Source organism: Microcebus murinus, chromosome 18, assembly GCF_040939455.1.
Source record: "Microcebus murinus isolate Inina chromosome 18, M.murinus_Inina_mat1.0, whole genome shotgun sequence".
Lineage (NCBI taxonomy): Eukaryota > Metazoa > Chordata > Mammalia > Primates > Cheirogaleidae > Microcebus > Microcebus murinus.
The window spans coordinates 42,054,243-42,178,102 of NC_134121.1; the positions used below are offsets into that span (position 1 = coordinate 42,054,243).

General features: G+C 51.8%; 6 protein-coding genes and 1 non-coding gene across 9 annotated transcripts; 4 read left to right on the forward strand and 3 right to left on the reverse strand.

Annotated features, from left to right (window-relative positions):
- The first annotated feature begins 9,048 nt into the window (after positions 1-9,048).
- Positions 9,049-18,786, forward strand: GSDMA (gasdermin A). The gene is made up of 11 exons (XM_012766070.2): positions 9,049-9,262; positions 9,440-9,620; positions 12,174-12,339; positions 13,111-13,207; positions 13,704-13,751; positions 14,156-14,182; positions 14,982-15,002; positions 15,642-15,796; positions 16,252-16,366; positions 17,626-17,699; positions 18,177-18,786. Exons 1-11 carry the CDS (start codon positions 9,049-9,051, stop codon positions 18,417-18,419), a joined length of 1,341 nt encoding a protein of 446 aa, XP_012621524.1. The 3' UTR covers positions 18,420-18,786.
- Positions 18,787-21,608: 2,822 nt separating this feature from the next.
- On the forward strand, positions 21,609-35,334 carry PSMD3 (proteasome 26S subunit, non-ATPase 3). Its single transcript, XM_012765877.2, has 12 exons — positions 21,609-22,004; positions 25,321-25,511; positions 25,983-26,120; positions 27,960-28,096; positions 29,052-29,242; positions 29,396-29,499; positions 32,741-32,855; positions 32,957-33,076; positions 33,222-33,325; positions 33,585-33,740; positions 34,709-34,759; positions 34,882-35,334. Exons 1-12 carry the CDS (start codon positions 21,791-21,793, stop codon positions 34,957-34,959), a joined length of 1,599 nt encoding a protein of 532 aa, XP_012621331.1. The 5' UTR covers positions 21,609-21,790; the 3' UTR covers positions 34,960-35,334.
- A 5,424-nt stretch (positions 35,335-40,758) lies between these two features.
- CSF3 (colony stimulating factor 3) lies at positions 40,759-43,157 on the forward strand. Its single transcript, XM_012765875.3, has 5 exons — positions 40,759-40,853; positions 41,024-41,178; positions 41,490-41,597; positions 41,688-41,834; positions 42,192-43,157. Exons 1-5 carry the CDS (start codon positions 40,760-40,762, stop codon positions 42,354-42,356), a joined length of 669 nt encoding a protein of 222 aa, XP_012621329.1. The 5' UTR covers position 40,759; the 3' UTR covers positions 42,357-43,157.
- Positions 43,158-44,357: 1,200 nt separating this feature from the next.
- MED24 (mediator complex subunit 24) lies at positions 44,358-68,976 on the reverse strand. Of its 3 annotated transcripts, XM_075994546.1 has the most exons (27): positions 68,817-68,976; positions 68,218-68,428; positions 68,047-68,129; positions 59,713-59,751; positions 59,315-59,388; positions 58,716-58,948; positions 58,516-58,572; positions 56,276-56,387; positions 55,986-56,136; positions 55,631-55,744; positions 55,029-55,076; positions 54,461-54,543; positions 54,083-54,169; positions 53,508-53,619; positions 52,901-53,043; positions 52,341-52,378; positions 51,824-51,906; positions 51,263-51,441; positions 50,890-50,989; positions 50,409-50,584; positions 47,525-47,789; positions 47,067-47,248; positions 46,815-46,905; positions 46,352-46,451; positions 45,354-45,434; positions 44,927-45,075; positions 44,358-44,827 (listed from the first exon to the last, which is right to left on the reverse strand). In XM_075994546.1, exons 2-27 carry the CDS (start codon positions 68,345-68,347, stop codon positions 44,711-44,713), a joined length of 3,027 nt encoding a protein of 1,008 aa, XP_075850661.1. In that variant the 5' UTR covers positions 68,348-68,428; positions 68,817-68,976; the 3' UTR covers positions 44,358-44,710. The 3 variants fall into 3 exon arrangements, with proteins under 3 accessions (XP_075850661.1, XP_012621321.1, XP_012621326.1); XM_012765867.2 differs by having other exon boundaries at positions 68,218-68,976; XM_012765872.3 differs by lacking the exon at positions 58,516-58,572 and having other exon boundaries at positions 68,218-68,975.
- LOC142862364 (small nucleolar RNA SNORD124) lies at positions 51,979-52,082 on the reverse strand. The gene has a single exon (XR_012913422.1). It is a non-coding gene; the product is annotated as a small nucleolar RNA SNORD124 (small nucleolar RNA).
- A 7,091-nt stretch (positions 68,977-76,067) lies between the features above and the next one.
- THRA (thyroid hormone receptor alpha) lies at positions 76,068-98,674 on the forward strand. Its single transcript, XM_012765874.2, has 9 exons — positions 76,068-76,245; positions 86,612-86,966; positions 89,318-89,385; positions 89,976-90,076; positions 92,021-92,168; positions 92,791-92,996; positions 93,917-94,063; positions 94,665-94,923; positions 95,384-98,674. Exons 2-9 carry the CDS (start codon positions 86,914-86,916, stop codon positions 95,632-95,634), a joined length of 1,233 nt encoding a protein of 410 aa, XP_012621328.1. The 5' UTR covers positions 76,068-76,245; positions 86,612-86,913; the 3' UTR covers positions 95,635-98,674.
- A 220-nt stretch (positions 98,675-98,894) lies between these two features.
- On the reverse strand, positions 98,895-106,797 carry NR1D1 (nuclear receptor subfamily 1 group D member 1). The gene is made up of 8 exons (XM_012765873.3): positions 106,200-106,797; positions 102,869-103,204; positions 102,497-102,585; positions 102,249-102,393; positions 101,228-101,871; positions 100,738-100,923; positions 100,015-100,225; positions 98,895-99,385 (listed from the first exon to the last, which is right to left on the reverse strand). The coding sequence occupies exons 1-8, from the start codon at positions 106,228-106,230 to the stop codon at positions 99,186-99,188; spliced, it is 1,842 nt and encodes a 613-aa protein (XP_012621327.1). The 5' UTR covers positions 106,231-106,797; the 3' UTR covers positions 98,895-99,185.
- Between the last annotated feature and the right edge of the window lie 17,063 nt (positions 106,798-123,860).

Here is a 123,860-nt window from a genome sequence, read left to right on the forward strand (position 1 = left end):
AAGTCGTGAGCACCGACAAAGCCTCGCTGTCTACACAGGGAGCCAGGTAGAGAGCAGGCCAGGTACACTGCACTGGGGAGGCAGGAAGGATGCGGCATGGCCCCACCCTTCCTGTCGTGGGTCTTGGGCAGACTCTTTGAGCACAACACGGAGGCTGAGCTCTCCCAGGAGTGAGGCTCGTCGTCGTCAGAGCCAGAGGCAACCCAGGCAGCTCATTCCCAAAGAGGGACTGCACCTCCCCATAGACAGGGGCGTTCAATGTAACAGAAACAGTTTCACTGCATCCCTCTGAGACTCAGCCATTAGCAACCTCTTCCGCCAGGAAAGAACCCTGCCCCAACCCAGGAAGCTTTGCAAAGGCAAAGCCAAGCAAGGCTCCCCAGCTGCCAAGTGGGTGCCACCACAAGTCACCCATTCATCCGACAAACATCTCTTGAGTTCCTACTACACGCCAGGCATGGCAGATGCAAGGATGAGGAAGTTGTGCCCAGCCTGGGGGTCCTGGCAGGCCAGTGCATTGATGATGACAGTCCAGGGAGATGGGAATGTGTGCAGGAGTCGTGCGAGCCCAGAAGGAGGCATCTGAATCAAACCCCAGCTGAGGGTCCGGTACTTTGCCCACAGGAGCACTTGCTCAGAACTCATTTATTCTTAGTTTACAAAGAGTTCTAATAGTTTCAGAACTCTGGGTTCCTGCATAAAACAAGCTAGAAACAATATGTCTGAAGTAGCAAAAATTATATTATAGTCAGAATAAAGCAGAGAGAAATGACAGCCTGACAGCAGGGAGGGACATTGTTGAAAGCCTAAGAACTTGAAAAGCATGGCAGTAGGGCATTCTAGTGTCCCTTACATGGTCCTGTGTGGAAAACCGATTCTCTTTGCCTCAGGGGAGTTTATGGGCATTGGCAAGATGCATAACATTAATCACATTGATGTTGGGTTACCTGCAGAAAAGGTCAAATCCTGGAGTGTCCATTCTCAGAAGCAGAGAGCAGGTGAAGCATGTCAGAAAGAATTTCCTGCCCAGTGCAGTGGCTCACACCTGTAATCCTAGCACTCTGAGAGGCCGAGGCAGGAGAATCGCTTGAGGTCAGGAGTTAGAGACCAGCCTGAGCAAGAGCAAGACCCGTCTCTACTAAAAATAGAAAAAATTAGCCGGGCTTGGTGGTGAGCACCTGTAGTCCCAGCTACTCCGGAGGCTGAGGCAGGAGGACCACTTGAGCCCAGGAGTTTGGGGTTGCTGTGAATGACACCACAGCACTCCGGCCCGGGCAATAGAGCAAGACTCTGTCTCAAACAAACAAACAAACAAAAAAAGAATTGCCATCTTTCCATCCTATCAGTACCAAAATAAAGTACACAGTATGATTGGTGAAAAATGCTCACTACCTCATCTACGTCCTTGTTCCTATATCCCCCAGGTCCAAGATCTGCTCCCAAGCAGAACAAGCCCAGCCTTTCTTGGGTACACAGCTATTTGGATAGAAGATGGCTCTGGAGTCTCCAGCACTTGGGGTCAGCACATCCTGGTTCTTCTCCGTTCTTGTCTCTCTGTCTCCTTTCATGTCCCACCACCTCCATCCACGCACGCACGAGTGCACACACGCACCTGCCTCAGGCCCCTGGGATCCAGCTGATCTTCTCCCCGCCGCAATACTCATTCTGCACTTAGGGCAATTACTAGCTTCCTCTTTAGAACACTAAAGGAAACCGAAGTTCCTACACTAGCACTAATGTCTGAGGTCAGCCTCCAATTCTCATTCATTTTGGGGACGAGGGCAATTTATCACGGAATGTTTCCTGCAGAAGATGTGTGGGAACAAACACAGGGGCTTGTCTGTCCCTTAGTCCCTGTAGGACTAAGAGATGACTCAAGATCATCCAGACTGCAGCCACAAGGCTCCTTGTAAATACCTCTGTCACTGTCATGGCCAAATGTCAAAACTCCCTGGACTTTCAAAACCTTCAGCATCATGGCACACAATCTGGAAAGCCTGAATATTCGGTGAGCTGCAGGCAGGTTAGGAGGCAGGTCGGGATTCCAGGCCAGATAAGAGGGGCTGGCACACAGGGGCACCACCCACCCAGAATGCACGAGCTGTCCAAGCTGGCGGGGATCTTCATTGTCCCAAAGGGCCCAGAGAGGGGCAGTGAGTTGTCCAAGGTCACACAGGGAGTCAGGAAAGAACCAGAACTAGACACCACAGCTGCCCCTGTCCCTCTGGGACATACACGTATTCCCTTTCCAAGGGAATGAGATGAGGGAGAGGTTGGAAGAGACTAGGGTGGTCCAGGGTCGAGGGACCATTCAGAGACTCTGAGTCCAGTCCCACTCCATCCACCACGAGAAGCTGAAGAAGCCAAAGCAGCCCTTCCCACAGAAGCTTCCAGAAGGTGGGAAGCATCTGTACGAGACTGTGGAGACACTGAAGGTAGCCATGCTGGAAAAGGGGGACAAGGCCACTGGGCAGTGCCCTCCTGTCCTCACTGCTGTGGGGCTCAAGGCTGGGAATCTCCAATCTGCCCCACCCCCAGCCCTGCACACTTGCCCGGCTCCTTCCTTCCCACATCCCTGACTGTCCCCTGCATCCCTGCCCATCCTTATGCCAGTTCCCTTAGTAACAGCACTTCTTTAAAGACTGTTCCCTCTATCATCTCACACGGATCCCATGAGGAAGGCTAAATTGCTATTGCAGTCGCCATTTCATAGTGTTTAGGAAACCACACCTGGGACAGTCCCGTGGCTAACCCAAGGCCAATCTGTGAGCACCGCCCAGGTTTTCAGACTCCCGGCTGGCGTTTGCCCTCGCAGCCCCAGAGTTCTCCCGCCCTCAGTCCCTGCTTTCCTTCTCTGGCATCTCCTCCCCTCCTCTCCCTGCCCTGTTGACCGCTGACCACAGTTTCCACATGAAAGCATAGTGACCCTTTGCCTCAAGCAGCTAGTCACTGGGGAGAAGCGCTGGGGTGGCAGATGGAATGTGAGGGAGAGGAGGGGACACGGCCCTCCTGGAGACAGTTTCCATACCTCGGGGGCAGGCCCTCGGAGCCCAGCTGAAATCTGGAAGTTTGGGGTCCTCCATTCCTGTTTGGGCTCTGCCCTCCTCCTGGGCCCCTTGCAACCCCTTCACACCCCTCTGTGTGGCTCCCCAATGCCTGTGCCCTCCACCCACTGCTCCTGTCGAGGAGGCGACGTGTTGGGGACAACAAAGGGAAGGAGATGTCAGCGCCCCATTTCTGACCCTCACAGACATCCCCCATTCAAGGACAAGGAGCTGAAGATGCTCCCCTCAGAAGGTGAGGGTAGCAGAGGGGCTCTTCTCCCCGTCCACACCCCATAATGTGGTGGAGGTTGGAGAAGGGAGGACAAAGCCTTTGGAAGTCAGAGGGACACAAAGACCCCCTTCCTAAGCAAAGGAAAAAAACCTGTCAAGTCAGAAACTGAAGCCCAGAGCCCCTTCTCAAGATCTTGGGGTGGTGGTGGGTGGGATGCAGAGGACACGGGCCAGACATAGTGATAGCTGTGATCCACATGGGTTTCTTGGGCCTTTCTGGTTTATCCTCCCCACCCCCAGCCTCCACCATGCTGTTCTAGGCAGGCAAAGGCTAAACCCAGGGCTGCACCGGCTGCAGGAGAATGTCTCTTCTGTTGGGGCTCCCAGTCCTCATGCTCCGTCTCTCCATCTGTCTACGGCAGCCACTTATGGTGACAGAGTGTGCCCCTTTCCCCTCGAGGGCATCCTAATGCCCATCAGAAACCATGTAAGGAGTTGAGTCCCCACACATCCCACCCCAGACCCTGCCCTGATCATCTTTCTCTGGGCAGGAGAGTTTGAGGGAGGGAGCAGGCCGCCACACCTCCGAAAAGGACCTCTTGGCCTGGGAGTGGGGGACCCGCTGAATGAAGTCCTATTGAGACCAGTGGAGGGTGGTAGTAGGGTCCCGGTCACCACTGTCCTGTACCCAAAGCTCAGTTCGGGCCTGAGACAGCCCCAGGGAGCACGTGGGTTTCGGGCGCTGCAGGCTGAGGTGGAGGACGAGCTGTATGCCGAAGGGCCAGACTCTGGCAGCGGGCCGCGGGCGGAGCGAGTGGCCAGCGCAGCTGGGCGGGGCGCCGGGCTGCGGGACTAAAGGGCGCCGCGAGGGCGGGGCAGGGCGGCCGGGGGCGGAGCCTGTGGCCGAGTGGGCGGGATTGCGGACTGCCCTGATGGGGATGGCGTCCGGGGGCGGAGCTGGGTGGGACCGCAGGACCGCAGGTCGAGAGGCGGGGCTTAAGGCGGCTGGGGGCGGGGCTAAAGACAGGTGGGGCCGGAGGTGGACTGGATGGGACTTGACCTGTCCCCCTCCCCTGAGAGCTTGCCCACCTGAGGAGGTGTCTTCACCAAGAAGGAGAGGCTGGGCCCTTGCCCTGAGGGAATGCCCAGCAGAGAGACCTTCCCCTCCTTCAGGAAGTTCCGTCTCTAACTTCAGGAATATCTGGATAGCTCCTCACTTCCCATCTCCAGGTGGATGGAGCCCTGGATAAGGAGCCAGTGATACTGGGAAGGGGACGGGAGCTGGGGCGGGAACAAAGTCTGCAGGAGACTTTTAGCAAACTCAACTCCACGCTGGCTGGGAACATCCTCTACCTGCTGGGGCTCTGTGTAGTGAGGGGCCAGGGAGAGGGTGAGGGCAGTCCCTGAAGGGCAGGGTCTACTAGGTTAGGCCCAGTGGTACCACACAGGACCGACCACAGGGGTTCCAGTGCAAGACGAAAATGCAGGGCTCTTTATTTTAAAAACCAGAAAAAGGGAAAGCAGAGCGCGACTTAAGGACAGGCCGGGGAGACCTGGTGAAAATAGCAGCTTTGGCTCCAAGCTTTCCTTAGCTTTGAAGGCTCCATCTGGGACCCAGTCTCCCTCTCTCTCTTTAAAATGTATCTTTCTTTCTTTTCTTTCTTTCTTCTGTAGATCTCTTCTGTGGTCAAAGGACCTAGTCCCTTTAACAAGGACCTGGGAGCTCTGTCCCGTCAGCAGTGCCCGGCAACCACAGCTGAGGAGGAAAGCTCCTCTCCCACCAGCCACGAGGTGGACGGGAGCTCCAACACCTGGGCCTGCTGCATGAGGGGGACTCGGGAAGAGTTGGGATCCTGCGAGGATCCGCTGACAGGGAAGGCTTCTCTGGGTTTGTCCTGGGACCTGGCAGTGGCCTCCTTGCCCAAACCAGCCTGATGGGTAGGGGGATGAATTGGCAGTGGAGGGCTGGGGGCAGCGAGCACTGACTTTGTGAAGCCTGATGCTGAGTTTGACACACTTCAAGCTGAACATCTCTATCTGCTTAGCCAGGAGTTTGGGGATGTCTTGGAATCCGAAGTTGATTTGGGAATTTGAGAAGAAACTTCAAAGCTTTTTAAGGGATAAGAAAAGAGTGTGAGAGTTTTACTTTGTTCAGAAAGGACAATTTATGGAGGCATAGCTCACAATCTATGACATGCACCCCAAAACTTCCAATCTACCATGTGAGATATAAAACCAATGCCCCTGGGGAGTGTTCTTTCTGCCCCTCCTCCAGGCGGTCATGCCCCCATCCCAGCCTGTCTTCACCCCTAACAATTCTGCCTCCTTTCATTGAAAGAAGGTCTGGGAATATGTTTGTGTGGGACTCACTCCCTCAAATGCTCCAGTCATCCCACACCCTAGGAATGGGCTTCACATCCTACAAGTGTGTTTATGAACCTTCTACTCGCCCTTGTAACTCCCAGACTGCTGGCTTCTTCCCGTTCCGGCCAGGGTCAGAGCCTTCCCCCTGTCTGGACTCCCAAAGCGCCCACCATTCACTTTTTCCCCTTCAGCCCCTTCCTGGGGGGAAAATCACAGTAATAAAAAGGAAAATGGGTAAGGAAATAACGCCCTGTCCCGATGCCTGTGTCTGTCTGCAGTGCACTCTGTGGTTCAGAGAGACAGGACGGTTGCCAGGCAGCAGGTGGCTGGGGCTTCCTCCTGTAAGCCAATTTCCTCTCTTGATCCCCCGTCTCCTAGCAAGCCCTCCTCCCCCCCCCCCCGCCCCCATCACAAGCTTGATCCCCAGATCAGGGGTGATTATGGCCCATCACTAACTTGACTGACCACCAGAGGGAGATGGAGAGCAAAGCCTGTCGCCTGCCTAGCACCAGGCGCCCCCACAGCCTCCCGCTTCAGCATTGAGGGGCTTTTAATCGACCTAAGGAGTCCTTACATGCAAGTCTAACTTCAGCATCCTCCAGAGCAACTTAAATTCTGTCCCAGAGTCTCCTGAACATAAGTCAGGACTCTGAGGAGGAGCCTCTGGACCCTAAGGTAGGGATTACAGGTGTGAGCCACCGTGCCCAGCCGGTTTGGGTTTAAGACTTAAAGAAGAGATTCTTAGAAGTCCTGGAGTATATTAAGAAAATGAAAAAAATAAATAAAGAAGAGATATTTGAGAGAATCCATCATACTGAATAAGACTTTGGGGACAGAAATGCAGTAGTGACTTTTTAGGGAGTTTTACAGTTTGGTATGGTCTAATCTCCCCCTTTGCCTTATTCCCTCAAGAAAACCTCCAGTAAAAATTGAATTTACTCTTCTTGGTGTTCCAGGATCCCTACTCTTCATGGTGTTCCAGGTGGTGTTTCTATTTCAAAGAGTGACGCTGAGAAGAGCCTCAAAGTGAGAGCAGCGAGGTTCGGGTGTATTCGGGTCATACGCACGCACACACAGCCTATATCCCACCACTATGAGAGCCTCTCCTGTAAATCCCTTAATCTGTCCTATAGAGACATGCTCATGTGTGTAAATCCCCTTTAAGATTCCTTCTAGGCAAAGACTTAAGATAAGAGCAAGACCTGAGTGACCTCTGCTGAGACATCTGAATCTCCATGATAAGATTCTTGGGCTTTTCCACTAATACTGCCGTGCCTCTGCCAATACAAATGTGCGCGCGCGTGCGCGTATGTGTGTGTGTGTGTGTGTGTGTGTGTACACGCTGTTCCACGAGGAGCAGAGATGCTGAACGCTAAACAACGGAAAACCATTTGGTCTAGCTCCATCTCTGCCTACTCAGACATATGCTTCTAGCGGTACCAGAGATTTGTCTATGCAGCTCAAACAAATGGAGTGAGGCAGTGATATGCAGGCTGACAGGCAGAAAGAGGGAGGATGGCACTTCCGCTGCTCTGCTCCCTGCTGGAATTTGTGGACACACAGGATTTTTTATCCCTGCATCATTCCCACAGGCCCCATCATGAATCCAAGATACTTTCTGATGACCATGATGAGATGACAGAACAGAGATGCCTTCCCTCATCACACACACGTGCGCACATACACGCACACACTCACACACGCACACACACCGGCTCCCACTGCCTCTCTCTGCACCCCTTGGAAGGTGCCCGCCTTCTTCTCCTCTCCGCCCACAGCCAATCTTCAGTCGCCACCTCTCTCTCAGCCCTGGCTCCCCCCACCCACGCTGGCACCTGCTTGGCAGCTCCCCATCCACCCCCTCAGCCCTCAGGAGACCAGGGCACACATGGAACAGGTTGATGCTGTTCTCCCGGAAGTGGAGCAGGAGGGGGGTGGGGTCACTGGGGCAGGCGGGGTCCCTGGAAGCCTTCATCCCGGCCTCCACAGAGGCATAAAGCAGCTGGCCCTGGCAAGGGACAGTCATTCTCTCAACCTCCAGACCGAGCAAGCCCTGAGCCCTCACCCCAGACCCAGCTGCTGGACAGAACCCAGCCCCTCTCCCTGGTAAGAACTTGATGACAACGGAGGAGGCAAGGGGTGTTTGGGAGATATAGGGAGATGGGTGGAACCAGAGGGTCTAGGGCTGCCCTGGAGTCCAGCAGGGTAGGTATCCAATAGGCCTTGGGGAGAGAAGGGAGAGGCGGCCTGTGAGCACCTCTCTGGAGAGGAGGAGGAGACTGCAGTGGCCTGAGCCCTGGAGGTTGTCCTGCCCCATCCTGGCCCTCCCAGGAATAAGGGGTGACAAAATCACACTAGACCTGGCAGAAGGGCCCCAGCCCCATCTGTGCCCATGCCTCCTGCTTCCCGGCCACTGTGAGGCACCCACAGTGGAGGCGAGGCTCTTCCAGGCCAGCTGGTGTGTCCACGGGGATTATCTGGGTGTGCCAGTTGGTCACCCAGCCAGAGCACCTGGACTTGAACTTCAAAGACAGGGGCCTACGTGGTGAACCTCAGGCTCTCACGGGCCCCACATTCTCCAGTGCCCTCTCACCCCAGCCGGCGTATGTCTCCAGGGCCACATTCCTTCCTTCCTTCCACGCACATTTGCCGAGTGCCAACTGTGTGCCAGGCGCGGTGCTTGGTCCTGATGCTGCAGGGGTGACTAAGACCCATTTCCTGCCCTCTGGGAAGTCACTGCCGAGGAGGCGAGACAGTCAGGTGAACAGAGCATAACAACATGAAGTGCAGGTGTTTCAGAAGTGGATGTACAAAGTGCTTTGGGGACACAGGTGGAGTCACCAGCTACCTGAGGAGTGAAGGAAGAGATCACAAGGAAGTGACCTGAATTGAGTGTTAAAGGATGGACAGACAAGCACAGGGTGCAAGGAAGTGTCTCTCGTCTGAAGGAAGGACAACGGGCCAGGTGAACAGCTCTGCCTCCCAGGCCCTCGGCACCCATGGTGGCTGCTTCCCGTCCCTGGTGTCCCCAGGTCCTGGCTGTCAATATTCTCTGGCATGAGCAGAAGCTTTACTTCCACTGCTGATGAAATGCCCCAGCCAGCTCCGCATCCATGGAGAATGAGTGTGGAGTGAGAAAAGAGCCCTTGACGAGGTCAGGGGAGGGCTGGCGTCTCTGGTCAGCTGTGTGACTTCCAGCAGCTGTTTCAGCTCTCGAGCCCAGGGTTGTTCATCATAAAATGAAGATGCCTTTGGTTGTTTCCAGCTCTGACACTGGGGGATCCAGGCACCTATGAGAGCCGTCCCTGCCCCAGAGCCAGTGAGCCCTCCCTGCAGGGGCCTCACCAGGTCCTGGTCTCCTCAGCAGCCACTTTGATTCTCTCCCATCTTCCCACCCCCCACAGAGACGATGACCATGTTTGAAAATGTCACCCGGGCCCTGGCCAGGCAACTAAACCCTCGAGGGGACCTGACACCGCTTGACAGCCTCATTGACTTTAAGCGCTTCCACCCCTTCTGCCTGGTGCTGAGGAAGAGGAAGAGCACGCTGTTCTGGGGGGCCCGCTACGTCCGCACCGACTACACCCTCCTAGACGTGCTGGAGCCCGGCAGCTCCCCTTCAGGTCAGCCCCGGGTGTGGGGCTGGGTGCTGAGGGATGGCGACCCACAAGGAGGACCCCAAAGCCCCCCTGCCCAGACACGGGTGGGTGTCATCTAGGCCAAAGCCCTTTCTAGGAGCTGAGGAGGCTGGGGGAAGCAATACCCCTCAGCCAGCTCCTTCCGCCTTCTCCCTCCCGCAGATCCAACAGACGCTGGGAGCTTTGGCTTTAAGAACATGCTGGATGCCCGAGTGGAGGGTGAAGTGGATGTGCCAAAGACGGTGAAGGTGACGGGGACTGCAGGGCTGTCCCGGAACAGCACCCTGGAGGTCCAGACACTCAGCGTGGCTCCCAAGGCCCTGGAGACCTTGCAGGGGGAGAGGTAAGAGGGGACAGGGCCAAGGGGTGACTAGGATGGGGCAGGGCAGTGCAGGGAAAGGGTGCTTTGGGCCCTGGGTTGAAATGTGGGGTCTTCACCAAGGTAGTCACTACAGGGAGGCTCTTGAAGGGCACCCTTCTGGCCCATGGGTGCATCCATCCAGGCCCTGCCCTAACCTCTCCTCCCTGTCCTCCCACGGCCTCCAGGACCACCTCCAACTACCATGCATGCTCGGGGAGGAGAATGTTCACATTAGCTTGCTGTGTGACTTTGGAAATGTCACTTCATCTTTTCTGCAAAAGATGGGATTAAATGATAATCTCTGAGGTTCCTTCCAACTCTAAGACTGGGATAGGGGAGGGGTCTTAACTGTGCCCTGCTGAGGCCCAAACACGTGTTCTGCTCCCATGAATGAAGCCTCCCCCCAGCCCCACCCACACACCAGGCACGCCCTTGGGGTGTGGCAGGCGCCATGTTGATGCTGGGCACCGCGGATGTTTGGCTTGATGGGAAACTGACTGTTAAGTAGTTAAGTAGTAGTTGAAAGAAGGAGGTGAGGACTGGGGAGGCAGGAAGGAAGGGCTAGCACTTGGGGAGTCACCCAGTAAGCATTTATAGAGCTCTATTTACATAGCAAAGCACCCTACTACGTGCTGGGCTGCACCTAGTACATCCTTGTCCAAGAACTTTGGGATCCAGGAGTGTGAAAAAGACAAACCAAACCTGCAACTGTAACTATCATCCAAGGCAAGTAGTGCTAAGAGCCACAGGAAAGGTTCTGTTAGGTCTTGTGGTGGGTCGGAGGGACTTCTGGCTGGGGAAATAAGCAAAGACCTCACAGAGGTGGCAGCTTATGACCTAGACCTCGAAAGATGAGCAGAAACTGGACATGCAGGGCTGGGAGACGGGTATTACCAAGGCACACAGGTGAGAAATCTCAAAATAAGGACCATGAACAGCCAGTTTGGTGGGAGCAGAAGAGTTACAAGTGGAAGGAGTGAGAGATGTAGTGTGGGCCCAGGTGACAGGTGTACCGGGTGCCAGGTCGGGGAGATTCAGTCACTCTGTAGGCACCAGCGAGACCTTGACAAGGCTCTGCTGTGTCTCATGACTCATCTGGCCAGATGGAGGAAGTGTCAGAGGAAGCGGGTCAGGGCTGTGAAGCAGGCAGACCAGGTGAGACACTGTCCCACCGTCATCAGTGAGGCAAGCTGAGGACCCCAGCTGGGGAGCAGCAGTCAGGATGGAGGGGTCAGAATCAAAGCCTGTTGCAAACGGCAATAGAATGGACTGGGCGTGGTGGCTGATTGCAGGATGAGGGTGGGGGTTTTGTCAAAGATGACACTGAGATTTGACCCAGATCATAGCATTCATTACAAGACATTAAAGGGGACATTAAAGGTGACAAACAGGAAGGCAGGGGTGAGAGGTAGATTTGGAAAGAGATTGTGAGTTCCCTTGAGTGTGTGGCTTTGCTGACACATGGGCTGAGGATGTTTGCCAGGTCGTTGGAAATAAGATGTTGGAGCTCAGGAGAAAAGTCAAGGTGAAGACACACACATGGTGGTGACAATGTAAGATTAAAGCTGTAGAAATGGGGGCGCTGTTGGGGGGAGTTCAGAGAACAGAGGAGTGAGAACAGAATCTTAGAAAACATAAAATTTGATGGAACCGAATAACTGGAAAATGAGGTGCTGATAGAATGGATAAGATTTAGCCTTGGGAAGATGGGATAGAACCAGGGTGGTAATGGCACACGATCGGAGGCCCAGAGAAGCCAGTGTCACATGGAGGGTTTGCACAACAGGGTGGAGCATTGCAGAGTTAGGAAAGGTCATTAAGTTTGACAGGTCAGAGGTCATGGTGATTTCAGCTGAGGAGTGCTAATAGAAGGCAAATTATAGAGAATTTAGGAGTGAGCAGTGAGGAAGTAGACAGTGGCTGTGGACATATCTTTTGAAATCTTTGCCAACGAAGTGCAGCAAAGAAACAGGGTGGTAATTTGAGAGAGGAGGAAGATCAAAGAAAGTGAATTTTCTAATCTCTTTGCATATCAGGGATAAAAGGAGTGAGTTTGTTAGGGTCAGGGACATGTTTACATACAGGAGCAAGTGGCGAGGAGAAAGGAACCTGAGAAAGGATAAGAGATGGAGAAAAAGAATCTCAGAAGAGATGGACAGGGAGGAAAGGGAAGATGGACAGGGAGGAAAGGGAGGAGAATCTGCCCCTGGACCGAAGGAAAAGGGGAGGAAGACACCCCCATGAGCCCTGTCCCAGGAGGGAGCTTCGCCAGAGCACTTCCCAGTCTATGTCCCAGCAGCCCTGGAGGGGGCGCCGTTGTCCTCATTTTACAGATGGGGCGACTAAGACTCAGGGAAGCTGCCCTGCCAGTGAGCAGGAGGTCTGAGTGTCAACCTCAGTCCTACTCCAGAGTCCTCAGGCCTTCCCAGCCACCACAGCATCTAGTCTAGTTCATAGGAACGACAGAAGAAAGGAGCAGGACATGGCCCAGGCAGGGGAAGCTCTGAATGGTTCTCTCATGTCGTCCTGCCTCAGGAAGCTGGTGGCAGATCACCCGTTCCTGAAGGAGATGCGAGATCGGGGAGAGAACCTGTACGTGGTGATGGAGGTGGTGGAGACAGTGCAGGAGGTCACCCTAGAGAGAGCCGGCAAGGCGGAGGGCTGCTTCTCCCTCCCCTTCTTTGCCCCCCTGGGGCTACAGGTTTGGCTCAAACACACACACACACACACACACACACACACGTGCCCGCACGCTCACACATGTGCATTTACATTCAGCCCCTTGTCAGAGACTTCGATGGTTCTGCACGATCGATGCCCACACAGGACACGCTGGCCAGACACAATCCCCCTCTCTGGTCAGTGGTGCCCAGTGCAGGCCCATCGCTGTGCCAGATGCCACAGGAAACTTTCGGGGGAAGGGAAACGCCCTCTCATGGGTTTTCCCCCATGGTGCTCCCAACCTTAAGAGGAGACATCCTTTCTCCCAGAAAGTTCTCAGGTTCATGGAGGAAACACATAGTTTAAAGCCCAGAGAACACAGGTTTGGAAAATTCAATGAGAATAAGTAATGGTCTACATATCTATAGCTATTGGCTGTCAATATTCAAGGGATGATTTGGAATTGGGAGCCAGGAGAGGGGGCTAGTCATGGAAGGCTTCCTGAACAAAGTGAGCATGGGACAGATGGCACAGAGTAGGAAGGGGCCAGGGCCTGGGTAGAAGCCCTAAGGAGGAACAGGGTAATGCACAGGCAGGTAATGGAGCAGGTCTGCCCAGTTCCCTGCTCGTGTCTGAACCAGGAAGAGAGATACAGGTCGTTGGAGGGATGATCGGGGACACCACTGGAGCTCCCAATTTCTTACCTGCACAAATGCTCTCAGCCCTGACACTGTACCTGCCCCCACCCCACTCCCAATGTCTCATACTTAAGATCTCTGCAGATTCACAAATCCTCATTGTCTGATCCTAGGGGTCTGTAAACCACAAGGAGGCTGTGACCATCCCCAAGGGCTGCGTCCTGGCGTTTCGAGTGAGACAGCTGATGGTCAAAGGCAAAGATGAGTGGGGTGAGCAGAGATGAGAATTACTCACAGGAATACTGAGGCACCCTGGTCCCCTCTTGTGGCGATGTCAGAGAATGAGTAAAGGAGAGTATTGCATCGTGGTCCGACTGCCAGGGACAGAGTGACAGGGGCTGCTTTGGGGAGAGGGGTGAAGGGGCTCCTGGGTTCTGAGCATCTCCTGGGTGCCAGCACTGTGGTCGTTGATGGGAGAGGGTACAAAAATGAACAAGCACAACCTCTGCTTTCATTTGTCTGTGGCAAACGGAGGAAACAGATACAGACACCAGTACTAGAATGCAAGGCAGAAAATAGTGTTAGCATAGGAGAGAATTTACACAGGAAGAAAAGACTGCTTCCAGCAATGGAGGCTGAGCAGGGAATTAGAGGGGATATTTGGGGGCAGGGTCCTAGCCCTTCTCAGATCCCTTGGGCTTGAGACTGGGAAGACAACATGGAGCAGCTGTTAAGGGACCTCCTCCCCCTCTCTGGCCCCTCACAGATATTCCGCACATCTGCAATGACAACATGCAAACCTTCCCTCCTGGGGGTAAGTGAAATTGCTTCCAGACTCCCCCAATCTTCTGCCTGACCCTGACCCTATCTGCTAAAATCCTAAACCCTCCACTCATACTATAATACCCCAATGAGCCCCTGCTTTTGTTTCCCAAGTCCCTAAAATCGTCCATCCTCAACTTTAGGAAAGACAGATAGAGACATAAATACTGCCCAAGAGAGACCGAGAAACAGAAAGACAGAGACCAGAAGGTACAATCAGAAGCAGAAATGAGACTTGGAGACAGTGTCTGTTCCCAAATTGTGGGGGCGGATGAGCTGACAAAATCTCCATGTGTTTTTACAATGATCGCTGATAAAGCTGCCTTGACAACTACTTTAGATAAAGAGATAAAAATGGGTTTCATGCTGACAGATGTGCATTGTTTCTGTCTTCAGAAAAGCCAGGAGAGGAGAAGTTCATCTGTAAGTATTTCCTTTCATTCACTGCAACTTTGTTGACTCAGAATTTTAAAACTCCAATCTTTTCCCTCCCTTCTCTGTGGGACTGACAGGGAAGATGGCAGAGCAGGTCTCAGATAACAATTGTCCCTGAAATGTGGCAGAAATTCCAACAGCTTGGAAAAAAGCAGTGGAAGGGGACAGTCTTTGGACAAGATGCCCAGGTGGTCTGATGGCTCAACCTTTGTCGCCAAGGGCCTCGGTAGCTGTAACCTTGCTACACACACATCTGCAACTCTGCCACCCCACAACCATGGCTGGAGCCACTGAGTCACAGTGGTGTCAGGAGCAAGAGTATCCTTAAGATAGCTGGTGGCTGGGCACAATGGCGCACGCCTGTAATCCTAGCTGTCTGGGAGGCCAAGGTGGGTGGATTGCTCAAGGTCAGGAGTTCGAAATCAGCCTGAGCAGGAGCGAGACCTTGTCTCAACTATAAATAGAAAAAAATTAATTGGCCAACTAATATATAGAGAAAAAATTAGCCAGGCATGGTGGCACATGCCTGTAGTTCCAGCTACTCGGGAGGCTGAGGCAGCAGGATTGCTTGAGCCCAGGAGTTTGAGGTTGCTCTGAGCTAGGCTGATGTCATGGCACTCACTCTAGCCTGGGCAACAAAGTGAGACTCTGTCTCAAAAAAAGATAGCTCCCAGGAGACAGACAGGACATATTTCCTCATCCTCCTTGGTTTCTCATCCCCTGGGTATGGCTGCCATTCTGAAAGATGACATTCTTACCTGTTTTTGTTTCTGTGTTATTTTCTCAGTTATCCAGGCATCTGATGTTGGTAAGGAATTCTGTGAGTTTCTCCAAGACTTTGGCATGAATGTGGCAGGGGAGGCACTAGGGTAGAGGGAGAGGAAGGGAAGGGCTGAGTCCCGGGTCCCAGGGATTGGAGCCACTTCCAGGGACCCAATCTCTCCAAAGCAGGCCAAATGTGTTCTTAGGATGCCAGGCCCCCAGAGGGCCAGGCTAAGGTTCGAGCTCTCCCTGGTCCAGGCACATCCCTGCAACCCCATCCTGGCCCTCATTCAGTCACCAGAGTCATTCTTCTTTGTCAAACTAACTCATGAGAAGAAGAAACAGACCTTCTTTCTCAACTTTCAGCTGATGTCTTAGTGAACAGGAAGTCAATTGTGTACTGACACGGGATGAGGCCTGTGGTCTCAGGGAAGGTTAACTGTGGGGTTAGCTGATAGATACTACAGGTCCTGCCCACCTCCTTGTCCCAGCCCTCCGGTAAGGGCTCGTGGGTATCTTCATAACTTCGTTCCTTGGTGAAGAAGAAAGAGGCCATGCTCCAGCCGGGGGCCGGGTGCGTGGACCTGAGGAGGGCAGAGAGTGAATGAGCCCTGCGGGGAGGATGCTTACTGGACGGGGAGAGTGCTGGATGGAGGGCTGTGCGCCACATTCACTGTCCCCATAGGGGACGTACACGAAGGCTTCAAGACTCTAAAAGAAGAGGTTCAGAGAGAGACCCAAGAAGTGGACAAGCTGAGCCGGATGGGGCAAAGCTCCCTGCTCAGCTCCCTCAGCAAACTTCTAGGGAAGAAAAAGGAGCTACAGGACCTTGAGCTTGAGGTGAGTTCCCAGTGGAAGGACGGGAGATGTGGGAGAAGACAGGTTTTGGGGAGGGAGGCATTGCGGCTGGTGGGGGCCTCTGACAGTGGCAGAAGGTGGCCAGTGGCCAGGGGAGTCAGTAGTGGACACCTTCCCCAAGGCTGGCCAAGTGCCCCCAGGCTGCCAGGCCACGGCTGCTCCCTCTGTCCCCTGGAAAAGGGCAAAGAGTGCAGATTCCTCCAAGGCACATGGTCCCTCTGATGGCCAGAGGGCAGGCGGCAGGCCAGAACGGCCCTCTGCTGGACGGGGCTGGAACGTTCCCTTTCCAGTCCAATACTTTTCAGGACTTGATACCTCGAAAAAGAAATGGGGAAATGGGAGAGAGTTGACATGTGACAAGGGATCCTCATGTGCCAGGCACCATGTTGGGCCCTTTACTCATGTTATCTTCAACAGTCACCTATCTTTCCCCACAGCTTGAAGGGGCTCTAGACAAGGGACATGAAGTGGCGCTGGAGGCACTCCCAAAAGACGTCCTGCTATCAAAGGAGGCTATGGGTGCCATCCTCTATTTCCTTGGAGCACTAACAGGTAAGTGGGGAATAAGGTATTCATTTATAGACCTTTTCAGTGATAGGAATGAATGACTTGAGTGAGTTCCCAAATAAATGAATAAATGGATGAGTGAATGACAGACAAAATACACCATAGTTAAGTTGTTTATAGTTACATTTTTAAAAATTAGTTTCATGCCTAAGAATTTACTTGGTCACTTTGGATGGTCTGGGAAACCAGCTTACTCTTGCTAATAGAGATTAGGAAATAACCTTAGTTTTGTTTTTTGTTTTTTTTCTTTTTTTTTGAGACAAAGTCTCACTTTGTTGCCCAGGCTAGAGTGAGTGCCATGACATCAGCCTAGCTCAGAGCAACCTCAAACTCCTGGGCTCAAGCGATCCTACTGCCTCAGCCTCCTGAGTAGCTGGGACTATAGACATGCACCACCATGCCCAGCTAATTTTTTTTATATATACTAGTTGGCTAATTAATTTCTTTCTATTTATAGTAGAGATGGGGTCTCGCTCTTGCTCAGGCTGGTTTCAAACTCCTGACCTCGAGCAATCCACCGGCCTCGGCCTTCCAGAGTGCTAGGATTACAGGCGTGAGCCACCGTGCCCGGCCAGGAAATAACCTTAGTTTTATCAGCCACATATTTAAAACTTCTTCATAAGGCTGGACATGGTGGCTCACTCCTGTGATTCCAGCACTTTGGGAGAGGCCAAGGTGGGAGGATCACTTGAGGCCAGCAGTTTGAAGTTACAGCAAGCTATGTTTGCACCCCTGCACTTCAGCCTGAGTGACAGAGTGAGATCCTGTCTCTAAAAAAACAAAACAAAACAACAACAAAAAAAACTTCTGCATATAGCTAATTTCATCCTGTCTATATTGATACCTGTTAGCTTTCATTTCAGGGGATAATATCTTCTGATCTTGCCCCTAAATTCTCTTCTCCCCTCTGTATGAAACATTCCCCCTCTTGGAAAAACTCTGTTCCTTCAGATGTAAACTGAAAGTACACAACTCCACGAACAAAGTAGACCCCTCAGCTACAGCTCCCTTAACACCTGTATTGTATTGTAATTACACATTACTTTGTCTTCGCCACAAGACTGCAAGTTCCTTGAGTGAAGGGAGTACAATTTTTACCTAACACTCAGCAAAAGTGCCCAGCTTAGAGCAGGCATTCAACCACGATTGAATGAATGAATGCTGAAATTCTGGAAGCACACTATTTGGAATCTGTAGTCCACTCTGCACCATCTCTATCTCTGCTTTTTTTTTTTTTTTTCCAGAGCTAAGTGAAGCCCAACAGAAACTGCTGGTAAAATCCATGGAGAAGAAGATCCTACCTGTGCAGCTAAAGCTGGTGAGGAAAAAAAAAAAAGGCATGTTGGGAGAGTTTAGGAGTAGTTACAGTCAAGGGAAAGATGCAGATGTCGCTTAATGATAGAACAATTCTAGAGGCCCCCTATCTTCTCCCAGGAGCTCATGCACACCCCTGTCTCTCCACGCAAGAGGTAGAAGGCTGAATTTCTGGGATCTGGGTTTATCAGCCTGATCTTGGGAGAAGAGACAGAAAATTCTGGCTTTGCTTATTCCTAGCCAAATAATGTGAGCAAAATTTTCAATGTGTCTGTCTCAATTTATTCCTCCATAAAATGGGGCTAAAAAAATATGCTGTTCACTGTAGAGAGCTATCGAAAGACCCAGATAGAGTTGTAATGTAAGGTAAAGTAAGGAGTTATAATCAGAGGAATGTAGCCTTGGTGTGATTTTTATGAGTTAAGAGAGAGGAAGAGAGTTTTCCAGTTCTTTCTTTTCATGCTGTTTTGGTTCCTTCTAGGTGGAGAGCACAATGGAACAGAATTTCCTCCAGGATAAAGAGAGTGTTTTCCCTCTGCAGCCAGAGCTGCTCTCCCCACTTGGGGAAGAGGAACTGACCCTCACGGAGGCCCTAGTGGGACTGAGTGGCCTGGAAGTGCAGAGATCCGGCCCCCAATACACATGGGACCCAGACACCCTCCCTCGCCTCTGTGCCCTTTACGCTAGCCTCTCCCTCCTTCAGCTGCTGACCAAGGCTTCCTAACTTGCCTTTTCCACCTGCTTCATGCTTCCCAAATATCTTCCCCACCTCATTGTGCTGTGTCCTTAACACTCAAGGGCATTTCCGAGTCATCAGGCTGAAGATGACTAAAATCCTAGCTAGTCACCAACAATAACCAATTTCCACGTACCCAACCATGTATCTCTCCCTGTCCCTCCAGCCCTGCAACCCACTAAGCCCATCTACTGAGGCTTAAATCTAGAAGTAGAAGCACTCAAACTTTTAAACCGATGAGCCATTTCAGCAAAACTGGAAAAATAAATTAATTAACTTTCTATCCTAATCTCTCCTACTTGTACTTCCAAAAAGCAAGCTTCACTGGAATTAATGAAAAATATTATGTCAATCTTAGGATGAGGTGTCTTTTGGTATTTTTGTTTAAAGAATTTATCCTGAAGGCCCGGCGTGGTGGCTCACACCTGTAATCTTAGCTCTCTGGGAGGCCCTGGTGGGCAGATTACTCAAGGTCAGGAGTTCAAAACCAACCTGAGTAAGAGCAAGACCCCATCTCTACTATAAATAGAAAGAAATTAATTGGCCAACTAATATATGTATATAAATAAAAATTAGCCGGGCATGGTGGCGCATGCCTATAGTCCCAGCTACTTGGGACGCTGAGGCAGTAGGATTGCTTGAGCCCAGGAGTTTGAGGTTGCTGTGAGGTAGGCTGACACCACGGCACTCACTCTAGCCTGGGCAACAAAGCGAGACTCTGTCTCCAAAAAATAACAAAAAAAAAAAAAAAAAAGAATTTATCATGAGAAAATTCTTAATTTGTGCCAGAAAAAGAAATTATCATTATCATGCTACATATAGATCATATGTACATGAACACTACCCTATTCTATCCTCAGGCAAGCTGGAAGATGCTCAGAGAACTGTGAAGGTGCAGAATGTGGGATCTAGATTCTAAAGTGAGAAGATCATCAAAGCAGCTTGTCTTCAAGATGAGCATTTGGGGGTCCTCCAGCGCTGGGTTGAGGGAAAGATCTACGGATATGTGGTAGAAACCCAAAACAAAAATAAGACAACTTTTGAGTATTGTTGAATAGAAAATGCAGATGGGTTTTCAAAAAAAAAAGAGAGAGAGAGAGAGAGAGAGAGAGAGACCCAAGAATAAGACTGACCCAAACCTTTTAAAAATAAATCATGATATTATCTTCTTTCACCTTTCTATCTTGAAATTCAGGGTGGTTATGGGAGGAAGTAATATGGGCAGGCTTAGCATATGGACCTGCTAATATGTATATTGCAATCTCATCAGCTGTGTTTATATCAACCTCCTCCGCCTAAAGCTGGGTTTGAACATCCTTCGCCAATCTCTTTTAAAGTAGTTTTATGGGTGGCATAATTTCTCTAAGTCTTTTGGCCCCAGGAGTCAGACTCTCCTTCTTAGCCACCCCCTGCCCAAGCTGGTTTCCTCATTCACGAAGAATTCATGACCAACTGCCAAAGGCTTTGTGCAAATCCATCCTCCCCCACCCTGGGCATCTTCCAAAGCCTCACTGCATTGCTCATGGATGTACTAGGTTGTTATTTGCTGACTTAATTGCTTTTTCCTTGTGATGTAAACTTAATAGAGAGGTGAGCTAACATCCTAACCATCCAGAAGAGTAACTTCTTTGATTATTAAGGATAAACAACAAATCTCATCTGTTTTCTTCCTTACCATTCTCGCCCACCTTCAATTACAGATATGGTGTTATGAAGAAGTTCTAGTGAGTTTATTCCAGTGATGATTCAAAAGTCCTGTTATCCATCCCACAGCTGGGGGGAGGAAGGAGGGGAGGGTGTGAGAGGACAGTTAAGGAGGAATTTGTCAAGGCATGTTCCCTAAAACTGGAGCACATATCTTTCCATTTAGCAAGTAGCTGTGTAATGCGAGTAACTATTTGCTACAATCATATGAAAGAGGGAATACAAAAGATATGTAGGATACCATATATATATAAAGAATATTGGGGGAGGAGGGGCATGGGCAATATACATAACCTTAAGACTTGTACCCCTACAATATGCTAAAATAATAATAATGAAGAATATATAGGATATCAGTTATATAAAAAGGAGGATATAGTCAAAACATATTCCCTTCCCTCTAGGTCCTTACAACAGGGCTAGATTGTCTCATCTGGTCCATCAAAGGTATAAAACTCAGGACTTCCATTTATGGGAACGATGATGTTGCATGATAGGGAGAGAGTTTTTGTTTTTTGTCTTCATAAATTGGGACCTGTATTCACCTCCTGGCTTCACCTACACACTGCAGAGAATCTGTGGGGGAGTCCTTTGAAAAATAAGTGGGCAAGGTTTCCAGTCCAATTTCCTTCCCTTAGGTACACCATTATTCTGTTCCCCATTTCACAACAGTGTCTACCTGGATGTACAAAGGCCCCTTCAATGGGCTTCCACTCTCTTTCCCCAACCCTCAGAAAACACCACAGCCCAGAGAGGGTGTCCGGTTATCTACACTGTCTAACTCCCATGTAGACTACATTTTTGAGCTAAGTTTTTCACCCCTCATGTGCAAACCCTGGGATGTATGTAGGATGGACCCCTATCTTTTTAATAAATTGGAGTGATTTCTACACGAATGCACCCTTTCCACTATGTGCACTCCCAGGCAGCAGAAATGTTATGCCTTATTTACAGTACTAAGCTAAAATCTGACAAGGAAGTCTGGGAGGTTTTCCCTACTCTCCAGTTCAGTTTATTAATTTAAGCCCAACAGCCCCTAGCTCCACGGCCCTCCTTCACAGCCTGTTTTTCTTCCCTGGAGCCGGATGCATTGGACGGCCGGCCGTTGAGCACCGGCCGAGCGGATCTGGAAGGCGACCCAGGCCCGGGACAAACTGAGCGAGCTTGGGCGCAAAACCCGCCCGGCAACTTGTGACGTCAACTCGCCCCGCGCTCGGATAGGCCGTAACAACTCCACGCCGGTCGGGGTGCTCTTAGAGCCCATTCTAACCCAGGTGGGAACCTGAGGGGACCTCTCGTGGACATCCACAGAAATGCACCCCAGAGGAACATAAAATCAACACTCTTAAGTACACTAAAGAAAGTCCCACAAACCCATACAGGCTCCTCCCCTCTCCTTCCTCGAAGATCCGCCTCTATCCTGCACCTCGGCTGTTGATTTCTCTTCCCTTTGCTGAGTCGGCCATCGGCCCGCCGGGCCTGGCGTTACCCAGAAATCCCAGCGCTGGGAAGGGGTTTGCAGCTGCTCCGTCATCGTGCGGCCTGACGCTATCCCGCGCTCGTGTGCGGGCCCGGCTCGGTTCCTGGTCCCGGGTGCGAGGGTTCACGCGAAGGCCCGGCCTCGGCCCCTGGACTAGGCCGCGACCCCGGGCGCCATGAAGCAGGAGGGCTCGGCGCGGCGCCGCGGCGCGGACAAGACGAAGCCGCCGCCCGGCGGAGGGGAACAAGAACCACCACCGCCCCCGGCCCCCCAGGATGTAGAGATGAAAGAGGAGGCGGGTGGCGGGTCCACGGGGGAGGCAGACGGCAAGACGGCGGTGGCAGCGGCTGAGCACTCCCAGCGAGAGCTGGACACTGTCACCTTGGAGGGTAGGGTAGCCCGGGCCGGGGACGTGCCACGATCACGGGTGACAGCTTCTCCTTGGGACCCTAGCACAGCCTCCTCCCCGCGTCCCCCCGCAGTTCCTTGGGATCACCCCCGATACCTGTCCCCGCTACCCTGACACTCCCAACTCCAGCCCGGGAACTACTCCCCTCACATCCCCCCGCTTCCCATCTGACGTTGTATCTAGATCTAGGTCTTAGTGGGTCTGGGGACTCACTCTTCTAAGCCCTCCCGTCTGATTTCCATTTGCATCCCCCCCCCAACTGATTCTAGCACCTCCAATATATATGATTGATCTCTTTAGAAACTAGTGTTTGTATTTATGTTTGTGAAGAGGGCCAGGATGAGAGTGCTGGCCCCTGAGTGTACAAAAGGCTTCTGTGGTCCTAACTGCCTTTAAGCAAACTCCTCCCCAAAAAGAACCATTCCGACCCAGTATCTTGTTTCATAATTTATCTAATTAAAGTGCCCAAATGATCCCCATTGCTCTTTTCCTCATCCTTCAGGTTCCTACTCCTACTTTGTTTCTAGAGGGTTTAAGCACACTTAAAACTGTTTAGGTGTCATCTTTGAATTCAATACTCACCTTTGGCCTAAACTTCTATATACCAGTCCCCATTTCTTTTCTCCTAGGTTCCTGTTTCCAGTTTCCTATCATTTTCTTGTTCCTCCAAGTTCATGTTTTTTACTTTTCCCACTTAGAGCATCCTGTTTATAATTGAAGTGGGTAAAGTGAGAGCTTCCCACGGTGATCCTAGTGCTGTTTTCCTGGTTCTGGATCAAGTGGAACCAGACTACTTATTGGGTTTTTTGGTTGTTGTTTTTTGTTTTTTGAGGCAGAGTCTTACTCTGTTGCCGTCGGTAGAGTGCAGTGGGGTCGTTGTAGCTCACTGCAACCTCAAACTCCTGGGCTCAAGTGATCCTCCTGCCTCCGTGTCCCAAGTCACCAGGACTACAGGTGCATGCCAAGATGCCCAGCTAATTTTTTCTACTTTTAGTAGAGACAGGGTCTCACTCTTGCTCAGGCTGGACTTGAACTTCCTGAACTTAAGCAATTCTCCTGCCTCAGCCTCCCATAGTGCTATGATTATAGGTGTGAGCCACTGTGCTTGGCCTATTTACGGGGTTTTCTTTTTACTTAACTGCATGAGAAACTAGCTCAAAAACATTGAGATAAGCAAAGTTATGCTCCCTAGATGGTGCTTTTGATGATGTGATAGTGTCGACTGCATCAGCTCGCGCTCTAAAGTTGAGCAACAAAATCAGTATCTAATAGAGATCCTTTTACTTCTAGCGATAAACTTTTACCAATAGTGATAACCAGTGGCAGAGGTGCCACTTAACATTACCTACTGGGTTTGTTTATTACAAACACTTCATTTTCTTGTTATAAAGTAGTTCATGTTCATTGTAGAAATTTTAGAAAGTATGAGAATTCAGAGGAAGCAAGGAAAAACGTCATGGCTAATATTTGTTCCTATGAATATATTTGAGCTACTCTCATATAATTGATACAGTTTGTATCAGAGCTTACCTAAATACAGATGATTCTGAATTTTGTGTTTTCATTTAACATATCCATAAACATAATCAGTATTCAATTTATTTCAGAAACATTAATTGAATGCTTAATATCATAGAGTACAGGCTCTGGAATTAGTTTCCTCATCTGTGTGAATGAGAGTGATAGTACCTACTTTATTGGGTTGTTGTAAACATTAAAATGTTTAGAACTGTGTGTAGCACATGGTGAACACATAGTAAACCTTCCATAAATATCAGCCGTTACTATTATATCATTAATGTGGCCCAGACACCCTGTGCTAAGTGCTTAATATACAAAGGTGACCAAGAAAAAAACCAATTGATAGCATTCCCTTGTTGCTAGACATCTAAACTGTTTCTAGTTTCTTCCTGTTACAAGTAGCTTTGCAACTTTGTGCCCAAGTTTCTTACTCTACTTGTATTATTAATTCTTTAGTATAGATTCCCAGAATCTATATGCCTAGATCAAAAAAAGGTGAACATTCTGGCCGGGCGAGGTGGCTCACACCTGTAATCCTAGCACTCTGGGAGGCTGAGGCAGGCGGATTGCTCGAGGTCAGGATTTCAAAACCAGCCTGAGCAAGAGCGAGACCCCATCTCTACTATAAATAGAAAGAAAATAATTGGCCAACTAATATATAGAGAAAAAATTAGCCAGGCATGGTGGCGCATGCCTGTAGTCCCAGCTACTCGGGAGGCTTAGGCAGCAGAATTGCTTGAGCCCAGGAGTTTGAGGTTGCTCTGAGCTAGGCTGACGGCCATGGCACTCACTCTAGCCTGGGCAACAGAGTGAGACTCTGTCTCAAAAAAAAAAAAAAAAAAAAGGTGAACATTCTTAAGGTTTTTGATGGATATTGTCTAGAAAAACTACACTGGTTTACGTTATACCAGCAGAAATTACTTTTCACTGTATTCTTTAATTTTTTAAATATTGCTCATTTGGTAGTTTAAAAATGTTTCTACTTACAGTTATGCAAGTACTACTGAAATATACTGTTTGTCTATTAGCTATATTTTTATTGTTATGAAAGATAAAGATATATCAAGCGCCCAGCTAATTTTTTCTGTTTTTAGTTGTCTGGCTAATTTTTTTCTATCTTTAGTAAGGCAGGGTCTCACTCTTGCCCAGGCTGGTGTCAAACTCCTGACCTCAAGCAATCCTCCTGCCTTGGCCTCCCAGAGTGCTAGGATTACAGGCTTGAGCCACTACACCCAGCCTATTAGCTCTTTATCTTTCCTCTTCTATATGTGTCTGTTCGTGTCCATTTTAATTTTGAAATTACGGCAGTATACTTTCTCTTAAGCATTTACACGAGTTCTTTGTAGAATGAAAATGTGAATCTTTGATCACATTTGTTGCAAATATTTTTCTTTTGTTTATGCAGTTATCCAGAAGTCAAGTTCATCAGTCTTCTGTGTGTGCATGTGATTTCTCCCATTGTTTACATTTAGAAAGCCTTTTCCTGTTTTGAGATCTGATAAATCTCTGTTTCTTTTGTTTCTTATTTATTCTTTTCTTCTATCAGCCTCTATCCTATCCCCCACCCCAGCTATATTTTTCCTTGCCTTTTGATATATCTTTAAAAATCAACGTGTAGAATCTGTAAATATTGCTTAACCTTGTTAGGGCAAAAGTGATGACTGGCCACGTGTTGTCCGTTTGTGAGAGGCTCGGCAGATCTACTTGCCTAACATGGTGGGACACTAGGAGGAGTGGGAAGTCACATCATTTTTCTCTCCTCTGGTCCTCTGCAGACATCAAGGAGCATGTGAAACAGCTGGAGAAGGCCGTTTCGGGCAAGGAGCCGAGATTCGTGCTGCGGGCCCTACGGATGCTGCCTTCCACATCACGCCGCCTCAACCACTATGTTCTGTATAAAGCTGTGCATGGCTTCTTCACCTCAAACAATGCCACTCGGGACTTCCTGCTCCCCTTCCTGGAAGAGGTGAGTAGGTTGGGCCAACTTAAAGGGTGCAGGCTTGCTTTCAGACCCCCAGGATAGAATTATTCCATATCCTCAAGACCTGTGTTACTGCCTGCCGTAGCACGAGGAGTGAAGCCAAAGCAGCCTGTTTTAATACTCATTTGCCCAGTGACAAAGGAGTATTTGTCAGGTGTGGTGATTTAATCTCTCTACTTAGATTGTCAGTTCCTTGCATCGCCCTTTATGTCCACACTAGATTCTGTAAAGGAGTTTGTTACACTCCTGCAACACTTTATTGTATTATATTGCTAGCTTCCTTGACTTCTTTGGGAAAGACTGTGTCTTTATGTTTGTACCCCCAGCACCTAGCAAAATATTGGCACATAGTAGACACTCAATAAATATATGTTGAAATATAAAGTGGGTGCTCAATAAATTCTTGGTTGATTGACTTGACTGAGCTTTTCCATGGTAACTTCTGTCCTCTCCTAGCCCATGGACACAGAAGCTGATTTACAATTCCGTCCCCGCACAGGAAAAGCTGCATCGGCACCTCTCCTGCCTGAGGTGGAAGCCTATCTCCAGCTCCTTGTGGTCATCTTTCTGATGAACAGCAAGCGCTACAAAGAGGTATCCAGAATGCAGTTAATGAGCCCCAAGCAGTGCATGGGTTTGTAGGAGAGATTGTCCCTGGTGAGGAAGTGGAAATAATCACTGGATTCTTAAGAACTGTCCCCTAGACTCTTCCCCCATGGGGGTATGTGCTTGACATCACATCTGGGAAGACCCCTTCCCTCCTGCTCTGGGCACCGTGGGAACAGGCTGGTGGTGCTCATTCTGTACCTGTCTGCTGTGATACTAGTGTAGTACATTCTTTTGGGGGAAGTGGGGGATTTGAGGACAAAGACCTGGATTCCAATCCCAGCTATACCCTAGGCAAATTAATTTCTCCCATATCCTCATATATAAAATGAGGATAACAATGCTGACCTTACAAAATTGTTAGCAGCACTTTTATTTTTGAGACAGAGTCTTGTTCTGTTGCCTGGGCTAGAGTGCTGTGGCGGTCAGCCTAGCTCACAACAACCTCAAACTCCTGGCTTCAAGCGATCCTCCCACCTCAGCCTCCCAAAGTGCTAGGATTACAAGTTTGAGCCACCGCGCCCAGCCTTGTTGTTAGCATTACATTTAAAAAATGTTTTAGAATACTTAGCACAATAATCTACACATAGTGAACATTGATGATATTTTAATAAATAACAGCTATTATGATGGGGCTGAACAGCTCTATTTTGCATACTACCGCCACTCCCCTAGCTACTGCCAGCTTGTTTGTCAGTCACAGCCACTATCACAGGAGCATGCTCAGGAAATGACAGGTCCCACTCCTCAATTCCCTGCTTTTTTCCCTTTCCTCACCATAGTTTAAGTATGCCACTATTTAGTGTTTTTTAGCATATTCACGAGGTTTTATAACCATTATCACTGATTCCAGAGTATTTTCATCACTCCAGGAAAGCACCACATGTGAATGTTAGTAGTCACTCCCCATTCTTCCTTCACCCCAGCCCCTGGCCACTGCTAATCTGCCTTCTGTCTCTATAGAGGATTCTGGACATGTCATATAAATGGAATTATATAATATGTGACCTTGTGTCTGGCTTTGTTTTATTTTTTTTGTTTTGTTTTTTTAAGACAGGATCTCACTATGTTGCCCAAGCTAGAGTGCAGTGGCTCAATCATAGTTCACTTTAACCTCAAACTCCTGGGCTCAAGTACTCCTCCAGATGCAGCCTCCCAAAGTGCTGGGATTATAGGCATGAGCCATTGCACCCAGGCTGGCCCTTTCACTTAGCATAATGTTTTTACAGTGTATCCATGTTGTAGCATGTGTTAGTACTTCATTCTCTACATGACTGAATAATAACTCATCATATAGATATACCACATTTTGTTTATCTATTCATCAGCTGGTGAACACTTGGGTTGTTTCTACTTTTTGGTTTCTTTTTTGTTTTGTTTTGTTTTTGAGACAGAGTCTTACTCTGTTGCCCAGGCTAGAGTGTGTGCTGTGGCGTCAGCCTAGCTCACAGCAACCTCAAACTCCTGGGCTCAAGCGATCCTGCTGCCTCAGCCTCCCGAGTAGCTGGGACTACAGGCATGCACCACCATGCCCGGCTAATTTTTTCTATATATACTAGTTGGCCAATTAATTTCTTTCTATTTATAGAAGAGACAGGGTCTTGCTCTTGCTCAAGCTGGTACTTTTTGGTTATTATAAATCACGCTGCTATGAATGTTTATGTACAAGGTTTTTTTGTTTTTTTTTTTTTCATATACAAGCTTTTATGTGAATATATGTTTCCAATTCTTTTGGAGATAGACCTAGGAGGGGAATTGCTGGCATATGATAACTCCATGTCTAAGCTTTTGAGGAACTGCCATCGATTCTCTTGGCTTCCTCCCCAGGCACAGAAAATCTCTGATGACCTGATGCAGAAGATCAGTACTCAAAACCGCCGGGCCCTGGACCTTGTGGCTGCAAAGTGTTACTATTATCACGCCCGGGTCTATGAGTTCCTGGACAAGCTGGATGTGGTGCGCAGGTACAGGGGGCCAAGGGGTCATTTGCGGCCCTTGGGGTCAGAGATGTGATGAGTCACTACCACAGAGCAGTGAACCTGCAGAGGGTGATGAGCTGGCAGGTGTGAGGTGCCCAGCAGGAAATAGGGGTCATGGCTAACATGCCCTGAGCCATGCGGGGGGTGGGGGGGGTGTTAGGAGAGAGACTGACTCTAGATGAAAAATGGCTAACTGTTGGGCTATTAGGAACTATCCCCCAGGCTCTTCCCTTCACCCTACATCAGGGGGGGACTGAGGAGTGGGTTAGGGGTGGAGGGACAGGCTGGAAAACACTTTATTTCTTTGCTCAAAACCTGCAGTAGCTCCTCATTTCTCTCAAGGAAAAGCCAAAGTCCACACGGTAGCTTTTAAGGCCCGAAACGCTCTGCCCTATTACAGCCTCCCTGGCTTCATCTGCTGCTTCCCTCGGCTGGCTCCTCTCAGCCCCGCGGCCTCCTGCTCTTCCTCGTGTGCCAGGCACGCTCTTCCTCAGAGCCTCGGCTCTGGCTCTCCCTCTGCTGAGAGCACTGTCTCGCTGCCTCCTTCAGCCTTTGCCGGACTGTTACCTCCTTAGCAAGTCCTGTAGTGACCAAGCTGTTGGGAAGCACGGCCCTGTCTTTCTCACCTCCTGTGTTCCCCATCGCACTTACCCTGACTTCTTCACGGCCCCTGCCACCTTCTGCCTTGCCACATGGTATACTTCATCGTGATCGTTGCCTGTCTTCTCCACTGAGTTCCCTGAGCACAGGGTTTTGTGCTTTTTGTTCACCTAGAATAGTGCTTCCCACGGCAGGCAGTCAATAGTTGAATATTCATTAAATAACCAGAAAAGCAATATGTATCACTTTCTTGAGGCCTTGAGAGTAAATGAGGACTCAAAGGCAGTTCAAAGAGTTGTAATTTGAAGCCTCTGACATCCTTTTTCTTTCCTCTTTGCAGCTTCTTACACGCTCGGCTCCGGACAGCCACCCTGCGGCATGACGCCGACGGGCAGGCCACCCTGCTGAACCTCCTGCTGCGGAACTACCTACACTACAGTTTGTACGACCAGGCCGAGAAGCTGGTGTCCAAGTCCGTGTTCCCCGAGCAGGCCAACAACAACGAGTGGGCAAGGTACCTCTACTACACAGGTGAGCAGAGGGCCCAGCCCACAAATCAGAAGGTGGCTCGGGCTCACTTGGTGCAGATCTTCTAGGGGGGACGCACGAGAGGCCCATGTGGCACTCTGGTTTGCTATGGGTGACGCCACTCTCTTGACCCACTCTCTTTTCCTGCACACCCAGGGCGCATCAAAGCCATCCAGCTGGAGTACTCAGAGGCCCGGAGAACAATGACCAATGCCCTTCGCAAGGCCCCTCAGCACACGGCTGTCGGCTTCAAACAGACGGTGAGCCACAGTTACTACCATCCCATCGCCTCTTACTATTTGGTACCACTTCTGTCTATTTCCCTGTACAAGGGGTCCAGGAAGGCATCCTTCATCTTCCTTATCCAATAGGTTGGTTCAGGTGTTTGTCTGTGGGCATCATTTTCCAGACCACACGAAGCAGGCATTACCTGCAGGTGTGTTCAGAGTGTTCGTGATTCCCAGCATTCCTGACAGGTATTCCAGGTGTGCACCTGGATCATGTTGATAAACCCCAGGCTCTTACCTGGTCCCTCACATGCCCATTCAGGAGCAGTGTTGTCTGTGGCCAAGGAATCCAGAAAATCTCCATACAGCTGACTGGTTCAAATGGAGATAAACCTTGGCCAGCTAGGAACTGTCAGGCACCTTTTTTTTTTTTTTTTTTGAGACAGAGTCTCGCTTTGTTGCCCAGGCTAGAGTGAGTGCCATGGCGTCAGCCTAGCTCACAGCAACCTCAAACTCCTGGGCTCCAGCGATCCTTCTGCCTCAGCCTCCCGAGTAGCTGGGACTACAGGCATGCGCCACCATGCCCAGCTAATTTTTTACATATATATATCAGTTGGCCAATTAATTTCTTTCTATTTATAGTAGAGACGGGGTCTCGCTCTTGCTCAGGCTGGTTTTGAACTCCTGACCTTGAGCAATCCGCCCGCCTCGGCCTCCCAAGAGCTAGGATTACAGGCGTGAGCCACCGCGCCCGGCCTTTTTTTTTTTTTTTTTGAGACAGTGTCTTGCCTTGTTGCCCAGGCTAGAGTGAGTGCTGTGGCATCAGCCTAGCTCACAGCTACCTCAAACTCCTGGGCTCAAGCAATCCTGCTGCCTCAGCCTCCCGAGTAGCCAGGACTACAGGCATGTGCCACCATGCCCAGCTAATTGTTTCTATATATAAGTTGGCCAATTAATTTCTTTCTATTTATAGTAGAGACGAGGTCTCGCTCTTGCTCAGGCTGGTTTCGAACTCCTGACCTCGAGCAATCTGCCCGCCTCGGCCTCCCAGAGTGCTAGGATTACAGGCGTGAGCTACCGCGCCTGGCCACCAAGTATTTTTTTGAGTGTTGACCTTGGTATTAGATACTGTGAGAGACAGGAAAGAAGGATCAGAAATGGTATTTCTAGCTGGGCGCGGTGGCTCACGCCTGTAATCATAGCACTTTGGGAGGCCTAGGTGGGAGGATTGCTTGAGGCCAGGAGTTGGAGGTCACAGTGAGCTGTGATGATTAGAGATAATATTTTGAAGAAATAGATAAAGAATGTTGATTCAGAAAGCTTGAAGGCCTCTGTAAAGTCACAGAGCCCAGTAGCCAGAATTTGGACCCCATCTTCCCAACTATAAGCCTCTGCTCCTACCTTAATACGACTCCACCTCTGTTGTGCCCTTGACAGGGAAGAGGAGGAGCATGCGCAGCGATCAGGTCAGTGTAGTGGAAGATTCATTCTGTTTCTGTTCAGAAGTTTGGAGAAAGGCAGATGTTTTCGATCAAATGATTAAAGAGATCTTGGCCAGGCACAATGGCTCACGCCTATAATCCTAGCACTTTAGGAAGCCGAGGTGGGAGGATCACTTGAGGTCAGGAGTTCAAGACCAGCCTGAGCAAGAGTTTGACCCTGTCTCTACAAAATAGAAAAATTAACCAGATGTGGTAGTGAGCACCTCTAGTCCCAGCTACTGAGGAGGCTGAGGCAGGAGGATCACCTGAGCCCAGGAGTTTGAGGTTGCTGTGAGCTAGGCTGACGCCACTGCACTGTAGACTGGACAACAGAGTGAGACCCTGTCTCAAAAAAAGAAAAAATTGAAAAATTGGAAAAAAAAAAAAAAGATTTTAAAGAAAACCTTAAATTGGAATTGGTTTTTGAAAGATGGGTAGAATTTACACAGAAAGAAATGGCTTTTTAGATACACAGGGTACAGGAGCAGAATGTTAGGTTACTTACAATGTAAGACACTCATGTTTCTTTTAAAAATCACAAAAATAAGGCTGGGCACAGTGGCTCACACCTGTAATCCTAGCACTCTGGGAGGCCGAGGCGGGCGAATTGCTCAAGGTCAGGAGTTCAAAACCAGACTGAGCGAGACCCCATCGCTATAAAAATAGAAAGAAATTAAATGGCCAACTAATATATATAGAAAAAATTAGCCGGGCATGGTGGTGCATGCCTGTAGTCCCAGCTACTGAGGAGGCTGAGACAGTAGGATTGCTTGAGCCCAGGAGTTTGAGGTTGCTGTGAGCTAGGCTGATGCCACGGCACTTGCTCTAGCCTGGGCAACAAAGCGAGACTGTGTCTAAAAAAAAAAAAAAATCAACGAAAATACGGATAATTAGCACATAGAATATGTCATTTAGCGGGGAAATGGTTTGTGGGATAAGGCAGTGTTTTCAAAGCAGATTTCAGTATGGATGTCCATGGTTTCAGTTTCCTGTGGTAGAGCCAGGTGCCAGGAGGGAACAGAAAGAGCCGGAAGGAGGTTGTTGGCCAGTGCATTGTCAGTGAGGGAGCCCTGGAATACAGAAGGTGGGCATGAAGGCATGTTTGGGAAAAGGCCTACAGCCAGCCCTCTCCCAAACTGCTTCCCTCTGCCCTCTGCCTGGCCCCAGCTTACTGAGTGACATGTGAACCTACTGGGTGTTGGAATGAGCTGTGGATTCTGATCTGGACAGTCTGCACAGGCTCCCAGGTGATGGCAGCGTTGGATCCATGGGCCACTCTGAGTAGGCAGGCTCTGGCTCATCCGCTGTGGGCCATCTAGCATTCATTACTGCAGCTGCCTTCTCTCTACTGCAGACTTGACTGTCTCTCTATACCCAATCCTACCCTTCCTGTTTTTACTTACAACTTCTCAACCTGCATTTTTCATCCCAGTCTGTCCTGTCTCTTCCAAGGCCTTGGCCCATTGCCTATTTGCTTAAGTCCTTGAGCAGAAAGTGTCCCCCAACCTCCTTCCTTCTCACCATCCGGTTCTCAGCAGAACACTTGGAAAGCTGCTCTGTCCATAGTAAAACCCACATTCTCTCCTCAGGTGATCTCGTTTGTTTTCATAGCTTCACCTAGGCAGAGCTTCGATTCCATGCCCAGCACGGGTTTTCAGAGGGTTTCCTCTGGGCCTAAACACAGTGCTGCCTTTCCCATCTCCCCGTACATCTCTCTGAGTTGATGCCCCATTTCGTTTTCTTCTTCCACCGGTGGGGCTCCCCGTCCACTGCGTTCCCATGTCACCGTCCAGGTGCACAAGCTTCTCATCGTGGTGGAGCTGTTGCTGGGGGAGATCCCCGACCGGCTGCAGTTCCGTCAGCCCTCTCTCAAGCGCTCACTCATGCCCTACTTCCTTCTGACCCAAGGTAAGGCTGTCCCCGTCCCCCAAGCCTGCCAGACCCCTTCCAGTGGGGCCTCTAGCACCTGTGCCCATTTGCATTATCTAATTCACTCCTGTCCCCTGCAGCTGTCAGGACAGGAAACCTAGCCAAGTTCAACCAGGTCCTGGATCAGTTTGGGGAGAAGTTTCAAGCAGATGGGACCTACACCCTGATTATCCGACTGCGACACAATGTCATTAAGACAGGTGTGGATCAGGGTCCGAGGGGCCATTGGAGGACCTGGAGCCAGGCTGGGCTTCTCCAGTGGCCAGGGCCAGCCTTGCGGGTGAAAGTGGGTAGGGGAAGGATCTGTGCCCGCCCTGCCCACCTCACTACACCTTCCTCTCCCAGGTGTACGCATGATCAGCCTCTCCTACTCCCGAATCTCCCTGGCCGACATTGCCCAGAAGCTGCAGCTGGATAGCCCTGAAGATGCAGAGTTCATCGTTGCCAAGGTGGGGCTGGTTCAGGAACCACAGTGGCCAGGTCGTCACCCTCCTGCCAATTTCAGGCAGTGGCAGTGGGAGGAGATTGGCCACAGAGGGAAATAGGGAAATAGCATAGTCCTTTAGGGAGTGCCAGTCGTTTGCAGTGAAGCCAGTAAGTAGCCAGAGAGAATGAGAGCACATGTGAGTGTCTGAGTGTGAGGGTGACGGAGGAGTAGGATGGGACTTGATGTTCTCAGACTTAGAAGGTGGTTTTGGGGCCTTACAGGCCATCCGGGATGGTGTCATTGAGGCCAGCATCAACCACGAGAAAGGCTACGTTCAGTCCAAGGAGATGATCGACATCTATTCCACCCGCGAGCCCCAGCTGGCCTTCCACCAGCGCATCTCCTTCTGCCTGGACATCCACAACATGTCCGTCAAGGTGAGACACCCCTGGCGCAGCGTCCAGCCTGGCAGCAGCGTGCCCCTCCCCCACACCACAGCTGGTTTCTTGGCCCAGTCCCCAGCCATCTCTGTACAGTCACGGAGCGGCAGCGCGGGGGCTACAGAGGGGGAAGGGCCTTGGCAAGGGTCCACAGCCACTTGCTTGGGTGGGCACTCCTATTGCTTTTAAGAGATGTGGTCACCGCGGAGGACCAGACAGGGATTCAGAGTGCGAGGTTCTAGATCTGTCTCCAAATTAGAGTCATTTAACTTCCCTGAGCCTCTGTTTCTCCATCTGTGAAGCTGACGGTGAGGGATTACCTGTCCTACCTGCTTCACAGGGTTGGTAAGATTAAATGAAATCATTGTATTGGGACACTTAACAAAGCCTAAAATGGGCTGATATCTGGGTCCACAGAAGGTTGTTAAGCCCTCGTCCTCTGTCGGGCACTGAGTTTGATGCTGTTACTCTTTGGTTGCCATATTTTTTTCCAGTCTCTTTGTCCCAGGAATCCAGGGATATCGCTGCCTTGCTTAAAATCTGGCAAAGCCGTACTCAGCATGGCACACAAGACCATTGGGTCCCTTATATCTGATCTTTCCCCTCCCCACCCTAACTGTCCCCTCAACTAGCCCCACCGACCTCAGGCCAGGCCTCTCACGTGCATGTGGTATCCTCCGCCTGGAAGGCCTCTCCCCGTTCCCGTGGACTCTTCCCGTGGAAGAGTTCCTCCTCTTCCTCCTCCCTGCCCGGTGCAGACAGTTGCTAGTTTATTCCTCCAAATTTGAAGTCTCTTCTTAGCATGTACCACAGGGTATCGTAACAGGTCGTTTCTGTGCCGAGCCCCCCACTAGTCTAGACCGGAGAGTGGCCTGTCCCCCGTTGGTGTCTGGCACTCGGGGGAGCGTGGCGGGTGCTCTGCTTCCTGCCCTTGTTCACCTGCTCCTCTCTCTGTGGTGCTCCAGGCCATGCGGTTCCCTCCCAAATCCTACAACAAGGACTTGGAGTCTGCAGAGGTAAGCTCGCTTCGTGGGCCAGACCGAAAGGTCAGACTTCCACGCAAACAGGGCAGAGGGGAGCGCTTGGAAGGGCTGGGAGCTGCTCCGAAGCTTTGGCCTCACAGCACCTCTGTCCCCAGGAGCGGCGCGAGCGAGAGCAGCAAGACTTGGAGTTTGCCAAAGAGATGGCGGAAGATGACGACGACAGCTTCCCTTGAGCTAGGGGGCTGGGGAGGGGTGGGGTGAGTGGGGACTGACTCTTTCTCTTTCCCCCTTGGGGTCCCCTGCCCAAAGAATCGGCCCCCTTTTCCCACACACAGTTCACAGACTGCAGGGGGTGAGGGGTGCAGGGAGCCGGCCACCCCCACCTCACCCGCCGCCCCTCCCCAGCCAGTGACTTAGCACACAGCGGGCAGGAGGACGGGCAGGCGGCCTCCCCAGGGCAGGGTCCTGGCTGGTGGTGTGGGCGGCAGGAGGGGGTAGTAGCCTCATGCTGCTCTCTAGGGAGGAGGGCACTGGAATTGGGACATGTTGGGTTGTATGTTTTTTTGAAGCTTCAATTACAATTTTTAAACAATAAAAAGTTCTCCAAAGCTCTTTGGGCATCAGTTACTATACTTCACCCTCGTGGCAGCAATATTGACAGGGCCACGTTTTTGTCTTGGTCTTGGAGTTCTTGCCCAGGAGTAACCCGAGGGCCTGTGGGTCGTGTAGAGCCAGAGGAAGCCCGGGGCAGAGTGAAGGGAGCTGGGGCAGAAGTGCCTGGCTTTACTGTTCTCTCTGTCTGGCTCTCAGATGCTGACCCGAAGGTCACCAACCTCTCAGACTCCTTTCCCACGTGTGTCAAATAAAGGATTAGGCTCAGTGACCTTCTAGCTCATAAAATTAAGAATCTAGACTTCTAGAGGCTTGAAGAAAAAGGCTGACCGTCAGGGGAGGTGCACGGAGAAGAGCACAGCAGGTTGACAGCAGGGCTGGCCCGGCTGGCCCTGTGCTGTGGGGATGGGCTCCTCACTGAGCAGAGCTGGTGGGGTCAGGCAGGAGGGGGCTCCCCTGTGGCCCCCACCCATCAACTCCAGCCACGCACAGTGGGAAACACGCCTGCCCTGATCTAAAAGCCTCCCTCCCTGCTACACAGAAGTGCTCCCGCATCGGGTCATTGAATATTCATGTGTTCTCCACTAGCACCTGGAACATTGCTGTACATGTCCTCTTTGTTCCTGCCAAGCTCTCGTCTGAAGAATACCTGCTGGTTTCTGCCCCTGCCTTAGCTGCCTCCCCTCCCCACCTGAACTGGACACATCCTCCAGGCTTCCTGTCGCACAGTGATCGATGTAGGCCCTGGTTTTAGGGCCACTCACCTGATAATGAAACGCTTCTCTTAGGAGGTGGTTGCTGGGAAAGTGTTGCCTTCCTGCCAGTTGGAAGCTCTTCCAGTGTCCTCCCTGGCCTTGTGTGGTGTCTGGCACACTGTGGGTTCCATAACGTCTTTTTTTTTTTGAGACAGAGTCTCACTTTGTTGCCCAGGCTAGAGTGAGTGCCATGACATCAGCCTAGCTCACAGCAACCTCAAACTCCTGGGCTCAATCGATCCTCCTGCCTCAGCCTCCTGAGTAGCTGGGACTACAGGCATGCGCCACCATGCCCAGCTGATTTTTTCTCTGTATGTTAGTTGGCCAATTAATTTCTATTTATAGTAGAGACTGGGTCTCACTCTTGCTCAGGCTGGTTTCGAACTCCTGACCTCGAGCAATCCCACCTCGGCCTCCCAGAGTGCTAGGATTACAGGCGTGAGCCACCTCGCCCAGCCCATAAAGTCTTGTTAGGAAAGGTCACTGTGCCATCACCAGCTGCAGATTGTCATCTGCCAGTCCAGGCACACCTTGTTCCATTGTGCTTCACAGATACTGTGGCGTTTTACAGATTGAAGGTTTGCGGCAACCCTGTGCCAAGGAAGTCTGTTGGCACCGTTTTTCCAACAGCAGATGCTCACTTAGTGTCTCACTGTCACATTTTGATACTTCTTGCAATATTTCTTTTGTTGTTGTTTTGATTTATTGTTGTTGTTGAGACAGGGTCTCATTCTTTTGCCCAGGCTAGAGTGCAGTGGCATCATCATGGCTCACAGCAACCTCAAACTCGAGCTCAAGTGATCCTCCTGCCTCAGCCTCCCAAAGTGCTAGGATTACAGGTGTGAGCTACCACCCCAGCCTATCTTGTAATATTTCAGATATTTTCATTATATATTTTGGTGATCTATGATCAGTGATCTTTAATGTTACTATGGTTTTGAGGGCCTTGAGCCATGCCCATGTGAGACTGCAAACTTAGTAAATTTGTGGATGTTCTGACTACTCCACCAGCCATCTGTTCCTTGCCTAGTATCCCTATTCCCTGAGATACAATATTGAAATTAGGCCAGCTGATACCCCTACAGTGGCCTCTTAAGTGTTCTGGTGAAAGGAAGAATTACACATCTCTCACTTTAAATCAAAAGCTAGAAATAATTAAGCTTAGGGAGGAGGGTATGTCAAAAACCAAGATAGATTCATTTTTGAAAGGGGAAATGGGAAAAAAAGAAAATATATATGGGCCAAAAGATAGACCTCTTATGCCAAACACTTAGCCAAATAATGAATGCAAAGGAAAAGTTCTTGAAGTAAATTAAAAGTGCTACTCCAGTGAACACATGAATGATAAGGCTGGGCGTGGTGGCTCACACCTGTAATTCTAGCACTCTGGGAGGCCAAGGCAGGAGGATCCCCTTGAGCTCAGGAGTTCAAGACCAGCCTCAGCAAAAGTGAGACCCCCATCTCTACTAAAAATAATAAAACTTAGCCGGGTGTGGTGGCACATACCTGTAGTCTCAGCTACTCAGGAGGCTAAGGCAGGAGGATCATTTGAGCCCAGGAGTTTGAGCTTGCTGTAAAGCTAGGTTGATGTACCATGGCAGTCTAGCCAGGGCAATAGAGTGAGACTGTGACTCAAAAATAAAAAAAAAATTTTTAAATAAAATGATTTAAAAAAAAAAGAATGGTAAAGCAAAATAGCCTTATTGCTAATATGGAGAAACTTTCCATGGTCTGGGTAGAAGACCCAACCGGCCACAACGTTCCCGTAAGCCAAAGTCTAATCCAGGGCAAGGCCCTAACTCTCTTCAATTCTATGAAGGCTGAGAGAGGTGAGGAAGCTGCAGAAGAAAAGTTTGAAGCTAGCAGAGGTTGATTCATGAGGTTTAAAGAAGCAAGCCATCTCCATAACACAAAAGTGCAAGGTTAAACAGCGAGTGCTGATGGAGAAGCTGCAAGTTGTCCAGACTTAGCAAGGTGATTGATGAAGGTGGCTGCACGAAACTAGAGATTTTCAGTGTAGCCAAAACAGCATGCCTGGCTTCACAGCTTCAGAGGACTGTCTTGTTAGGGGCTAATGCAGCTGGTAATCTTAAACTGAAGTCAGTGCTCATTTACCATCCCCAAAATCCTAGGGCCCTTAAGAATTATGCTAAATCTACTTTCCCTGTGCTCTATAAATGGAACAACAAAGGCTGGATGACAGCACATCTGTTTACAGCACAATTTACTAAGTATTTTAAGCCCGCTGTTGAGATCTACTGCACAGAGAAAAAGATTCCTTTCAAAATATTACTCTCATTGACAATGCACCTGGTCACCCAAGAGCTCTGATGGAGATGCACAAGGAGAATAATTGTTTTCATGCCTGCTACGACAACAACCATTCTGCAGCCCATGAATCACGGAGAAATTTTGACTTTCAAGCCTTTTTATTTAAGAAATACATTTCCTGAGGCTGGGTACGGTGGGTGGCTCATGCCTGTAATTCTAGCACTCTGGGAGGCCGAGGAGGGAGGATCACTCAAGGTCAGGAATTTGAAACCAGCCTGAGCAAGAGCGAGACCCCGTCTCTACTAAAAAAATAGAAAAAGAAAATTAGCCGGGCAACCAAAAATAGAAAAAAGTAGCTAGGCATCGTGGCATGCACCTGTAGTCCCAGCTACTAGGGAGGCTGAGGCAGGAGGATCACTTGAGCCCAGGAATCTGAGGTTGCTGTGAGCTAGGCTGATGCCATGTCACTCTAGCCCAAGGCGACAAAGTGAGGCTCTGTCTCAAACAAAAAAGAGCAAAATACCTGGAAGAGCCTTCGGGAAGTTGGAAGAGTGGATAACACAGGTCTCTGCAGCTGGGCCCTCGCCAGATCGTCATGCTCTCTGAGCTTCCAGTCTAGCTCAGCCCCGTGTGCCCGGCTGGTGCAGCAAGCCCTTGCTCTCTATCTGGTCTTTACCCTCCCCTGGGTGGGGCTGATGTCTGGACAGAGTCACTATTGGAGATTTCAACCATCTGGACAGGGAGCTAGTGTATGGGAACAACGGGCTTGGGATGCTGACAAAACCACAAATCCAGCCTGGCTCTGCCACTGACAAGCTCTGTGATCTTGGACAAGTCTCTTCACCTCTCTGAGGCTGTCCCTCATCTGTAACACACCCGCTGGTTAATAGGAAGAAATGACAAAAGTGTAACCAAATGTGCCTGACATATAAGAGGTACCCAATAACTGCCAGCCAGTATGTTTAAGAACTTGAATCTCCTGCCCTCCGTGGTTCCGTTAAAGCCACCCTCTGCCCTCACACAGCTGGGCACAGAGCTGGGCCCCTACACTGCAAGGTGGTGGATTTGCCCAGCTGAGGTGGAGTGGGGACTGTGCGCCTGGGCCAATGTCTCCACAGGAGGAGGGGAACAGATGGCAGGATGTGTACAGAGCAGCAGGTGATGTACCTGCCAGCTGTGGCCACCAGGGGGCACCCCAGCCCCGGAGATGGCCCCGCGGGCCAGGCAGGTCTCTTTCTTGGCTCACTGGCTGGGGGGTACATTAGGACGGAAGGTGATAGCCTTGGGCTCGGCCAGTCAGACTGCCTCGGGCCTGTGGAGAGCTCTCAGGACTGAGGCCTGGTTGCAGTCTGACTCTGTCAACCATGACCTTGGGCAAGGCACTTCCCTCTCTGGCCCAGTTCGCAGGGCTGGAACCTACTCCAAGGTCCCTTCCGGCCCCGACTACATTGTTCTAGGATTCGAAGATGAGGTCAGTTCCCCCTTCCTCACCCCCAGCCTGAGTCTGCTTCCGGGCCCCACACACTCTGGCTGGCAGCCTCTTCCCTGGGCAGTGAATGGCCAGAGAAGCCATGTGTTCCAGTCCCCTAATTCCAAAGCCCTGGGGATCTGCTGCTGGGGTAGTGCTGGAGGAGGTGGAAGGGCAAGGCCAGGTGAGCTGAGGGCCTCAAAAGTCTTGCTTCATTCAGGACAGACATCCGGCTTCCTCTGGCCTCTCCCGGGACTCTGGGGGCTTAAAGGAATGAGTCATGGGCGGGGGGTAGAGGGGAGTTTCCAGCTAATCAGCTCGGGCAGGACAGCCTGGAACCTGGAACCTGGGACGGTAGCTATCCAAGTGTGGGGTGAGGATACGAGGCAAGACCCCAGTGTCCCGTGTCTCAGGCCAGGGGTCCCCAGCAGGTGACCCAGGAAGGCAGCCTCCAGGGAGCTTGGGAGTTAGGAATGGGGGCAACTAGCTTCTTCCCTTCTCTTTTAGAATTGGGGGACTTGGGATGCAGGTGGCCGGAGACTCCCAAAGGAGGGGGCAAAGGAGAGTGCCCCAGGACGTCAGCTGGAGAAGAAAAGCCCCTCTGGAGGTCGCCTCCCCCCCCCAGGCTGACCAGCCTCCAGCCTCCCTGCTGCTCTCGGAGGCTCAGCTTTGCTGCTGTTCTGTTCAAACACCCTGGAGCACTTCGGGCCTGGGTGGGGCAGGAGGGGAGGAAGGGAGTTTGAGGGGGACAAGACTTTACGTCAAAGAAGGATCAGAGATTCCACAATTTCACAAAACTTTCGCAAACAGCTTTTTGTTCCAACCCCCTACATTGTCCTGGACACTAAATTTGCATAAATCCTGGGAAGTTATTACTAAGCCTTAGTCGCAGCCCCAGGTAATTTCCTCCCAGACCGCCATGGGCTTATGTATAAAGGCCCTCTGGAGCTGGGCCCGACAGAGCTTGGTGCCCGCAGCCCAGACCCACCCAGACCCATGGCTGGCCCCATGAAGCTGATGGGTGAGTGTCTTGGCCCAGGACCAGAGCACTACCTGCCCTGGGCATGGGAGGGAGGCCAGAGTGGGAAAGGGGCTAGGGATACCCATTCTGGGAATGGGGACTAGGGACACCCAGTGCCCCCAAGTGGGAGTGGGCGTGCGGCATGCCTCCTGAGCCCTGTCTGTCCCCAGCCCTGCAGCTGCTGCTCTGGCACAGCACACTCTGGCCAGCGCAAGAAGCCAGCCCCCTGGACCCTGCCAGCTCCCTGCCCCAGAGCTTCCTGCTCAAGTGCTTGGAGCAAGTGAGAAAGATCCAGAGCGACGGCGCAGCCCTGCAGGAGAAGCTGGTGAGTGGGAGAGGTGACGACAGCTGAGCGGGGCGAAGGAAGGGGAAGATGCCCTCAGGAAGGACATGGGAGAGGGAGACACACAGGGGACATGGGAGAAAATTAGGAGAGGTGGCAACGTGGAAGGCTGGGAAGGAACTTGGGGAACCTTCAGGGAAGACACTGAGGGCCATGGGCCAGGGTGGCGAGTGGGGCTGCGCAGCAAGGCAGGACGAGCCCAGAGGGCGAAGGCCAGGAAGCCGGGGAGGACCCAGGGAAGAGGAGTGGCAGCCTGGCCAGGCGGTTCTCACACAGCACCCTTCCGTCCCCAGTGTGCCACCTATAAGCTATGCCACCCCGAGGAGCTGGTGCTGCTGGGGCACTTTCTGGGCATCCCCCGGACTCCCTTGAGCAGCTGCCCCAGCCAGGCCCTGCAGCTGGTGAGTGTCAGGAGGGGAGGAGGGTGATGGGGCAGGGAGGACAGGAGTGTCCCCAGCAGCAACCCTCACTCTCCTGCTCTGTGTCCCCAGACGGGCTGCTTGAGCCAACTGCACAGCGGCCTCTTCCTCTACCAGGGCCTCCTGCAGGCCCTGGCGGGGATCTCCCCTGAGTTGGCCCCCACCGTGGACATGCTGCAATTAGACGTCGCCGACTTTGCCACCACCGTCTGGCAGCAGGTGAGCCTCGCTGGGGGAGGCAGTAGGGCCAAATGGAGCAGGTCTCCAAGGTCATGCTGCACGCCCGCCCGGCACAGCAGGCTGGGGATCCCAGGCGTCTTCAGGGTTGGGGCCAGGAGCATTCTTGGGGGCCTGTATATGGCCCATCCCAGGACCCTCCTTCTGCTGGCCTTCCTCCAGTCCCCTAGCTAGAGCAGGAGACAGAGCACGGGACCTTGGCAGACCTGGGTTTGAGTCCTGGCTCCACCGTTATCGGAGCGAGTGACCTTTCACAGTCGGGCGTGTCAGCATTTCCCCATGTGACGCAACCAATGCCCACTCAGCGGGCCTGACCTCGGCTCTCCTCTTTGCCCACAGATGGAAGACCTGGGGGTGGCCCCTGCCCTGCAGCCCAGCCAGGGCGCCATGCCCACCTTCACCTCTGCCTTCCAGCGCCGAGCAGGCGGTGTCCTGGTCACCTCCCACCTGCAGAGCTTCCTGAAGCTGGCGTACCGCATGCTGCGCTACCTCGCCCAGCCATGAGCAGACCCTTTCCCTCCCGTGTATTTATCTTTATTTAATATTTATGCCTATTTAAGCCTGTATTTAAAGGCAGGGAAGAGAAGAACGAAGCCCCAGACTTCTGGGTCCTTCCCTGCATCTCTGAGCTTCATTCTCCTGCCAGTGGCAGCGAGAAAAAGCTCCCTCCTCCTGTCCCCTGGACTAGGAGGGAGATAGGTAAATACCAAGTATTTATTCCTGTGACTGCTCCCTGCCCTGGCTCTGCCGGGCCCTGGGAAGAGCCGCAGGGAGCCCTCCCCCGAGGATACCCACCGTGGGGCCCTCGGGAGATCAGAAGGTCTCCCACATGGGAGACGAGACATCCCTGTTTAATATTTAAACAGCAGTGTTCCCCAACTGGGTGTTCCCTCCCTCACTCTGGCCTCGGCCATCTGTGCCCGGCCCCGCGTCCCTTGGGCATCAAGGCCCTGGACTAGCAAGGGCAACAGAGCTGCGGGGGGCTGACCATGGGGTCCCATCAATTTGCTGGGGAATCTAGTTTTTTCTTAAGCATTTGGGGGTATGTTCTGACTCCCAGCACTCAGGCATCAGAGACGTTTCTCCCATTTTTTGGGTGGATTTTCTCGGTGCCCTTGGGATGCCTGCCCTGCCCCCACCTGACTCTCTTCAGGGCTGGGCAGGTGGCTGGGATTGATGATGTGGGAGGGAACATGGGAGGGAACAGGTGTGTGTGAGAGGAAGCACGACCATGTAACTTCCACCTCTGTCCCCACTTTCTTATTGTAACCAAGCTTCAGAGTAATAAAGAGTTTGTCCAGCAAATGTCCTTCCTCCTTCTTGAGTCCAGCTTGTGCCTGGCCAGGGGCTGCAGGTGGCGGCGATGCTGAATGGTGGGAGAGGCCAGAGGGAAGGGGAGGTGTGGGGAGGAGGAAGGGAGTTCTCAGTTCATGTGACATTCATTCCTCTACTGTGTTTATCTGAGCACCTACTATGTGCATGCACTGAGGGAAGTCTAGGGACATAGTGAACAAGGCAGACACAGCCCCCACCCTTGTGCAGCCACAACCTTTAGGGGGAGACAGAAGGCACAGGGACCAAGGGTGCAGGAGAGGAGAGAGAGGGGGCTGGGGGTACAAGTAACAGGCCAGATGCCACTATGCAGGACTGACCCAAAGGGGTGCAGACATCTGCATAGGGCTTGTCACTTTGCCATCTTCCCTAAACTTATGCCCATCCATAAAGTCACCCACAAACACAGAGGAATCCAAGTCAGGGTGACCACTAGGGTCAGAACTTCTCATCAGGCTTGGCCTCTGCTCTCACCCCGGCTGGCCACTTCCCCACAGTCGCGGCCTTATGGGCTGAAGAGAGGTGAAGGGGCTGGGAGGGTGGCCAGCTGTGGCGAGCAGAGGGGCCCCTGCAGCCACAGACTGCCGTGTGGTTCCGGGTGCCCCCGCCGTCTGCCCAAACCCACCCCGAGCTCCTCAGCCACCTCCCTCCTCCCCTCCCCATGTAGCTCCTTGGAAAGCAGGGTTGGTGGCACCCACTGCACGGCCCAGCGTCCTCCACCTCGAGGCTTGAAGATGGTCGCAGCAGACAAGGAAAGGGTTACAGGGCATTCCTGCCCTTCGTCCCTCTGTTCCTCTTCTGGAGGGGACAGATCAAAATCTCAGCCAGTCAGACTCCGGGTGGGGTCAGGCCGGGTTGAGTAGCAGAGCAGGACACTCTGCCCCGCACTGCAGGGCCTCAGCCAGAGCCTCTCCCTCTCCAGACCACGGCGGGCTTTGGGGGGTGGCGGTGGCAGGTGGGGCTGACTGGGGGGAGCAGCTCTCATGCCCCCGCCCCCCCAGCTGCGTGGACCAACAGGGGAACCTGAGCCCTGCCCTCCTCCCCTGCTGCTCCTCCTCCCCCTGCTCCCTACGGGACTGCGCCTCTCCCGGGCCACAGCACAAGGCAGTCCAGGGAGAGGATGCTGCTCCCTGCCCCACTTGGCACAGGCGCTGGCACTCAGTCACAAACGGATCCACGAGGATCTTTATTTACAAGTGAACAGGGGTGGACTTCCCCTCAAGTATTACAAAAATATATATCTACACACACACTACACATCCACACGGGGCCTCAGAGGAGTGTCCCCTCCTGGAACAGGGGTGATGGCTGGGAACTGGGCTGCTCACACTCCACGTACCAGCGAAGGGGACAGGGAATTACAAAAGAAGGGACAGGAAGCCGTCTTGGAGGTCAGAAGTCAGGAGAAGGGAAACGTGGAAGCTGACGAAGGGCTCTTGCATCATGTGGATGTGAGCAACGATGTCTCATCTTTCCTCACTGCGCCCTTCAGAGGCGCCGGGGGCCGGGACCCTCCCCGCCACCCATCAGAGTGCAGCGATGGCCTTGGCAGCCACCTGGCGGCCCTGGGGCAGGCTGAGGTCCGTGATGGCCAGAACCACCCTGGGGCTGGACATGGCCGACACCTTCACTAGTTCCGACACCTGCCACAGACAGACAGACAGACAGACAGACAGCTGCTCAGTGGGACACCCCAGGAGGGTGTGTGGTGGGAGGCGGGTGCCCGTCCCCAGGGCACTCACGGTGGTGAAGGGCATGAACTGCAGGATGCTGCCGCGGCTGCCCTGCTCCAGGCAGTCCACGCACTCCTCCATGAACCACTGCACGAACTGCGTGTGCGGGCCGGCCGTGCGCGAGCCCAGGATGGACGAGATGAGCAGGAACAGGTTGGCTGTGCAGAGCGGGGAGAGGAGGGGGTTCCATGAGAGGGGTAAGAAGAGGTCAGGCTCTGGGGGAAGATGGGGCTGAAAAGGGAAAACGTGCTGAGGGTGCCCAAAAACGAGGTGTGGAGGAGAGGAGGTGTGAGAGGAGAACTGGGAAGAGGAGGGGAGGCCGGGAGAGCCCAGGTGAGGGAGGAAGGGGTGGGGAGGTGCGGTAAGGGAGCCAGGGGCACAACGGGACCCCCCTCCAGCACAGCCTCCGGTGCAGAGGCAGGGATGGGGGACTCACCCAGGACTCGGTTCAGAGGGTCCCTCATGTTGACCGTGTGGAGCTGGGAGGCCGAGAGGGAGCTGCTCATGGAGCGGTCGGCTGCAGGGCGGAGCAGAGGAGGGCTGAGGGCACTGCCCGCCACACCCTGTCCCTCACCCATGGGGTGACTGGTGCACAGAGGCCCAGGGAAGATCTTAGATCAAGAGCACAGAGGGAGCCAGGCGCCATGGCTCTCACCTGCACTCTAGCTGGGCAACAGAGCCGGAAGTACAGAGCGGCCTCGCTGGCCATGAGAGAGAGGAGCTGACGCTTGGCCAGCACCACACGGACTAAGAGGCTTCACCCTCACGACAGCCCATTTCACAGATGAGGAAACTGAGACGCACACTTGCTAAGTAACTAGCTAAGTCACAGCATTTACAGGTGGCAGATTCAGCATTGTTCCTCTGCTTAAGTACGTGGTTTGTCCCCTAGTCCCTAAAAGGCTTCAGAGAAATTTATAGGCTCAGAAGAAATCTCTGGAAACAGGAAAAATTAAGTGCCACAGAAGGAGCCCTTGGCAGAAGTCTGGCCAGGAGGAGGAAAGTGAGAAGGCAGTGACGTCCAGGGAAGCCAGGGTGGGGAGGGCTGCGCTTCGGGCAGGAAGAGAGGGGGTAGCCCTAAGTCCCAGCCCAGGCCTCTCAGGGCATGTCTGGGGCAAGGAAGGAAGGTCAGAGCTGGTGAGTCAATGGCACAGGCTGTGCCCAAGGCACTGAATGAATGCACTTGGTGGCTTGTCAACCCCTTAACCCTGCGTGAAAGAAGGGGAGGGGCAGAGACAACCACGAGCTGGGCTGGGACCTGGGCAGAGGAGAGGAGATGGCAGGAAACAGAGCCCCCGAGACAGGGGACAGAATAGCACAAGCCCCTGCTACACCCTCTCTGACCAGCACAGATGCCTGCTGGGCCCAGACAGAGCAGACCTGGGGCTGAGCTGCCAGGAGAGGAAGCGGCCTGTGCACCCTGCCCACACTCACTGGGACTTGAAAGGACGTTGGTGTCATCCTCGTTGGAGCTCAGCAGTCGCATCAGCTTCGACGGCTGCGTGTCGTCCAAGGGGAAGAGGCTGATGTAATCCTGGAGGGCAGGAAAGTCACTGTCACGCACCCCTAAATCTCAAATTGCCAGTAACCAGGGGACAGGAGAGAGGACTGGAGCTCAGATTTGAGTGGGGAAGAGTCAACGCCCCACAGCCCTCCGCAGGCCCTGCCAGCAGGGTCTCGGCCCCGCTGCCCACCCCTCCCACGGGCCTTTGCTGGGTAAAGCGCACCTTACAGGACCCTCACCAAGCGTAGTCTGGGGGCCACACAGTCACTCCTCCAGACCCTGCCACAACTGCCCCAGGGCAGGGACCACGTCTGAGTCCCCTCACCTGCGAAGGCGCCTCTTACCAATAAATGCCAAATAAACATGGGAATGAGTGAACATGGGGGCGCCTACCTCAATGTCCTCACGGTGTCTCTTCTTTTGGCGGGCAGATGCCTGTCCCTTGTGGGAGGAGTAAGAGCTCAGGGCACACCACACGGCCAGCCTGGCAAACAGTTCCAGGAAAATGGGGTACAGTTAGAGGGGTTCCAGTGTCCATACTGACCAGGCCCCTCTGACAGGGCCCTGCACAGCCAGGCGACGGGTGCGGGCTCTGGACTGGGGGCTGTGGAGTGAGAGCAGAGCAAGCCCTGGGGAGAATCCTACTTGGCAAGCGCAGTGCCAGGTGGGTCCATGAGACTGTGCCACTTGGAGGAGTCGGTGAGCAGGCCTGGCAGGATGTGGCCCAACAGGACCAGGGTCACTTGAGGCATGTCCAGGCAGAAGATGGAGTAGAGTAGCTCCACCGCGCGCAGAGTGTGCTCCTTCCGTGTCTCCTTCAGCAGCTCCTGGGGACACAGGGGAGGGGGACAGTTTAGGAGCTGGGGGCCCTGGGCCTGGGGCTCTGACGCCCAGGCCCCTCCGGCCTGGCTGCACCATCCCTCAGGCAGAATCCCAGCCTCTGGCCAGAGCTGCCCGAGGAGGCTGACCAGGCTGGGTGCTGAGAAGTCAGGGGATGGGACGGCGTTTGGACCGGTCAGGTATTTCCTCAGATGTCTACACGTCTGGGGATACCTGCTCCCCCAGCCCGTGGGTCTGGCCCACACCACCCCCAGCCCCAGCACCTTAATCAGGTTGTTGCAGAACCAGTATACGCCGCCCATGTGTAGCAGGGTGTCGAAGATGTGGATGGAGCGGCTGTCCACCCAGCCCTTCTCCAGCACCTTGGCAAAGATGTCCGTCAGCACCTCCTTGATGGGTCGCTTGGGGGGCAGCAAGTTCCAGTAGGGCATCGTGTCCACCCCCGTGGAGGGGAACTTGATCTGCGTGGCTGTCTGCTGCAGCACGTCAGCACACATGTGCTCCAGGATGGAGCTCATGATCACCACCCTGGGGGCACAGAGAGGCCTGAGGTTCAGGTGCTGCAGTGGGGAGGGGAGGCAAAGAAACGTCCAGACCAGACTCTCCCATGGGTTTGGGTTACGGAAAGATCCTTGTTCTGTGCTGGGGGAGGAGACAACCCCCAGCAGACCTGGCCCCAGGTCCCTTCCTGGCAGGGCTTTCTCTTGCTGGGCATATTAGTGGGGCCTTTCCTCCCCCAGGCTGTTCCAGCTCCAGCCAGATACTCATAATTTCTCTCTCTCTCACTCTCCCACTCTCCCATCCCCCAGGCCTGGGCCTGGCCAACACTGCCACATAAATAAATACAATCACTTCCCCCTGGGCGGAGAGCTTGGGGGGTCCCCGCCTAGCCTGGCCTCCTCCCAAAGTAAACTGTTACTTCCAGGAGAGGGGAGGGCCCAAGGGCTGCCCCACAGGACTCTTCCCGGCCCTTGGTAGCTGGGCAAATAGAAGCGCACATCCAGGAATATTCTCAAGGAAAGAGTCTTCAGCTGTGAAGGCAGACCGGGTCTGAGTGCTGACTGCTCCTGGAATGCTGGTGGCTCTGGGAAAGTCGCGATGACCTTTCCCACCTGCACAATGGAGCCAACCGTTCCACTGTCCCTTACCCAGGTAGGACTTAGGGTCCTTAGATTGAATTATGTCACAGCAAATGCTCCATCCTTTGGCTGGGGGTTGAGAGATGAGGGAAGAAAATGAAAAAAAGGAAGAGGCAAGGGGAAAATGGGAGATGTGGTTTTACAGACCCTTCCTAAACCTCACTTCGGCTACATGTGTCTGCCTCGCCCTTGTAAGACATCTCCCACAGCGACTCTGTGAGGCAACACTCAGAACTTACGGGTTGGTGAACACCCGTGTTCACAGCGGCACTATTCACTGTGGCCAGGAGGTGGAAGCGACCCAAGCATCCATCGACAGATGAAGGACAAACAAAATGTGCTATATCCATACAACAGAGTCTTATTAGGCCTTGAAAAGGAAGGAAATCCTGTCACATGTCACAACATGGATGAACTTTGAAGACATTACACTGAGTGAAATCAGTCAGTTGTGAAAAGGCAAATACTGAATGACTGCAGTTAAATGAGATCTCTAAAGCAGCCAAATTCATAGGGACAAAGAGTAAAACAGCAGTTGCCGGGGGCTGGAGGGAGGGAGAAATGAGAAGTTGCTTAAGGAGAACAGAATTTCAGATTCAAGAAGAAAAAGTTCTAGAGATCTGTTGCACAACAATGTGAGTATATTTAATACTATTCAACAGTATATTTATTATTTATTAATTTATTTGAGACAGAGTCTCACTGTGTTGCCCAGACTAGAGTGCCATGGCGTCAGCCTAGCTCACAGCAACCTCAAACTCCTGGGCTCAAGCAATCCTTCTGCCTCAGCCTCCTGAGTAGCTGGGACTACAGGCATGCACCACCATGCCCGGCTAATTTTTTCTCTATATATTTTTAGTTAGCCAATTAATTTCTTTCTATTTTTAGTAGAGACAGGGTCTTACTCTTGCTCAGGCTGGTTTCGAACTCCTGACCTTGAGCAATCCTCCTGCCTTGACCTCCCAGAGAGCTAGGATTACAGGCATGAGCCACCATGCCCAGCCTAAACAGTACATTTAAACATGGTCTTGCCGGGCGCGGTGGCTCACGCCTGTAATCCTAGCTCTTGGGAGGCCGAGGCGGGCGGATTGCTCAAGGTCAGGAGTTCGAAACCAGCCTGAGCAAGAGCCAGACCCCGTCTCTACTATAAATAGAAAGAAATTAATTGGCCAACTGATATATATGGAAAAAATCAGCCGGGCATGGTGGCGCATGCCTGTAGTCCCAGCTACCCGGGAGGCTGAGGCAGAAGGATTGCTTGAGCCCAGGAGTTGGAGGTTGCTGTGAGCGAGGCTGACACCACGGCACTCACTCTAGCCTGGACAACAAAGCGAGACTCTGTCTCAAAAAAAAAAATAAATAAATAAACATGGTCAAATGGTAAACTTTCTTTTTTTTTAGAGATGGGATCTCGGTATGTTGTTCAGGCTGGTCTTGAACTCCTGACCTCAAATGATCCTCCTGCCTCAGCCTCCCAAGAAGCTGGTACTACAGGCATAGCCACTGATCCTGGCTGTTTTTTTTAACCACAATTGGATGAATGAACCAACACCACTGACCTCAACATAGCTGAAGTCACCAGGGAGGTCCTCCAAGCCACAGAAGAGCCAGGGCAGGAAACTGTCACAAGAGACAGCTGGGGGTAGAGGGGCAGCCTGTAAAATCTACAGATGGACTGACAGTTCCTAGACAGTGACATGGCTTTGTTCTTTTGGTGAGCTAGTTCTCTAGAACTTGAGCTCTTGGTGGGTAGCTGTTTAGGGTCTGTATTTCTGGCACAGAGTAGGTGCTGAATTATAAACACTCCTGGCACAGGGACACACACTAAATGTTTGCTGAATCAGTTGAGTGAATACGTCAATAAGAAAGTGAGTGAGAGAGGAAGTGAGTAAGTGAGCAAGCAGCTAGTCTGGGAAGGTGAGAAAAGAGAGGGGTACTGGTTACTAGAGGTGCTGACTTCTCACAACACACCTGCAGGGTTTGAGAAGGGAGGGGACTGGTTACTGACCTCTCATTGTAGAACTGCAGGGTATTCTCACTACACAGCGGCCCTGCCAGCTGGCGGATCATCTGCAGTGACTTCTCACGCTCATCCAGCCCCAGCATCCGGACGTGGGCCACAAGCCAAGCCACAGCACACACTGCCAGACTGCATACCTTTCCCTTGATGTTATCAGTGATTTTCTGGGGGAGGGGGGAAAGGGTGGCAGCTACTATCACCCCTTCCAGGACTTTCCTAGGCTCTGGGGCAGCCTAGTGCAGCAGGTAGAGTCCTAGGCTACACTCTACACCTCTCTCCACCACGTTTGATTTTCCCAGAGCTATCTGGGAGGGAAGGAGTGGCTAAGACTACAATTATAGGGAAGATCAATACCAAAGCATGATCAATACCAAAGATTAGGTTTTCCTGCTCTTACAAAAATAACAAGCTACCAATGACTGGCTCTGCGTCTCAGAGAAGAGAGAAGGCTGCTGGAAAGGTGGGCTACCTGGATGGACTCGAAGGCCAGCACCCCATTCTCCCAGGCGTTGAGGATTTCCAAGATGGCGGCTGAAATGCTGAGGCAGGCTTCGTGCCACTTCATCTGCCTATGGGGTGTGGGTGGGAGCATGGGATGGGCTTAGCGAGAGGGCCTCAGGGGCTGTGCCACATGTGACCTTCTGGATCCTTGAGTGCGGCCTTTTGACTGAATCTAAATTTTATAGAACAAATCCTTCTAATAAAGGAACTTGGTCTGTGAAGTTTGGATTCGGTTGAGGGGCCACACTTGGGATCTGGAGGGCCACATGTGGCTGTGAGGATGCAGGTTCCCCACTCCTGCCCCCACCACCACCCTTGGAGTGGGCGCCCAGGCCACTAACACCAGCTTCATCTCTGAGGAGTTGTTGAGCAGGGCCACCAGGGACTCCACTTTGGTGGAGTCTGGCCGGAAGCAGGGGTGGTCAGGGTTCAGGATCTTGCCCTCCTCGGGCATGCAAGTCTGCATCCAGGTCTCAAAGAAGGGCACCTCTGCTCCTGTGCGTGACTCGGACAAAATCACCTGGAAGGGAGTAGAGAGGCACCAGCTGAGCGGGGCGGGTGCGGCGCCTTCCAGAGCTGACCTGGGACTCAGTTTCCTGCCACGCTGCTGGCTCCCTCCCCAGCCTGAAGACCTGGGGAGAGTTGGTCTAAGGGAGACAGATGGGAGCTGTGCTGCCACCTAGTGGCTTGTGTGAGCATGGCACCAAAGTATGCAAGATGTGACAAAGGGGGTATCTACTTAGACTTTGCCCAAGGTAGGGGCCTGATTTCTGAGGCCAGCAGAATTAACTGGCTTGAGACTGATGGGAGACAGGGAGTTGAGGTGGCAGAGAGTCACTGGTTGCTTCCTCCCCCTCCAACCTGCCCACCTGGCACCCTAGTCCTGCCTGCTCTCCTCTCACCTCTGAACCATAGGTCTGGGCCACGTAGCACAACATGAGGAAGGAGATGTCAAAGAGCAAGGCACGAACTGAGGCTGCTTTGGCTGTGGGAAGGACAGGAAGGCGTCAGCCTAGAGTAGGGGCCCAAAGCCCTCGTCTGGGTAGGGGGATCAGGACTTGCCTCCAGGAAGGTCAGGGACCAAGTGGCTCCTTCAAAGCCCTAAGGCTCAGAATCCTTTTCTTGAGTCTCATTTGAAACATCATCCCTTCCTTAGAATCAAAGGCGCCTAGTGCCCTTCCCCCTACCCCATGCACAACCAAATCCCAGAGGGGGCCACAGTGGGCGAGACACTCTGACAGTTTTAGAAGAATCCTTTTCCAGCATTATCCTCTGCCAAGGCTTCGGTCACTCATGGCTCAGGGGAGGAAGGAAACACCCTCCCCACCATGAGCAAAGGTGCCTTCCTCCCTGCCCTGTTCTCTCCCTCCACATCCCCTCTTGGGGCCTGCTGGGTCCGTGGATGCAGAGCCGACTTACGGTTGTCTTCGCTGCCGTGGGTCGTGAACTCATTCAAACTGTGGGAGGAACGGAGACAGGCTGCATCGACCAGGGCAAGAGCTGGGCAGGAGCTGGGTGCTGGGGTGCACATGCTCAGGGCTGGTCATTATAGTCTGAATGACAAGCTAAACTTGAAATGAACACCATTGCTACAGAAAAAAGAACTATTTCTATCTATCGTTAAAAGATTTCCAAGGCTTAGAGAATGGCTCGCTGAATGGAACAATGTTCCATATGTCAAATTCTGTCAACCAACAAAGGTAACAGAATCTGAGCGCCCCCTGTCAATAACTGGGCATACTGGGAACTCCTCCATGCCCACTAGTCAAGGCTGCATCACTGTACTAAACATCTTCGTTTCATCCTCAGCTGAAGAGAAAAGAGCACTTCGGGCCAACAGAACTGGCCCTTCCTCTGAGCTCCCTAGCTGGGATGCTTTGCCTGGGCCTGTGCATCTCCGGGCAAGACCCAGCCCCATGTGCCTCCCTCCTCCCTTCATACAGGGCCTCCCCCTGTGGTCAGGGCTGGGCCTTCCTCACTTGATGAATTTCCGGGCGAAGGATTTAAGCTTTCCCGTGGCGGCAGCAGCAGCCAGCAGCAAGTCCAGACTCTTCCCAGACAGCATGTGGCCCAGGACCCCCAGCAGTCCCTCCGGGGACTTGGAGTGGTCTGCATCCATCGTCTGGGGACAGGACAGGAAATCAAGTCCTGAGGAACACTGAAGACCCCCCCAAGGTCCAGCCTAGCCACATTTTTTCTCTCCTACAGCCTGCAATTTAGTCTTTAAATCTACATCTTTCTGACTTCAGTCTGGAAAATCATACCTAAAACCTATCCCTGCCCTCCGATCCATCCCTCTCAACACTGGCACCACCGTGGGGCAGACGAGGTCATGGCTGAGGGATTCTGTTTTTCCACATGCAATGGCCTAGGTGCAAGTACTGGCACGGGCCTAGTGTACAAGTGAAGCCCCCAAGTGTCAGTGCTCACTGGTAGCTGCACCCCCCCTTCTCTACCTCCAAAACAATTATGTACAAAAGCCAGATGAGAGAGAGGTCTGTGGCCTCTGTTTATTTATCTGAAAGTAGAAGGAAAAGTGTAAAGAGGAAAGAGAAGATCCTGTTGGCCAGGGAAGGGCATACTCACCTTGAGGATATTTGTGACAGTGGGCTCTGCCCGGAGGATCAGGCCGGGGTTGGGCTGGATGTTGGCGTTTTCTCCTGATTTCAGCTGGGGTGCGTGCTCCCGGTCTAATGCGCTGAGGCCGTAACCAGGTGGCCAAGAGAAGGGAAGAGGAACAGACAGAAGTTCTTGACATACCCGCTAGTCTAAGCCCAGAAGCAGAGGACAGAGAAGGTGGGACACACATAAGAACCCTTGGGGCTGGGGTGAAGTTTACGAACGTGCATTCAATACAGCAGTCCCTGCAATTAGTCATGTCACTGTATCTATTTTGAAAGTTCATTTGAGATTAAAAGAAGATTTAGGATTTTTACTTTTATCATAAAGGTAGGCATGAGTTAACAAGCAGCAACTAAGAGTGTAAAACTCTAAAGAAATCAGTGCCTTCTTTCCCTCCTGTTCCTCGTACCCCTGGGCATGGTCACAGTCACTTGCGGCCCAAACTTTTGGCAGGAGGGGAAGGCAGCAACAGCCCTGTCTGGACGTGGGAGAGGGAGCCCAAGGGGTTCTTAGGGCAGCCCACATGCGCCCACACTCACCGCTTAGCCATGAGGTTGTTGACATTGGCTTCAGACAGAAGCCCCTGCTTGCTACATTCTTGGAGTAGGAAGTTGGCACAGTCACAGCTGTGAAGGGAAAGGATACTGAGAGAACTGGGTGCCTGGCTGGGATTTTGAGGGGTAGGAATAGCAGGTTCCTGCCCAGGGTCCTCCTTCCTTGAGGATGAAGAAAATGTGGAGGGCCTCAGGAAAGGCAGAGGGGCTCTGGGTACTCAGTAGTTATGGGCTGCTGCTTCCTGCCTCTGCCAAGGGGCGTAAACAAGGAGACAGAGTCTCCCGAGGCATCACTGGCACAGAAGAGCAGGGAAGGGCCCAGAACACCTTCTAGTAGAGCAGGGTGAGCAGGGGAGTGCGTACTTGCAGTGCTGGTCAGCTTTGTCCAACAAGGGTGTGAGCTTCAGCAGGAACTCAAAGGCACAGTTGACATCCTCAGTGAAGTCCTACAAAGAGTCAGAAACTTCCACTTGGTTTTTAGGTCCTCCACTCCTCCCACAGTCTGCAATGCTGGCTCATGAGGACACCCTGCTGGATACAAGAGCTTGCAAGCAGGCTGTGCCCACCACTTAGCCATGAGGTTGTGCCAGCAGGTTGTGCAGCAGGTTGTGCCAGCCAGGTTGTGCCCACCACTGGCTCCCAGCAGCTGGATGGGGAGAAGCATGAGGCATCCCGGCTCCCTGCACGGCCATCCTGGCCTTGATAATCTTGAGGACCTTCCCTGCTGGAGCAATCGGCCTACGCTGCCCAGTGGCATCTGTCTGGAGCCCAGGTGAGTGTGCGTGGATACACATGCTTCTAGTCTTCTCCCGGTCACAAGAATGCTTTACTGCCCAGCTAGGGCCTCGAAGACCCTCCCCTTGCCCTCACTTCTCCAGGGCAGAAATATCCTCACCTGTTCCCATGGCCCCCTCTCAATTCTTCAACTTACCCTGTCCCCGTGAGAGTACTTCTTCAACTTCACCAAAACCTGTGGAATCTAGTGAGTGGGGTAGGGGAAAAACAGGAGGATCAATTTCTTTTCTCTTCCACCTACCACTGAAGGCATCCTCCTGTCCCCCTCCTTTGGGCAGAGACATAGGAACACCCTGCCCCGGCAGTGAAAGCACTCCCAGGCTACATCAGAAAGCCAAGAGGTGCCCAAGCACCTGATGCCCCTTGGCCTACAGGACACAGGGACCCCTCACTTCTGCTGGCTCAACAAAGAAATGCCTTAAGCAGAAATAGAACCCTAGTTTCAAGGAGGACTGATGGCCCCTTTCCCTGGCTCCCGTCACTGTCCTGCCTCAAGCTGGCTGATGACTGAGCCAAACCGCACCACTGTGGTAAGAAACAAGAGTCCTGCCAAGTGGGCTAAATATAGCCCTGGGACTTCAGAGAAAATAATCGATGGGAACTGTGCTGGGATACCTGGCAGGCTGGGCACCATGCCAGCAGGAAGGGACACAAGGCAAAGGTCCTGAGTGTCACTGCTTTTCCTCACTTTTCCCCACTCTCAGCTGGGCTCTCTGTGGCTGCCACATCCCTAGGTACCTTGAGGAAGGTGAAAGCTGTCCACTTGAGCTCCTCCGTCCCCTCGGGAGACTCGATGATCCCCACGAAGCAAGCTTTCCAGATCTCCAGGACAAAGAGTGGGGTGGGGATGTGCTGTGGGAAGACGCGCAGGTGAGGCATGAGAGGCTGCCCATACCTCTGTCCCTCTCCGCTACAGAGCAGGGTGGCCACCCAGATCCAGTCCTGAGAACCAGGGACGTGAGGCCACGTGGCAGAAGTGTGCTTGACTGGCCTCTGCTTTCCACCAAGGAGCAGGAGAAACCCAGAAGAATCCTCCCTCCTGCCCCCAAAGGCCAGCCCATCTTGGGGAAAGGGGACCCCCGGCCCGTCCCACCTGCATGCGCTTCACCATCATCAGCTGCTCCACCAGGGGCTGCGTCTCACCAGTCAGGTTCATGGTGCCCTCGAGCAGGACCAGGGCGTGGACAGTGGGGAAGCCAGTCTTGTGCAGCTGCTCTGAGTGCACAGACAGCATTGTGGGGATGCTGAGGGGACACACACAGGGGACGGTGTTGGCAGGAGAAAGGGAGAGTGGAGGGGCTGGGGCCCGGTGCCACACCTTCCCCCCATGCCCCAGGGCACTCCCTCTGTCTCCTATCACCACCACAGCCCAGGGAGCCACACCTCCTAATGAGGCTGCCACACTGCTCAGCCTGGCTCCGGAGCTGGGGGTCACTGAGGTTGGCTAGGATCTCCCCAAGCTTCAAGAGAGAGTGCTCCATGGCAGTCCAGGAGGCTGGTGGGGAAAAAGAAACACAGAAACGTGATGGGAAACAGAGGAGGCACAGCCTGGTCCCAAACTCCTCGACTCTGGCACCAGCTTAGGCCCACGAAACCACGCAGGCCCATTCCCCTGAGGATGACACGGAGGCAGGGGCCTGAGGGCAGCATGCACTGCTTCCAGAAGAGAAGTGAGCACCAAGGCCTGGAGCCCCTAGAAACCATGCCCAAAGGCCCAGGGGATGCACCCAGCTGACTTTAGAGACTACGTGTGGCCTGACACAGGCAGTGGAAGAGAGAGGCAGAGGAAGTGAGAGTCCAGTGGCTGGAACAAGGAGGGCCCTTCAGGAGTGGGCCAATCTGAAAGGCCAGCCTTGCAGAGGCTGTCACTGTCCTCTAGTTGAGCTAGGTCCTTACACAGCCTTCCCATTCTCACCCGCTCCCTTGACTGGGCACTGTGTTCAAGGCCCTCCCCTTCTGAATGCCTCTCCTACACCCTCCTCAGCCTAACCATGTTTCAAGTCTCTGTTCAAGCCCCGGTTCCTTTAACAACCCACCCAGCTGCTCTGAAGCATTGATCTTTCCCTCCTGGATCCCACACTCATGGTCTAGATTGCATCAGTTAGCACTTAATTAAAAGTCACATATCCTGGCTGGGCGGTGGCTCACGCCTGTAATCCTAGCTCTCTGGGAGGCCGAAGCAGGTGGATCATTTGAGCTCAGGAGTTCGAAACCAGCCTGAGCAAGAGGGGGAGACCCTGTCTTTACTATAAATAGAAAGAAATTAATTGGCCAACTAATATATATAGAAAAAAATTAGCCGGGCATGGTGGTACATGCCTGTAGTCCCAGCTACTCGAGAGGCTGAGGCAGCAGGATCGCTTGAGCCCAGGAGATTGAGGTTACTGTGAGCTAGGCTGATGCCACGGCACTCACTCTAGCCTGGGCAACAAAGTGAGACTCTGTCTCAAAAACAAAACAAAACAAAACAAAACAAAAAAAGTCACATATCCTAGTTACAATTCCAGAGGGTGAAATGATGACAAATGGCACCAACTAGCCCATTAACCTCCGTGGAGCACAGGGTGGAAAAAGACTTGAGATCCATTAAAATTAATCATTCATCCACTTTTCAGCCTATAAATGTTTACCGAAGCTGGGCATGGTGGTTCACGCCTGTAATCCTAGCACTCTGGGAGGCCAAGGTGGGAGAATCACTCAAGGTCAGGAGTTCAAAACCAGCCTGAGCAAGAGCAAGACCCCATCTCTACTAAAAATAGAAACAAATTAATTGGCCAACTAAAAACATATAGGAAAAATTAGCCAATCATAGTGGCACATGCCTGTAGTCCCAGCTACTTGGGAGGCTGAGACAGAAGGATTGCTTAAGCCCAGGAATTTGAGGTCGCCGTGAGCTAGACTAATGCCACAGCACTCTAGCCCGGGCAGCAGAGTGAGACTTTGTCTCAAAAAAAAAAAAAAAGTTTAACGAGTACCCAAGATAGGTAAGAAACTGTCAACATAGTCCATTTCTACATAATGATTACCTTTCTGGACTTTTCACAGGCAACAAAAAAATATTTAGAGAAGTAATAAATACACTAACCCTGTAACAAACTCTCTGAACAGGTCCTGAAGCCTTGGGTGAAACCCATTCTAGCATTCTCATTACTAGAGAACGAGAGATCCTTAGCTGATCCCAAGCCACCTTGGCTCCAAACAAGACTGTGGCCTTAGGACCCCATTGCCTGAAATGCAATCTTCCCTCCCACCAGGTGATCTGTCTGTTTTCAGGCTCTGGAAGGTTCCAATACTTAACATCTGAACTTGAGTGGAGAGGTATATGGCACAACAGGTCTGACAGCAGACAGGCACCATGTTTAAGGAACATTTCAGGGAACACTCAGATATAAGAATCACCCGCTTCCAGCCGATAAGTAACATGGACACAAACACAAGAATAGATGGTGTGCTTGTCTTGTCCTCTAATTTTTTCTGCATATATGACATACTAGCCTTGCTCCCTGCTAGCATGTATGCTTGTTGAGGGCAAGGACCCTGCCACATGCTCCTTTAGTAGCCCCCCTCCCCCCACCCCCAGCACCTGGCACAGTGCTGGGCACATAATAATGCTCAGTAAATACCTGTTGGTTGATTGGCTCGGGTGCCACCCTGCCCAAGTCCCTGGGATGTGTGCAATGCTTATGGGGAGAAAAAAAAGGAAGTGGGATGGTTTCAGATCCTCCTGGAAAGAAGTGGGATGGCATCCTGCCTCTCCCCTCTCAATTAAAGGATCAACCATGGGAGCAGCGGCAGGTGGGGCTCAGGGGATCAGGGGACATACAGGCCTCCTCTAGCTTGGCGATGTGCAGCAGGGCCCGGTTCTTGGTGCTGCTGAGGGTCTTCTCCAGGCGCTGCAGGCACATGGCAAGCTGCTTCTCCCCTGCGGCTGGGGCACCGGCCTCCAGCCCCTCTCGGAGCCGCTCTGCAGAGGCTGCTGTGCAGCGCAGCAACCAGTGGAGGGCGCTGAGAAGGGCTCGGCACAGCCCAATGCACTCCTCTGCTTTGCCGTGGCAGCTATAGGGAAAGGATGTAAAATCTGTCTCTGCTCCAAAGGCTGAAATCCAACCCACACTGATGTTCCCCAGAGTGTCTGGCATTCCCCTCCTAGGGAACAGAAGCCAGCAAAGTCCTGGGGAAGACACCTAGGCCCTTTGGCTTCCACTGGACAAGATTTCAAATGAGCTACTCCAAACAGAGAAGAGGCTTTCTGTCCTAAGGGAGTTAAGTAGAATAAGATGTGGATGAGTGGGTGCAGATTAGGGGAGACATGGGAAGAAGAAATGCTGGAACCACAGGCAACTCAGTCTGTGTGCCAGAAGCTTCTCCTTTCTACCAAGCTAACGTCAAGGAACACTGTGAGGCCCCCACCCATGCCCTTACCTCAGACGGTCACAAAACATGTCCATGATATCCAGCAAAGCCTGAATACACAGGTCCCGGGAAAAGTCATCAAACTGTGGAAAGAACAGTGGAGATGCTGCAGGATGCTCCAGTCAGCCCCTGGGTCACACACAAAAGGCTGATGGTATTCAGCACTCCTGCCCTCTTTCCTCCAACCTTAGGACTCAGACTCAGCATCCTTTCAACACTGGAAATTGGTACCTAAGGGCCAGCCCCCACTTCCCCAGGACCGCTCCCCCGCCCGGAAGGCCAGCAATGCCAGCCGGAGGCATCACGTGCTGCCTGTCCAGCCACAGAGGCCACACGCTCCGGGCAGCCGTAGAGGTAGGGCCTTGTCTGGCACGCCCCATCTAGCTTGAGGGTGGCTGCGGTCATACCTTACTGATAGCTGTGAGGACAGAAGAGTAGGACACCATCTGGAGGGAAGGAAGAAAGGTGACATTCAGACGACTAGTCCCCAACAGTAGAAAAGAACAAACACTGACGCTTAAAGTTGCTGCAGCTCTCCTGAAACTTCAACCTCTTCAAGAGGCCTTCCTCAACCCACTAAGAGATGTAGTGAAACTGTGCATTCTGAAAAAATTTTACCTTAAAATAAATTTCTGTTAGTAAAATCTATTCATCATCATAATAAGATTGGAGATCTAGTTCAAAAGAAATAATTTGTTCTGAATGGAATTAAACTCTATAGACACTCTTTTAAGTTGCTATATTTTTAAAAAATAATTATAGCATGCTGATAAAATAGGAATAATACCATAGAAAGTAGTTATGATGGTATTCTCAAAATCAGTGGCAAAAGGCCGGGCGCGGTGGCTCACGCCTGTAATCCTAGCTCTCTGGGAGGCCGAGGCGGGCAGATCGCTCGAGGTCAGGAGTTCAAAACCAGCTTGAGCAAGAGCGAGACCCCGTCTCTACTATAAATAGAAAGAAACTAATTGGCCAACTAATATATATAGAAAAAAATTAGCCGGGCATGGTGGCTCATGCCTGTAGTCCCAGCTACTTGGGAGGCTGAGACAGAAGGATCGCTTGAGCCCAGGAGTTTGATGTTGCTGTGAGCTAGGCTGACGCCACGGCACTCACTCTAGCCTAGGCAACAAAGCAAGACTCTGTCTCAAAAAAAAAAAAAAAAAAAAAAAATCAGTGGCAAAGTACACCAAAATAAAAAAGCAGAACACAATGACAGAAATGATCAGGACAATCACCATCCTCATCATAGGCTGTCTCTGTTCAAGTAGAAACCTTCAAAGATTTAAGAAGAAAGCTAAGTCAGCCGAGCAGGGTGGCTCATGCCTGTAATTCTAACACTTTGGGAGGTCAACGTGGGAGGATCACTTGAAGCCAGGAGTTTTAAATCAGCCTGGGCAACACAGCAAGACTCTATCTCTATGAAAACAAAAAATTAGCTGGGCGTGGTGGCGTGTGCCTGTAGTCCCAGTGACTCGGGTGGCTGAAGCAGGAGGATCGCTTAAGCCCAGAAGTTCCAGGCTGCAGTGAGCTAAGATCATGCCACGTGCCACTACACTCCAGCCTGGGTAAAAGAGCAAGACTCTGTCTCTAAAAAGAAAGAAAGAAGAAAAGCTAAGTCAGCCTCAATCACCTGAGAACGGTAATTTTTCCTTCTATGCATAATTTCCCTATCACCTGCATAGACTGCTCTCTGTTCAGACATCTTTTTTTTTTTTTTTTAAGACTAGTCAAGTGCAGTAGTGAGGAGGGGGGGAAGTAGTAGAACAAGGAGTTCAATCTGTAACTGACTGTGAACAATCACGTGAGATAACTCACTACCTTCAGACCAGCCTGTTCAGATATCTTTAACTAATAATCTTGGATGAACAGGCACAAAACACAGAAAGGGCTTAAATATAATCAGTGTTCAGAATCACCATACTGTGAAGCCAGAGCTAATGTCTGACAGTGATCAGAAAGTTGGGAGTCTGCCTAGATAGGATGACCATAAAGTTCCAGGCAAGTGTTTGTTTATTCATAACTGATGTCCCCATAGCAAGCTCTTGGCAAAGAACTTGAATCTTGTTAGATACCAACCTGTAGGGGGAGCAGGATGTTCCCACTGACCCCAAACTACAAGGAGAGAAACCCCCAATTCTGTATGTTCAGAGGGATATCATTAATCAAAATGAATTTATGGTCTTAAAATTCTGAATTCTGTTCAGTAAGTTTTTGCTAACTGTATCAATAAAGCACTGCTACTCCAGAGATCTAAAAATACTTTTCACGTGGTGAACACAGCAGGATCTGACCTATTCCAGTCTTAATAATTCTGTCACTATAGAGGCTCTGAACCAACTTGTGCTCCAAGGCTAGAGACCCTCTGTGTGGCCCACCGCACCTGTGGCCAGCCCCACCTGAGCCTGCCACTGCTCTCTAATCCTCTCCGCTGCTCTTCTACATATCCGACACCCCCAACCATGCTTAAGTGCCTTCTACATGCACAGCACCAGACCAAAGAGCCTCTTGACTCCGAAGGAAGAATAAATTACTAATTTTGCATAGCACTTGACAGGTCGAGAAGGTCTTTCCTATCTATTTATTTCTCTCTATTACTTCGGCCTCTTTCTCCTTGCCTTTCCCATCAGTGTTTACACATCTCAAGATTCTTCTATTTTTAAAAAAGTTTCCTGCAGACCCCACACTTCCATTTAACCACCACCCCACTCTCTGCTGCTTTTCACCCACCTTCCAGCCACTCTTGAATCCACTCCAATCACTTCTGTCCTGACCACCCTGGGAATCTGCTCATTAAGGTCATCAACAAACTCTTGATGTTACACCCAGTGGATCCTTCTTGCTTCTAATCTTACCTGACTTCCCAGCAGCCTCTGACCCCATAAAACACTCCCTCATTCTTCACTCCTCTCTTCCTTTGACTTTTCTTTTTTTTTTTTTTTTTTTTTTGAGACAGAGTCTCACTCTGTTGCCCAGGCTGGAGTGCCATGGCGTCAGCCTAGCTCACAGCAACCTCAGACTCCTGGGCTCAAGCAATCCTTCTGCCTCAGCCTCCTAAGTAGCTGGACTACAGGCATGAGCCACCATGACCAGTTAATTTTTTCTATATATTTTTAGTTGGCCAATTAATTTCTTTGTATTTATAGTAGAGACGGGGTCTTGCTCTTGTCCAGGCTGGTCTCGAACTCCTGACCTTGAGAGACCGACCCGCCTCGGCCACCCAGAGTGCTAGGATTACAGGTGCTTGGCCCTCCTTTGACTTTTCTTGATACTACACTCTCTCACTTTTCTTCTCTCCTCTCTGGCCCCTTCTTTCCAGGCTCCTATGAGGAATTCTCTTCCTATGTGTGTTCCTTAAATATGATTGGTTCCTCAGGAAATTGGCTGGAGTCACTTTTTTTTTTTTGGAATTACTTCTTTACTCACACTCCACACTCTCTCTGGGCAAGATCGTCCATGCCCACAGCTTTGATTACCACCTGTGGCTGATTAACTAGTTATTCCAGTCTCGACCTCTCCTTCTCAGTTCCAGACAATATGTTCAACTGCCTACTGAGTATCCTCTCTTTCACAGTCCATACAGGCACCTTAAATCTAATAAGGCCAAAATCAAACATGCCATCCCCACCCACGTCCCATCTCTAACAACAGTCCTATCTGCTTCTGCTGTCTGCTTATGAGCTATCAGCCATATCCAAACCAGAAACCTAAGTATTATCCTTCACCACTTCTCCTCCCTGACTCCCCTCATCTGGTTAATCACCAAATCGTCTCAAGGCTACTTCCTAAATGGTTCTTGAAATAATCCCCCCCCCCCGCCACTTCCCAATTTTATGTTACCGTCATCTCTCACCTGAATTACTGCAGTGGCCTAAATCAGCAGTTAGAAAAACTACAGCTTGCAAGCCAAATCTGGCTCAGCACCTTTTCTGTTCATAAAGTTATTAGAACAGAGCCATGCCGATTTGTTTAGAGATTGCCTATATTTGCTTTCCAGCTATAGTGACAGAATAGCACTGAGAGAGACCATACAGCCTTCGAAGCTGAAAATATTTACTATCCGGTCCTTTAAAGAAAAATGGCCACGTATTGTGGTGCATGCCTGTAATCCTAGCTCTCTGGGAGGCTGAGGCGGGAGGATAGCTGGAGCTCAGGAGTTCAAGACCAGCCTGAGCAAGAGCAAGATGCCGTCTCTACTAAAAATGGAAAAAAAAAATTAGCCAGTCAACTAAAAATAGAAAAATAAAATAAAATAGCTGAGCGTGGTAGCACATGCTTATAGTCCCAGCTACTAGGGAAGCTGAGGCAGGAGCATCATTTGAACTCAGGAGTTTGAGGTTACTATGAGCTAGGCTGACGCCATGGTACTCTAGCCTAGGCAACACAGCAATATTCTGTCTAAAAAAAAGAAAACAGTAAGAGGTTACAAATAACCTAAATTACAGTACATATGGAACATTATGCAGCAGTTAAGAAGATTAAGGTAAATCAATATGTGCTAACATAGAAAGCAGACATAACGCCAAGAGGAAAAAGGAAGTATTAAGAATTATGTATCTGGCCGGGCGCAGTGGCTCACGCCTGTAATCCTAGCTCTCTGGGAGGCCGAGGCGGGGGGGACTGCTCGATGTCAGGAGTTCGAAACCAGCCTGAGCAAGATCGAGACCCCGTCTCTACTATAAATAGAAAGAAATTAATTGGCTAACTAATATACATACAAAAAATTAGCCGGGCATGGTGGCGAATGCCTGTAGTCCCAGCTACTCGGGAGGCTGAGGCAGGAGGATTGCTTGAGCCAGGAGTTTGAGGTTGCTGTGAGCTAGGCTGAAGCCACGGCACTCACTCTAGCCTGGGCAACAAAGTGAGACTCTGTCTCAAAAAAAAAAAAAGAATTATGTATCAACTGAGAAATACCATTCGGCAATTTAAAAAATGAACTACTGACATACACAACATAGATAAATCTCAAAAACATTTATGTTAAACAAAAGAAGACAGTATACAGAGTACATACTATATGACTGCATTTCTATGAAATCCAAATAAGGGCAATAATTGGTAATAGAAATCATTTAGTGGTTACAGGAGAGGTAGGTGCAACAGAAAGGGATAAAAGAGAACTTTCTGGAAGAATAGAAATGTTCTTTATCTTATTTTGGATACTGTTGACATGAGAAGATACAATTGCTAAAACTAACTAAATTGATCTTAAGATTTGTATATTTTATTCATATATATATATTTAAGTAAATTCTATCACATTGTTACTCTGTTTCAAAAAAAAAAAAAAACAAAAACTCTTTTAATGGGCCAGGCGCAGTGGTTCATGCCTGTAATCCTAGCACTCTGGGAGGCCAAGGTGGGAGGATCATTTGAGCTCAGGAGTTTGAGACCAGCCTGAGCAAGAGCGAGACTCCATCTCTACTAAAAATAGAAAGAAATTAGCTGGACAACTAAAAATATAGAAAAAAGATTGGCCAGGCATGGTGGTGCATGCCTGTAGTCCCAGCTACTTGGGAGGCTGAGGCAGAAGGATCACTTAAGCCCAGGAGTTTGAGGTTGCTGTGAGCTAGGCTGACGCCACAGCACTCACTCCAGCCCAGGTAACAAAGCAAGACTCTTTCTCAAAAAAAAAAAAAACCCTTTTAATGATTACTTGTCACCTTAAGATAAAGACCAAACTCCTTTTCTTTTTTTTTTGAGACAGAATCTCGCTTTGTTGTCCAGGCTAGAGTGAGTCCCGTGGCGTCAGCCTAGCTCACAGCAACCTCAAACTCCTGGGCTCAAGTGATCCTCTTGCCTCAGCCTCCCAAGTAGCTGGGACTGTAGGCATGCGCCACCATCCCCGGCTAATTTTTTGTATATATTTTTAGTTGGCCAATATTTCTTTTCTTTATTTTTTTTTTTTTTGAGACAGAGTCTCACTCTGTTGCCCAGGCTAGAGTGAGTGCCCTGGCGTCAGCCTAGCTCACAGCAACCTCAAACTCCTGGGTTCAAGCAATCCCGCTGCTTCAGCCTCCCGAGTAGCTGGGACTACAGGTATGCGCCACCATGCCCAGCTAACCTTTTCTATATATATTAGTTAGCCAATTAATTTCTTTCTATTTATAGTAGAGACGGGGTCTCACTCCTGCTTGCTCAGGCTGGTTTCAAACTCCTGACCTCGGGCAATCTGCCAGTCTCAACCTCCCAAAGTGCTAGGATTACAGGTGTGAGCTACCGCTCGGCAAAGACCAAACTCCTTAACATTACCCACAGGTCCCTTATGACCTTCCTTACCTCTTTCTCTCTAAACCACTCTCCTCGTTGAATTGCTAGCCTAGCAGTTCTCAAGGTACAGTCTAAGGACTCCTGGGGGTCTCCAAGACCTTTTCAGGGGATCTAGAAGGTCAAAACTATTTTTAAAATACTACTAAGGTATTATTTACCTTTTCACTCTAATTATCTCCCAATTGTACAGTGGAGTGTCCCAGAAGCTCCACGATATGTGATGATGTTATATAATTAAATATGTCAACAACTGGAATAGTTGTATAACTCATAGATATTTTCCAAATGACCGAAATTCATGGATAGGTAAAAGATCTATTCAAAGTGCAAGAAAGACCAATAGATTTTAATGTAACAGAGTATTTCAGTGTAGTATTTAGTGTAGAATTTTAGTGTAGTATCAAAGAAAAATACCCAGTTTTCTGAAAAACTTATTAAAAATACTTTTCCCTTTTCAAACTAAACATCTGATTTGTGAGGCCAGATTTTCCTCATACACTTAAGCAAAACAGCCTGTTGCAATAATGGAATGCAGAAACAGATGTGAGAATTCAGCTGTCTTCTGTTAAGACAGACATTAAAAGAGATTGACAAAAATGTAAAACAATGCCATTTTCCTCACTAATATTTTTGTTCTGGAAAATATGGTTATTTTTCATTAAAATATTATTTATATTAACATGTAATGGGTTGTTTTTTGTTACTTTTAAGTTTACTAATAAATTTTTTTTGAGAGAGTCTCACTTTATTTATTTTTTATTTTTTTATATAAATTTTCTTTTCTTCACAAGATGAAAAAAGCAGGCATGTCCAGAGTCTCACTTTATTGCCCAGGCTAGAGTGAGTGCCGTGGCATCAGCCTAGCTCACAGCAACCTCAAAATCCTGGGCTCAATCAATCCTCCTGCCTCAGCCTCCTGAGTAGCTGGGACTACAGGCATGCGCCACCATGCCCGGCTAATTTTTTCTATATATATTAGTTGGCCAATTAATTTCTTTGTATTTATAGTAGAGACAGGGTCTCACTCTTGCTCAGGCTGGTCTCGAACTCCTGAGCTCAATCGATCCGCCCACTTCAGCCTCCCAGAGAGCTAGGATTACAGGCGTGAGCCACCACGCCACTAATAAATATTTTTTTAAAATTTGTTTTAATTTTTAAGATGGTAAATATAGACATAATACACATAAACAAAAGCTCAGAGTCTCAATAATTTTTAAGAGCACAAAGGGGTCCTCAGAGCAAAACTGCTGCTCTAGCCATACCAAATTATTTTTGCTTCCTAAACAACATCATGTGATTTTGCCTCCTAGACTTTGCATATGCTTTTTCTCTGCTTTGTACACTCTCATCAACCTACCTGGATAACTCTTCCTCAACATTCAGGTCTAGATTTAAACATTACTTCCTCCAGAAAATCTTCCCTGATTGTTCAGACAGGAGGGAGGTCCTTCCCCTGTACTCCCATGGTACAGATGATCCCCAACTAACAGAGTCAACTTACTGCTTTTGGCTTTTTCAGTACAGCAGACAATAAATTACATGAGATATTCAACACATAGGTATAAAATAGGCTTTGTGTTAGATGATTTTCCCTAACCATAGGCTAGTATAAGAGATTTTGAGCATGTTTAAGGTAGGCTAGGCTAAGCTATGATGTTTAGTAGGTTAGGTGTATTTTTTTTTTTTTTTTGAGACAGAGTCTTACTCTGTTGCCCAGGCTAGAGTGCCATGGCATCAGCCTAGCTCACAGCAACCTCAAACTCCTGGGCTCAAGTGATCCTCCTGCCTCCACCTCCCAATTAGCTGGGACTATAGGCATTTGCCACCATGCCCAGCTTATATATATATATATATATATTTTTTTTTTTTTTAGTTGTCCAGCTAATTTCTTTCTATTTTTTTAGTAGAGATGGGGTCTCGCTCTTGCTTAGGCTGGTCTCGAACTACTGAGCTCAAACGATCCTCCAACCTCAGCCTCCCAGAGTGCTAGGATTACAGGCGTGAGCCAACACCAGCTGGGCCAGGTTAGGTGTATTAAATGCATTTTCAACTTACAAAATTTTCAACTCATGATGGGTTTATCAGGATGTAACCCCATCATAAGTCAAGGAGCATCTGTACTGTCCTAGCCTTTATCATAAACCCATTCTGTGACACACTGCTTATTTACATGTCTGTATTACTCACTAAGTTCTCTGTGTACTGGGATCAGCTCTTGTTCACAGTTATGTCCACAGGACCTAGCACTATCTGGCACATACAACCATTAATGAATATTTCTTTACTGACAAAATAAGTGAATGTAATATTCATCAAAACAAAAGAAGTATTATTTTTACAGGAAGACTGAAACTCAGAGAAATGATCTGTTCAAACAAATTCATCTACAAAGTATAAGTTGACAATTGCACTCCAAGTCTTTTACTTCCAAAACCCTCACTCCTTGAGGGCAATGGGGAAGGGCACTTTACCTGGGAACTAATAGCATACTTCAGGTAGGACAGGATGAGAGGATTAGGGGAAGGTCCAATCATAGCCTGCTCCAGTAGTGCATCTACAAGGCGAATGACAAGAATGTGATAACGACCTTTCTGGGTTTATCCCTTATCCCTCCCATCCTTCCTTCCCACTTCACTTGAGACCTGCCAGGTTGAGAATGTCCCAGGTGGCTCCTTTGGGAAAAAACTTCTTCATGTTGATTGCCCATTGGTAGTCACTCCATCGCTCCTTCCAGGCTTGCAAAATTGCTTGCTTCAGGTTCACCACCTTCATGACTTTGCTCTGAGGAGGTGAGGCCGGTGGCAGCCAGCCGCCTTGAGGTGGGAGAAATGGAGCTAGAGAAGAGATGAGGTTCTGAGGAAAAGAGCAGGGGAAGGCAGAGTTAAATAGAATGGAGAAAATGCAAAAAGATTTAAGCAAGGCACAGGAACGAGAAAGAAAAAGGTGGAATGGGGCAAGGTAGAAATCCTGTCAGGCTCTTCGCTCCTGAACCATCCTTCCTTGAACTGGGGCACTAAGAAGATGGCATCAAAGGGGGCTAAAACGAAGACTAAAGAGGGCAGCAAGGAGTTAAGCCAGTTCCGGTTGCCTAATTACGCCCTTAATTCTGGCTGAGTCCTTTAGCCACTAGCACCGCAGGTCCAGATTTTTTTTTATTCTCCATTTCCTCCACCTTCCCCAACCTTGTAACTATAATTCCCTATTTCTTTTTCATTCACTACCTCCCCAAATTTAAGCCTACCGGACAACCTAGTTCTAAAGCGTAGGCATCGCCATTTTGGCACTTATCAAGGAGTTCATTTTCTATTGGGTGGAAGTAACAAACAGGAACCAATAGAAATGCAACAAGGAAAGCCACGGTGTCTTCTGGGAGTTGTAGTTCTTTGGCCTGGGATCATATTTGCGCTCGAGAGGAAGCTAAAGGACGAATCTAGGTGACCCGCATAGTTCTGTCTTTTAAGTAAGGACTTCCAGGAGCTGGGGCACCACAGAGACTCAGGAGCTGGGGGAGCTCGAAAAGCTGCTTGCAACCAGGCACCTCCCAATGACGTCACTTTCGACCGGGGTTCTCCATCATATTCCGACACCCTTTCCTTGCCCTCTACTTAGTAGGTGCGGCAAGGGTGTGGCGTTCAGCAATAGGTTCTTTCTCTTTCCTGGCCTTTTTTTGTTCTCCTAAATCCCTGGGATTACCAGAGTTCTCATTTCTACTCCTGTATTCCAAAAGCGACACTGAGGTGCGGTTAATTGCACATACATCACTACTTCCAAATCTGGCGGTCCTCCCAGAATCCCCTGGCTTTGCATACTGCTTGTATACAGGGGGAAGTAAGGAAGAAACTGAGGTTAAGGTTATCAAAAGCAAGAGAACTCTGAGAAACTGTCATAGCCTAGATGGGTAAGGAAAGGTAATGTGGTATTCTGAATAGGATCCTGGAACAAAAACAAGAACATTAGGTAAAAACTAGGGAAATGTGAATTTAACATGGAGTTTTGTTAATAATATTGTATCAGGCCTGGCATGGTGGCTCACGCCTGTAATCCTAGTACTTTGGGAGGCTGAGGCTGGAGGATTGGTTGAGGCCAGGAGTTGGAAACCAGCCTGGGCAAAAAAGGAAGACCCTGTCTTTAAAAATAATAAAAATGTATCAATATTGGTTAGTTAATTGTTACATATGTACCACACTAATATTAAGATGTAAATGCAAGGGGAAATTGGGTGTAGGGTATGTGAGGACCTGCCATTACCTTGAAATTTTTTCCTGTAAATCTAAAACTTTTTTTTTTTTTTTTTTTGAGACAGAGTCTCACTGTGTTGCCTGGGCAAAAGTGCCGTGGTGTCAGCCTAGCTCACAGCAACCTCAAACTCCTAGGCTCAAGTGATCCTTCTGCCTCAGCCTCCTGAGCAGCTGGGGCTACAGGCACACATCACCATGCCCGGCTAATTTTTTCTATATATATTTTTAGTTTGCCAATTAATTTGTTTCTATTTTTAGTAGAGATGAGGTCTCGCTCAGGCTGGTTTTGAACTCCTGACCTGGAGCAATCTGCCCGCCTCAGCCTCCCAGAGTGCTAGGATTACAGGCATGAGCCTGTAATCCTGCACCCGGCCTTAAAACTTTTTTAAAAGATTATATATTTTTTAATCTTGCTTATCCCAAAGAACCACATATTAATTATTATGCCAAGGACTTTGGACATTAGCCTTTCTTTCCCCCAGTGAAAAACCCAAAAGCAAACATTACCCACCTCTAACTCCAATGTCTTAGCCTCCCTATACACAGCCCTGATCCCTGCCCTGTCCTATGGCCTGATTGTCCCTAACATTTACAATCTGTGATAGGAGTAAATTACTTGGTGGGCTGAGGTGAGAGGATCACTTGAACCCAGTAGTTCTAGACTAGCCTGTACAACATAGCAAGACCCCATATCTAAAAAAGAAAACAAAATTTTTTTTAAAAAAAAGTAAATATGGGCTGGGCATGGTGGCTCACACCTGTAATCCTAGCACTTCAGGAGGCCAAGGCAGGAGGATTGCTTAAGGCCAGGAGTTCGAGACCAGCCTGAGCAAGAGAGAGACCCTGTCGCTACAAAAAATAGAAAAATTAGCCAGGTGTGATGGTGTGTGCCTGTAATCCCAGCTATTTGAGGATCACTTGAGCCTAGGAGTTTGAGGTTGCAGTGAGATATAATGACAGCATTGCACTCTAGCCCAGGCAACAGAGCAAGAGACCCTGTCTCAAAACAAACAAACAAAAAACCCAGTAAATATGAAGGCCCCCTAACCAGTGTCCCCTGATATCCCAGTTCAAAAGTTCAAGTTCCATCCCTATTCCTCAACAACTATCTTTTGGCTACCCTTTGAATGACAAAGTCAGTTCTCAGGAGGACAAATCTGGGAGAGCAGCCCACTAAGGCTCTGGAAGCAAACTTGTGGCCATTTGGGCAGGAAATAAATTGTGGGTTTCCAGAGCATGGTCTAAACAGGGAGTCAAGGACTCCTGTTCCAAAGGGGAGAATGTGGCTGGAAGAGGGCCAGGTGACATCCCTCTGAGGCTGGTATAGCCTATGTTTCCACAGCTTTGCATTTGTTGTTTCTTAAAGCTGAATAGTGGTATAGCCTATGGCCTTTCTCCTCCCCATACACCCACCCACATTGCCTTCCATTCTGCTCCCTCTATACCTGCCCAAGTGACATTACTGGGGAATAGTGTTTACACAAACCAGCTGCCAAATAGGTGTAGCCAAAGTTTCCAAAGCAGGATGGAGAAAGAACCCAGACTCCTCATACTTAACCTCTAGACTCCCCCCAGCCATACCCGGCGACACTTGAAACTGTCACAAACTCTGCTTCTCTTCAGCCCCTCACCTATCTGGCTTCCCTTCTTCTCCCAGGCTCCTCACCTTCCCTTTGTCTGCTCCCCACCTCTCATTCTGCTTTTGTTACAGCAGCCTAAGGCCCCCACCTGGAGCCATGCCTGGATCCTACATCTCCTTCTCCATCCCTCATGGCCAACACTGACTCTCTTGGAAAGAAGCTGTCAACTTTGACTGAGTTGGTGGGTGTTGAGTCCAGTCCACATGGGAGTGGGGAATATTTGGACCCTGAGAGTGGTGATATTCTAAGCTCAAACCATTCCTTCTGGCAGAAAGCCTGGCAGATTTCTAGGGAGGTGCCTCCTCCCCAATTCGCAGTGACAGGGAGGCGGCTTTTGTAGTTAGGCCATCTGCCTTCCCATTCCCCCACCTCCCACTAGCAGTCCTTTCTCTGGGCTTGGCAGGGTTTTCCCAGGGACTGGCCTCCTATGTACAAGAACTCCCTTAGCTCTGGGCAAGGGCCATTTTTAATTTCTCAACTTTGACCTTCCTGCCTCTCTAATCTGTAAATATGAGAGATAATCTTTCCATACACCACTTCTTCCTACCACACCACAGAACCTTCCTTGAGCTCTCTGGCTCGCCTAACTTGATCAAGGATGGGGCTCCATAATATCCTCTAGGGGCAAAAGAAGAAATGCTGACATCCCCTTTGGGTGGAGAGAAAATGGCCCCTACTGCCTCTCAGAGCCCCCTCCTACTTGCCCCACGTTTTTCTGCTGTCCATTTCCTCTTCCTCAGCACTTGTATAGGCGGAGCTCCCTCCTCTGCCCTCCTAGCCCTGAATCCCAACCTCTCCATCTTGTTGGCTGCTCTGGCTGGGAAAGAGGAACAGGTGGAACCCGGCCAGGCAGAGTGACATGGGAACATCTGGAGTAGTGGCAGAAAAGCAGCCAGGTCAGAGTAGGGTAAGAGGCTGTGAGGAACAGGGTTTTGTGTACCCCAGGGGAAGTGGACATTCCTTATCTAGGCTAGAAAATAGTATAAGGAAAAGTGGCAAGAGTCCAGACCCAAAAACCCAGAAACACTGAAATCGCTGGTAAGCACACAAGGCACAGAGAGTTTCAGCTTCTCTTCTCTCCATAGGGAAACTGAGTCATTCCCCTCCCCTAAGAGGAACATTTTCCTCTGGAAGCTTGCCCACTAAGGGCAGCAGGTGGTTGGGAAAAGAAAGAGTCACTCCCACATACTCATACACAGCTGGCTCCAAACCAGTTCCCTTACCCACCAGTACCCAAATCAAAATCCCTGTTTTCTATCTAGTGGGGAAGGGGAAAATGGGGAAGGGGCCAAAAAGGTGGCTGCACCTCAGGGACAGCCCTGGGATGCCCCACAGTTGCCTGTCTCTGTCTTTCCACTGCCCTAGAAGATTGAAAGACAGAATTTGAACCAGTCCTCAGAGTGTTTCCTCTTAACACCCTGGAGGATGCCTTCCTTCTCCACACTCCCAGCACAGATGAGAAGACAGGTGCTGTGATCCCAAGGGCTGGCGGGCATGGAAGGAAGGCCAGCCTGCCATTTCCTCTGTACAGCCTCTCCCTCCAGGCCCTGAGAGCCACTCTAGAGTCTTGGCCTCCTCACCAGACTGTCTCACCTTCTCCTTTAACTGGAAGGCGGCGGGGGGGGGGGGGGGGGGGGGGGGGCTGCGGGCCGGTGAGCACCCCTCCCCACTCCTCTCTTCTCCCCCACTGGCAAAGGCAGAATGAGGGGACTCTATGGGAACATGAAACCAGAAGCTGGGAACATTAATGGGATCCAATACCTGGCACATATTAAATGCTCCAGAAAAAAAAAAGTGTCAGAGGAATAAAGGTAGGAGAAACCCAAGGACAACCTGAAAAAGGTGTCAGCTGCTTTTTCCACTTCTTGCCTCAGCTACTAAAAGCAAGGCTCAGCCAGGCCTGGTCCCTTCCCTGGCTCCCTCTTTTTTTTTTTTTTTTTTTTTTTTGAGACAGAGTCTTGCTCTATTGCCCAGGCTAGAGTGCCGTGGCGTCAGCCTTGCTCACAGCAACCTCAAATTCCTGGGCTCAAGCGATCCTCCTGCCTCAGCCTCCCGAGTAGCTGGGACTCCCACCTCTTCTTGATTGGGAGATCACTAAGGGGTGAAACACCTGGGTTTTGAGTTCTCTTAGCTGGTGGTAGCTCATTTTCCTCTTCTGTCTTTCCAGAGCACCCCCAGTAAGTGGGGCTATATCTGCAGAGCCAAAGGGTATATGCTGGACACCTCATCCCTTGGTGACATCATCCAGAGTCCAGAAGGTCAAGATGAGTTGGGGGAGGGGAATTACTGAGCCCCAGGCCACAGAGCTCCTCCCTAGGTGGCTGGCAGAGGGGTTTGTTCTGTTTCTCCAAACTGCTAGGGTGTTTTGGCAGGGGTAGACGATGCTGTGTGGGGTCTTAGCTACCAGACTTTTGGGAGAAGCTCTTCAGAAAGATATCTGGGTCGCTAAGTTCCTAGGGGAACTTAGAGAGAGAGAAGTTAGGGAAAGATGGGAATGGTGAGCCCTTGCTTTTAAGTTCAAGATTTCCCACTCTGCCCCTTTGGGAAAAAAGGTAGATCAGGAGGCACTTCACTTTCTATGGTTCTGGGTCTAGGATTCCAGAAAGTTTCCCCCACCCAATATTTTAGGGCCTTGCCTCAAAGAGGGATGTGTTAGGGAAAGCCAGAGTGGAGCAGCTTCATCTTCCCCCTCTGGACTCCATCACCCCTGCCCTGATCCAGGTCACCACTGGCCCTCTCCATTGCCTCCGGTTCTGCCTGGTCAAGGCAAAGTGTAATGTGTCTCATGCATCAGGGTTCTCTCCGAATTCTGTGGGCAGCCCAATCCCAAGGGACTATTTCCATACTGAGTAGAGCACAAAGCCTGAGCACTACACACTGCAATTTTGCTCCCCAGTGTTTCAGCCAAACATGATCACCAAGAAGGTGACATCCATTGGCAGACAGCCACCCTCAGTGCACCTCACACAGCACACTGCACTGGCTCTGCACACTGCAGCACCCTGCCCCACGCTGCAGTTGTTGCACGTCCACTGTGAGCCCAGACTGAATGCAGGGTCACTTGCTCCATCCTGACCATGCATGCTGCAGGCTCAATTCCCCACTGCAGCCACCACTGCACACTGCAGGCTCCCTTCATCCACTGCATACCCCTCGACATCACCACTGTACTCTGTATCCCATGAGTTTCATCACAGCTGCCCTCTCATCCTTGTGGTCCCAAGAGAGGTACCCTCCCTTCCCCCAAGCATTGCAAACCCCAATACTCCCTATAAGAGAAATGGCTCCAAGAGAACTGAGGATGAAGGTAGCTAAGGCTAAGAGATGAGCAAGGGCACCCCAAAATGGATATGCTGTTGGTCAGAACCCCCACTCAGCAAGGGATTTGGCCCCATGCAAACTGGGTGATTAGCAGAGCAGCTTCCCTTAACACACACACACACACACACACACACACACACACACACACACACCTCCCCAAGAGCAGACTGTGGAGACAGGGCCCTCCCCTGGAAGCTGTGGGAAGGTTGTGGCCCCCACTGGTAAAACTGGGCTAATGACAGCAGGGGAACCGGTGGGGCCAGGGGGGGTGCTGGGGTAATTAGAACTCTGCCTGGCGCTAGGAGATCCCGAGATGAAAGGGGCTCTGGCGTCACTGGGATGGTTTTATGTCCATGAATGCAGGTGTGTGAGCACACATGGAGGGTGGGGCTGGCATACTGGAGACCTCTCTTTTGGGGAAGGGGGTCCATTTGCACGCAGCCCACGGTTCCTCCTTAGATTGCCCCTTGGTACCATTTGGATTTTGGTGGGGGCAAACATGGGAGCAAATACACCTGCCTGAAGCTAGGAATTGAGGGGGTATCACAAATCTTGCCTGCTCCCAGAGCTCAGCAGAAGGAGCAGATTGTTGGGGAAATGGCTGGTGACAGTGAATAGAAAAAGCCTATATGGAGAAGGGTGATATTTGAAAGGGGAGGCAGTGGATGGGGTGTGGATGTTAGAAATGAGAGGCCAGGGGAAGTAACGAGGAATGAGCCCTTCAGGATTAAAAACATAGGATGATTGAAGTTAAAAGGACATCAGGGATTACCTGCCCAGCCCTGGCATTTTAAGCTTGAGGAAGCTCTGCCCCCACAGCAGTGGTGATTTGCTCAAGGTCACCCAGCGAGTTACTGGTAGGCAAGGGACCCGAACTCCAAAACAAACTCTACACCTCCAAGTGTTTGGTTATTTACACTTTCTCCCCACGTATGAGGTGCAGGCAGATGGTCGATACTTCCCACCGCCATGGTGCAAACCCCAAAACCCCAATTCTCCCAGCAAGCAAAGGCTATTTTTTAATGACATCTTTTCCAAAATATATCACCAAGTACACTCCTGCCGGAGCCGCCGGGAGTGAGGAGGGCGAGTCCGAGCGGGGCGGGGCAGAGGCGGCCGAGGGGCGGTGGGGCAGCTGGCCGGGGTCCCGGGGCGCGGCAGGGGGCGGGGGCCGGGGGCCGGCGGCGACGAGGCGGCCTGCAGGGAGCAGCCGCGAGCCGGCCGGGCGCGCAGAGACCGAGCCCCAGCCGGAGCGGGGCGGGGGAGGGAGGAGCCAGAGCGGCCGCCGCCTCTGCCGGAGGAGCCGCGGGGCCGCCACACTCGCCCCCCGCCCCCCCGCGCTCACTCGCACTCACACCCGGGCGCAGGAGGCGGGCGGCCCGGGCCCCACCGGCCCCCCATGGACGCCCCCGGCACGGGGCGCTGAGACCCCCGCGTCGCTGCCCAGCCCTGTCCAGCGCGCCACGCCGAGGTAAGGAGGAGGGAGCGAGGGGGCATTAATATGCAAATGTCTCGCGATTGATTATGCAAAGCCGCGGGGCTCTGTGGCCAGCTCCCAGGCGGGCTGGGGGCACCCGGGGGGTGCCCGCTGCCAGCTCCTGCCTTTCCAGGCGCCCCAGTGACCCTGTCACAGCCTGGGAGCTTGCAACTTACGCCCTGGGGAAGGGAGGTTGCTAGGAGGTCGGTGGGCCCCGGGGTTTGCCGGCGGAGATGGCGTCTGGGCCTCCCCCTCGAGGGCCCGCCCGGCCTCTGTCCGGCCGGTCTGCTGCGCATATTCCCGGGCCGGGCCCCGCTGTCGGCCGCCGGAGCTCCCCCGCCCGCCGCGCCGCGGTTTGTTTACGGTGCGCCGGAGGCCTGCCCCCCCAGCCCCCACCCCCCACCCCTAGCCTCGGAGGCCGAGTGGCTTTTGCAAGGCTGCCTCCAGCTGCGGAGGGCAGTATGAGTGCGGTGGGAGGGTGGGCTTGCATGGGCCCCGGGAAGGGAAGTCCCCCCCTCTCCTTACCCGCCTCCCCAATTGAGCATGGCTCTCTGGTTGCAACACTCCTAATTGCAAAAACGCGGCTGTTTGGAGGGGGAGTGTGTGTGTGTGTGTGGGGGGGTGCTTGATGGTCCCTAGATGATTAGGAGAGTTGCTGGCTGGGGAAGAGAGGAATGGACCTGTGTTGTATGTACCACCCTCCCCTGTTTCCCTCCCCTTGGAACGTGTCTCCGGTACCCCTTCTCCATCTGGGGCCCTCCCTTATCCAGTGTGAAAGAAAGCCCTGGGGGGGATGACAGGGGCAATGGAGAGAGCCACCAGTCCATGGGTGGGGGTTGGGGGCGCAGAAGGAAGGAAGGCCAGTGAGATGGGAGCCTGCCCCTCAGTGCTGGCTCTGGCCCCAGGAGGGGGAGGGGATGAAGGGGGCTGTTGTCCAAGATGGGGGGAAAGCAAAGATGACACGCAGATAGAGATATGCCCACACAGAAAGCCACATGCACACCCAGGGACAACCAGGTGGACTCAAGGACAGGAGCTGCTGGACACACCCACATGGGGACAAGGAAAGAGGCAGGCTGCTACTGCACCATGGAGCTCAGGGGGGTGGGACACACCCACGGGAGACCAAGAGCATGGAGACCGACCCATGCACATACCCACGCACAGGGTCACACGGAGATGCTGTCACACACAGGGGCAAGGAGGAGTCGCTGTCACCCACACAGAAAAAGTCACTATGGCATGCATGCATGCACACAGAGCAATTGCACACAGCCGCACAATTACAAAAGACCCTGTCACTCACAGGCACACACGTGCTCGCATGAGCCCAGTCACACAGACATCATTGCCTGCCGTGACAGTCACTGTCACTCAGTTAGATGCAGACGCAGTTACACGTCAACACATAAATACACAACTTAGCAACAAGTATTTTCTTGGACTGTTAGTGTGGAGCTCTGAGGTTCTGTAGACAACAAAACCCCTGCTCCCAAGAAAATTTGTCTGTATGAAAAGGCTTTCCTGCATAATGGTGCAAATCATGCATTCCTGATAACATGTTCTCAGTCTCTATTGCTTGCCATACCACCCTACTAGACAGTGAGCTCCTTGAGACCTAGGAGAATCACTTGAAGAGCTCTGGATCCCACCCAGAGCCTAGCACAGGGGGTGCTCTGTAAACACTTGTTAATTGACTGACTGTGGGAACTGCAGACACAGGTGCACTCATTTGCACACAGTCCCATGAACTCTTGTGCAGAATGAGTTCACAAGGTCCTCAAAGTCCAACTCCACACAGGTGCAGGTCTGCATTAACAGTCGTGTCCAGACAACCCAGATGCACACACTGTCGCCTGTACAACCAGGCACGCACCTAGATACACACAATCACAGAATTCCCCCCCCCCCCCAGCTTCCTACTGCCTCCTTCCTCTAGGCTCAGCCACTGTGTGGGAATGGGCTTTTTTTTTTTTTTTTTGGAGGGACAGAGAAACAAAAGCAAAGATAGTGGGTGCAGGGGGGTTCCAGAGGGCCGAGTCCTGGGCTCAAAACAGTGTCCAGGGACTTCTAGCTGGGTTTGTCCTGGCCTCTCGGGGAGGGGGAGTCTTGGGAAGAGCTGGTGTCTAGGGAGTGGCTCTCATCCTTACCCTAAAAGCTCACCGGGATCTAGCTGCCCCTCACCTCTGGGTTATTTGCCTGGGCTTTTCCTGGGGACACGCAGTCTCCCTCAGCTGAATTCCTGCTGCCCACCATGTGTCTGGCCCTTTTTCCCACCTCAGTCCTCCTGTCCAAACTTGGAAGCTTTCCTTAAGAGGCCGTATGCTGGTGAGTGTCTGTGTGAGTGATGTGTATTTTTGACTTGGAATTTCTCTCTAACTCTGTCTCTGTGTTGCTCTGTCTTGCGGTGTCTGATTCTCCCTCTCTCTCCTTGTTTCTCTGCCTGTCTGTAGTCTGTAACTCTCTCTCACCCTGTCACTAACCCAGTCTACCCCTGCCCTGTCTGTGTTTCTGCCACAGCCTTTTTTCTCAGCGCTGGGGACTGGCAGCGATGTTCTTCATACTTTTCCAGTTGTTAATACTCAAACTCCGCCCCTCTGCCCCGCCCGCCGGCCTCTGGGGTCAGCGTGAGGTTGGGGTGGGGGGTGGGGGGCTCAGCTGGCTGCTCAGGACTTCCTGTGCTTCCTTAGTGCTGCTGCTACAGCTAACGGCCAGCAAGATTTGGGGGCTGGGAATAGTGGAAGGTCGGGGGTCGGCTACTGCCCATGCTGACCCCTCGGGCTGGCAGGCCCCTCCTGGGGACACCAGTGCTGTGGGAGCCCTCAGTGTGCAGGCTGCAGCTGGCTGGCGAGCTCCTGAACAAGCCAGCGAAGAGGCTCCCAGCACAGTGACCCAAGCTGGAAAAGAATGGCCCCCATGTGCAGTGGCGGGAGTTGGCAGGACCCAGCTGAGTTGGGTCCACAGCAGAACTCAGAATGGCCTTTCTCCACACCCCTGGCAGCTGAGACCCACCTCAGAGATGCCCAACAGCTGTCCTTTTTGCCCAGCCACAACGGCCACAACGCCTGGGTTGGAGGGTACAGCTGCCCAGGCTGTGTGGGGTGGAGTGAGGCCCTCTCACCCACCATGCAGGTTCCAGCCCAGAGGGGGCAGAAAGGGCAACTCTTCTGGCTTCTGGAGTTTAAGCACGGGGCACTGGGGCAGGAGACTCAGAGCCCAGGGGACACCCAGAAGCCACACTTCCCTCCAGCCTCACCTCCATGGATGAGGAGGCATGGTAATGATTCAGTTATAGAGAAACCACAGGGTGCTACAGAGGGAAAACTGAGGCTTGGTCACGGGGACGCGTAGCCAGATGAAAGAACTAGGTATTGTTCCCCTAGCAGGTATTATGCTATCATGGTTAAGAGCAGGGATTTTTTTTAGGGGGGGACTTAGACTGCCTGGGTTTGAATCCTAGCTCTGCCACTTGCTGATTTAACTTCCTCCTTGCCTTATCTGTAAATTGGGGACGATCATATCTACCTCATTTAGTGTTTTGAGGATTGGAGGAGTTAGAATATATAAAATGGTTTAACAAGTGCCTGTTTATAATAAGCTGTATGTGTTAGCCATTATGATGGATGCGGAAGGCTGTGGGCCTGGGATCCCCCGGATTTCTTGGAGGGGCTTGGTGGAGAATTGGATTTCCTAGATACCACAGGAATGGAACTGGGCAGGGGGCAGTGGGTTGCCAATCTCCAGCCTCCTCACCCTTCATGTCACCTCTCTCCCCCCAACAAATTTTTGTAATCTAGGACCAATGTATGGGAAAGAGCCTGAGGCAGGCCCCTTTACCCCAACCTCCTTTAACCCTCACCCTTTAGCTTAAAAGGAGCCCTTGGCATCTCAGCCCGGGACACACCTCACCAGCTAGGGGGCACATGCATAAATGCTTGGACATCACTGCATCTCTGTTGGGAGCACTGGGGCTGGGAGAGAAAGAGAATGAGGAAAGCAGTCCCCTCTGCTTTCTTATGTGTAGGTACAGCATGGGCTCAGGGAAGGGACAGTGCCCTTCCTCTCCCCTGGGGGCCAGCATCCCAGTTACCTGCTATCAATCCACAAGAACCCAGACCTGGCTGACAGATGCCAGATTCTCCTTCCTACGTAGTGCGGGCATTAGTGAGAAAGGTGGTAGCAGAGAGAAACTGAGGCGCTAAGGACTGGTGTGGTGGGCATGGCACCTTGAGGTCCAGGGTCTGTCTTGGGTTGCCTCTTTCCCTCTGTGAGTCTGGTGATAAGGGTCCCCTCTCCACCGAACCTGCTTTACTCAGCTCCTGCCCTTCAAGGTGAAGCAAGGACAATGGGGGGGATGCCCCATGAAGGTGGCCTGGGAGCCTTTGGAGTGGGAGCCAATCTCAATTCTAGCTGCAATTCTAGCTCTCAATTCATGGCTGCAAAGGTGCTTGGGGGGCTTTTGTGGCTCTTGGAAAGGGAGGCAGGTGTGACCGTGGTGGGAAGAGCAATGGCTGGGAGTTGAGAGGCTGGGTTTCCTCATTTATCAGTTGTAAGACTTTGGGCCTGGGTTTTCATGATCTTGAGACAATGATGCCTATCTCATTTGGGGTGAGGGTAAATAATAAATGGTGCAATGACACCTGTGTTAAATCTCTGTCACTACCTGGCATGGTAAGCAATGCCTATGGATTCCCCTCTCTCCTCCCAAAGCCTGGCATACACCAGGGTAGGGGTGAGCATGCTGCCTGCAACCAGAGACAATTCTCTGTCTCTCACTGAGGCATCTGGGGCTGGGGCATGTGGTTTCACCTTGGTGCCACCTGGTAGGCCAAAGCTGGGGTGCCATAGGGGACCTCTCTCCTACGGTGGAGAGGTGGTCCAGAGGGAGGGGTCAGAAGTTTGCTGGGTAGACAAGGGGAGCAAAATGGATGTTATTGGTGCCTAGGAAATGCTATACTTGCTCCCCTGCTTTGAGAGTGGGCACTCAGTCTGGGACCAGGGACTGGGGTTAAAGGTTAGTACCAAAGGCACAGCCATACCCTCCAGCAGTGGCAAAGAGCAGAGTGATTAGACCAAGCCCTTGGCCCACCTCCCCTTCCTCCTGTCTTCCTCTTCTAAGGAGGAGATGGGCTCCTGGCTCCCAGAGCCCCAGCTGCCTATTTCATTTTCTCTTTTAACAGGCATGAGGGGGAGGGGCAGGAGAAGGGCACGGGGACCCAAGGCTTTGGTGGCTTTCAGCATTTCTGTACACATCAGTGAGTGGGTGTGTTGTGCACGCATCCATGTGAGAGTGTTTTTGTGCATGTGTGGGCTGGGGAGGGCTCTGAATATCTCCTGGAACAGTACCCAAAGCCCTATGGCTCTGCGCATGCGGGGTGAGTGTGTGTGTCTGCACGTGTCCGTGTGTGTGCCGGAGACTCAGCTGCATTCACGCTCTCGCTCTCTCTCTTTTTCTTCCTTCTAGATCTCTCTCCCCCCTCCCCTTTCCTCCCTCTTTTCCTATTCCCTCCCTCCCTGTCTCTCTCTCCTCTGCCCCTCCCTCTCCCTCTCTCTCTTTCTCTCTCTGCCTCTGCCAGTTCTGCCTGGGTGGGGGCTAGCTCCTGCCTCCCTGGGGTGCTGGGAGAACATCTCAGCTTTCTTTTCCTTTCCACCATAACCTCCCCTCCTGGGTGATGCTCCCCAGGGCTTGTAGGCAACTTCTTCTGCCTTAGAAGAGGGGAGTGAGGAGGGAGGACCCCAAGCCTTGTGCCCATGGTGCCATCTGCAGCAAGCGCCTTGGCCCTGTGACATTCATGCCTCTAGCATTCAGCTGCCCCAGCTCCCAGCTCCAATTACCCACTGGCTGCTGGGGGGAGGGTGGGGAGAATGTGCCATGCCCAGCTTGGGGGTGCTCCTCATTCTGCCTTTTTGGCCACTTGGATCTCCTGCAGGGAATAGGAATTCCTGAGGGGAATTGGGGCAGAGGGCATGAGGTTCTGTGGGCTGAGCTCTCAAGCGCGGGTGTGGACACACCACACATCAGTGGGCATGGGGGGTGGATGTGATTCAGAAGGAGACCTCTAGACCCGGGCACCCACCTTAGTGCCTGCCTGGAGCTGGCCTGGGGTGGAGGAGGAGGGCGAGAGAGCAGCAGGTGGGTGAGGTTCTGGGGGAGTGGGGTGGGAAACACAGTCTTTGATGTTAATACTGGGCAGCTGGCCCGAGTCAAGGCTGCTGTTTATGTCTTTCTGTCTCTGACCTGCAGGGGGGAGTTTCCTGTTATATTCTTTTGGGGGGTGGGGAAGATCCTTTGTTTAGCTAGTCTCCCCCTTATGTATATCCCCCACCCCCATGTCCCATTCTCTGGCCTCTAAGGTCCCACAGTGGCTAGGTGATCAGTCTCAGGGGTCACTACCCTTAAGCTCCAGAACCCCACCTCCTGGGGGCCCAATGAGAGCTCACCAAGGGGTGCTGCCTCCCTCCCTCTCCTCTGCCCATGCCTGCCAAGCTGGTGCCCGCAGTCTGTGTGTACCTCTGTGCCATGTCACACCTGCCAGATAGTACCCTCCTCCCTGGCACTAGGATAACAGAGAATTGGGTGGGGCAGCCCTGCTCAATCCATACCTGAGGATAGAAGGCTGGGGGGTGGGGGCGCGTCTGGGAAAGGAGAGAGAGGTGCCAGCCCTAGAGAGGCAGCTGCCACTAAGTGTGGGGGCGTGTGTGGCTGCTGCAGCTCCACCATCACCACAGACTCCCAGGGGCCGTTGGTGTTTGTGGCTGCCCCTGGGAGCCCACGTTGGCACACGGGGCAGCGTCTGCACACAGAGGCGTGTTTGCCTGTGCATGCCCGTGTGTGTTTGGACTACGGTGGCTGCCCTGACCCTTAAGCATCACCCTTCTTGGCTCCCACGGTGTGGACTCAGGGCTGCTTGGGAATGGGTGGTGGGGGAGCAATCTTCCCCCACCCTCGTAGCAGGCAGAGGGGAAGGGGAGAGGGAGGTGTGAACCTACCCACAGCACTATTAATAGCCCACATGCCAGGCCACCAAGAACCAGCTGTCACCGTGGAAACCATTCCTATACCCCCTCCCCCAGCCTCCATGGGGGTGGGACTTAGGCGGATATGAAACACCCCCCACCCATCTTTCTTTGTTACCTTTCTCTCTTTGTCTCCCCTCCCCTTATCTGCCCTCCTTCCTTCCTCATCCCTTCTCTTCCATCCCCAGTCTCTTGCTCCCCTTTCTTCCTCCCCCTTAACCTCGCTGTCATCCCTGACTCTGCCCCCCTCCCTGCCCTGTCGCTTTGTCCCCCCATTTTTCTTCCCCTCTTCCCCCCTTTTACCCTCTCCTCCTCCTCTTTCTCCCTTTTCTCAGCCCCCCTGTGTGTGTGTCTTGCTATGACTAGTGAGGAGTAGGGCTGGGCTTTCTTCAGAGCATTAGGGACAAAGTTCAGAGGCCCCAGAAAGGGCGAAAGCTGGGAGCAGACACTGAGGACAGTTAGTGTTTGCAGTATTTGGGGCTAGATCCTGGGACCAGAGAGCCCCCTCTGGCAGACCCAGAAGTCCTTTGGGGGTGTCCCTCAGATCAGCAGGACTGCAGAGTGGGACAGACCAGCAGTGGGAACCTGGCACAGTGCCCATGGATGCCGCATTGGCCTCTTGTCCCTGTTCCCCCCATCGCAGAAGCACTTAAGCTTAATGAAATGCTTCCCCCTCCGTGGGCACCTTGCCCACGCTGCCACCCGGCAGCTCTTATCTGACAAAGAGGGAGTGGGTGGCCAGGCCAGCCGACAGGTGGGCCTTGCTGTCCTTCTGTCCAGCCCAGACTGAGAACCCCATAGCCCCACCCACTCCACCCCTGGGGGCTGAGCCTCCTGTGCCTCTGCAGGGGAGCTGCCAGGAAGGAGCTTGGGGAATTAAGCTGCACCTAGAGGAGGGGACAGAGACTGCCCTTCAGGGTGGGTATCCCTGCCCCATGCCCCTTCCTCGCAGATCTTTTTCTGCCCACAGCTAACACAGGCTCACGTGGTTTGTGCCTGCCTGCGTGCTGGGCCCTCCCCCTCTGCTCTGTGTCACCTCAGAGGCCCAAATACCTCCCTGGAGAGATATTAGGGAGTCTCCAGGGGTTCCAGCCTCTTGCTAGGTGCCAGGTGAGGCTGTCCTAGACAGTGAGGGCAACACCTTGCTCCTCTGCCCACTACAGGGGGTAACTGTAGCCTGGGCTGCACCTATTGGCAGCAGGGCACGATTCAGCACAGCACAGAAGTAGGCAGAGAGCAAGCTACCCTCCCCCAGCGGGCACGTGCAAGCCCTTGGCAGTGCCCAGACACATTTGGAGTTAAGGCTGGGCCGGGCAGGGGGAAGGGGAAATAAACATGGTGGCTTAGGTTGGCACTGCCCCAGGTCTGCCCTGTAGCAACTGGTAGTGGCGGGGGTGGGTGGGGGGAGGGGGTCCTCCAGAGCTGTGGCCTGGGGTAGGAGTTGCCCATGCCATGCGGCTGCTGCTGGTGTTCCCTGCCCAGCCTGGCCCACAGCTGCTAATGCCCATTCCTGCGCGCACTGGCCCTCCGCGCCTGCCCCCAGGGCCCGATCCCCAGGGCTGCCCCCTCTCAGCATGCCCACTCCTGTGCCTGCCTCCTCCCCTCCCCGGGGGCGCTTGGGCCTCCGGCTGGCGAGTGGATTTTTCCAGCTTCTGTAAACAAGTGGTGGCAGTGTGCCAGGCGGGCAGGAGACAGGCGGGGGCAGCACCGCAGCCAGGGTGTGCCAAGCACCGAGGCACAGCCTGGGGGGGAGATGGAGACACCCAGACCCAGAGAGAGAGAGAGAGACGTTCAGACGCAGACAGACAGACAAGTGAAGCCTCATGGGGCACAGGTAGAAGTGGAAACAGAAAACAGCCCTCGAGTGTCCAGCCCACACTCCACGAGGGCCCTTGCCCCCTGCCCTGCACTGCTCAGGCCTCAGTGCCCAGCCCCTGGGCATCCCCACCCACTCTTTCTCCTCCCCACCTCCACCCCTTAGGGCTGGCTACGCCATTATAAATTTATAACAGGAATTTCTCCACAAGCCAAGAAAAACTTGACCTACTTTCTTGACGGCTCCCTGGGCTAAGGCTCCCCACTCTCGCCCTCCCCCCGTCTCCTGTCCAGGCCCCAGTGCCCAGTCCTGGTCTGGGGTGGGTGGTATCAGAGGCAGAATGGGCCACCTTTCTGTGTGCCGCCCATGCACTGGGCTCGCCTGGGTACCGAGGCCCTGCCCAAGTGCTGACTTATCTCACCCTTCTCCTCCCATTCTGCTGCTTATCAGCTCCTGGGGGTGGGGCCAGGGGGCCCAGGGGCGAGGCCTCTGGTACAGCAGCCACGTGATGGAGGTTATATGTGGGGAGCTGCACCCTTTGTTCCCCCTCTACATGCCCACACCTGCCTGTGTGCATGCAGACGGTGAGCCACAGGTCTGCGGCCCAGGGTCAGAGGTGCTGTGTAGAGGGAGTGGTGGGCCCAGGCTGGCACTGCCGTGGACTCCAAGTAGCAGAACAAGGCTAGCATTACAGCCAAGCTGTGAGTTTCTAATCCCTCAGCCACCTGTGTGCTAATTGTGTGAACTTGAGTGAATGATGAAGCTTTCTGAGACTCAGTTTCCTCATTTGTAACCTTCTGATGCCCCCTTCAGAGAGCACATATTATCTACTCAGTAAACACACATCAATTTCCTTCCCTCTTCCTCTTGCCATCTTGGTCGGTGGCAGCTCAGCTAAACCAACTGGGAAGTCTGGTCTCAGCTAAACCAACTGGGAGGTGGGATTTGAGACCTTGTATGAGAAGCTCTGGAGTCCCTGCTGGACCAGGGTTGGGTGTCATAAATTGGCCAGCGGCAGGGGAGGTCAGCTCACCACAGCTTTCAACGTCTCTCTGTTAAGGCACTGAGATGGGCATTCACGATCCCAGCGTGCTGCCCTGTGCCCAACCCTTCCTTCATTGAAACCCCCATGGCTGTGCTGAACTGCTCATCTCTGGTCTCCTCTCACCCCTATAATACTGAGGAATTTTAGGAAAACTTGACTAGAGGGCTGGGAACAGTAGCTAACATGTAGTAGACACTCATTAGGAGGCAGGCATTTGTTTTAATGTGAGGAGTGAGACGTGTTACCTAGCACATGAGTGATCTCATTCTTTTCCTTCATCCCTCCCCATGTGTGGGCTTAAGATGTGGATCTCCAATGTTGCATGCTGTGCCTGTGATCTAAGGGGTCGACTTGGTGCTCTCCCTGCACCCACTGCCATCTTGTTATAGGCCCATAAAGCCCTAAATGTTGCCACCAAAGGAATCCTACCTACCCTCTCACTGTGGCATACTCTTACCCCTGCCTCTCTCTTCTCTCTGCAGGGATCTCTGTACAGGACAAGACTCCGAAGCTACTCCCCCAGCCCAGAACCCAGGACCCCCTTGCAGACCCAGCTTGCCCCCAGCCCTCCCACCTGCCACTCCCTGGCCCCTCCCACCACCCGCCCCTCCTGGGGTGCAGGGCATGGTGTGAAAGGCCAAGTGCTGAGGGCGGGTACCATGGGTGCTGTGCCCTAGGGCCTGGGTGGCGGGGGGTGGGTGGCTTGTGGGTGTGCCGGGGGGGCCAGTGTGCCCACCCCAGTCTCTTGGCGTGCTGGAAGGCATCCTGGATGGAATTGAAGTGAATGGAACAGAAGCCAAGCAAGGTGGAGTGTGGGTCAGACCCAGAGGAGAACAGGTAATGGGTGTGGCAACTGGGTCGTGATAACTCCTGAGCAATAGGCATGGTCACCTGGCTGGGCAAAAGAGAGCTGAACTGAGCCTTTAAGCACCTCTCGGGGGTGGACTTGAGGCCAGCAAGCCTTCTGCCTACCTTTGTCCAGGAGATAAAGTCAAGTTCAGATGTGGCAAAGAATTAGGTGCTTGCACTGAGAGATGCCCATTTTGAAGTGAGGAGTGATACAGAGCAGAGTAATTACAGGCGCAGGCACATGGTCCCTCCCTTGACAGTGCTGGGCAGTCTCAAAGGCTCCCTGTGTTCCCTCTATCGTTGCTGCCCTCACCTGAGCATCTAGGATCCAAATGGCCTTGCCATTTTCATCCTCTGCCTACCAGCCTACTTACCATCTGACCACAAGTGTGTTGTCTACAAGCTGTGGTTTACATAACATGATATTTCAGGGCACATGCACCAATAACTATTGGTCACAGCCCACACTTATATTTGGAATCTACTGGGAGCCCCATAAGCTCTTCCTTGTTTATGGACAAGGGCGGGCACTGCCATGGGACTCCTCCCAGGAAGTGGAAGTGCATGCCAACCATGAAGGTTTTGCTTACACGTGGGTGAGGCGTCAGCCCTGCACATAAATGTTACCTGTGATCTGCTTTGCCCTTTAGGGGTCCAGAGGGTCTCTGCCTTTCCCATTGGCTCCAAGTGGCACAGAGCTCTGTCCCAGTTGGCATGGTACCCCGGGATCTGGGAACAGCCTGTGCCTATGGCCAGGGAGAGGGTGGGGGTAGGGGTGCTATGGGGAGCGGTGTGGCTGGCGTTGCCTAGGAGATCAGATCCTAAGCCAGGAAGCCAGAGGCCTGGCCAGGCAAAGCCCTAGGGCCCAAGACTGGGTCCCTGGAGGGATGGAGGAAGTTCACGGAGCTGGCAGTTTGGTAGGACACTGGGTAACCCCCATCCCCCAAAGCCTCAACCCAGGAAGAACTCTGAGGATGATCTGGCCTGTTACTGTATGGATGTCACTTGCAGCCCCTGTACTTTGCTGCTCAGACTTCTGTGTGTCTGGGAGAGTCTGCCCCTAAGGCTTAGAGAAAGGCAGGAATGCCAGTTTCCAGTACCCCAGGACTGCAGCCCTTCCCCCATCCTCCTCCCCTCCCCCATGTCCTTGCGCCACCTTGTGGCTGTCCCTGGGACTGCACCCAGAGACTATGACTCTGGTAATTGCTGAAGAGGCCAGCTCAACTGGGGCCTAGGTGGCTTGGGTTCCCCTGCACCCACCCCTCGGGAAGGCAGGAGGGAGACCTGCCCCTCCAGCCTTGTAGGAACCAGACAGGGGTACTCCCCAGGGGGCACAGAACACAGGGCTGTCTGTGGCTGTGACGCTGGCCAAGGTCACTGTGTCAGTGTGTTGGGAGCTGCATCTGGCTCCAGGAGGAGGGGCCCTGCAACATGCCACGAGCAGGGCGGGTGTGGAAGATTATACAATACTTGCATGCATGTAGAAGGCTTATGTAACCTGTGTGTGCTGAGGTTATGTAACATGTATGTGGAGAGCCAGGGGACATACATGTGTAGTGACTGAAGGTTGCTATTAATACCTTGTATGGAGGGGCTCAGGGTTCTTGTCCTGGCTCCAACCCCAGTGCATGGTGTCACCAGGCACAAGTAGGGCCTCAGTTTGCTGCTCTGTTAAATGGAGGCTGTGAACAGAGTAACTTTAGTGTTTTCAGTCACTGTGGTTTATTTAGCATATGTGCATGCCTGGAAATCAAACATGATATTCACACTGGAGGGAGAGGGGTGGCATTAGTAGGTGCCTGTCCAGAGGGTTGCATAATATGTGGGCATATGCTAGAGTCATATAACACATTTGAGAAATGTCCTAAAAATTACATAGATATGTAGGTTGTCGTGCTTATTTACCATACTTGGGTTTATGCTGAAGGCTGCATAGTTATTCACATCCACTGTGTTATGTTACCTGTATATTTGTGTTCTAAAGGTTTCATAGCTTTAAGCATACTCTGAGGATTCTTTCAGCATATTTGTCATTTACTGAAAACTTAAATATATGGATGTCCTGTAGATTCTGGATGCTTAAGGTCTGCAGAGTGTGTGTGTTCGTGTATGTGCATGTTCTAGAACATGCTTGTGCTACAGTCAAGCCCCTTATCTCTCTCCCCTCTAGCTTCCAGATAGTTGGACCCTTCTAAGCATTGTCAGCTGACCTGGGGAGTGGGAGGTAGAATGAGGACACAGATAGAGGGAGTTGGACCTGGGGGATTGTCTAAGCCTCTAGGAAGAGAAGGGGGCTCCAAAGATGGTTCTGTGATTCTGCCCACTTTGCCCCCATCCAGTGCCAGGTCACCAGATGGAAAGCGAAAAAGAAAGAACGGCCAATGTTCCCTGAAAACCAGCATGTCAGGTGAGCCTGGCTACATGTGTCCATTCTCCCTGCCCCCAAGCCCACCAAACCAGGCAAGGCCTGCTCTGGGCCTGGGCATATACTGGTAGCTCCTTACTCCATGGGGAGAGCCTCCTAGAGGACTTGGGGTGAACTTATCTGGGGGTGAGAGGGGTGATGTGGGGTGTACCCCACCTTCAAGGATGGATTAGGTCAGGAAGGGCCTCTTCTTTTCTCCCATAACCCCTTTACCCAAGGCCCCCAGAATCAGGGGCTGAGCTGAAATTCCAAGGGGCTGTGTTTTCCTGAGATGGGCTGGGGACATTTGTTTTTCCCTCTCCTCTATCCTCTGCCCTTTAGATACAGCAAGAAAAAAAAAAAGCCCTGAGTAGACAGTGAGAAGAACTGAGATACTCTATATACTTAGGGAAGGGATGGACAGGATTACCTTCTAATGTATGTCTAGGATTCTACCTGGAGACAAAGAACCCTCCATGGAAGCTGGGCTAGCAGGTGGGCCAGAAATAAAAAGTTAGTGGATGGGGAACGTATAGGAGCCTCTCTGCTGGGGCTCCAAGCCATGCCTGCCTGCATCCTTTCCTTCTTCCCAGGGTATATCCCTAGTTACCTGGACAAAGACGAGCAGTGTGTCGTGTGTGGGGACAAGGCAACTGGTTATCACTACCGCTGTATCACTTGTGAGGGCTGCAAGGTATGGAAGTGATCTCCAGCCACTCTCCCCACCCCCCAGAGCCCTCTTCTCACTTTCTTTAAGTCCCTCAGCACTGACACAACAGACAAGCTCTATAAACATGTAGTCTAAAGCCCACCTGTTACACCATCATTTCTCTTCTCTCATTCATTCATTCATTCATTTGCTCCTTCATAATCCCTGCTTTGCACTCGATAAATGTCAGCTGTCATCCATACATTCAGCCTATTAGGTGCGAGAGGTGCAGGACATACTCTGTCCTCAAGCTGCTCACAGCCTACCAGAGAGAGAAAGACTTGAAACAGACATCAATGGTTTTCAAAATGTGGTTCTTGGACCACCTGCAGTACTCATTAAAATGCAGACTCCCAGGCTTCATCCCACCCCTGTTTGCTCAGAACCATTTTGTGGTGGAGCCCAGGAATCTGCCTTTTAACAGGCTCCCCAGGTAATTTTTTTTGAGCATATTGTGGGGGTACAAATATTTAGGTTACATATATTGCCTTTGCCCCAAGCATGTCCATCCCTCAGATGGTGTGCACTGTACCCATTAGGTGTGAATATACCCATCCCCTCCTCCCCCCTCCCACCTGCCTGACACCCGATGGATGTTATTACTATAAGTGTTGATCCCCTGGTATTTCCAGAGTACCTGAAAGTGTGAGAGCCAGTGCTGTGGGGCATGGCAGGCGCATGGAGGAGACGAGGATGGCAGGCTCCTCCTGGGCAGAAGGGACAAGGTCATAGACTTGGGGAAGGCTAATTAGAATTCACTTTGGTCATTTCAGCCTGCGTGGCTTTTCCAGGATCACCTCCTGAAAATGTGAGACCTCCCAAGAAATAATCATTTGAAAACATGTTGTTAAGGGCTTGAAGTTTTTCTCGTAGTGTCAACCAAACCAAGACCACGAGGGATTTAAAGCTTGGTAGCAGTGATCCTGGAAGCGGTACAAGCAGTTTAACATAGAGAGGATCTTTACCCCTGAGGACATCTGAGTCCCCAGGGAGCATCCTAAAAAGACAGAGAAGCCTTGGCCCCACCCCTACAGAGTTTCATTTTGTAGTTTTGGAGTGAGGCCCAGAAATCTGTATCTTTTGTAAGTGACCTAGATGATTTTAATGCACCCCCAGAATCTGAGAGCTCAGACCTTGGGGTTCCCTACCTGAGGCCCAGTTCTGGCTCCGCTGCCCACTTGGCCATGTGACTTTGGGCAAATTGCTTCTCTCTCCAAGCTTCAGTTTCTCAGTCTGCAAAATGGGGACAGTAGCAGTTCCTACCTTATAGGGTTGCCCTGAGGGTTCAATGTGATGCCGCATGAAAGAGAAGGCTTATCTTTACTAAGTGCCTGGCATGGAGTAAGCACTCAGTAAATATTAGCTCTTCATTATGGTGACCATCTTGATTCTTGAGGTTTTTCGTTTAAAGCAAAGGCTAATCCCAGTCTATGGAATTGAAATCTTTCATTTCAGATTACTAGAGTTCATACCCAATGCCTTTTCTTGACTTTTTTGGTCCATCTATTTCATGAATTCTACCTGCATGGGCATTGGGCATCATTTAAGAGAGTGGTTTTTGGGTCAGTGCTGTTTTTAGAGTCCTTTAACAAGATGGAAAATAAGGTATCACTTGGGTTTGGAAAGCTGCTATTCCTTTAGGCATCATAGCACCTCACACCATCCCAGGCCCAAAGCCCACCTGGCCATCATTCCTACCTCTGCCACCTCCACTCCCCAGGCACCCTACCCCTCAGCAGCGTGAGAGCAAAGGGCACACTTTTCTGGGGTCATTTGGCCTGGCAGAACCCAGTGATCCCAGGCTGGCTGTGACAAGAGGATGCCAGGTTCCCTCACTGATCTTGCCTTCCTCACAACCGCCCCCCCATGAACCACCCTATTGGTTCAGGAAGGGGAAGTCATGATCACAAAGTGCTCCCCCCACCTCAGGGCTTCTTTCGCCGCACAATCCAGAAGAACCTCCATCCCACCTATTCCTGCAAGTATGACAGCTGCTGTGTCATCGACAAGATCACCCGCAATCAGTGCCAGCTGTGCCGCTTCAAGAAGTGCATTGCTGTCGGCATGGCCATGGACTGTAAGGGGCCCGGGTGGGGGGAGTGGAGCCAGGGGGGTGGGGGTGGCAGCTCCCTTCCAGGGTACCCTCAGGGCCCACAGGGCAGAGTGACAGTCCAATCCAGGTCAGGCTGATGGCAGAATGTTCAGAGTCTTGGGCCCTGCATCCCTCAGCCCTGGGAAAAAGGAAACGATTCCTCTCTGGGCCCTGCGCATAGGCCCCCATGCCTTTCACCATGTGAGGGCCTCAGAGAGGGAGTTGTTGGATAGAAGGAACTCCCCGGGCACCCATCCTAGCACGTTGTTCCTGACTAGCAGGGAAGGTACCCCTCTTCTGGATGAGAGAGGGCATCTTTCATTAGCTAGGGATTATGTGGCAGGATCTTCTAGTAACTGCTATACCATAACCCCTTAGGCCAGAACATGATGTTCATCTGGAGCAGCCCAAATTGTCGTTGACATGGTCCCAGGGATTAATCATGATCTGAGTTGTGCCACCCAACTGCTAGGTGATTTAGGAAATCACTTAACCTGTCATGGTCCTCAGTTTCCCCAACCTGTACACGAGGGAGAGTGGATTCTGAAAGGATTGTGGAGAGGGTGGAGGGTGCTATGCAGAGGACCTGGTGCATCTGTGTTGACAGTGGTTCTAGATGACTCTAAGCGGGTGGCCAAGCGCAAGCTGATCGAGCAGAACCGGGAGAGGCGGCGAAAGGAAGAGATGATTCGATCACTGCAGCAGAGACCAGAGCCCACTCCCGAAGAGTGGGATCTGATCCACGTTGCCACGGAGGCCCATCGCAGCACCAATGCCCAGGGCAGCCACTGGAAGCAGAGGCGGAAATTCCTGGTAAGGAGAAAGGGGTGTGGGGAGAGCGGCAGCCAAGTGGCAGGGAGAGCAGAGTGTTGCCTCCTCCAGGAAGCCTTCTTAGTTTATCTGACTCAAAACTAACACTCTTCACATGTTGGCAGTCCTGATTCTGTATACTTGTGTATGTGTCCTTGCTCTCTGTGTCCTGCCTATTCCATCTGATTAGGAGCTCCGTGAGGATAGGGCATTGCCTTCCTCATCGAATTTCCAGTGAGCAGGGTTGATCTTCCTCTTTTTCCTGTGTATAGTTACTAGGGTTGCGGGAGGGTAAGGACACAGTCATTTAACAATATTTCAGGGCACCTGCTGGGCACCAGGCATTGTGTTAGGCCCTGGCAAAACTGGTTGCCAGGTTTTTCCAGGTCAGTTTGTGGAGAAATGGACAGTTGGTTGTATGTGGTGGGGCTCCTGGTTCCTGGTGGAGCATGTCATGGCGTAGGTCGGTGCACTGTTAAGAGCATGGTCTCCGATACCAAGCAGATATGTGTGTAACAGTCAGGAGTCAGACTGCCTGGGTTCAAACCCTGGTTCTGCTACTTACTAGTCAAGTGACTTTGACCTTGTTACTTAGCTGCGGTACCTGTGAAATGGTGGTAATCATAGTATCTTCTCTTTAGGGTAGTAGTGAGGATGAAATGAGATAAGATATGTAAAACATGTAGCCTAATGCCTGATCACGTTAAGTATTTGGCAGTTGTAGCTGCTGTTGTCATTACCATTGTTGTTACTGCACTGGTCTATCCTCTGCGCCAAGGTGAAGGGAAAGCCTTAGGGCTGGGACTCCGTTACTAGTGGCCCCTCTTCCCGAGGCTGCCTTGGAGCTCCCCCTGGTGGGCAGGCAGTCCCAGCGAGAGGGCGAAAAGGGTCTGCACCCCAGCTAACCGCCCCCCTCCCTCTAGCCGGATGACATTGGCCAGTCACCCATCGTCTCCATGCCGGACGGAGACAAGGTGGACCTAGAGGCCTTCAGCGAGTTTACCAAGATCATCACCCCGGCCATCACCCGTGTGGTGGACTTTGCCAAAAAACTGCCCATGTTCTCCGAGGTGAGTGGCAGATGGGAGGAGAGACGCAGTGCTGTGCTGGAGGGAAACCTGGGGCTGCTCCCATCTGAGGTCCTCTGGACAGGGAACAGTTCCTGTAGATCAGCACACGCCCAGCACACGTGCATGCGCGCGCGTGCGCGCGCACACACACACACACACACACACACACATACACAGGGCTTGCTGATCTGAGGAACTGACTGGCTCCAGGTACCCATCTCCCCAGCCCTTTGACCCTCTAGTCTACATGGTCATCTCAACTCTAGGCAGCCTGGATGTCCTCATTTTACCCAGCACTAGCTCTGCAGACAGGCAGCCCTACTAACCATGTAATCTTGCCCAAGTGATCTAAATCCCCTGTACCTCAGCTTCTCATCTGGAGTGGGCTGAGGATCAGGATCAGACCTAACTCACAGGCATACTTGTGAGGTTTAAAGACATAGGGTGTGCATGTGGCCCAGCACACGGTCAACTGTTTGGAGTCCATGTTTCTGGCTGAGGCCAGTAGTGGCCTTGCACCTCCCAGAGGACACCCACAGGGGAGACTCAGGGACATAGGGAGGGGTGTGCTGAGTGCTCCTGTGGCCCTGCCACTCCGCAGCTGCCTTGCGAAGACCAGATCATCCTCCTGAAGGGGTGCTGCATGGAGATCATGTCCCTGCGGGCGGCTGTCCGCTATGACCCCGAGAGCGACACCCTGACACTGAGTGGGGAGATGGCCGTCAAGCGGGAGCAGCTCAAGAATGGTGGCCTGGGTGTAGTCTCTGACGCCATCTTTGAACTGGGCAAGTCACTCTCTGCCTTTAACCTGGATGACACGGAAGTGGCTCTGCTGCAGGCTGTGCTGCTAATGTCAACAGGTACCTACTGAGTGGCCGGGAGGGCTCAGAAGCTTCCAGGGCCCCCAGAACTTGGCTGGACCCTGGGCCTGTTGCTCTGTTCCTCCCTTAATCTTATGGGCTCTCTCAGCTTCCTATGGGAGCTTCCCTGCCCAGCCACCCTCCCCCCAGGCTTCCTCCCTGTCATCCACCCCCAACTCTACTCCCAGGCCCATCTCACCCCCAGTCCCTGCTCTGCTCCTTGTCCTGTCTTTGCCTGATTCTTTCTCTGTCACTCCCATTCCCCTTCATTCCCACACACCTTCTATCCTCAGCCCTCCTGGGTCCTGCCTCTTGTCAACCAGTCCCTACTCCCATGCCTACTCCACTTCTCTCTCCCCAGCTGCCTCTCAGTCCCTCCGGTTATGTGTCCCTGTACACGCCCAGCCCCCACGGCCCCACTCTGCAGCCACTCACCCCTCTCGCCCTCCCTTCCCCACAGACCGCTCGGGCCTGCTGTGTGTGGACAAGATCGAGAAGAGTCAGGAGGCGTACCTGCTGGCGTTTGAGCACTACGTCAACCACCGCAAACACAACATTCCGCACTTCTGGCCCAAGCTGCTGATGAAGGTGACTGACCTCCGCATGATCGGGGCCTGCCACGCCAGCCGCTTCCTCCACATGAAAGTCGAGTGCCCCACCGAACTCTTCCCCCCACTCTTCCTCGAGGTCTTTGAGGATCAGGAAGTCTAAAGCCTCAGGCGGCCAGAGGGTGTGCGGAGCTGGTGGGGAGGAGCCTGGAGAGAAGGGGCCGAGCTGGGGGCTGAGGGAGACCCCCCACCTCTTCTCTCCTTCCTCTCACCCTCGGATAGATTCAGCTCCCACACACACACCCGCACTGCCCAGGTCCCTCCTCAGCACCTCCAGCCCTGGGACAGGGCAAACAAATGAACTTGCTATGAAAAGGACAGTGTGGGAGGCTGGGGGGTCCCGTCCTCTCAGAAGGTAGGGGAAGGGAGGGAGAACCGAGAGGGACAAGCCATCTTGACCATAGTAGGGGAAGGAGGAATGCGGGATGGGGGAAGATGCCCCCGACTCAGCCCCTACACACATAGGAGAGAGAGCCCCCCACCCAGCTCCTTGGCCTCGGTTTCCCCTCTAGGCTGGGGCCTCTCTACTTCCCCAGATGCCTGGGTGCAAAGAACGGCTTGGCTTGGCTCCTCCCTTGGAGGTTAAAAATTATAGTCATTCTAACTGCACTTTGGAAACCAAGCAAGGGGAAAAGATAAATGAAGAAACACTAGACAGAGAGAAAAAGACGAAAAAGAGAGAGTGAGCGATAGAGAGAGAGAGAGATGATATTAAATTATTAACTGAGGCTGGCCAGAGGGGAGGGACCCCCCCCTTACCACCCCATGCACTTTGAGAGCTGCCCCTCCTCCCCCCACATCAGAGAAATGCCCCACACACCAGATCCCCAAGGGTAGGGCTGCCGATCAGAGCTGTGAGAACACAACAGGGTCCTGGCCACCCCCTTGCCTTGCCCGCCCTCTGTGCCCGTCGGCACCCCCGCCCCAGTACGTCCTCTGCTCTCTGCCGCTCGTGCCCGCTGAGTTCCATCTACCTCTCATGCTGGATGCCAGCTGGCCCCTCACCAGCCTGCCCTGCTGCCCGCACAGCTACCCTTTCAAGTGCCCAGCCCCAGGGGCCTCTCCCTGTCCCCCTCCTCCTTCCCCACCTTGGCAGCCACACAGGAAAAACTGTGGCTCCGGCTCCTACCCACCTCATATCCTGCAGTATTAGCTACAATCCAGATGCTGCTGCGTTGGGGGGGTTTGGGAGGCTGTGCGTGAGTGTCCCCCAGAGCCTCACCCCTTTAGGTCTCTGTTTCCCTGTTTCCTGTCTTCTGGGCTCTCTCTAACCTCTGCCCTCCTTCCCAACTCCCACTCAATGCACTAACCCAGACTCTGGGCGGGCAGGCACCAGATTGGGGGTGTTTAGATAAATGGCACTTAGTTGGGGCCCTGGGCAAAGGTGTGGTTGGTGCTCCTTCTTTTATCTTTCAAGCTCTTTAGGCCCACCACCCCTCTGCCCCTGGGACCTTCCCCCTTCTTTTCTCTAATTCAGGGACTTTGGCTTGAGCCTCCTCCCACCCTCCTGGTGGGGAGTGCTCTGTTGGTCTGCACTTGGGTGAGCTGCCCTCCTCCTCCTTGCTTTGGCTGCCCCCTCCTGCTTCTCAAGGGAGGGGGGAAAGGAGGGGGAGGGACAGAGCAGACCAGAGTGCCCTGGGCTCAGGGCTGCATGTCGGCAGGGATGGATGGGTGGACATAGATGCCCCCGGAAGCCATGGGGAATGGGGCAGGGGGCGGGGGGAGGGGTGCCAGGGCTTCCCGCGCTTTGCACTATTGGGGCAAAAATGTCTTAAGCAGTGGGGAGCCTGCCACCCCACCCTGACCGTCGGCCTGCCACAGCCCCCTACACACACAGACACACACACACACATACACACGCAGGCACACACACATGGGAAGGCAGTACTATGCTGCCCATTAGGGCAACATCCTTCCCACCCTGTTTGAGCGTTCCAACAGGGATGGAGGGCCTGGAGGAGCATCCACTGTCACCTGTGCATGTGCCTGTCCCACCCTGCTCTGGGGCCCTGGGCTGCCTGAGCTGTCTTTGTCTGACTATCTTCTCTCTCTCTCCTGGGGTACTGATTCCTGTGTTACTCCAGTCCCATGAGTAGGCCCTCCCGTACCTTCCTCCCACACCTGGGGGCCCAGTGGAATTCCTGACCTGTCTACTGTCTCCCCCATTCCTCTCCCCATCTCTACCCTTCCATCCCCATCCTCAGCCATGGACACGGTGTAGAAAAAGGCCTTGAAGAGCCTTGGCCTCTTACAGGCACCTGGGACTCCTCCCACCCTCCCCAATCATATGAGCTGTGATTCCCCTCCCCCTTCCCCTCCCTCTTGGTGATGTGGGTTGTATGTGTGTGTTTTCTGCGTGAATGTGTGAGTGAGTATACGTGGTAGGGGAGGAGCCAGGGAGACTCAGGAGTGCCACGCACCTGCTCTAGAGAGGCAGCTGTCCCGTCCCTGCAGAAGTAGGGGACAGGGCCCTCTCCTGGGGGCCATTGGTGCTAATGAGGGGGATGGCCTTGATGTGGGTGCTTAGCATGCCTCCCCCACTATTGGCCCGGGGCACTAGGGCAGGCAGGGTGGGGCAGCAGGTGCAGTATTGGTGGGAGGACAGGTTGCTGGGAATAGGATGAGGGGGCCAGGCCAGGACAAGGGGGTGCCAGAGCCATGACCACTACCCCACCCCCACCACCCGCCTCTCCATCTCAGTATTCCCCCTCCCATCACTCATAACACACATACCTCATCCAGCCTCCTCCCTGCTCAGACTTGGGGAGGGTGGGGGAGGAGCCCCACCCCTTCCCCTGGTGGCGGGTCTGCAGGGCTGGGAGACGGCAGGGTGTGTGACAGAGACACCGTCCATAAGGGGGACAATATCTCCTGCCCTGGGAACTCCTGGGTGGGGGGAGGGGGACACTGCCCAGAGGCGCTACTGAATGTAAGAAGCTGGTGCTGGGGTGGGAGCAGGGGGTTGTGGCCAGAAACAGGGAAGGAGGTAGGTCCCTACCCCAGGGAGGGGTGAGACCTGTAGGGGTGACTCGGAGGGGCTCCTACTCCTGCCCCACGTTGACAATCAGTATGTCTGTTATGTGCGATTTTTCACCCCGTTGTGTTTTGGGTCAGGATTTTAAAGAAAGATATTTTTATGGTAATTGTTGCTCGTCTATTTTACTATATATTTATGTAATAAATATATGATGAAAATAACCCCCTTTGGCACCCCCCCTTAGACTTGTGTGCTGTTTCCCTATATCCTCCCATCTGCTGGCAGAGTACCCGCCCCACAAACTGACCAGATGGAGAGGTGCCCCCCCCAGCCTTGGCAGTATTTCCACCCCACCCCCCAAACGAGCACACACCACAGAAGCCAGCTCAGCTGTGAACTATTGGATTTGAGACAGGAACAGAACAAATCAGGGGGCTAGAGGAGGGTGGGAGAGAGAGAGAGAGTGGTTTAAATAGGGGAGGATGGGAAGTTCAGTGGTGGGGGAGGGAGGCAGGTATTTACAAGAAGGCTCAGGGGGCCAGAGGCTCATCTTGGAATATTTTATAACAATATAAATAAGATTCTGGTTTGCTTTTCCTTTTCGTCTCGTAAAGGAGAGAGAAGTGCAGAGTTCGATTCTGTACAAGGGGGCAGCGGCAGAAGGCCGGCCGGGCGGGTCACTGGGCGTCCACCCGGAAGGACAGCAGCTTCTCGGAATGCATGTTGTTCAGGGTCCGCAGGTCCGGCAGCTTGAGCAGCAGCTTGGTGAAGCGGGAAGTCTCCAAGGGCCGGTTCTTCAGCACCAGAGCCCGAAGAGCCCGCAGCAGCGTCTCCTGGAGCTGCTCCACCGAAGCGGAATTCTCCATGCCCGAGCGGTCTGTGGGGAAGACGACAGCAGTGAGGCAGGCTCCCTGAGCTCCTCTGACGAGGAACCGGAGGCCTGCGAGGACCCGGCAGCCAATGCAGCCTCTCCCTGAAGACCCTCCAAGGGCCGACAGGGACGGAGAAGGAGCGCAATACCTTCTCCCAGGCCTCTGCCCCGAGAGCAGGAGGGGCCTGAATGCTGGGAGCGTGGGCGCAGCAGGGCTGGCCACCTCCCACCCCATCAGACCACCCTCCTCCCCTGAACAGGCCAAGTTATGTTCAGGCTCCCTTGCTTTTTGCTCTGTAGTTCCCTCTGCCTGGCAACATCTTACTTGTCCCTTTGAGGCCCCGCTCAAGTGTCACCTCCTTCCCCAGCTCCCCCAGGCAGAAATAGTTGTCTGTGCTTCCTTGGTTCATGCTTCTACTGTGACACTTATCTCACTGTTTTATAATTAGTCGGGCATGAGTCTGTTTCCCAAGCTAGACTGTGTCTGAATCATGTCTGTATCCCCAGTGCCCGGTGCAGGGCCTGGCATAGAGTAGGTACTCCATAAAAGGTGTGTTGAATTGAACTGCGTCTGCCTCCTCCCCCCCCTCCCCCCCCCCCCCCCCCCCCCCGGGTCAGGCGAGAGCTTGACCTACCTGCAGAGACGAGCACCACCGCCGTGAAGAGGCCCAGCTCCTCCTCGGTAAGCGCCAGGGAGTTGAGCTTCTCACTGAAGTCAAACATGGCATTGAGCAGGTCTCCCATGCCCATGGCGCCGAGCTCCTGCAGGCTGTAGGTGGTGCGGCTCAGGAACATCACTGTCTGGTCCTTCACGTTGAACAACGATGCAAATCGCACCATCAGCACCTAAAGTGGGGGAAACAGTCATCTTGGGTGGGGTGGGAGGAGCACTTGCCCAATCGCCCCTACAGTTGCCAAAGCTTTACTGGTGCTGCCTTAGCTTTCTGAGTAGATGGAAATTGTTTCTGAAGGGACAATAAGGGGGCCCAGGTGGAAGGAGGGGCAGCATCCCATTGGCTCTGGAATGCAACAGGCCTGAGTCTGAGTCTGTCACTACCTGTGACTCTGGGCGAGGCACCTCACCAAAGTTAATCTGCTCAGGTGTAGAACTGGGCAGCAATGTACCCTAAGGTGGTGTTTTAATGTAGCGGGTTATGATTAGACTCCAGCCTGAGATGACAGTCTAGCCATCCAGCGACAGAGTGGGAAGGGCTCTGCCCCTTCCATCAGTCAGAGGCTGTAAGAACAAAGAAACTGGGGTTCCAAAGCTTTTCAGAGCCCCTGCCCACTCTAGACACCAAGCCTTCCTGCTGGATCCTTCCTAAGGTTAAGAGCATGGAGCATAAAGGGTCACTCACCTCAAAGGTGCCAGCCTTAAGCAGGGTGACTTGGTCATGCTGAGAAAGGTCACAGAAGCCGGGGATGTGCTTGGCAAACTCTACCACCTCCCGCACAGCAGGCGTGAAGCTCATGGAAAAATCCTCCCAGATCTCCTGCACAGTTCGCCCACTGCGTCCGTGTGGGTACATATTCATGGGACATGCCTGGGGGAAGAAGGGATATAGGGAGGGAAGTGTGAGCCAGGCTGGCTTGGATGGGTTCTCCTGTTAGGACTGGGCCCCAGATTCTGCCTGGACTATGGGCTATGGCCCTGGGGGATGGGTCTTGTAGGTAAAGTAGCAATCAGGTGCCAGGTGGAGATTAGGGACCCCCAGGCAGAGCCCAGACTGCAGGACAAGACATCTTCTGAAAAGAGGATATCTCCACACTTAGCCTCTAGGAACACCCAGCTGCCCTATGCGAAGTTCATCCTTCCAGGCCCCCTGACCTCCTCTCCCATGCCCTTACCAGCAGAACATTCTTGGAGTTGCCCTGCCGTGGACTGTTGACAGGTGCCTCGCTTTCTGGGGCTGCATACACATGGGTAGGGCATAGACGATGCCCGTTGCTGTTGGACTGGTGACAGCTGTGGTGGCCAGGGCCAGGGGGCCAGGTGGGAGGGTAGGTGGAGGGGGCCTGGTGTAGACCATTTAGTGCTTCATTATGACGCTGGGCAGCCAAAGTGTTGTTGTCATTGGGGGCAGGTGGGCAGCCCTGATTCTCCCAGCGATGTGGAGTGGTGGCTGGAGGGCTACCGGATGCATGGTTAGCATTGAAGTTGCCAGGTGAGGTGCCCAGCTTGTCATGGGCATAGGTGAAGATCTCTCGATGGGCCCGGGCCACCTGGGATATCACATCCTCCACTGTGGGCTCAGGGCTTGGGGATCTGGGAGGCGTCAGCTGTTGTGGGAACTGAGAGAAGCCCACCAAGGGTGAGGGGACTGGAGCTGGGGGTGGCGAGGGGCCCATGGGGCCTGGGGTGGGGTGCTGGGTGGGTGAGGTCTCCAGTGGGCACTGGCTGCTCAGCTGGTTGTTGGCCAGGTTCATGGCGCTCTGCATCTCAGCCAGCATCCGCTGCTTCTCTCGTTTGGGGATGCGCCCAAAACGCACAGCTGTGACAGGATGAGAGCAGTGTCAGGAAGTTCTCATACACATGCTTCTCTTCCTTCCTTCCTCCCTCCTGAAGGGCAAGGCCCTGAAAGCCTGGGGTTCCACAACGAAACTAAAACCAGCACGGCCATGCCTAACAAGGGGGTTTCCCAAGTAGGGACTGCAGGAAGGAGGTGAACAGAGGGACCAATGGGAAAGAAGTGTGTGTTGACCCAAGAGGACAAAGTATGGACATCCCCCATGCAAAGGAGATTCATTCACAGTATGATGTGTCTGAGTCTGGGACTATTTTTTAAGGCAGGGATTAATTCAGAAACTCTTGAAGGGAAGGGAAGGGAAGGGAAGGGAAGGATGTGGGGATGCTGGGATGCTGCCTCACCATCTCGTGACATGCCCACGGAGAGACACTTCTTGAAGCGACACTGCTGGCAGCGGTTGCGATTGATGCGGACGATGGAGCAGTTCTCGTTTTTCAGACACCTTTTGTACTGGATGTTCTGCTGGATGCTCCGACGGAAAAAGCCCTGGAGAGCAAGGGCAGCTAGTGAGCACCTCCAGTTCGGCTGGGCCTATGTGTCCTGGGGTAGGGGGTCATCTGCCCCTGCCCTTACCCCCACGCTGCCTCACCTTGCAGCCCTCACAGGCGTGCACGCCATAGTGGAAGCCTGAGGCAACGTCTCCACACACTTTGCACAGCAGCACCATGCCGTTCAGCTCTGTGGGGGGAGACAGGCAGCAGGTGAACAGGAGAGAACAGGCTGAGTGGCCAGAGGTGTGGAGGCTTTCTGGGCTGGAGTTTCTGGGAGGGAAAAGCTAAGGAGGAGCTCTGGTATCTAGGGGCACCGGAGTGGCCAGACTGGACTGGATGGGGGCTGGTGCAACTCTAGAGGTCCCTGAGGCCAGGATAGGCCTTGGCAGTAACTCTGTCACATGAAAACTCACTCCCAACCTAGCCCTGACCTGCTTCCCTTCCCCCAAATCAGCTGTAAATTTACTCACTGGTGATGTTGCTGGTGCTTTTGCTGGGGGACACTCGGCTGCTGTCCTCCATGGCCACTTGTAGGCTCCCTGGGGGGCTCCCATTATAGAAGGAGGAGGACGACGACGAAGATGAGGAAGAAGAAGGGGAGCCATCGTCACTCAGGCTGGATGGAATGCTCCCAAAGGAGCGAGCTGGGTCTTGGGTAAGGGAGCCAGTGGGCGATGGTGGGAAGTAGGTGGGGCAGCCTTGGGTTAGGGACTGGAAGCTGCCATTGGAGCTGTCACTGTAGAGGGACTCAGGGCTGGTGCGGCTTGGGGAGGAGCCGCTGGAGCCAATGTAGGTGATGACACCACCTGGTGGGAGAACAAAAGGGAAGGGGGTGTCATTCACCAAGTGTCTGGATCCAGGGGACCACCATGCTCATCCTCCACTTGTTTCCCAAAAATACCACTGGTTACACAGAAGTTAACCATGTGGAACCCCTAATCTTGGAGTTAATAAACAACTCCCCAACACATACTAGATGTCGCATGGCCAACCAACACCCATGACTCTTTGCAGAATACATTCAGAGTCTGGTTTAAGCGTGAGGCATGACCACTGTGGGCATCTCACACACACCTGTCCCCCTTCCCTATACACCTCCCTTAGGAATACTGACTGTAGTTAACTTACTTAGTAGTTAACTGAGTTGTGAGTGGCAGAACTAGGGATGAGATGAGCAGCTGAGCATGTCACAGTGCCCAGTGCTCCAAAAAACCCCCAAACCAGGCCGGGCGCGGTGGCTCATGCCTGTAATCCTGGTTCTCTGGGAGGCCAAGGCGGGCAGATCGTTTGAGCTCAGGAGTTCGAAACCAACCTGAGCAACAGCAAGACCCCGTCTCTACTATAAATAGAGAGAAATTAATTGGCCAACTAATATATATAGAAAAAATTAGCCAGGCATGGTGGCGCATGCCTGTAGTCCCAGCTACTCGGGAGGCTGAGGCAGGAGGATTGCTTGAGCCCAGGAGTTTGAGGTTGCTGTGAGCTAGGCTGATGCCATGGCACTCACTCTAGCGTCAGCAACAAAGTAAGACTCTGTCTCAAAAAAAAAAACAAAAAACCAAAACCAGCTGCTGATTTTGGTACCAAGATGATTCTATGAACCACAGAGGGACAGCTAGCCATGAAGAGAGTGTAAGCCAGTTACATTTCCCCAAAACTGGGAGACATATGCTCCAAAGGATCTGAAGGGAAAGAACCTGCCTACCCCGGTTCTCCCGGCCTCCAACAGAGTAAGTCACAGTGGACTCTATCTTTGAGTCCAGGAAGGCCTTAGCAGTGCAAGCTGCAGAAGGTGGAAGTAAAGTACAAATTGCCCAGCCCGGGGCTCTGGAATTCCCCCTTCAGATCTCAGCCTGGTAAAAATGACCTTGGCTTTCTGGCCACTCCGGGACTTTGGCCCTCTGGTAACATTGCCAACCAGGTGGCTGTGCTCCCGTGGTATTAGCAGGATTAAAAGGTGACCTGCCTGCCACACCTCTGCCAAGCACCTAGGTTGGCCTGCCATGGGCGGGGTGGGAGAAGGAGGATCCCAGGACACGTGTGAGCTGACATATGCCATGCCACTAGAGAGGCACATGTCTTCCTCACCCACTGACACACACTAAACTGGGCAGGGCGGCCCTAAATAGCTCAATGTTGGTCAGGGTGAACCCAGCTCCTTGTAAAATAGTTGCACAACAGATCAGCTCGTACAGTTTCAGCGCTGAGGTGGGGGATGGAATACTTAGTTGGTGGTAAATGAACTTGACCTAGTTCACCCATCCTGAAAAGTGAAGTGAGACCTTCATCCAAAGAGACTTCCAACCTGAAAGTGAGGAGCATGCTCGAAAGAGTCTAGTTCTAGGTCTAGATCCATTGCCACCAATTTGTGACCTAGAGATCAACTCCCCTCTTTGGGTCTCACTTTTCCTTTCAGTGAGAAACGGGGGCAGGGGCAGAGGGGGATATTGAAAGACAATATGGTTTCTGCTATGATTCTGGGATAGTGGTTTGGGGAAGTCCTTAGGAGGCAAACTGCTGCTTGTTTGGCGGAGGTAGAAGGAAGATAGTGCTTGCAGGACTAAGGCACAGAGAATTTGGAATGTAGATTGGCTGAGTCTAAACGCAGTATGGTGGAGTAGATGCAAAAAGAATAAAGAGGAAAGGAGTGAGGAGAAGGGTGGTTAGGTGTGAGGTCCTTTGGGGAGTGTAAACGTAAGGCCATGAGAGGTCAGGGATGGCTCCACTTTACTCAGCTTCGGGGATGGGGGGAGGGGAGCCGGCAGGCAGACAGGAAAAGGAGGCAGGCGGGGGCCGTGAGTCAGCCCAGCTTCACCCAGATCTCTGCGGGGCGGGGCGGGAGCCGGGCCCTCAGCCGGCCTCACGTCCCCGCTCCACGTGTGCTTCTCGCACGTGGCTCACCAACGAGGAACCCCGGAACTCGAGGCCCCGCCCTCCCCGCTTCCTGTCAATCGGGAGCAGCAGCCCCGCCCCCGCTCCGCCCTTCCCCGGCGACCCGGTGGTGGGCTGGGCCCAGAACGCGAGCTGGGCCAGGACAACCTAGGGGAGGAGAGAAGGGAACACGCGTTGCCCGGGCGACCGGGGGGCGGAGCTCATTATGTAACGGGGCCGGGAGGCACCGACCAATAGGGTGGCGGCCACGGCTCCGGCTGAATGAAAACAAACGCAGCACGTGGGCCCGGCTCTAAGGCCATGTGAGCCCTCCTGGCGGCCCGGGCGCCGTGGGTGCCCTCCCTGTGGCCGGGCACCACGCTCCGGACTGCTCAAATGCCGTTCCTTCCTGTCACTGAGGATTCCCCTGTGAGATCCGACCCATTCTCGTCCTAGCCCCTCCTGCCCAGAGCCCAGAGCACCGCTTCTCAGATTCCCTAGAGCCTGCGGGAACTACAGGAAGAAGACGGGAGGCAGGGGGTCCTTTCTCAAGGCCAAGCATACCACACTGCAGGGGGTGGGCAGAAGGAAACGTTTCGAGGCACTGTTCCAAAGCTCCCAGTCCCTCTAAACTCTTCATCTTACCATTCGCACCGGCCCTCCCATTTCCTCCCGCCCAGGGTTCGAGTCCCTCAGGCTCAAGGGAGCTTTGGGACGCTGAAGTGTGGTGGGGGGAGCGTTTCTGGGCGCATTCCCAGCCCTGACAACCCTCTCTGGAAATCCCACCCTAAGGCCCCTCAGCATGCTAGCGAATCTCTGGGCAGAGGGAGTCCCCCAGTCTCTTACAAAGTTCCTCTTGTTATAAGGCCTAAATGGAGGTGGGGAGACAGTGACAGAGAAAGGAAGATGACAGTAAAGGAATCTCAGTACCTGTGTTGTTGTTGGAGTCCAGGGTCGTCATGTCTTCACTGGCTGACAGCGGTCATTCAAACTGGACCTTGACACAAACTAGAGGTTGCGATTGCCGCTGTCGCCCCCTGGGCACTGGCTGAGGACGGGGAGTAGACCCCGCGGCTCACGATCGGGATCCGAGGCACCCTGCAGCAAGGTCTTGGGATGGCCGGACTGCAGCCCTGCAGAAGAGTAGGACGTTGAGGCAGCGGAGTTCTGCTTTGCATGGGAAGAGCAGAGAAAGTGTGTGTGGGGGGATCAGTCTGCAGTAGTTCTGGCTAGAAGGTAGCAAGGAGAGTCGGGTCTCTGCAGGGTTCTGGTTGCCACTGCCTGCCGGCTCCGCAGCGCTGCAGGGTAGCGAATCTGGAGCTCCCTGTGCAAAAGTCCCAGAGGGAGAGAGGCTGCAACCAGGAAGTAAGCAGCTGATGGGGAGAAGCGGGCACCGAGGCGCAAAGAGGCGAGACGTGTGCCCTGCTACGTTCCCTCGGCAGTAATATTTCACTCTGCCAATCTCAGCCGCCTTTTGCCCGAGCCTTTCCCTGGGACAGAGAGCTCTGCGCAGGCGCCAGCAGCCCAGGGTTCCCGGGCCGCACGCGGCACTGGAGCAGGTACCATGTGATCCCAGGGAGCGCCTCGTGCCCCAGTGACACACTTTTCCAGCAGCCGGCACGTTGAGTTCCGTGCGCCTGCGCAACGACTAGACTGTCGGGATTTGTAGTCCACTGACAAAGTGAGTGGACTGCGTATATTTCCTCTTTCTGCCCTGCAAAGCGCTTGCTGGGAACCGGGAGGAGCTAAGAGTGAGGTGGGGTGGGGTGCGCTGAAGAGTCAGGGTGGCGTGTCCGGAAAGCCTGTATGGCAGAGGCATGTGAATTCCTGGGGAGGGACTGCGGAGCTTGGCTGCACCCTGGGAGATCAAAGCTGAGAGGCCCTTTCTGCAAACCTTGCAAACGTGAGGGCTTCACGTGATTGCAGGACTGACCTCACCCTGAGGTTACTGGTGACCAGAGAGAGACAAACAGGGGAGGGAGATTTCCCTGGAGTCAGGAGCTTAGGCTGCCTTCTGCTTCAGTGCTAAGTCCTGAAACTCAAAAGAACTGACCCCCTTTCCCTTCTACTCCCCTTAGGGAGAACACCTCTAGGGAAAGGAGTTGCTGTGGAGATGGGGATATCCCTAGGGACTCCCTGTTTGCTTGTATGACACCATCCCACCCACTGGAGGTGACTTTGGAGTGAGTCATTTCCCTTTGTGTGGGAAATAAAAAGGACAACAGAGGGAACTTGATGGTGAAAGTGCTTTGAGGTCCTAAAATAATGGGGCAGAGGTGAGGCAGGGGCCTGGGGCAGAGTGACACAGCCCCCCCTCCCCACCCTGTGCTTGAGTGTAGTATGTGGAATCCATGGAAGGTAACTGCTCAGAGGGGTACATGAGGATCACGTTAAGCCTCCCTCCTTTTAGTAATGGGGAAAATAAGGATTAGAAGAAGTGACTGGCCCAAGGTCAGATACACATTGCTAGTTTCATTTGCCCACCCTGAACATTAGGGAGGTGGGTAGATGAGCAAGTGAAACACTGAACAGGGTTAGAAACAGCCAGCATCTCCCTTCAGAGCAGTAATTGTCCTGTGAGTAATAAAAGGTCTCAAGTAGAGGTCTATCCTGTTTGAGGGCTTGGGTTCTAGGGAGAGATGGAAGCTCCTTCAAGCAGCCAAATGAGCCTGACCCACTTGATATCCTTGCGAATTTCCCCCTCAGCCCCAGGGCTTCTAGGGAGGGTTTTCTTCACAAGGGAAGCCCTTCTCCACTTGTTCACAGGCAGCCACTGGGACAGTATTGATGGGTGCCTGGGAAACATGACAGCCACCAAGAGGTAGAGAAAGGAAAATGGGCCCCAAGGAAGAAGTAAACTGATTAGTGAGGACAGTGACCTTGGCTGAAGCGAAGGTGGCAGAGTAGCTGGCTTGACCATGGGCCCTTTGACTCCTTGGGGAAGATGGCCTGGCTAGAGTGGGCTAGGCTTCCTCTATCTTCCCCTGCCCTCAAGAAAGGTGGGAAAGAGAAGACAATGGGCTCTTCCCTGGCCTGCCCTGGCCCTGTGGCCCAGAGCTGGGAAGCTGTAGCAGAGCGTAGGAGGGGCTGGGAGGGACTAGGACAAACAAGCAAAGAGGCTTTTCAGGAAAACTTGGTTCTGAGGCCACCCTCTACTCCCTCCCTCCCTCTCCCCACAGCCTCGGAGGGAAAGCTGGGAGGTGAGGAGGCATGTCCTGCTCTGGCCTGCTCTCTGTGACCTTCTTGACTCTTCATCAGAGCCAAGGCCAGAGCCCAGGTATCTGTCAGGGCTGGACCCAAAATCAGAGCCCCTGGTATGATGGCTAGCTCCCCACCGGCCCCAACGCCACCATTGCCACACTCCCTGTACTTGCCCTGGGTCCTCCCTGTGGCCCACAGCTCCATTTGTTGCTCTGGGGGTCCTGCCCACCCCCTGTCTACTTGCTGGGTGTTTGTCCCTATAGAAGGAGGGCCAGGGGTCAGGATCCCTATCTGAGTTTGCAGCCAGTGAGAAGGAGGGGGGAGCAGAGGCAAGGAGAGCTGAAATTCAGTCAGCCTAACTGCTCTTGGCAAGAAGCTAGGTTGTTTTGCAGCCTGTGTGTGGTATGAAGGCAGAGGCTGGATGGGAGGAGGCAGAGGAGGGGGCTTACCTCTGCTTCCTCCTTCCTCTGCTCTGCTTATAGGGCCCCACCTTTTCCCCTGAGAAAGAAGTAATGTTGGGGTCTTCTACAACTGGTAGAAGGATACAGAATAAAAATGCAGTGCTCTCCCTTGGCTCTAGAAGTTTCTAGTCTGTCTACCCTGCTCCCTTCTCTACCAGCTGCTGGGTGAAGGGCAGAGACTATGAGACCCAGAGCCACCAAAGGGAGGGGGGAAAGGCTGGGGTGTCTGGCCCTTGGAAACCCGGAGTAGAATCTTGGCCTCTGTTTGACCTCAACCTTGACTTTAAGACAACAGGTGCATCTCAGCACAACCTCCCTCCCCCACCCACTAGCTGGGCTTTCCAGTTCATTTCTAAACACACACACACACACACACACACACACACACACACACACACCCCTTTCCTCCCACAGCCAAATTCAGCCTTCAGCCAAAGAAAGGACTGGGCTTTTAAAAAACAGTGCTCAGATTGGATTCAGGAGGATAGATGCATATCTAAGACCTGGCACAGCAAGGCACAGCCCTGGTTCCATGTTGTATACCCTTCCACTTGGATTCCTCAGAGTCTGGGATTCTGGGGACTGACCTCACCATTAGGAGCAGCTTTGGATCCTGTGTGTGTATTTCCAAATATGTAGTTAATTCTCCTGATTTCTTTGGACTGGGGAGAACAGCAAAGATAGAATAGAGGAAGGAAAGGGATTGAGAGCTCTGAATGCTGGTCAGAGTATGTGTGTGTGATTGTATGATTGTGAGTGTGAGACTGCTTGAGTGTGAATGTGAATGCTGTGAGTGTATATATGTGTGTGTTTGATCTAAGGTCTGTTCTCCTTGCCAGTAGGTTGTTCCAGGTAACAAGGCAACGCCCTGTGCAAATTCTGGGCGGCCTAAATCTTGGGCTGACTGCTTGACTGACTGACTGACTGACTGAGGGTGGGTCCTTGCTGTAAACAGGTCAGGCTTCAGTAGGTGCCTTCCCATCCCCCTGCTTTCTCACCAAGGAGCCATTGCCCAGGGTAAAAACCTGTCTGTCCAGGTGATGTAAACCTGGCCCAGAAACCCTGGGGATGCCCCTGAATCAGGGAACCAGCCATGTTCCTAGGAAAGACTCATTCCCTGACCTCCTAGATCCTTTTCCTTGACTTTAAATGGCCAGGTAGCTTTTCCTACCCCACCCAAAGCCTCCATGTCTTGGGGAAAACTTTAAGAACATACCACAGGAGGTACAAAGTCTGAGTTAACTTGCTTTTTTGGGGGAGATGGAGAAAGACAGGGTGAGGCATGAACTTTTCCTACTAGCAAGACTGTTCTTCCTAGAGAGAATGATTACTCTGGGAGGAATGTGTGAGCAGCAAACTGACCCTGGTATTTCCCAAGCAATGATGTTCTTGGAAGTGAGGTATAGCACCAGGAACAGAAGCCTGAAGCACCACTTATTCCAACCCCTACAAGTACCTCAGCTTCCCAGAACCTCTCTTTTAACCTCATATTTCCTCTTCCTCTAAACTCTTTCCTCTCTCCATCCTACCTCCCTTATCTAGATTCTAGAGATAGAAGGGATCTGGAATAGGATGCAAAAACCAAACCAACCACCAAAAGAAAATTCCACATTGACTGCTATAGAGATGACTAACTGAAGTGGGCATCTGAACTCTCTTCTGTACCTGAACACTTGACTTTGGGGTCTGCAGCTGGTGATGAGGGGAGTGAGGCTGGTTGGTCAGGGCCTGTTAAAGCCCCATGATGCTTTCCTCCAGGGGATGTATTAAGAATGGATTGGTTAAAAGAGAGTGTGAGCTGGTCCCAGTGCAGTGGTGTTTACAACTAATTGATCACAACCAATTATAGATTTCTTTGTTCCTTCTCTACTCCCACTGTTTCACTTGACTAGCCTTTAAAAAAATAAAGAAGAAAGAAAAAGAGAGTACAGAAGGCCACCAAAGATAGACAGATGTTGTGTAAAATGCCCTAAGGAAACAACATCCCACTTCCCTATTTACCTGCTTGAGCGATGTGCACCTCTAAAACCAATGCTTCCTAATGCCACCATCCTGGGCCAATGCTTCTTCAGCAGATACTGTGGGGGAACCCGAAGGAGTGTCCCCCTCTCAGAGTCCAGGATCCCATTCACATCACAGGATCCTAGAGATGGCATGGACTGTCCTTGGCAGTGGATGATCAACCCTAGATGACCATTTTTCAGGCATGTGGTTCCTCTTCCTGGGTTGCAGGGCAGTGACATCCAGTACATGCTATGCTACAAGGCCTCCTGTCCAATCTTTGCCATGCTGCTGCTGGAGCCCACAGCAGTATTATTTTCAGGCTCCTGCACCTGCCCATTGGCTGTCCTTGAGCTGCAGAACTAAGATGCAGGGGAATGCCTGTGCCTGCCTCGGTCTCCACCCCTTACCCCAAGCTTCATCTCAACCTTCCCCTTGTCCAGCATCTCCCCATTCCTTGGGCTTCCGCAGATCTTCATGCAGCTGCCTGGGGAGGCCTAAGGCTCATGACTGTCCTCGTGAGCAGGATGGACCTTGGAGGAGCTGTGGCCTGGACAGGCATTAGGGGCCTGTGTGCAGTTTCTGGGAGGCTTACATAAACATTGGCTGGGATGAGGAGGGAAAAAGGGTTGCAATGGGCTGCCCAGGAAAAAAAGCAACCCCCGCCCCGCCAGCTCAGCCTGGGTGGAAAGAAGGAACAAGGCTCACTTTCCCTCCTCCCACTCCTCTCCCCTGGTCTGCAGCTGTTAGTTGGGCTGGAAAGACTGCGGTATCTTGGGGGGGAGGGCAGGAGAAGGAGAGAGAGGATGCGACTTCGCAAATTTGGGATCCCTCCCCCGCTTCTAAATTGGTGGGGGGCGAGGGGGAAGAAGCAATTTGCCAAAGAGATTTTCGATGCCAATGCCGCAGGAAGGAGCTTTGGCTCATTAGAATGCGCAGTTGCACCCTGGAAAAAAAAAATCTGTGCTGGTTGCAAAAATGCAGACGTGTGTAGGGGCCCAGTGGAGATTAAAAAAAAAAAATCGCTAGCTCTGCATTGCAGGATCTGCGAAGTTTTGGTGCGATGAGGAAATGTGGGTCGTGCTCATTTCATTTGCTTGTTCCTGCTAACCTACTGTCCCCCTGACTCCAGTACAGTCTCACATCCCAGCAAGAGGCACTGCTGCTCAGAAACAAGGTCACGGGTAGGGGGCAGGAGCAGAGAGCTGGAAATCGGGGTCTGAAGTTAGAGCTCCACAAAGGACCCATGGGGCCAGAAGGGCCAGATGGATGGGATGGGACACTTCCATGAGAAGTGTAAGCTGAATTTGCCTTGCACACCCATATTTGTTCTCCAGCTGCACAGGGGTTAGTGTGAAAGCCCTTCCAGGTCACCCTCAGCTCTTCTCCATCCCCTGTGGGCAGAGGGACTTTCCCCTCCCTGTCCACTAACCGTGCAGACCACTGCTGCAGAACATTTCCTTCATGTCCCCAAGCCCACAATTCCCTGAATCCTCCTTTTCCCAATCCGGGAGAGTGCACTTGCTTTGTGTGTGTGTGTGTGTGTGTGTTGGAGGGGCTGTAGGGGAGCATTCTCCTTCCTAGGAAGAAGGGACAGGGTATCCTGATTTGGGGAGCCCAGGCTACCAGGAAACCAAGTTTTGGCTCTGGGCTGACATAAGCACATCAATGTGAGGACTGGGTGGGCCATTCTGTGCTTGTGGCTCAGTGAGGCCCTTCTTCTTTTGGGGTTTAGGGCTCTGGGTGGTGTTAACTCCAAGGGGCTGCCTGGGAGGACAATATACCTGGGGAAATCATGTTTCTTTCCTGGGTGTTTGCTCCCTTGGTGGCTCAGGAGAGACAAAAGGAAACAGAAGCAGGAAAAAGAACAAGGAGACAAGAAGGGAGCCCAGTGCCCTTTCACTCCTTCCCTATCTTGCCTCCTGTTTCTCTGGCCGGTGGAGGAAGGGGACCAGTGTGTTTGTGCGGGCTCCAGGCTCACGCGGGCTGCTGGGGTCACATGGCCCGGGCATGTGCAGCCTGCTCCATTTCTACCACAACAACTCGCTCATAAACAGCCGGGCTGCTGCGGCGGTGGCGGCGGAGACATGTGCAAGCGAGGGGGTGGGGCACGTGGCCCTGCCCGAGCCAAGGGAAGGCGCTCGCTCAGCACTGCCTCCACCCCTCCCTGGCACTGGCTCTGCCTTGCCACAGGAAATTCCTAGTGCTCCTGTTGCTGCTGCAAAACATGTTTTTGGGAAGTGACATTCAATAAGGATAGAGTCAATGGATTATTTAAAAAGAGATAGAACGAATAATCAGAGACTAACTCCGTTTGCCCTTACCCTGTCTTTCTAAGATCCCTGTACACGTTAGGGTGGAGGGCTGAGCAGGAATCACGTGCTGACAATTCTCATTTGTTCCTTCCTCACTCAGAACCAACCAAGTCTTCCTGGTGAACACTGGGGCAAGGGGCTGGGTAAGAGGACAGTTCTCAGGATCAGCAGAGGGGTCAGCACCACCTGTAAACCTGTTAGAAATGTAAATTTAATCCTAGCACTTTGGGAGGCCAAGGTAGGAGGATCCTTTGAGGTCAGAAGTTCAAGAGTAGCCGGAGCAAGAGCCAGTGGGCAATAAAGTGAGACTGTGTCTCCAAAAGAAAAAAAAAAAAAAAAAAGAAATGTAAATTTCTGGCTGGGCACAGTGGCACCTGTAATCCCAGCACTTTGGGAGACTGAGATGGAAGGATAGCTAGAGTTCAGGAGTTTGAGACCATTCTGGGCAACACAGTATATCTATAAAAAAAAAGAAGAAGAAGAAGAAGAAATGTAAATTCCCAGACTGATTGGTCAGAAACGCTGGGTGATTCTGATGCACAGTGAAGTCTGAGAACCACTGCTCTAGGTCTTTGTTTTCTTGAAATCAGTCCTCCAGGAGAATCTAGCCCAGGATCTGGGGATGTGTCTACCTTCCCCCTTTGTGCTGCTGCATCTCAAAGCTGGCCAGAGAGCATAACCAGATTTAGTCTGATTAAGTGTAAAAAGCATTTATTGAGTGCCTCCTGTGTGTAAGGATTCTGGAAATGAGGGCAAAAGGCACAACAGTAGTGGAATAACGACTAGCTGAGATCTCAAAGGGGAGTGGAAGGTACTGGGAGGAATATGAGAGAAAGAGAAGGGTAGAAGTGTAATTGTTTATCCTTCCTCTATCTTACCTTCTATTAGAACAATTTATTGTAGCTTAAATTGTTTCGAGGCTGGAGGTAGAAATTAGTCCCTTGTCTGTTTTTGCTGGCCATGGGGACCCCAAGCTAGTTACCACCATAGGCCCTTGACTCTCAATGCCTAACTAAAAGGATATGAGGAACACACACACACACACACACACACACACACTCCTTTGGATCTCAGAGGCAAGGGTAGGGAGAGCCAAGAAAAGGAATGCGGTCCCAGAGGGTTGGAAGTTCCCTGGGCAAAATGAGTTTAGCAGATAACAAGCAGGAAAAGTCTTTCAATAGGGGAGGGCGGGGACACCCTGGCCTACTCCAGCTTCTGGAGCCCAAGAAACTGTGGCCAAAGGATGCAGAGGGTCTTTAAGGCAAATCACAAAGGCTCCTGAGAATGAAGCCTGATGCTGCAAAGTGAGTGGAGAATGAGGGATGGACACCAGATCCAAAGGGTTCCCTTACACAGGCAAACATGGGGTGGGGAGGAGGGATGGAGGTTATGTCCAGCCCCTCTCCTCTGGCCTTCTCTCCATCACAGGGCAGCTCTTACCAGAGATCCTGTTACTGTCTCAAGTCTAAGCATTTGACTCCTGGCCTCTCCCTGCTTCAGTTTTTGAGGAGTAAGCTTTCCTCTGATTCTCATAGAGCCCTTTCTTTTGCTTCTCGGCAAGGCTTCTTTTCTATGCCTGAAAGGCTCTGGGCTCAAGGAGCAGACAGCCCTGCAGCTCAGCTGCAGTGACCTACATCAGCTCTCCCCTAGGCCCTGGGTGTGGGGGCTGAGGTTTCAAGATAGGAACTTGGGAATCTGGCACAGGTCTACAGATGATGACATCGGGCAGACAGGCTGCAAAAGTGGCAATGAGAGACTGTGAGGCAGGGGGCACCACAGGACTGAATTCTCACTTTGTTATTTGAGGGCTTTTTTTGTGGACAATATCAGAAAACTCTTCTACCCTAAATGCAAATATATTTCTGAGCAGTGACTCCTTGGATAGAAACCAGAGGTTCCTGACAGGCCTGGTCTCTATGCATGAGATTTGGGAGGAGTTTCTGTCTGCTCCCAGTTCTTGCTGAACCTACCCTAGTCTGCTGTAGTGGGCTGGGGAGATGATGTGGAAGAGTGAGCTCAGATTTCAGCTGATTTATTTCAGGGAAATGAAGGCTGAGTAGAAGTCACATATGCAGAAATCCACTTACTCCCAGGCTTTACTATACAGCGACCCTGTACTTCTTTAGGCCCAAGGGTTCTGAAAAGGATCCAGAAGGAGCCCCAGATGTGAATTACCATTTACAAACTCCTTACCTCAGGACCCTGGCAATTGACTCCCTTCTTCCAGCTATAGGCCTTCTGGAACAGGGAAGGCATTTTCTGAAATAGGTGCTTTCCCTTCTCTGCCACTGTAAACCACATGCTTAGGATGACCACTGCCTCCAGATTGTGGATGTTTTATCCTGGCAAGGAAATCCCATTGTAGGGGGAGGAAATTAGGTGGTGGTGATAGAGAATGATAGATGAGCCATTTGCTTAGCAGAGAGAGAAAATAGGCAGGCTGTGCAGAACTGGGTGGCTCTTCTGTCACACGGGCTTCCCCTCCGCCAAGCCCCACCCCAAAGCCCATGAAGTCCACAGCTTGGCGGCCAGCCAGGGTGCGGCGAGCATTCCTCAGGGCTCTGATAGGCTGGGGGATGGTTCCCACCAAGAGGATGGGGGAGGGGAAAGAAAGGCGCGGGCGGGGATGGGGGTGAACAAAGAGAAAGCGATGAGGGTAAGTGGTGGGGAGTTAGTTCTCAGTGCTATTAGTCTCTTTTAGAGAGAAGGGCTGAGGCTGGATGCCTTCCCACCTTCCCATTGGCCATGCGAAGAGTCTGCTGCCTCAGAGCAGATGACCCCTGGGTCACCTCGCTGCTCAGGGTCATCCCTGACGTCCCAACTGTCCTCTGGAGGCTCGTTAGCGCTCTCTTTCGCCCTTACTTTGAGGCTGTGGTTGAGCTTGGGAGCCCCCGAGTGGCTAAAAGCTGGTACTACAGTTGCGCTAGAGGAGGAGCCCATCGGGTCTCCCCCTGCCTCTCCCTTTTTGTCCCCTTTAGCCTGGGACTCTGGAAATAGCACCTAATGGGAGCACTGACAGATATTGAGTTATAGGAGAGCAAGTGTGCTGGCCACAGTCCTCAACATTTTAGCTTGATCGCTTTTTGGAATCTTTCCCTTGAAAGTAGTGCCTCAGGACAGTAGTGCCTCTTCCACACATTGCTCCTTAACGTGTCCCTGGGTAGTGTGCTTCTTGGCTACGATTGTCTCCCTCCTTGGGCTCCAAGGATCGTAGCTCTTGGGCCATTAAGTAGTAATGACCCCTGTGACCTTGGAGGGACAAATGGCCCCACGATAATTCTGATTTTAAATTTACCCTTCCCTACCTGCATTACTTAGTCCTACACTTCCTTCTCTGAGCATTGCTCACAACTCCTTTCCCCAATCGGCCTCTAACCTGATACATTCCATCATCTCAACTCCCTACCCAATCCCTTAACCCCACATATGTGGGGGAAAGGCATAAGGTGAAAACTGGACAAAGCCCCCATTAGAATTTTTCCCAAGGAAATTAGTTCCCTCTGTTTGCCTTCACTTGACCTATTTTCTAGCTTTTCCTGGTCAGTCCTCTTTTTCTGTGCACCGAACCTTCCCACTGGAGTCATTTTTTGCTGCCCTGCCCACTCCTTCCTCCAACACCATCTCCTGGGGGGCTCTTCCCATCCAAGGCAAATGTTCCCAGTGCTGAGAGGGGAGAGATTCCCTTTTGAAAACAACTGATGTCAGCGTGAGGAGGCAGAGCCAATAAAGAGACAACTGCTCACAGTGTTGTTGGGGGAGGGTGTGGAGGCAAGGAGCAGTTCATCCACCCCAGGAGAGGCCCTGTTCCCATCACCCAGCCCATAATTAGGGAATCTTGGCTGTCGCCTGGAATTGGAGGATCTGAGCTCTCTGCCAACATCATGAAGAACTCTAGGGGAAGTGGGGTTGGAGTAGAGATAACTAACTTTGCAGCTGGGGATTAAAACTTTACCCAAATGCACCCCAAAGTAGTTTTCTTTGATGACATCCCTTCTCTTGAATTTGTCCCATCTTTTGGTTGTGTAATCCTTAAAGTTATTAACCAGGCAGCCACGTGGATATGAAATCATTTTAAGCAGAGGCAGCCTCTTTCCCCTATTGTCCTCCAGCCCTCATTAACTTTCCTCCCCTCCTAGGCTGCTGCCCCACATTCACCCTGAAGGGGGCACTTTTGTTCAGTCGTTAGCTGGTGCCAGCTACAGGGAAGCCCCAGGAAGGAAACATAACAATTGGTCACATGTTGGGGGGCGGGGTTTCTCGCAGGGTTTGCCGGGACAGGGAAGGGAGGTCCACGTGGAGTGGGCGGAACGCGGTGAAAGTTTTGGCGGTGCTGGCAGAGGGAGAAAAGTACCCAAATTTGTGTTGTGATTTTATTGGGAGGAAAAATAAAAAAGGCAGCAAGGAGGGTGTGTTCTACCCTGTGAGAGGGCCCCGCAGAGGGGAGTCGGGGCGGCACACGAGTATCCTGCTCGCGGAGTCTTGGAACGCAGGGCAGAGTTTCTGCCAGGATGAGCTCTGAGCCTGGGCCGAGTTTCGCAGTCAGAAGCCTCTGTGGCTCCATGCTGGTTTCCCATCCCCCATCCTCCCAGAGAAGGGAAAGGTGGCCTCCCCAGTTGTGGTCCCCTTTCAGTGCCATGTGGAGCCAGGTTAATGCCAGCCACGCAACTCCAGTCTCTATTTACCTTTCCGAGAGCTTCAGGAAGTCTCCCAGTTGAACCCTCTCTCCTTGGGGAGAAACCAAAACAAGTCTCCTCATTTTACTACCTAGTTCTGTTAGCAGGAAAATACAGCTACATACAGTCACAAAGCTGGAAGGGACATTAAATATGATCTATTTGGATTTTCTTTTTGGTCTGTGAAAACCAAGACCCAGTCAAGTAAAAGCGCTTGTTGCATGCTCTTTCCACACCATAGGTATTCCCTTCAAAGAATGTAGGTCATAGAAATGGAATTCTGACATTCTATAAGCCTTGGAGGGATGGTGAAAGTGGTTGGCTTTAACTCTATCCATATCTTTTTTTTTTGAGACAGTCTCGCTTTGTTGCTGTGGCCTCCGCCTAGCTCACAGCAACCTCAAACTCCTGGGCTGTAGTGATCCCACTGCTTCAGCCTCCTGAGTAGTTGGGACTACAGGCATGAGCCACTATACCTGGCTAATTTGTTTTTCTATATATATTAGTTGCCCAATTAAATTTATTTCTATTTATAGTAGAGACGGGGTCTCACTCTTGCTCAGGCTGGTTTTGAACTCCTGACCTCTAGCAATCTGCCGGTCTTGGCCTCCCAGAGGATTACAGGCTAGGATTACAGGCGTGGTCCACCACGCCCTACTCTATCCATACCTTTAGCCAGAAGGCAAAAGGAATCGTCATTATCTCATTAAGGATAAAATAGGGAATTGATTAGGGATTTGATTTATGGATCCTAAGCAGTTTTCTTAGGCTGCCTCTTAGCTAGCAACTCCACTTTGTTTCTCTTAGTCTTTGAGATCACACTTTCTTAATGTCTTAGTTAAGGTGTTACAGCAAGTGTTACAGCAGGTGGTTCCTAGGACAAACCAACCGGCAGAGAGTCGGAGAATCAAGGTTTATTCCCCATTATTCACTGATGCAGAGGGGTCTCACCACCAAATTCTGAGCCCCGTCTACCCAGTTTTTTCTACTTTTATTAGGTTGAGGTGGTCCGAGGGGTGGGGTCTCAGATGGCTGATGCATGATTGCAGACGCCAGGTAATAGATGGGGGTCTTCTTTATCAAAGGGATCACCACTGCTTAAAACCTAATGGCTTGTAATCAAGAATTCCCTTCCCTTCTTAGAAGACCTTCTCTTCCCAGGTTTCAGTTTTCTGGTGGTTTAGTCAGGTCATACCATGAGCGAATTGAGATCAAGATCAGACCTCCAAATCCAAAAATTTCAGCCTTGGCTTTGGTGGAGAAAAGCATGTTTGCTTAGTCTGGAGCAGTGAAATTCTAGACTTTGGATTTCAGAGCTGTAAAGTTTCCAGGAAAAAAAATGTTGGGGACTGATGTTCACAAAAGAAAGTACATTTTAACACACACACGCAAATAGGAAGCTTGTAAGCTCGGAATTGATAACAATTCTCAGCTACCCTGGATTGACTTACGTGGGTACTCTATAGTGCCCTTCCCTCCCAATTTTGTCCTAGACCAGGGGTAGGCAAACTACAGCCTGAAGACCAAGTCTAGTCCAACTCCTTTTTTGTATGTACCACAAGCTAAGAATTTTTAAATAGTTGAAACTTTAAAAATACTTTTTAAGACATATGAAAATTACATGAAATTCAAATTTCATATAATAAATAATAAAGTTTTAGTACAACTGGGCCACACTCATTTCATTTACTGGGGCTGTTTTTGTGCTACAATGACAGAGTTGAGGAGTACAAAAAAGACCCTAAGGGCCATCCAAAGCCTAAATGTAGTCACAGTCTGGCCCTTTAAGAATAGGTTGGCCAGCCAAGCCCGGGAGGGTGTTCCTGCAGTCCCTGTTCCGGAGGCTGCTTGAGGCTGCTTGAGCCCATGGGTTCCAGGTTGTAGTGAGCTATGATCAGACCTATGAATAGCCACTGCTACTGTACTCTAGCCTGGGCGACATAGCAAGTCCCCCTATCTTTGGGGGTGGGGTGGGGAAAGAACAGGTTGCCCTGGTGTAGAGTCCAAAGCAGTGGTTCTTAAACCTGAGGTGCATCAGAGTCACCTGGAAGGCTTGTTAAAACAGGAATTGCTCGCCTGTAATCCTAGCACTCTGGGAGTCCGAGAGGGGCAGATCACTCAAGGGCTCAAGGTCAGAAGTTCGAAACCAGCCTGAGCGAGACCCCCCATCTCTACTAAAAATATAAATTAATTGACCAACTAAAAAATATATATATATGCAAAAAAATTAGCTGGGCATGGTGGCACATGCCTGTAGTCCCAGCTACTTGGGAGGCTGAGGCAGGAGGATTGCTTGAATCCAGGAGACTGAGGTTGCTGTGAGCTAGGCTGACGCCAAGGCACTCACTCTAGCCTGGGCAACAAAGTGAGACTCTGTCTCAAAAACAAAACAAAACAAAAAAAACAGGAATTGCTGAGTCTTATCCCAGAGCTTATTATTAATAAACCTAGGGTGGGGTCCAATAATTTACATATCTAACAAGCTTCCAGGAGATGCTGAAGATGCTGGTTTGGGACCACACTTGTTCTAGAGAGGAAGAAAACATATACGTTTTGTTCATGGATTTGCCATTTGTCCTTCCTTAGATACATTGACTGTAAAGTCCTCCTCCCTCACCCCCCCTTTCTATTAATCAACAAAGCCTGCTAATGAATGATGATATAATAACTACATTATCAAACATTAGCAGGTGCCACATGTTATGATAAACACTTCATGGATTATCTCATTTAATCCTCACAATAACCCTGTGAAGTAAAGCACTATTATAGTCATTTCACAGATAAGCAACCTGAGGTAGAGAAGTTAAATAACACACAGTCACTAGATGGGGAAACTGTGTTTGCTCCTTGCAGTCTCACACCAGAGCCTTTGTTCTTAAGGGCTGAGTCTCCTGTCATTCTCTCTTTAACCCCATACCAATACCACTAGTACCGTAGTTTCATCACTTATCTCACATCTGGAATAACGGCCTTCAAGTCAGCTTCCTGCTTTTGGCCCAGAGACTGAAAAAGACTGAAGTTAGCTTTCAAAAACACAAATCTAATCATTCCATGATTTGCTGGAAATCCTTTAATTGTTCACTACGACTGATAAACTATACATTCCTTCAAATCTTCACAAGCTGGCTCCAACCCCCTTACTTGCTTTATCCCTTACCTTCCCTATTATCCAGGCTACATTTAAGCCAACTTTTCCCATTTTCTACAATACATCCTTTTATCCCATGCCTTTGCAATGTTTTTACCTCTGCCTGAAAAGCCCTCCTATGATCTTCAACCTTCAAGACTCATCTATATTGTCACTTCCTCCTTAATTTCTTCCTGATAGTATGTTCTCTCTTCTCTGCAGTCCTAGACAACTTTATCCTTCCCTAGATTTCACTATTTTTTTATATAATATTAATATGACTGCCAGCCCTAAGCAAGCTAAAGGTCAAAGACAAATGTAATGTGCTTCTCTTCATATGTCTAAAACAGCTCATTTACTTATTCAATCAATATTTATTAAATGGCTACTTTGTGGCAGGTATGGTTCTAGGTGCGGAGTCAATAAAACATGAAGCTTACATTCTAGTGGGTGAAGACAATGGACAAGGTAAATTACATGTTAGATGGTAATTAAGTACTATGGAGAAAAATAAAGCAGAAACGGAGAGGGAGTTTGGAAGGGGTTGTGTAGCCAGAGCAGTTCTCACTGAAAAGATGACATTTCGTAAAAAGCTGAAGAAAGTGAGGAGGAAGTCGTGGATATCTGAAGGAAGAATGATCCAGGTAGAGGGAACAGCAAGTGCAAGGACCTGAACAGACACGTGCCAGGAGCATCCAATGGCCAGTAAGGACCAGAGTGAATACAGGGGAAGAACAGTAGGAGCCAAAAGTTCAGAGAGCAGCACTAGAGGCCCAAGCCTATAGCCCACTGTGATGATTTTGCTTTTACTCTATGTGAGATGGGAAGGCATGAGAGGTTTCTTTTTTGTTGTTTTGTTTTTTGAGACAGAGTCTTGCTCTGTCGTCTGGGTTGGAGTGCAGTGGTGTCATCACAGCTCACTGCAAACTCCAGCTCCTGGGCTCAAGCGATCCTCCTGCCTCAGCCTCCTGGGCAGCTGGGACTACAGGCATGCACCACCATGCCTGGCTAGTATTTTCTATTTTTTGTAGAGAAGGGGTCTCACTCTTGCTTAGGCTGGTCTCAAACTCCTGACCTCAAGCTATCCTCTTACCTCAGCCTCCCAGAGTGCTAGAATTACAGGCATGAGCCTCCTTGCCCAGTCCATGACAGCGTTTTGAGCAGACAAAGAACATCTCACATCTTACCAGGATCAATGGTGGCTGAAAGCAGATTAAGTGGGGCAAGACAAAGGTTGAAAGTGAGAGATCAATTACAAAGTTACTGCAACTTGAAAAAAAAAAAGTGAGATATGAATGTAGCTTAGTCCAAGGTGGAAGTTGTGGATGGAGGTGTTGAGGAGGTATAGGCTTATGGATATATATTTTGAAGGAAAATAGGATTGGCTGATTCATCAGATATGGGGTGATATAAAAAGAGGAAAAGGGTAGGAGCAGCAGTATTTGGGTGGGGCGAATTCAGGAACTTGATGTTAGATGTAAGTTTGAAATGTCTATTAGACATCCAACTGGATATGTATATGAGGCAGTAGGATATATGATTTTGGAGTTAGGGGATGAGTCCAGGAAGAAGATATAAATTTGGGAGTTATGAATATAGAGATGGTATAGAAAGCCTTGACACCAAAAGAGATACCTTATTCTATATGCCCTCCCATGCCCACCACACCCCCTCCATTCCTTGGTATCCCTAAGCCCAACACTTACCTTGCAGATCTGAGGCCATACCCTCTGGTATAAGAGGGCTGGGCTCTGATGGATTCTTAACACATTCACACCCATTTGTTTAAAATTTCCAATGCTTCATGCTTTAGGCTTACACAGAAGAGACAGTTTTTTTTGAGACAGAGTCTCGCTTTGTTGCCCAGGCTAGAGTGAGTGGTGGCATCAGCCTAACTCACAGCAACCTCAAACTCCTGGGCTCAAGAGATCCTACTGCCTAAGCCTCCCGAGTAGCTGGGACTACAGGCATGGGCCACCATGGCTGGCTAATTTTTTGTATATATATTTTTAGTTGGTCAATTAATTTCTTTCTATTTTTAGTAGAGATGGGGGGGTCTCGCTCAGGCTGGTTTCGAACTCCTGATCTGGAGCAATCTGCCTGCCTCGGCCTCCCAGAGTGATAGGATTACAGGCGTGAGCCACCACGCCGAGACAGTTTTAATTAGAGGTTTTCACATTAGGCCAGAGGATGTTAGTCTTCTCCATCTCCACGTGGATTTTAAAAAGAACACCTCAGACAGAAGAGAAAAACAATCAATTAAGACTATTTAAAAGTTTTTCCGTGAGGAATTCCGTAAGGACATATTGGCTAAAGTTGCTTGGAAATTAAGACACACATACAAATTGAACTTGGAGAGACAGGAAAAGGTCTCAACATAGGAGAACAGCCTAAATTATTCCTGCTCCTGGTAAAGGGATAAATCCCTTCAGGGATATCCTTTGCTTCAACCCTTCAAGAGCCTCCAGAAGATGCCAGGAATGGTTTAAGAAGGCTGGGGAGATGGCCGTTGGGAAAGAACTGTTGGTAGTTGGCAATACTTCATCCCAAGGAGGTTGTGGCAACAACTCCCCGGGCAGCAGACATCATGGATTCTCCTCCCTCAGGGAACCAGCGGTCCCTCCGTTTCTGGTCTGGATCACTTAGAGACAAAGAACTTCATTCTCTCCCGTACCAGTGTGGGACTGCTGGGGAGGGTAGGGGGTGGAGGGGCTAGAATTCTACCCCCGTGAAACACCCACAGACTCAAAGAGGAGCTTGGATCCTGACTGGCCAGGAGGCGTGCGGGGCCCCTCCGGCGTGGGCCAGGC

Excerpts from the sequence above, each read along its gene's own strand:
- THRA (XM_012765874.2), top strand. The coding sequence starts at position 86,914 with ATGGAACAGAAGCCAAGCAAGGTGGAGTGTGGGTCAGACCCAGAGGAG. Across the intron at positions 89,386-89,975 it reads CCTGAAAACCAGCATGTCAG|GGTATATCCCTAGTTACCTG; the intron begins GTGAGCCTGGCT and ends CCTTCTTCCCAG. Across the intron at positions 92,169-92,790 it reads TGTCGGCATGGCCATGGACT|TGGTTCTAGATGACTCTAAG; the intron begins GTAAGGGGCCCG and ends CTGTGTTGACAG.
- GSDMA (XM_012766070.2), top strand. The coding sequence starts at position 9,049 with ATGACCATGTTTGAAAATGTCACCCGGGCCCTGGCCAGGCAACTAAAC. Across the intron at positions 13,752-14,155 it reads GCAAACCTTCCCTCCTGGGG|AAAAGCCAGGAGAGGAGAAG; the intron begins GTAAGTGAAATT and ends TTCTGTCTTCAG. Across the intron at positions 15,797-16,251 it reads TACAGGACCTTGAGCTTGAG|CTTGAAGGGGCTCTAGACAA; the intron begins GTGAGTTCCCAG and ends CTTTCCCCACAG.
- CSF3 (XM_012765875.3), top strand. The coding sequence starts at position 40,760 with ATGTATAAAGGCCCTCTGGAGCTGGGCCCGACAGAGCTTGGTGCCCGC. Across the intron at positions 40,854-41,023 it reads TGGCCCCATGAAGCTGATGG|CCCTGCAGCTGCTGCTCTGG; the intron begins GTGAGTGTCTTG and ends GTCTGTCCCCAG. Across the intron at positions 41,835-42,191 it reads CCACCACCGTCTGGCAGCAG|ATGGAAGACCTGGGGGTGGC; the intron begins GTGAGCCTCGCT and ends CTTTGCCCACAG.
- MED24 (XM_075994546.1), bottom strand. The coding sequence starts at position 68,347 with ATGAAGGTGGTGAACCTGAAGCAAGCAATTTTGCAAGCCTGGAAGGAG. Across the intron at positions 58,573-58,715 it reads CGCCAAGCTAGAGGAGGCCT|CATTGCACACATCCCAGGGA; the intron begins GTATGTCCCCTG and ends TCTCCCCATAAG. Across the intron at positions 55,745-55,985 it reads TGATGGTGAAGCGCATGCAG|CACATCCCCACCCCACTCTT; the intron begins GTGGGACGGGCC and ends GTCTTCCCACAG.
- PSMD3 (XM_012765877.2), top strand. The coding sequence starts at position 21,791 with ATGAAGCAGGAGGGCTCGGCGCGGCGCCGCGGCGCGGACAAGACGAAG. Across the intron at positions 26,121-27,959 it reads ACAGCAAGCGCTACAAAGAG|GCACAGAAAATCTCTGATGA; the intron begins GTATCCAGAATG and ends CTTCCTCCCCAG. Across the intron at positions 33,741-34,708 it reads TCCACAACATGTCCGTCAAG|GCCATGCGGTTCCCTCCCAA; the intron begins GTGAGACACCCC and ends GTGGTGCTCCAG.
- NR1D1 (XM_012765873.3), bottom strand. The coding sequence starts at position 106,230 with ATGACGACCCTGGACTCCAACAACAACACAG. Across the intron at positions 100,924-101,227 it reads ACTCCAAGAATGTTCTGCTG|GCATGTCCCATGAATATGTA; the intron begins GTAAGGGCATGG and ends TTCTTCCCCCAG. Across the intron at positions 100,226-100,737 it reads TTAAGGCTGGCACCTTTGAG|GTGCTGATGGTGCGATTTGC; the intron begins GTGAGTGACCCT and ends CCCCCACTTTAG.